This window comes from Petromyzon marinus, chromosome 52 (genome assembly GCF_048934315.1).
Source record: "Petromyzon marinus isolate PM22_M1 ecotype Great Lakes invasive population chromosome 52, UKy_Petmar_22M1.pri1.0, whole genome shotgun sequence".
Taxonomy (NCBI): Eukaryota; Metazoa; Chordata; class Hyperoartia; order Petromyzontiformes; family Petromyzontidae; genus Petromyzon; species Petromyzon marinus.
This window is the reverse complement of record NC_133718.1, coordinates 9,838,039-9,982,217: the sequence shown is the minus strand read 5'-3', so window position 1 is coordinate 9,982,217 and position 144,179 is coordinate 9,838,039. Positions and strand designations below refer to the sequence as shown.

The following is a 144,179-nucleotide window of genomic DNA, read 5'->3' as shown; positions in this document are numbered from 1 at the left end:
AAACAGCATTTGCCCCAACAGTCTGTTAAAGGCTATGCGGGGGATCTCTGTCATTGTGGAAGTACATGCTGTGCCAACAATGCAGTGCGTCGTTTCAAGGCCCATATGTAATGTTATGTAAATACAGATATTTCCTCTTTAGAACGAACCACTAGCGAACCTGGAATGAAAAACTTAAACTGGACCTTGAGGAAACACGTGACAGCGTCAATGTGTCGCTGTGTATATCTAATGGTTTATTTGAACAGGCATCCTAAACAAATGCTGAATTAAAACATGACACACAGGCAGGTACATGTGTACATTATTCATAGAATACAAAAGAAAAACCCATCAATGATTGGATGTTTGGCAGCGAGCACGATCGTTATATATGTAGGGTGGCTAAGGTAACCCGGACGCTGTGTGGAAGTATGCGAATCGACATGAGAATTAACGCCACTGCAGCTATGCTCGTAATAAACGGGCTGTCGTCATGAGCATGGTCCGTTATACGAGGTTAAGCCGTAGTCATTTAAGGAATGCAGAATCGCGCGAAAGCGTCTCTCCGATGTGCGTTCCCGTGTGTGCGCCGACGCCGCAGGAGAGTGCCCCCTCCGCCGACGACTACGAGATGCCAGGCAGACCCAAGGGTGGGCACGGAGCACGGAAGAAGGGTCACAAGCAGAAGCAGAGCGTCCCACCGTGGGCCTACCCGTCGCCACCCTTGTCCCATCCTCCCCCCTTCCCTGACTTTCCACCTTACGTGAGCACATTCGCCTGCTGGGACACTTGAGCGTTGCCGTGTGTGTCATACGAATGAGCGAGTGTTGTTAGGCGAGGAATTAAAAGCGATTGTTACATGCCGACTAGAGCGGTTAATCGATCGGCAGGTCGCACATCGTGGGGGAAAGCGTGTGAAAGAGTAGGCCAAATACCCCCTAAAGCGGCTCTCAGTGTTACCACGTGATACATTACTCACAATACCCCCACAGTGTTACCACGTGATACATTACTCACAATACCACCACAGTGTTACCACGTGACTAGACTCAAGGTAACGAAAACAAATCGGATTAATTTATTTTCACGTAACTTTATTTTGAGCTGTATTCCCCATACAGTATATTTTTTACAGTGTTACAGGCAAATGTACAATTATTGTTATTTTTCTGCCAAACAATGCTTCCCTTTTTTGTTTAACCATAACACATTTTATAACACTTACAGGTATGTGCATTTAAATACACTTAATTATCGCGTCTTGACTTACGAACCATTCGACTTATGAAGGGTCTTCAGGAACAGAACCCATTAGTACAGGGGTCGGGAACCTTTTTGACTAAGAGAGCCATGAAAGCAAAAAATTTGGAAATTTATTTCAGTGAGAGCCATATAATATATTTTAAATGTGAATTCAACTAAATGTCAGTATAATAAGCCTCTGAATTTATTCTTTTAAATAATGTTGTTATAACACTCACCATTAATGCGACTTCTGGTGCTGCATGGATTTGCTGATGTCTTTGTAGTCGGGTTGGTACTTGGTGAGGTTAAGCTTCATGCAAGCGTTGAGGCTTTCATCCGTTAAACGTGATCGTAGGTTGGACTTGATGTTTTTAACATGTGAGAATGACTGCTCACATGCATACGTAGATCCAAACATGGTCAATACAGCAATACTCACACGCTGCAGTGTGTGGTATGTGACAGGAAGCGCGTTCCAAGTTTTGAGAATCAGCTGGTCTTCGGGTTGGAGTTTTTTCATTTCTGTCCACATGTGCTTGCTCGCCAACTCCGCTTTCTGTCGTGTTATTCTTTCCAAATCTTCATTCAGTGACTTGAACTTATTCACCCACATGTCTGAGGCCTTCAGGTCAGCCACTTCTGCTTCAAAATCTCTGACGGAGACACCAGGGATGTAATTCAGGTCGGCTGTGTTCAGTGAACACTCGTTTGGATGGGTGATGAACTTAAAAAGACGAGTGTGCTCACGAAATTCTCCAAAGCGTGCTTTGAAGGACTGAAGGAGACTAGATGTGCAGCCAGCTAGCTGGTGGAGATCAAGGTTTTGAATGGGCTCACTTGCTGTGCATGCATCTTTAAATTGGCTCAGTTTTTCAAAATGTAGTAAACGACCTGTTTCAAGATCCGTGATGAAAAGCTCCAGCTTGTTTTCAAAAGCAAATACAGCTTGTTGAAGGGATAACACTGTATTTCCAATGCCTTGCATTTTCACGTTGAGCTGGTTCAGATGTTCAGTCAGATCTACGAGATAGTAAAACTTGAGGAGCCACTCGGTGTCGGCTAGCTCAGGATGCCCGACGCCTTTCATTTCAAGGAAAGTCCGGATTTCGTTCAGGCAAGCCGCAAAACGGCTAAGCACCTTCCCTCTTGACAACCAACGCACATTGCTGTGCAAAAGCAGACCAGGATAGTTATTTACAACTTCATCCAGCAGTGTTTTAAACTGGCGATCATTTAAGGCTCGGGCAACAATAAAGTTGATCACACGAATGACCAGCGACATCACTTCGCCAAACTGCCTGTCACACATCTGAGCACAAAGTGCCTCCTGGTGTATAATGCAATGGAAACTTAGGATGGGTCTATTTTCATGTTCACGGAGAAGCGCCACAAATCCTTTGTTTTTCCCCACCATACACGGAGCACCATCAGTACACACTGAGAGAAGTTTATCCATAGGTAGACTTTTTTCTTGAGCAAACTCCATGAAAGACTTGAATAAATCCTCACCTCTTGTGGACCCTTTTAATGGCAGAACAGCAAGACTTTCTTCGCGCAGTGTGTCACCAACAGCATATCTTGCAATCACGCTGAACTGCGACAAATGGCTCACGTCTGTTGACTCATCCAAAGCCAGAGAAAAGAACGGCGCTGCATTTATGTCCTTCACTTGCGTTTCCTCCACTTTGTTTGCCATCACGATGGTACGATCATGAACAGTTCTTGCCGACAGAGGCATGTCTTGTATCCGTTTGATTATCTTGTCTTTGTTCGGAAGATCATCAAAAAGTTCATTGGCTACATCCAGCATGAACGTTTTAGCATACTCGCCATCTGTGAATGGTTTTCCGTTCCTCACTATTGCTAAAGAACCAGCAAAGCTAGCCGAATTATAGTCACCTTGCCGGGTCCATACGCGGAGTTGCTGCTGGCTAGTTTGCACCCTGCTCAGAAGCTCTTGGCACGCTTTCTTTCTGCTGTCTCCCGCAGGGTATTTTGATGCAAAGGTAGCGTGGCGCGTGTCGAAATGCCGCTTTACATTCGACCGTTTCAACGATGTAATTTTGTCATTGCAAATTAGACACACCGCAGAACCCGCTCTCTCCACAAAGGCGAATTCTTCGGTCCATTCGTCCTGAAATGTACTATACTCGTCGTCTTTTTTTCTTTTCGCCATCTTCTTCGTCGAAGGGTTAGCTTTGAGCTAATGACCGAGCAGACGCAGTCTCAGACTGATTCAAAAGGGGGCGTTTACCTGTTTTACCCAGCAACGGCAAACGTAGGCCAGTATCATCCAATTAAAATAATGGACAATTGCTCCTGCAGCCCTGAACAGGACATGCGCAGTCAAAAATCGATGGATGGATTAAAACAAGTGAGAATATTTTGTTTTATCTGCGAGCCATATGCAATCATCAAAAGAGCCACATCTGGCTCGCGAGCCATAGGTTCCCGACCCCTGCATTAGTAAGTCAGCCACTTGTGTGTGTGTGTGTGTCCATGTGTGTGTGTCCATGTGTGTGTCCATGTGTGGGGAGCAATAGTGTAGCGGTTAGCGCGCTGCGCTATGAACCTGGCGACCCGGGTTCGATTCCCTCTCACGGCCAACACCAGTGACGATTATCTGAACCGGTCCCGGGCCTCCCCTAGGTCGACTCAGCCTCAAATGAGTACCTGGTGCGGTGTAAACATCGCCACTGGGGAGACAAAGGCAGTCGGGCGTGGTGCTGGCCACCCACCCACTCGTGTACCATTTCGGCCTTCATAGGTGCTCGCTAACAGCACTTGCCCCTACAGTCTGTTAAGGCAAAACGGGGGATCTTTGTCTTTGTGTGAGGAGCGGTCGTGTAGGTTTTACGTTCTTGCTAACAGCCCTTGTCCAAACAGTCTGTGAAGGCTATGCGGGGGTTCTTTGTCTTTTGCCTTTGTGTGTGATGTTTTAATTCGGGCTTTTTAACTTTTAAAATGAAATAGTTGAATGAAAGAGGTTTCTGAGCCATAAAAATGAAAGTTTATTCGTCTTGGCAATGGCATTAGTGGCGGCGGTGTTGGCATCGTGGTGATGGCGTTGTTGGTGTTGGCGTTCGCAGCGTTGGGAGTGTCCGTGACATTGGTGGAGGTGCTGACGTTGACGGCTGCGGCACGAATCAGCTTCTCATTCTCGTGACGCAGCCGTTGATTCTCCTTCTCTACGAGCCGGCTCTCCTCATGCAGCATCTGTGGATGCAGCACCATCGCCCTCTCACGTGTATTTATCCTGTGACGAATGTGACGTCATCGCCGGATGTGATGCGGTTAGAATCCGACACCGGCCGGGCACGTCAGCTGACCCCCCCCCCCCCAAAAAATGGGGTCTGTGACATCACAGACCGAGGTGCACCTTATTTATTTATTTTAACTCAAGCGGTTTTTCGTGCCGTGCCCCTAGCGGTAGCGGGGAGGATAACGGTGGGGGGTGGGGGGACGGTAGGGGGGGTCGGGAGCGCTGCCGCGATGTACGCGTTGCTGTCGACCATCTTACACAGGGAAAAGTTTCTCGCTTTTGCCAATCCCTGTGTCCCCTCACGGCGTGGGGGGAGGGAGAGGTGAAGGGGGGGGGGGCGTGTTGAAGACGTCATCGCCGGCTTTCCCGTTCACAACAACGGGCGACGCTTTCCTCACGTAAGATGGCCGCTGGTGACGATCGTTTGCGAGTTTGAAGTTGCAGGGCAGTTTTTTTTCTCGTCGCATTCCAGCGCCTTTCTCTTCTCTCTGAGGCAGCAAGACACGCGGGCTTCCACTGCCAATAACCACCAATGACAACCAACTCACGTGTCTCCTTGTTGTTGTTGCAGTATTAATTACCTGAGGGACCGACAGCCTTGGCTTCTTCACCACCATCAACCGAGAGTGGTCTATGGGAGTCGAGTTTCTTCTGGTAGAGGGCACAGCTCCAGATTAGTTCGAGTGTAAAATAAAAGTTGCCTACAACGAGCTGGCTAAGTGCGTGAGGGAGGATGCACGACTGGAGAAAACAACTGGGAATATGCACAACTTGTGCGGGTTTCACGACGTATTGATATTTACGCCACCCAAAACAAAACCTTTCTTTTTTTATTTAAAGCTTTCGTGACTGCAGTGATTCATATTCTTGGTTCTTTCGGTAAAGTCACGTTGAAGGGAAACAAAATATGTATAAAACAATCAAAATTCTCACGACGTTTCGACCATAACAGAAACGGTCATCATCAGGTGTGAAAATGTTCTTGCCGTTGGTTTTCACAGCTGATGATGACTGCTTGTGTTGCAGTCGAAACGTCGTGAGAATTTTTATTGTTTTATATATATATTATTACTTTATTGTTTCCCATCAACGTGACTTTACCGACAGAGCTAAGAATATGAATTACTGCAGTCACCAAAGCTTTAAATCAAAATTCTTCTTTTAATTAACAATTAATTTCTCCTACACAACCAAGCCAGCATCAGGACTCAAGGTAACGAAAACAAAACGAATTTATTTTCATGTTACTTTATTTTAAGTTGTATTTACCATACAGTACATTTTTTAGAGTGTTACATGCAAATATACAATAATTCTTATTTATAAGCTTAACAGTGCTTCCCTTTTTTTGTTTAACCATAACACATTTTATGACACCGACGGATATGTGCATTTAAATACAGTACATTATTGCTTCCCGACTGACAAACCATTCGACTTACGAAGGGTCCTCGGGAACAGAACCCATTAGTAAGTCAGGCACGTGCGTGTGTGTGCGTCCATGTGTGTGTGAGGAGTGGTCGTGTACGTCATACGTCCTTGCTAACAGCCATTATCCAAACAGTCTGTTAAGGCTATACGGGGGTCCTTTGTCTTTTGACTTTATGTGGGTGATGTTTTTATTCGGGCTCTTAAACGTGTCAAATTGAAGCGTTTACGAAAGAAGTTTCTGAGACATCGAAATTTAAGCTTCTTGGTCTTGTTGGTGACGTTGGCGGTGGGGGTGTCAGTGGCGGCGATGGAGGCGGTAGCGTCATCAGCGTCGGCGTTCGAGGCGGTGGGAGCGTCTGCGGCATTGGTGGACGATGTGGTGTTGGCTGTGGCAGCAAAGGAGGTCTCCTCGTTAGTCGTGATAACGGCGGTGGTGGCGTCATCGGCGTCGGCGTTCGCGGCGGTGGGAGCGTCGGCGGCATTGGCGGAGACGTTGGCCGTGGCGGCGTGGGCGGCTGCGGCACGAATCAGCTTCTCGTTCTCGTGACGCAGCCGTTGATTCTCCTTCTTTACGAGCCAGTTCTGTTCACACAGCATCTGTTGATTCAGCACCATTGCGTTATCCCGAAGCAGTATCTCTAGACGCAACGCCTCATTGTCTTTACGCGTCTCCGCCTCCCTGAACCTAAGGAATGCGTTGTCGTCTTCCACCGTGCGTCTTCTTTGACGCAGCTTCACGTTTTCCTCGCACAGCATGGTGCTGTAACGCTGGGTGTTGGATAGGTTACAGCTCCAACGTCGCCACAGGAATATCTGGATCACAGCCATCATCACTATCGCAACGGCCATGAGCTGCTGTGACACAACGCATGGCAAGGGGTCTATGTTGGGCTTTGTGACCAATGGAGTCGGGTAGTTGACACTGCCTCCTCCTTTGTAGTCAACCAGTCTGGAAAAGTGAATCAAGAGCAACGCGACAAACGGTATGACTACATGCAGGAGCAGCATCTTGCCACGACGTGTTGCCAACGCGAAGCCAGTTCGGGTGTGAAACTCGCGTGTGAGCGTCACGTGTGTATTAAGCCTGTGACGATTGCGACGTCATCGCCGGATGTGACGCGCTGACCCCGCCCCCAAACCGGATGAATGACGTCACAGACCGAGCCGCGCCCTTATTATTTATTTATTTGCCTCGGGCGGCGTCTCGCGCAGCGCCCCTAGCGGTAGCGGGGAGGTTAACGGTGGGGGGGGGGGCAAACGGGGGGAGGTGGAGGGGCGTGTTGAAGACGTCATCGCCGGATTTCCCGTTCACCACAACGGGCGACGCTTCCCTCACGTAAGATGGCCGCTGGTGACAATCGTTTGCGAGTTTGAAGTTGCAGGGCAGTTTTTTTCTCGTCGCATTCCAGCGCCTTTCTCTTCTCTCTGAGGCAGCAAGACACGCGGGCTTCCACTGCCAATAGCCACCAATGACAACCAACTCACGTGTCTCCTTGTTGTTGCAGTATTAATTACGTAAGGGACCGACAGCCTTGGCTTTTTCACCACCATCAACCGAGAGTGGTCTCTGGGAGTCGAGTTTCTTCTGGTAGAGGGCACAGCTCCAGATTAATTCGAGTGTAAAATAAAAGTTGCCTACAACGAGCTGGCTAAGTGCGTGAGGGAGGATGCACGACTGGAGAAAACAACTGGGAATATGCACAACTTGTGCGGGTTTCACGACGCATTGATATTTACGCGACCCAAAACAAAACCTTTATTTTTATTTAAAGCTTTCGTGACTGCAGTAATTCATATTCTTGGTTCTTTTGGTAAAGTCACGTTGAAGGGAAACATTAAAACAATAATATATATATAAAACAATAAAATTCTCACGACGTTTCGACTGCAACACAAGTAGTCATCATCAGGTGTGAAAACCAACGGCAAAAACATTTTTTCAAATGTTTCTTGCCGTTTGTGTTGCAGTCGAAACGTCGTGAGAATTTTATTATATATATTTTATTGTTTCCCTTCAACGTGACTTTACCGAAAGAGCTAAGAATATGAATTACTGCAGTCACCAAAGCTTTAAATCAAAATTCTTTTAATTAATTTCTCCTACACAACCAAGCCAGCATCAGGACTCAAGGTAACGAAAACAAAACGAATTTCTTTTTATGTTACTTTATTTTAAGTTGTATTTACCATACAGTACATTTTTTAGAGTGTTACATGCAAATATACAATAATTCTTATTTATAAGCTTAACAGTGCTTCCCTTTTTTTGTTTAACCATAACACATTTTATGACACCGACGGATATGTGCATTTAAATACAGTACATTATTGCTTCCCGACTGACAAACCATTCGACTTACGAAGGGTCCTCAGGAACAGAACCCATTAGTAAGTCAGGCACGTGCGTGTGTGTGCGTCCATGTGTGTGTGAGGAGTGGTCGTGTACGTCATACGTCCTTGCTAACAGCCATTATCCAAACAGTCTGTTAAGGCTATATGGGGGTCCTTTGTCTTTTGCCTCTATGTGGGTGATGTTTTTATTCGGGCTCTTAAACGTGTCAAATTGAAGCGTTTACGAAAGAAGTTTCTGAGACATCGAAATTTAAGCTTCTTGGTCTTGTTGGTGACGTTGGCGGTGGGGGTGTCAGTGGCGGCGATGGAGGCGGTAGCGTCATCAGCGTCGGCGTTCGAGGCGGTGGGAGCGTCTGCGGCATTGGTGGACGATGTGGTGTTGGCTGTGGCAGCAAAGGAGGTCTCCTCGTTAGTCGTGATAGCGGCGGTGGGGGCGTCATCGGCGTCGGCGTTCGCGGCGGTGGGAGCGTCGGCGGCATTGGCGGAGACGTTGGCCGTGGCGGCGTGGGCGGCTGCGGCACGAATCAGCTTCTCGTTCTCGTGACGCAGCCGTTGATTCTCCTTCTTTACGAGCCAGTTCTGTTCACACAGCATCTGTTGATTCAGCACCATTGCGTTATCCCGAAGCAGTATCTCTAGACGCAACGCCTCATTGTCTTTACGCGTCTCCGCCTCCCTGAACCTAAGGAATGCGTTGTCGTCTTCCACCGTGCGTCTTCTTTGACGCAGCTTCACGTTTTGCTCGCGCAGCATGGTGCTGTAACGCTGGGTGTTGGATAGGTTACAGCTCCAACGTCGCCACAGGAATATCTGGATCACAGCCATCATCACTATCGCAACGGCCATGAGCTGCTGTGACACAACGCATGGCAAGGGGTCTATGTTGGGCTTTGTGACCAATGGAGTCGGGTAGTTGACACTGCCTCCTCCTTTGTAGTCAACCAGTCTGGAAAAGTGAATCAAGAGCAACGCGACAAACGGTATGACTACATGCAGGAGCAGCATCTTGCCACGACGTGTTGCCAACGCGAAGCCAGTTCGGGTGTGAAACTCGCGTGTGAGCGTCACGTGTGTATTAAGCCTGTGACGATTGCGACGTCATCGCCGGATGTGACGTGCTGACCCCGCCCCCAAACCGGATGAATGACGTCACAGACCGAGCCGCGCCCTTATTATTTATTTATTTGCCTCGCGCGGCGTCTCGCGCAGCGCCCCTAGCGGTAGCGGGGAGGTTAACGGTGGGGGGGGGGGGGCAAACGGGGGGAGGTGGAGGGGCGTGTTGAAGACGTCATCGACGGATTTCCCGTTCACCACAACGGGCGACGCTTCCCTCACGTAAGATGGCCGCTGGTGACAATCGTTTGCGAGTTTGAAGTTGCAGGGCAGTTTTTTTCTCGTCGCATTCCAGCGCCTTTCTCTTCTCTCTGAGGCAGCAAGACACGCGGCCTTCCACTGCCAATAACCACCAATGACAACCAACTCACGTGTCTCCTTGTTGTTGCAGTATTAATTACGTAAGGGACCGACAGCCTTGGCTTCTTCACCACCATCAACCGAGAGTGGTCTCTGGGAGTCGAGTTTCTTCTGGTAGAGGGCACAGCTCCAGATTAATTCGAGTGTAAAATAAAAGTTGCCTACAACGAGCTGGCTAAGTGCGTGAGGGGGGATGCACGACTGGAGAAAACAACTGGGAATATGCACAACTTGTGCGGGTTTCACGACGCATTGATATTTACGCGACCCAAAACAAAACCTTTATTTTTATTTAAAGCTTTCGTGACTGCAGTAATTCATATTCTTGGTTCTTTTGGTAAAGTCACGTTGAAGGGAAACAATAACAATAAAATATATATAAACAATAAAATTCTCACGACGTTTCGACTGCAACACAAGTAGTCATCATCAGGTGTGAAAACCAACGGCAAAAAACATTTTTTCAAATGTTTCTTGCCGTTTGTGTTGCAGTCGAAACGTCGTGAGAATTTTATTATATATATTTTATTGTTTCCCTTCAACGTGACTTTACCGAAAGAGCTAAGAATATGAATTACTGCAGTCACCAAAGCTTTAAATCAAAATTCTTTTAATTAATTTCTCCTACACAACCAAGCCAGCATCAGGACTCAAGGTAACGAAAACAAAACGAATTTCTTTTTATGTTACTTTATTTTAAGTTGTATTTACCATACAGTACATTTTTTAGAGTGTTACATGCAAATATACAATAATTCTTATTTATAAGCTTAACAGTGCTTCCCTTTTTTTGTTTAACCATAACACATTTTATGACACCGGCGGATATGTGCATTTAGATACAGTACATTATTGCTTCCCGACTGACAAACCATGCGGCTTACGAAGGGTCATCAGGAACAGAACCCATTAGTAAGTCAGGCACGTGCGTGTGTGTGCGTCCATGTGTGTGTGAGGAGTGGTCGTGTACGTCATACGTCCTTGCTAACAGCCATTATCCAAACAGTCTGTTAAGGCTATACGGGGGTCCTTTGTCTTTTGCCTCTATGTGGGTGATGTTTTTATTCGGGCTCTTAAACGTGTCAAATTGAAGCGTTTACGAAAGAAGTTTCTGAGACATCGAAATTTAAGCTTCTTGGTCTTGTTGGTGACGTTGGCGGTGGGGGTGTCAGTGGCGGCGATGGAGGCGGTAGCGTCATCAGCGTCGGCGTTCGAGGCGGTGGGAGCGTCTGCGGCATTGGTGGACGATGTGGTGTTGGCTCTGGCAGCAAAGGAGGTCTCCTCGTTAGTCGTGATAGCGGCGGTGGGGGCGTCATCGGCGTCGGCGTTCGCGGCGGTGGGAGCGTCGGCGGCATTGGCGGAGACGTTGGCCGTGGCGGCGTGGGCGGCTGCGGCACGAATCAGCTTCTCGTTCTCGTGACGCAGCCGTTGATTCTCCTTCATTACGAGCCAGTTCTGTTCACACAGCATCTGTTGATTCAGCACCATTGCGTTATCCCGAAGCAGTATCTCTAGACGCAACGCCTCATTGTCTTTACGCGTCTCCGCCTCCCTGAACCATAGGAATGCGTTGTCGTCTTCCACCGTGCGTCTTCTTTGACGCAGCTTCACGTTTTCCTCGCACAGCATGGTGCTGTAACGCTGGGTGTTGGATAGGTTACAGCTCCAACGTCGCCACAGGAATATCTGGATCACAGCCATCATCACTATCGCAACGGCCATGAGCTGCTGTGACACAACGCATGGCAAGGGGTCTATGTTGGGCTTTGTGACCAATGGAGTCGGGTAGTTGACACTGCCTCCTCCTTTGTAGTCAACCAGTCTGGAAAAGTGAATCAAGAGCAACGCGACAAACGGTATGACTACATGCAGGAGCAGCATCTTGCCACGACGTGTTGCCAAGGCGAAGCCAGTTCGGGTGTGAAACTCGCGTGTGAGCGTCACGTGTGTATTAAGCCTGTGACGATTGCGACGTCATCGCCGGATGTGACGCGCTGACCCCGCCCCCAAACCGGATGAATGACGTCACAGACAGAGCCGCGCCCTTATTATTTATTTATTTGCCTCGCGCGGCGTCTCGCGCAGCGCCCCTAGCGGTAGCGGGGAGGTTAACGGTGGGGGGGGGGCAAACGGGGGGAGGTGGAGGGGCGTGTTGTAGACGTCATCGCCGGATTTCCCGTTCACCACAACGGGCGACGCTTCCCTCACGTAAGATGGCCGCTGGTGACAATCGTTTGCGAGTTTGAAGTTGCAGGGCAGTTTTTTTCTCGTCGCATTCCAGCGCCTTTCTCTTCTGTCTGAGGCAGCAAGACACGCGGCCTTCCACTGCCAATAACCACCAATGACAACCAACTCACGTGTCTCCTTGTTGTTGCAGTATTAATTACGTAAGGGACCGACAGCCTTGGCTTCTTCACCACCATCAACCGAGAGTGGTCTCTGGGAGTCGAGTTTCTTCTGGTAGAGGGCACAGCTCCAGATTAATTCGAGTGTAAAATAAAAGTTGCCTACAACGAGCTGGCTAAGTGCGTGAGGGAGGATGCACGACTGGAGAAAACAACTGGGAATATGCACAACTTGTGCGGGTTTCACGACGCATTGATATTTACGCGACCCAAAACAAAACCTTTATTTTTATTTAAAGCTTTCGTGACTGAAATAATTCATATTCTTGGTTCTTTTGGTAAAGTCACGTTGAAGGGAAACAATAACAATAAAATATATATAAACAATAAAATTCTCACGACGTTTCGACTGCAACACAAGTAGTCATCATCAGGTGTGAAAACCAACGGCAAAAAACATTTTTTCAAATGTTTCTTGCCGTTTGTGTTGCAGTCGAAACGTCGTGAGAATTTTATTATATATATTTTATTGTTTCCCTTCAACGTGACTTTACCGAAAGAGCTAAGAATATGAATTACTGCAGTCACCAAAGCTTTAAATCAAAATTCTTTTAATTAATTTCTCCTACACAACCAAGCCAGCATCAGGACTCAAGGTAACGAAAACAAAACGAATTTCTTTTTATGTTACTTTATTTTAAGTTGTATTTACCATACAGTACATTTATTAGAGTGTTACATGCAAATATACAATAATTCTTATTTATAAGCTTAACAGTGCTTCCCTTTTTTTGTTTAACCATAACACATTTTATGACACCGACGGATATGTGCATTTAAATACAGTACATTATTGCTTCCCGACTGACAAACCATGCGGCTTATGAAGGGTCATCAGGAACAGAACCCATTAGTAAGTCAGGCACGTGCGTGTGTGTGCGTCCATGTGTGTGTGAGGAGTGGTCGTGTACGTCATACGTCCTTGCTAACAGCCATTATCCAAACAGTCTGTTAAGGCTATACGGGGGTCCTTTGTCTTTTGCCTCTATGTGGGTGATGTTTTTATTCGGGCTCTTAAACGTGTCAAATTGAAGCGTTTACGAAAGAAGTTTCTGAGACATCGAAATTTAAGCTTCTTGGTCTTGTTGGTGACGTTGGCGGTGGGGGTGTCAGTGGCGGCGATGGAGGCGGTAGCGTCATCAGCGTCGGCGTTCGAGGCGGTGGGAACGTCTGAGGCATTGGTGGACGATGTGGTGTTGGCCGTGGCAGCAAAGGAGGTCTCCTCGTTAGTCGTGATAGCGGCGGTGGTGGCGTCATCGGCGTCGGCGTTCGCGGCGGTGGGAGCGTCGGCGGCATTGGCGGTGACGTTGGCCGTGGCGGCGTGGGCGGCTGCGGCACGAATCAGCTTCTCGTTCTCGTGACGCAGCCGTTGATTCTCCTTCTTTACGAGCCAGTTCTTTTCACGCAGCATCTGTGGATTCAGCACCATTGCGTTCTTCCGAAGCAGTATCTCTAGACGCAACGCCTCATTGTCTTTACGCGTCTCCGCCTCCCTGAACCTGAGGAATGCGTTGTCGTCTTCCACCGTGCTTCTTCTTTGACACAGCTTCATGTTTTCCTCGCACAGCATGGCGCTGTAACGCTCGGTGTTGGATAGGTTACAGCTCCAACGTCGCCACAGGAATATCTCGATCACAGCCATCATCACTATCGCAACGGCCATGAGCTGCTGTGACACAACGCATGGCAAGGGGTCTATGTTGGGCTGTGTGACCAATGGAGTCGGGGTCGGGTAGTTGGCACTGTCTCCTTTATAACCAACCAATCCGGTAATGTGAATCAAGGTCAACATGACAAACGTCTTGACCCCATACAGCAGCACCATCTTGGCCACGCGTGTTGCCAGTGAGGAGCCAGTTGGAGTTGTGAGCGTCACGTGCGAGCGTCACGTGTATTTAGCCTGTGACGATTGCGACGTCATCGCCGGATGTGACGCACAGGATGTGACGCTTAGAAATTCGATACCTGCCAGTGACGTCAACTGACACCGCCCCCAACAATTATGTTTGTTACGTCACAGACCGAGGTTGCGCCCTAATTAATTATAAAACATTTTTATCACGCGGCGTCTCGCGCAGCGCCTATAGCGGTAGCGGGGAGGATAATGGCGGGGGGGGAGACGGCGAGAAGGGGGCGGGGTCCATAGCGCTGCCGCGGTGTACGCGTTCCTGTCGGCCATCTTACACAGGGAAGAGTTTCCCGCTTTGGCCCAATCCCCGTGTCCCGTTTCTTCGTGGGGGTGGGGAGTGGGGAGGTGAAGTGGTGACGTGTTGATGACGCCCATCGCCGGCTTTCCCATTCACTGCGGGGGGCGACGCTTCCCTTGCGTAAGATGGCCGCCGGCGGCGAGTCGCAGGTTTGCGGTGTTCAGGGCGCACATGGGGCGCGCGCTCCCTTCACTCGGAGGCAGCAAGAGAGGCGGCCTTCGATAAGCTCCGATAAACAACACCCAGCTAAAGCAGCGTGTCTCCTTGCTGCTGCTGCTGTTGTGTTCGTTACGTAAGGGAACCGGCCGGCTTGGCTTCACCACCACCCCCGCCGCCAACAACAACCACCACCATCAGTCGCGCGCTTCTCCTGCGAGGTTTCAAAGCTCCTGGGGGGCCTCTTTGCGGGCTCGCTCGCTCGCTCGCGCCATCGTCCATGGCCGTGTCGCGGGGAGACGTCGTCTACCAGAAGGGGCAGGTGATGGACAAGTCGCGCCCGCTCCTCCTCCTCTCCCATACCCCCACCTCTTTGTGCTCCACGCGTCCACTGCTGGACGAGGGCCTCTGCACACCCCGTGGGGTTTATTAACTTGACCATACTTCACCTCGCCTGCTCAGTGCGGGTTGGTGAGAGTGGGGGGTAGCGTCAGTAGAGTCGTGGCTGTCGGATGCACTTCTTCTGTATGCTGTGCACCGCGAAGCAGAATGAACACGTTGTTATTGACGTTATGCTATTGACGTTATGTTGTTGACGTTATGTTATTGACGTTATGTTATTGACGTTATGTTGTTGTGTTATTGACGTTATGTTGTTGTGTCATTGACGTTATGTTGACGTTATGTTGTTATGCTATTGACGTTATGTTGTGTTATTGACGTTATGTTGTGTTATTGACGTAATGTTGTGTTATTGAAGTTATGTTGTTGACGTTATGTTATTGACGTTATGTTATTGACGTTATGTTGTGTTATTGACGTTATGTTGTGTTATTGACGTTATGTTGTTGACGTTATGTTCGCACGGTACGCGTGTACAGCGCTGTCTGCGCGTGCACTGTTGGGCTTACGTGCATTGTACAGTGACACTACAGTGCGGTGTGAATGAAGTCAACAGTGCACTACTTTGTGGCGAATCAACAGCGGTGGTCATATGCGAGTCGCCGCTCGCCGCCCTCGAAATGAGGATTTTATACCACTGGCTCGGTATATAATTTCCTCCTGCTATCAGTTTCGACGGTGTACTTGCATTCAATTAACTAGCAAATTGCGTGTATGTCAGCACTGTACGGAACTCGAGCCTTCACTCGCCCGCATTCACAGACCCGCTCTGGTACCAGCGTGGTGAAGTATGGTCAATACAAGCGCCGCAATGCGCCGCGCCCTGGTACTGCAGTGGACGGACGTCACTTCTCTCGCACAGCGCTCCGGGTGTCGGGGAATGCCGTGGGTCTCGCCGCGTGCTGAGCGTGCCGCGTGCTGAGCGTGCGGCGTGTGCCGCGTGCTGAGCGTGTGCCGCGTGCTGAGCGTGCCACGCGCCGCACGCCGCACGCGGCACGCTCAGCACGTGCCGCGTGCTGAGCGTGTGCCGCGTGCTGAGCGTGTGGCACGTGCTGAGCGTGTGGCACGTGCTGAGCGTGCCGCGTGCTGAGCGTGCCGCGTGCGGTCGATGTCGACTCAAAAGGGTCGTGGTGGTGGTGCTGATGGTGGTGGTTGTGTGCCCTGTGTAGAGTGACGATTCTGACATTTGGGACGACACAGCGCTCATCAAGGCGTATGACAAAGCCGTCACGTCCTTCAAGGTGAGTGTCTCCGACTCTGGCTGTGAGCTCAACCGGTCCTGGGCCTCCCCTAGGTTGACTCAGCCACAGATGAGGACCAGGCGCGGTGTGTAAACATCACCACTGTGGAGACAAAGGCGGCCGGGCGTGGTGCTGGCCACCCACCCCCTCGTGTGCTATGCCGGCCTTCATAGGTGCTCGCTAACAGCACTTGCCCCAACAGTCTGTTAAGGCTATAAGGGGGGGGTCTTTGTCTTTGTATCGCTTGTCTGTGTGTACTTGTGCACTTCGTATCTCTGTGTGCGTGTACATGGTTATATTTACACCTTGAGACACAACACACCTGTTGCAAGGGATACCCGGGAAAGCCCGACAATATAACACACTTCGTGTGTCACGTGCACCACCAGTGGTTACAAAACTTATTTCTTCACGGCTACATTTTTGTTCTCCTTCCCCCACACCTCCGATTAGCATCATTGGCTACGTACGATGCGAAAGAAATTCAACATGCGCACACCTTCGAGTACTGTGTTATCATTCGATGGTAAGCGCCTTGCTCAAGTTCATTTGACTGTTTTTGTCTAAACGAACTTCCTCACCAGGCGGCGGAGAACGTGCACAGTGATGCATGCGCAGGTTGGAAACATGTCAGCCACAAATATGAATGGGGAAAATGGGCACACAGTGGTTTGACAGCATTGTTGCTAACTCAATAAGGCTGCATTATGCCTAGACTAGTTATAATAAATGGCACTCGACACTGTGCCATAGCAAAGTGACGTAGGATTTCTAAGAGCGTGCTTTTTTGAGTCGATGAGCCATTTTAAATGTCATGTGAATGCGTACATTCATACGAGCGGGAATTGCTTCTAAATCCTCAAAATTATCCCAGAAAGTCACTCAAATTTGGTCGCTTGGTAAACCCCCCAAAATGCCTCTAAATCGAGCAACAAAATTACTGAGTTGGCAACACTCTACGAGCCGTTCAAAAGTAGTACGTGTATGTACAGAAGCAGATCGAGACACCCGGTCTTACACGTCTTAGAGCAGGGGTGGGTTACCTACGGCCCGTGACTACGTCAGTGTATATGGCCGTGGCCACACGAAACCCAACCAACCTCAACTAACCGCCCGTGTTCTTTCAGACAGCGCTCAAAAATGGCACCGCCACTTGCGAGAGCCCCAAGACCTACGGGGAGACAAAGTCCGTGAACAAGCGGGCGAAGACACGGAGACGGCACAAGAGGAGCAGCGTGTCGCCCTCCGACAAGGTAAATATCCTGAAGTAGAAGATTAGTGGTGCTCTGGATGTGGCTGTCACGTTTATTTGCAAATGTGATTTATAGCTTTGACCATTACCTGCGTGATGTTAATAGTTGTCCGATTTGTCGTGTCTGCTGTCCAACCTATATTGGTCTTTCACCAATATTCTTCACAGGCCAACGCTTCTGGTGTTTGGCATTGTAGTGTTGCAGGGTAATCTCAGAGAGAAGGTCCATGAGAATAAAATAATAAATTGATAAAATAAAATAACACAATGCTAATTCCTTCGTCAAGGCTCTTTGTTCCTCTCACACAGCTTAAAAGCCGTGATCTGAACGTGGCTCTCTCACTCCAGCGCTGTCCTACCAGACAGTCTCGCTCCCTTCACCTGATGAAGGCCGCTTGTGTTGTGGCCGAAACGTCGTGAGAATATTATTGTGTTATTTTATTTTATCAATTTATTATTTTATTCTCATTCTACGTGACTTTACCGAAAGAACCAAAGAAGATGAATCATTGCAGTCACGAAAGCTTTAAATCGAAATTTAAGGTCCATGAGGTTTGCTTCTTCTGACAAGCAACTTATTTCATGAGACCTCCTTTGCCAGTATTAAATTATGATAATAGGGTTTTCCCCTTTCTGTTTTATTGCCAGAAAGGGGAAAGCCATATTATCATAATCAACTTCTTCTTTTGCGTAGTGTTGTATATGTGGGTGTGTGAAAATTGATGAAAAATAATTAAAATTAAATGAAAGTCGAAATTTGCATAATTAATCCGAAATTATGCTAATTCGTGTAATTATGCATGTAACTATGCTAATTAGAGAGGCAATCGTATTAATTTATACGAGTGGGTGTGGTTGTGTTAATGATAGCCTTTATGATAATCAGGCCCCGCCTCGTTGACGAGGTGGGGTTATCAATCAGGATAACGCAATCAATCGTGTGCAGTTACGCTAGTGTCAATTCGGCCTCGTTGTCTAACTTCGTATTATTGATCAGCATAATACAATGATTCTCGCTTTAACACTCCCCGAGTGTTCATATTTTAGGTCCCATGTTCATATCGTTCGCTTTAGTTTAATGAGTGTGGATTGGTGTGTTTATAGTTTAGGTTCCCGAGTTCATATCATATTTTAGGTCCCATGTTCATATCGTTCGCTTTAGTTTAATGAGTGTGGATTGGTGTGTTTATAATTTAGGTTCCCGAGTTCATATCTCATCGCAGGATACAGGTTTTATGCAAAAATTTCAGGAAAGAATCACACGACCACTTCTGTATTAATCAATTTATTTTCTAATTAAACCTTAACTATAATATGTATGTGAACTCTCAATCTTGGAACTTCAACACGATATCCACACGGTTTCAAGACAGTATCATCAACGACTTTACGATTTCACTTTGATAACACATGGACCCCGCATAAAGCGATTGCTGTTAGTGAGAGAGAGAGTCAGGACATGCAAATGCTATGCTACACAAAAGCTTATACATTATAATATGAACGATCATTATGCTTGAAATGGTCAGCACATGATCACAGGAGATTGATTAACATGCAACGGTATTCATATAAAAAGACAATCAAACAGTTATTATTTCCAAAGGCATAAATGTAACAACAGATCCACCGGACAGACTATAAGATTACCGAAATGGCTTAGTGTGAGGGTATGCGGCGGAACGTGTTATCTCACGGGAGATTAATTAATTAATTCGTGAATAAGATTGTATGATCAGAAAATCGGTTTAGCACGATTCCTCCCCAGGAGCGTAGCTCTGTGGCGAAGGTGCCAAGGGTTAATTCGTATTGATGGATCGGTTGGTAACTTATGCGATTAGAAGTACAGTCCAAAACAAAATATTAAAGAGGGAAATTATGAATATACTTATAAATGACGGACTGTTATCACACGATCGATGCTTCCACAGCCAGATGGTTCACGGACTTGAGTGTTCGCTTCTGGTTAAGGACCTGTGTATGTTTGAGTGATATGAATTGTTTTGAATAGTCAGTGTTTGGAATTAATTATTTTTTTGTTGCCATACGCTGAAGTTGGCATCGCTTGTAGGAGAAGTAGCCTCGCTCCCTTTAGAGCGGTGAGGTGTGTGGGAGTGCATCATACGTATCGCCGCCCTCCTCCACGCAGCAGCCAGCCTCTGTCCACGGGGGAGAGTTGCTTGATCGCTCTCAGTTCTGCTCAGTGGACACCTCTCTCCACTGCTGGATGAGCTGCGCGATCACGCTCGTGCTGGTTCGCTGACAGCAGTTTCTCTCCGCTGTTGAATGAGCTGCATCGGCACGCTCCCTCTCTCTGAGTGGAGAACTCGAACGTGCTCGTTGCTGGTTTGCTGAAAGCAGGTTTTTCTCCACTGCTGGATGACTCAAGTCGCACGTGCTCTTGCTCTGGTTTGCAGAAGCTCTTGCTTGGTGCGTCGGTCGCTCTGCAGCTGGACTCAATGTAGAATAATCTTTCAGCAATACTCTCTTTTATGCCCAAAAATCCCTTCACTTGGATCCTGCCCACAAGGCGGGGTTTCTTTCGATTTTTGCTGTGTCAGGATTTGTCCGTATGTATCTGTGTCCGTACGTGTGTCAGTGTGTGTCCTTGTGCATCACCCACGGTATATTCCGTTGTCATACTCCTACCATAAAACCCACAAGTAAAACAATCAAATGTTATAAATTTTTTCGAAGGCGCCTCTCTGTCTGGGTGCACAACCTGGAGGGAGGGGCGATATTCCCTCCGACTTTCACCGACGCACAAAGAAATGGTTAAACAGTTTTAAGTTAACATTTCATTTCATCAGAGTTCCACAGTTATGATTCTGTATCAATCCAAGGTCTGAGTCAGCTTCTCGTTGTGGTGTTTGACTCGTGTTTCCCCAAGCGTATACACACTCCTACCCCTCGCTGCAGGGATACAAAGACGGCCGGGATTTCCCTTTCTCTCCGACCCTGGGTTTAACATCGCCCTTTGCTTACGTTGCAGTTTTGCTGTGCCCTTGCATTTCTTTTCCTCTCTACTCTTACTTTAACCCTGCTTATTATTTGCGTATGGGTGGAGGCTAGAGCATTTATGTTGACTTAGGAAAACCTGATTGTTATAGGTTTCGGGTCAAGTCGTATAGAAATTATTAAAATATGGAAATACATTTCATATTAAATTAATAGACGGGTGATGGTTACATTGACGTAGCTTGTGGCAGGGTTCAATTGAAGTGGGTGTGAAGATCAATAACTTTAGCCTACCCTGTCGTTAAATTCCGACTTTAAGTTACTTTGATAGTAATGCAGAACCAATTAGCTTTTTTGACTTAACTAGATCTAGGCTAACGCAACCTCCCAGTGACCCTGGCTTTGTGTTTACGTCAGCCCCTTGCAATCCGCTGCGCTCTGCTCTCTATCTGCTCCCTCTGACCCTGGGAGGGCTCTGAACGTCAAAATCGTGTTAGTGGGTCAAGGTAAATATGACCTCCACATGCCATGCTGAGGCCTGGTTTGGTGTTTTTATTCATTATTAAAATTAAAAGAAACAATAGAAATATGTATCTATATGTATTGAAAAATTACTTGTTAATATTAAGATGGAAAGGGGGGCATATACAACAGTAGAAACCCCCCATGATTTCGTGAGAGAGTTGCTTCTGCCGAAATCCACTCTCAGTCTGTTTAGGCTCCACCGTGTGAGCCATTTGGAGCTGTAGCCAGATGCGAGCTCAGTGTTAATGTGCCATTTTATTGAGAGACTGCTACTGTGTGGTGTTATCTCGGTGTGGTCTGGGACTGTTTTGTTGTTTTTTGCTGCCTTGCCCAAGCTTGATAAATCGGATCCCCGTAATTAATAAATTCCTTTTTTTATATTTAGTGACTTGCTAACCATTTTCTTTATTTTTCACTCCTATCATTTCATTTGTATTGTTTGCTGTTGTACCTTGCTGACCTCCCCATTCTGGACCATCTGTGAAAATGAGCTTCATAGCTCATCGAATTCCTCCAGTCTAAATAAAGATTCTCATGTATGTATGTTGAACTACTTTCGCACCATATTCTTGGTTCTTTCGGTAAAGTCACGTAGAAGGGAAATAATAAAATAATAAAAATAAAACACTAAAATTCTCACGACGTTTCGCACCGTACATAGCCAACCGCGCTAGTCAGAGGTGCGGGGGAAGTACAATAATCTGATCACAAAAAGCACTTCTAAAGATATTAGTTTTCAGTCTAGATGTAAAAGTGCGTAGCTCCAGTGGCTTTTCCAATATCGGAAAGGAAGAGCGTTCCAGATGGCCGCAGAAGCGCATCTGAAAGTGCGAGCCAAAAGTTTGATGGTTAGCCAAACGGTGCCTTTGTGTGTTCCCCGCTGCGACGACACTGAGAACAAGGAACACAAATCGTACGTAAGCATACACAGTCCTGCGGATGGCAATTTTCCTCAGCTAAATGCCAATGTCGAGGTCTTCCAGCCACGGGAGCTCTTCAGGAGAGAGTTAATGTACTTTTGCTTTTCTTCCGTTGGTGGAGCGCAGACTACAGCGGTTTACTTTGTGGAGACTCGAGGCAGCCAGGCGTGGTGCTGGCCGCATTGCCGCCTTCTTGCGCCATGCCGTCCTTCGTAGGTGTGCCAACAGCGCTTGCTCCAGTGGCACGCGTCGGCTAGACGGGGTGAATCGTTGCCCGTCTCTGTGCCAACCTCTCGCGTGCCATTGGAGGCCGGGCGACCTGTGCCAGGCTGCCTGGTCCGAGGACGGCGTGGTCTACGACGCCACGATCAAGTCGGTGGATGCCAGCGCCGGCACGTGCGTCATGGTCTTCACGGGCTACGGCAACGAGGATGAGCTGAAGCTCGCCGATCTTCTGCCGCCAGCGGCGGAGTCTGCCGCCCGCGCCGGCGGGGAGAGCGACGCGGCCGCGAGCTGCGACGCCGACGCGGCGTCCCGGGCCGGCAAGGTGAGCCGGGGCGGCGGGGCTGTGATGAATTCGGATTAATCGATTCGTTGAGAGTTGAGCTGCCTTTCCTGCTCAAAACATGCAATGGGGCAAATGTTCATTTACTCTGAGCCAGTGGTGCAAAAACCCGACCCCCCCCCCCTCCCCAAGGCTTAAACTTGTAACTTTTCAAGACCAGTCCTGGGACCACATTGACCATCTTGCACAAACCAAAATGGCGATGTATGGTCAAACAACTCCCCCCCTCCATGACCCAATACGGCATGGTGAGACCTTCATCTTTCAAGAGGGTTTCATGAAGTGCTGTAAATTATAGCATAAATCATTCATTGCGGTGGAAAGGAAGTTTTTGATGCATTTGTGAAGAAAAGCATCCTAACCCCTAAACGTTGGCAGCTACGTGGCTCTCGCCAGGACGTGGACCCAGCCCGATGTTTTTTTCAGCCGTGTTACCGAGGGTGGAGGTGAGGAGGTGCCCTTCTGTTGCAGCGTAACAATACGAGTAGGTTGATCGGCAAGACGAAGATTTTTTTCTGCGTGGGGAATTAAAGCTGTGGAGCGGCGTTGAACCAAATGCATTGCATTTGAAGAGAAGTTAAAACATAAAGAAAACCCGTTTCATGAAGGCAATTTCGATCGATTTTTAAGTCAGATTTCAGACTCGTCTGCCAAATGGTTTAGAATTCAAGAAGATCTTTGTCTTTTACGTGTGCCAATGGAAGCACAGTGGTGGTGCGGTTGAGTGCACTATGCCCCGAACCCGGCGACTTGAGTTCGACCAATAACAGTGGCTCATATCTAATCTTTTCCTGTGCCTCCCCTAGGTTGTCTCAGCCTTAAATAGTCACCTGGTGCTGTGTGTAAATATCCACATTTGAGGAAACAAGGGCAGCCAAGCATTGTGCTGGCCAACCATCTCCATCGCGTGCCGTGCCGGCATTAATAGATGCTCTCAAACAGCATTTGCCCCAACAGTCTGTTAAAGGCTATGCGGGGGATCTCTGTCATTGTGGAAGTACATGCTGTGCCAACAATGCAGTGCGTCGTTTCAAGGCCCATATGTAATGTTATGTAAATACAGATATTTCCTCTTTAGAACGAACCACTAGCGAACCTGGAATGAAAAACTTAAACTGGACCTTGAGGAAACACCTGACAGCGTCAATGTGTCGCTGTGTATATCTAATGGTTTATTTGAACAGGCATCCTAAACAAATGCTGAATTAAAACATGACACACAGGCAGGTACATGTGTACATTATTCATAGAATACAAAAGAAAAACCCATCAATGATTGGATGTTTGGCAGCGAGCACGATCGTTATATATGTAGGGTGGTTAAGGTAACCCGGACGCTGTGTGTATGCGAATCGACATGAGAATTAACGCCACTGCAGCTATGCTCGTAATAAATGGGCTGTCGTCATGAGCATGGTCCGTTATACGAGGTTAAGCCGTAGTCATTTAAGGAATGCAGAATCGTGCGAAAGCGTCTCTCCGATGTGCGTTCCCGTGTGTGCGCCGACGCCGCAGGAGAGTGTCCCCTCCGCCGACGACTACGAGATGCCAGGCAGACCCAAGGGTGGGCACGGAGCACGGAAGAAGGGTCACAAGCAGAAGCAGAGCGTCCCACCGTGGGCCTACCCGTCGCCACCCTTGTCCCATCCTCCCCCCTTCCCTGGCTTTCCACCTTACGTGAGCACATTCGCCTGCTGGGACACTTGAGCGTTGCCGTGTGTGTCATACGAATGAGCGAGTGTTAGGCGAGGAATTAAAAGCGATTGTTACATGCCGACTAGAGCGGTTAATCGATCGGCAGGTCGCACATCGTGGGGGAAAGCGTGTGAAAGAGTAGGCCAAATACCCCCTAAAGCGGCTCTCAGTGTTACCACGTGATACATTACTCAAAATACCCCCACAGTGTTACCACGTGATACATTACTCACAATACCACCACAGTGTTACCACGTGACTAGACTCAAGGTAACGAAAACAAATCGAAATAATTTATTTTCACGTAACTTTATTTTGAGTTGTATTCCCCATACAGTATATTTTTTACAGTGTTACAGGCAAATGTACAATTATTGTTATTTTTCTGCCAAACAATGCTTCCCTTTTTTGTTTAACCATAACACATTTTATAACACTTACAGGTATGTGCATTTAAATACAGTAAATTATCGCGTCCCGACTTACGAACCATTCGACTTATGAAGGGTCTTCAGGAACAGAACCCATTAGTAAGTCAGGCACTTGCGTGTGTGTGTGTGTCCATGTGTGTGTCCATGTGTGTGTGAGCGGTAGTGTAGCTGTTAGCGCGCTGCGCTATGAACCTGGCGACCCGGGTTCAATTCCCGCTCACGGCCAACAGTGACGATCATCTGAACCGGTCCCGGGCCTCCCCTAGGTCGACTCAGCCTCAAATGAGTACCTGGTGCGGTGTAAACATCACCACTGGGGAGACAAAGGCAGTCGGGCGTGGTGCTGGCCACCCACCCACTCGTGTACCATTTCGGCCTTCATAGGTGCTCGCTAACAGCACCTGCCCCTACAGTCTGTTTAGGCAAAATGGGGGATCTTTGTCTTTGTGTGAGGTGCGGTCGTGTAGGTTATACGTGCTTGCTAACAGCCCTTCTCCAAACAGTCTGTGAAGGCTATGCGGGGGTTCTTTGTCTTTTGCCTTTGTGATGTTTTAATTTGGGCTTTTTAACTTTTAAAATGAAATAGTTGAATGAAAGAGGTTTCTGAGCCATAAAAATGAAAGTTTATTCGTCTTGGTAATGGCATTAGTGGCGGCGGTGTTGGCGTCGTGGTGATGGCGTTGTTGGTGTTGGCGTTCGCGGCGTTGGGAGTGTCCGTGACATTGGTGGAGGTGCTGACGTTGACGGCTGCGGCACGAATCAGCTTCTCGTTCTCGTGACGCAGCCGTTGATTCTCCTTCTCTACGAGCCGGCTCTCCTCATGCAGCATCTGTGGATGCAGCACCATCGCCCTCTCTTGAAGCAGCATCTCTCGGCGCAACGCCTCATTGTCCTTACGCGTCGCCGCCTCCCTCACCCTCAGGGTGGCGTTGTCGTCTTCCACCGTGCTTGTTCTTTGACGCAGCTTCACGTTGTCCTCGCACAGCATGGCGCTGTAACGCTCGGCGTCGGATAGGTTACAGCTCCAACGACGCCACAGGAATATCTGGATCACAGCCATCATCACTATCGCAATGCCCATCAGCCGTGACACAACGCATGGCAGTGGGTCTATGTAGGGCTTTGTGCACAATGGAGTCGGGGTCGGGTAGTTGGCACTGTCTCCTTTATAATCGACCAATCCGGTAATGTGAATCAAGGTCAATATGACGAACGCCTTGACTCCATGCAGGAGCAACATCTTGCCACAGAAGCCAAGCTCGAGTGTGAGCATCGCGTGTGAGCGTCACGTGTATTTATCCTGTGACGAATGTGACGTCATCGCCGGATGTGACGCGGTTAGAATCCGACACCGGCCGGGCACGTCAGCTGACCCCCCCAACCCCCCAAAAACATGGGGTCTGTGATGTCACAGACCGAGGTGCGCCCTATTTATTTATTTATTTTAACTCACGCGGTTTTTCGTGCAGCGCCCCTAGCGGTAGCGGGGAGGATAACGGTGAGGGGTGGGGGGACGGTAGGGGGTCGGGAGCGATGCCGCGGTGTACGCGTTGCTGTCGGCCATCTTACACAGGGAAAAGTTTCTCGCTTTTGCCAATCCCTATGTCCCCTCACGCCGTGGGGGGGACGGAGAGGTGAAGGGGGGGCGCGCGTGTTGATGACGTCATCGCCGGCTTTCCCGTTAACAACGGGCGACGCTTCCCTCACGTAAGATGGCCGCTGGTGACAATCGTTTGCGAGTTTGAAGTTGCAGGTCAGTTTTTTTTCTCGTCGCATTCCAGCGCCTTTCTCTTCTCTCTGAGGCAGCAAGACACGCGGCCTTCCACTGCCAATAACCACCAATGACAACCAACTCACGTGTCTCCTTGTTGCAGTATTAATTACGTAAGGGACCGACAGCCTTGGCTTCTTCACCACCATCAACCGAGAGTGGTCTCTGGGAGTCGAGTTTCTTCTGGTAGAGGGCACAGCTCCAGATTAGTTCGAGTGTAAAATAAAAGTTGCCTACAACGAGCTGGCTAAGTGCGTGAGGGAGAATGCACGACTGGAGAAAACAACTGGGAATATGCATAACTTGTGCGGGTTTCACGACGCATTGATATTTACGCCACCCAAAACAAAACCTTTATCATGGATAATATTGGTCGCGAAAGCCTACGTGTTAAACTCATTGAACATAGTTTATTGAATAAAAGTGACCATTGAAACGAGATTTAGAAAGCTCGTTCATCCATTAAATTGCTGCGTCTCTGCGTTTGTGTATCCGTGCCTCATGGCCTCATGGTGCACATGGCCTGGCACAAGCGTCGTGGTGACGTCACCGCCACTTAGTGGCGAATGGCGGTTGTTGTGTTTGTGCAGCTGCTAGAGGCGGCTCGTGACATGTCCACGAGGTGGGGCTGCCGTGTGTGACGCCTGTAACGGTGGCGTTCTCATGAAGAAAAGCTCGTCATGTTATCGGTACCCCCGTGAAAGTACTTCTTGAACTGTCCTATCTCGCAACGGTGGGCATTCATAAACAATACGACACAAAACAACAAAACACTCAAATGCTGTCCCCATTACCCTCTCAAGTCCACACTACAACAACAACCCTTTGACACTGCCAAAAGCCGTGACCTGCTGCTCTATTCAATATTTTCGCAGTGCCACCGAGCGCTGTGACATCGTCTCACTGCAGCCACGTGCGTCTTATGCACCGCCCTGAATGGGTGTCAAACGCAGTGGCTGAAATTAGAAGCGAATGGCAACGACTGAAGTGGGTAACCTCTCACTCGGACGCCTTCACAGCCGCCCCGAGACCTCCCCGAGGCATAAATCACACTGTGGCTATGCAGCGGTTTCAAATGCGAACTTAAAATGTTACCTTCATTAAGCAATTCACGTTGAAACAATCATATTTTTAAACACGAGACGATTTATATTCTTAGCTCTTTCGGTAACGTCACGTTAAAGGGAAACAATAAAATATATAAAACAATATTTATTTTAGGAATAGGTTTTACCCTTTTAACTGACACAAAAACTGACACCTTTATTCAAGGCATCATGTTTGCAAAAAACACAACACAAGCAGTCAGAATGCAAACAAAAAAGACAACGCTGATAATATGCACTGTCCTTGAATTTGATTGGTCCACACCCGAGACAGCTTTTCTTAGAGCCTAGTCTCCATTGGTGTTGGACCAGAAGACGCCAAAAGGCGTACAACTCAAAAAATATATATTTATTTTATTGTTTTATTGTTTCCCTTCAACGTTACTTTACCGAAAGAGCTAAGAATATGAATTACTGCAGTCACGAAAGCTTTAAATCAAAATAAATAGATTCATATAAAAGTATTTTTTTTAATTTGAGAAATAATTTAATCTTCTCCAGCTAGTTGGTTGGGGCAGCGCCCCAACGCGCCTAGGGGGGACGAACCGCGCCTGGCAGCTCCGTGTCCGTGTCTGTGTGTCTCTGTCGATATGTCTCACTTCCTGTATCTGTACCTCCTGACCAAAGCAAGTGCACGGGTGGCTGAACCTACAGGGTTGCCACGAAGAGTTGTGGCATTGCCATCACTCTGCCCACCAAAAGAAAGCACCTGCCTGGCCAATTTATAGTGGCTGCTGTTGTTGTATGCGGGCAGTTCCCTCATTCCAGGGCCTTGGAATGAGGTGCAGCAGACAAACATGAATGGTGTTTGGAAAAGCTTTGCTCTCAATATGTGAATTATTTCAGGGGGGTTGAGGAAACGATGTCCACAGTCATTGACAAAAATCGTTGGATTGGGAAAGCAAATTGAGCAGGAGATTGAGGCCGATAAAGTTCAGCAGTTGCTCAGCTCCCATTCACATGATAGGACCAATGAGGATCTCATGTAACTGGAGGCAGAAGAGTTTACTGATTAAGCTGACGTCACTGAGAAAAAGATTTCCGGTATTTTGAAGCTGGCTTGACTATTTTTGAGGTTCAAAATCCTAACTCATATAGATTCTACATTTTATCTACATAATGACACCTTGCCGATATTAACTATGTTAACCTATTTGTATTTATTTTTAAATTATATCTTAAAGCTATTTTATATTCGATATTTATTCAATTTTATATACTTCAGCCCCTTGGTGTTAGTTAGACTTTTAACCCTTATTATTACAGTAAGACTTGTTTAAAACTTATTTAAGATTTTAGATTCCTATATGTTGAATGTATGCACCATCCTGCCAAAGTAAATTCCGTGTCGGTGTGAACTTTCATGGCGAATAAAACCCTTTCTGATTCTGATTCATATTCTTAGCTCTTTTGGTAAAGTCACGTTGAAGGGAAACAATAAAACAATAAAAAATATATAAAACAATAAAAATTCTCACGACGTTTCGACCATAACGCAAACGGTCATCATCAGGTGTGAAAACCAACGGCAAGAAACATTTGAAAGAAGTGGCGGTTTGCATTTATTTGTTTTCAAACGGTGTTTGTATTTAAAAAAACGTTAGCGCCACGGATAGCGATTTGACAGTTTGTTTAGAAGGACGAGTCCATCTATGTTCTGAAAAGGAGGGGGGAGACGAAAAATTAATGCATGCTGTCTGAAAGCCACCGTAAGTGTGAACTATCGATTAAATAAATGAATAAATGTGTAGGGGTGCTATGGGGAATAAACACATGGCACGGGAAGGTGTGGTTCACCCACACCTTGGTGGCTACAACAACGTCCGCTAAGGCTCCAGTGGGTATAAAGTGCGGGGAGCCAGGGAGCTCGGGGCAGAGTGTGGGGCCCGAGGCTGAAGCAACCAGTGAAGAAAGAAGGACAGCTAGGTGAGACCCTGGAACTCCTGTGACCGCTGCCCTTTTCAGGGCCGGCACAGCAAGCCAGTGGTGCGGCCCCAGAGCCCCAGAGTCAGAGTCCTTCTAAGGGCCGGTCTGGTCGGCGGGGTGCCGAGATCTGTGCCTAACCAGGGCCAGATCTGATAGCCTCCCTTAGAGCCCTACCAGGAGGAACTGGGAGCCTAGAGCTTAGGCTAGAGAGCCTGGGGTGTGTTCCCGAGTTATACGGGTGGAGGGGCCGCTACCCCTTCTAGTAACCCTTGTTAAGGTTTAAATAAATAGTGCTGCTTCTATTCTGCCGTCTCTGTGTCCTGGAACCCACTACAAATGCACCGTTTAAAAATAAATAAATGCAACACGCCAAATGTTTCTTGCTGTTGGTTTTTCACACCTGATGACCGTTTGCGTTATGGTCGAAACGTCGTGAGAATTTTTTATTGTTTTATATATATTTTATTGTTTCCCTTCAACGTGACTTTACCGAAAGAGCTAATAATATGAATTACTGCAGTCACGAAAGCTTTAACTTATATAGATTCACCAATGTCTCTAGAGTTGTCAGTGATGGGTTGAGTTTCCACTGTATTTAAAGATATATGAACAAAATAATATGGCCTCTGTCCAAGTTTTTTTTGATAGGTTTTTCATGAATGTTGAAAGAGAGCCAGAGCCAACCCGACCAATCTCTCCAGAAAGATTTCAAGAAAGGTGCCCTTCACCACACTCGCTTGCGTCACTATATTTTAATTAACCATTCAATTCGCCTACACAACCAAGCCAGCATCAGGACTCAAGGTAACGAAAACAAAACGGATTTATTTCTTTATATGTTACTTTATTTTAAGTTGCATTTACTATGCAGGAATTATTTTTAGAGTAAAGTCACGTAGAATGAGAATAAAATAATAAATTGATAAAATAAAATAACAATAATATTCTCATTCTACGTGACTTTACCGAAAGAACCAAAGAAGATGAATCATTGCAGTCACGAAAGCTTTAAATCGAAATTTATTTTTAGAGTGTTACATGCAAATGTACAATAATTATTTAGAAGCTTAACAATTCGTCCCTTTTTCAACGGTTTTAATTAACTTGATTCCTGTTTGTCGTGGTCAAATCTTGTAATCAAAATTTAGTCCACTTCCCGTTGTCCAATCAATTCCACATTTTGCACACGTACTCAGATCCGGTGACAATGCATGCCAGTATAAAAATTGGCATCAATTAATTCGCTACTTTAAGGCAATTTACATTTTGTATGGACGCCTTATTATTTATATATAATTGTGTAGGCAAAAAACGCCGCGGTCCCTAAACTGTGGAATCGGCTCACACATAGTTCATAGTTCCATTTATTTGGTATAGCCCTGTGAGCCATTCGGCTCTTGAATTAGGTGCAACCGCAACAAACAAAAACATGAACAAGAAAACATCTTAAAGTGACTATGTGACTGTGCAAACAGAAAATCCAGGAAAAAAACATCAAAATATTCCTGAAATAGCACCGTACACCAACGCTGTGTGCAAAATCCCAGTGGGATGCAAGTCAAATAACAACAACCACAAGACAACTAAGATTTAGGCCATCAGTCTTAACTCCGTACTACAATAAACAAAAACATGGCCAAAACCAATAAAACGTTTTCGAAATCACCAAAATAAAAGCCATAAATGCAACGTAACAGTGATCACAAAAAGCAGGTGCCGCGTGCCTCAGGCGACATTGATGCACTTCTCGACCGTGAGTTAAACGAAATTGTTAATAATAAAACCGATGTTTTAAAAAACACTATTTTTCAACGAATTTATTTGTTTAACCATAACACATTTTATAACACTGACGGGTATGTGCATTTGAATACAGTTCATTATTGCATCCCGACTTACGAACCACTCGACTTACAAAGGGTCCTCAGGATCGGAAACCTTTAGGAAGCCAGTCACTTGCGTGAGTATGCATCCATTTGTGTGCATGTGTGTGTGTGATGAGCGGTCGTGTAGGTCATACGTCCTTACTAACAGCCCTTCTCCAAACAGTATGTTACCGCTATACAGGGGTTCTTTGTCTTTGGCCTTTGTGTGTGTGACGTTTTATTTGGGCTTCTTTAACTTATAAAATTAAATCGTTTTATGAAAGGGGTTTCTGAGTCATCGAAATGTAAGTTTTTTCGTCTCGGTGGTGGCAATAGTGGCGGCGGTGTTGGCGTCGTGTAAATGGTGGCGGTGGTGGTGGCGGTCACGTCGTTATCGTCGGTGACATTGGTGGAGGTGCTGACGTTGACGGCTGCGGCGCGAATCATCTTCTCGTTCTCGTGACGCAGCCGTTGATTCTCCTTCTCTACGAGCCGGCTCTCCTCATGCAGCATCTGTGGATGCAGCACCATCGCCCTCTCCTGAAGCAGCATCTCTCGACGCAACGCCTCATTGTCCTTACGCGTCGCCGCCTCCCTCACCCTCAGGGTGGCGTTGTCGTCTTCCACCATGCTTGTTCTTTGACGCAGCTTCACGTTGTCCTCACACAGCATGGCGCTGTAACGCTCGGCGTCGGATAGGTTACAGCTCCAACGACGCCACAGGAATATCTGGATCACAGCCATCATCACTATCGCAATGCCCATCAGCCGTGACACAACGCATGGCAGCGGGTCTATGTAGGGCTTTGTGCACAATGTCGGGGTCGGGTAGTTGGCACTGTCTCCTTTATAATCGACCAATCCGGTAATGTGAATCAAGGTCAACATGACAAACGCCTTGACCCCATGCAGCAGCAACATCTTGCCCACGAGTGTTGCCAGCGAGGAGCCAGTTGGAGTGTGAGCGTCACGTGCGAGCGTCACGTGTATTTAGCCTGTGATGATTGCAACGTCATCGCCGGATGTGACGCGCGGATGTGACGCGCGGATGTGACGCGCTTAGAAATTCGATACCTGCCAGTGACGTCAGCTGACACCGCCCCCAACAATTATGTTTGTTACGTCACAGACCGAGGTTGCGCCCTAATTAATCATAAAACATTTTTATCACGCGGCGTCTCGCGCAGCGCCTATAGCGGTAGCGGGGAGGATAATGGCGGGGGGGGAGACGGGGAGGAGGGGGCGGGGTCCGTAGCGCTGCCGCGGTGTACGCGTTCCTGTCGGCCATCTTACACAGGGAAGAGTTTCCCGCTTTGGCCCAATCCCCGTGTCCCGTTTCTTCCTGGGGAGGTGAAGTGGTGACGTGTTGATGACGCCCATCGCCGGCTTTCCCATTCACAGCGGCGGGCGACGCTTCCCTTGCGTAAGATGGCCGCCGGCGGCGAGTCGCAGGTTTGCGGTGGCGGCGTTCAGGGCGCACATGGGGCGCGCGCTCCCTTCACTCGGAGGCAGCGAGAGAGGCGGCCTTCGATAAGCTCCGATAAACAACACCCAGCTAAAGCAGCGTGTCTACTTGCTGCTGCTGTTCGTTACGTAAGGGAACCGGCCGGCTTGGCTTCACCACCACCACCCCCGCCGCCAACAACAACAACCACCACCACCTTCAGTCGCGCGCTTCTCCTGCGAGGTTTCAAAGCTCCTAGGGGGCCTCTTTGCGGGCTCGCTCGCTCGCACCATCGTCCATGGCCGTGTCGCGGGGAGACGTCGTCTACCAGAAGGGGCAGGTGATGGACAAGTCGCGCCCGCTCCTCCTCCTCTCCCATACCCCCTCCTCTTTGTGCTCCACGTGTCCACTGCTGGACGAGGGCCTCTGCACACCCCGTGGGGTTTATTAACTTGACCATACTTCACCTCGCCTGCTCAGTGCGGGTTGGTGAGAGTGGGGGGTAGCGTCAGTAGAGTCGTGGCTGTCGGATGCACTTCTTCTGTATGCTGTGCACCGCGAAGCAGAATGAACACGTTATTGACGTTATGTTGTTGACGTTATGTTGTTGACGTTATGTTGTGTTATTGACGTTATGTTGTTGACGTTATGCTATTGACGTTATGTTGTGTTATTGACGTTATGCTATTGACGTTATGTTGTTGACGTTATGTTATTGACAGTATGTTATTGACGTTATGTTGTTGTGTTATTGACGTTATGTTCTTATTTGGTTCTTTCGGTAAAGTCACGTAGAATGAGAATAAAATAATAAATTGATAAAATAAAATAACACAATAATATTCTCACGACGTTTCGGCCACAACACAAGCGGCCTTCATCAGGTGAAGGGACGAGACTGGAGGACAGCGCTGGAGTGAAAAAAGCCACGCTCAGATCACGACCTTTAAGCTGTGTCAGAAGAAACAAAGCGCCTTGACAAAGGAATTAGCATATAATTGAGCATTGAAATGGCCGAGTGATTAGCTTGTGACTGGTCACAGAAATGGCTATGTTAAAGTTAAAGCATACACATCCGCAGAGGCACCCCTTGACAAAGGAATTAGCATAGAATTTAGCATTGAAATAGCTAAGTTAAAGCATACACATCCGCAGAGGCACCCCTTGACAAAGGAATTAGCATAGAATTTAGCATTGAAATAGCTGAGTGATTAGCTTGTAACTGGTCACAGAAATAGCTATGTTAAAGTCAGAGCATACACATTCACCGAGGCACCTAGTACAAATCAAACAGGAGAATTTAGCATTGAAATAACTAGGCGAATTTAGCATTGAAATAACTGAGTGATTAGCTAGTGACTGGTCACAGAAATGGCTATGTTGAAGTCAAGGCCTACACATCTGAGCTATTCACAGTAACTGGGTATACAATACAATGTATAATGAATACTATATAGTGAACCAATAAAAAACTAAAATATAAATTACCTTAATGTTATCAATAAACTCTAAATTTTCCAATCAGCTAAGCTACCAACAATAAGTCGTTATATATCACAATGCTATATGGCGAAAAAATGGGTGGATTCTTACCCTCAACTTTAGCAACACGGATAGCTACTGGCCCCGTTCAGACGGACGAGTTCATCCAAGGTCGGAACAGAGGAGGGGGAGAGAGACAGCTGCGAGGCGCTATTATACTCCATGTTGTAAACCATACCATTAACCGTGGTGTGAGAGGTATTAAGAGTCAATGCTGGCGAAAGAGCTGCGGTCTGAAGGTCATCGTAAAAAACAATTAATTAAGAACGGAAATGGTTTAAAACATCTTTCCAATGGTTACTAAGCCAGAATCCATCTTCTCGGTTGAAATTGTCTCTGTGCTTGTATATGTGAATGGCCTCATGAACGAATCTCTCATGGTAGCCGGTTGGTTTGCAAAGAACCTCCGTCTTGGAGAAGTCAATGTCATGTGAGCCCACTGAATTATAACAGTGATCTGCCACGGCAGAGGAGTTCGTCCTACCGTGTTTCAAGTCTGCTTTATGTTCACGGATGCGGTCCGAGATATGTCGTTTGGTTTCTCCAATGTAGCTACTACCACAGAGGCACTTTAGTTTGTAAACGCCCGGGTACTGTATGTCTGGAACAGCATCTTTTACAGATGGAACTAGATCACGGATTTTATGTATTGTGTTGAATCGGACCTGGATCTTGTGTTTATTCAGGATTTTGGAGATCTTTTTAGTGACCCCTGCAATGTAGGGGAAGGTGATGGTTTTGAGTGGCTCCACAAGATAATCCTTCTTCATGACTGGAGTGATGGCTTTGCGGATTGTGTAGTCGGAGTAACCATTAGCCCTGAGAGCCTGGTGTACGTGCTTGAGTTCACTGGTAATGTGTTCCTGGTCGGAAATGCATTGGGCTCTATGGTATAGAGTCTTGATGAGGGAGTTCTTCTGGGATGGATGCGGTGGGAATCCGGTTTCAAGTAAGCATCTGTATGGGTGGCTTTCCTGTAGACAGTGACTCATTGAACCATCATGTCTCCTCTTAATTAAGAAATCCAAAAAGGGTAGTTTGCCATCTTTTTAGACCTCCATGGTAAATCTGATGGCTGGGTGTATGGAATTGATGTGGTTGCGGAATTGGTCTAGAGCAGGCTGGCCATGTGGCCAGATGACAAAGGTGTCATCCACGTACCTCTTCCATAAGGTCGGGCGTAGAGTGGCAGTCTGGATGGCGTCAGTTTCAAAATTTTCCATGAATACGTTGGCTACAACCGGAGATAGGGGGGAGCCCCTTGGGGTACCCTCAGTTTGTTTGTAGAAAGTTCCATTCCAGGTGAAGTATGTGTTGGTTAAGCAATGTCTCACCAGGGGGGGTACATCATTGTGCAGTCCTTGATGAACCAGGTCTTCAATGATAGCAATGGTGTCAGGTACCGGGACTTTGGTGAACAAGGACACCACATCAAAACTGACAAGCAGGTCGTCTGGGGACAGGGAAATGCCTTTGATTGTCGATACCAGGTGAGTAGAATTTAGTACCGCAGAGGTGGTTTTTCCAGTGAAAGGTCGCAGTATATCAACAAGAAAACGTGCCAGTTTATAGGTGGGGGAGTTGATAGTAGAGACGATGGGATGAAGGGGTGTATCTTCTTTGTGTATCTTTGGAAGGCCATATAATCTTGGTGGTCTGGCAGCAGAGGGTTTCAACGAGAACTGTTTGGTCTCATCAATTAATGCTGTTGAATCAGAGATGATTTTGTTCGTTTTGGTAACCAGGCTGTTGGTGGGATCTCTTTTTATTTTTGTATAGCTGCCATCGTTGAGTAGTTCTTGAATTTTGTTGTTATATTCTGTTTTGTCCATGATGACAGTGGCATTGCCCTTGTCGGCTGAGAGGACGACAATATCATCCCTCTTTTTTAATTGAGATAATTCAAAACGCTCGTCTTTGCTGATGTTGCTGGGTGGCAACTTAGCGTTTTTAAGGGTTGCAGCGATTTCAGATCTTGCTACGTCTGCAGCGATGGGACTCAAGCCCTTGAGTGCAACGTCGACATAGGCAATGATATCATTAACCGGTAAGTGTCTCGGTGTGACAGCAAAGTTTAGACCTTTAGCTAAAACGGATTTCAGACCATCAGAAATGGAACTGTTACTGCGATTAATTACGACTTTGTTGACGTCTATCTTTTCGGTGTGTGGGTCCAATTTTTTGCTGGAGAGGTGATTGAATTTGGAAATCAAATTGTCCCTACATTTGGTCGACATAGTGGCAGCCGAAGAGGTAGTCATATTGTCTACATGTTCCCAATCCGATGTAGACATTGTTGCTGTCAATTTTAAGTGTGATTTGTAGAGTGTCTTGTCTAACTGATCGAGTTAGGTGCGTGTAAGTCTGAATTTTTTCCGAGATAAGAGCGAAGCTAATTCTAGCTAGAATTCGTTTTGCATTGAGAGACGTTGCAACAGCAGAGGTTAGTGTAAATGCGGTTGGTATTACCTTAGAGTCGCGGCATCTCTTCAGAAAGGTGAGAGTCTTGATTAGTTGATCCTTCTTATCCCAGAGTCTGTTGAATGATCTTAAGGATGTGTGAAATCCCTCCCCGTAGAGGCGGTTAAATTTCGATTTAAAGCTTTCGTGACTGCAAGGATTCTCTTGTGGAGCCACTCAAAACCATCACCTTACCCTACATTGCAGGGGTGACTAAAAAGATCTCCAATATCCTGAATAAACACAAGATCCAGGTCCGATTCAACACAATACATAAAATCCGTGATCTAGTTCCATCTGTAAAAGATGCTGTTCCAGACATACAGTACCCGGGCGTTTACAAACTAAAGTGCCTCTGTGGTAGTAGCTACATTGGAGAAACCAAACGACATATCTCGGACCGCATCCGTGAACATAAAGCAGACTTGAAACACGGTAGGACGAACTCCTCTGCCGTGGCAGATCACTGTTATAATTCAGTGGGCTCACATGACATTGACTTCTCCAAGACGGAGGTTCTTTGCAAACCAACCGGCTACCATGAGAGATTCGTTCATGAGGCCATTCACATATACAAGTACAGAGACAATTTCAACCGAGAATATGGATTCTGGCTTAGTAACCATTGGAAAGATGTTTTAAACCATTTCCGTTCTTAATTGTTTTTTACGATGACCTTCAGACCGCAGCTCTTTCGCCAGCATTGACTCTTAATACCTCTCACACCACGGTTAATGGTATGGTTTACAACATGGAGTATAATAGCGCCTCGCAGCTGTCTCTCTCCCCCTCCTCTGTTCCGACCTTGGATGAACTCGTCCGTCTGAACGGGGCCCGTAGCTATCCGTGTTGCTAAAGTTGAGGGTGAGAATCCACCCATTTTTTCGCCATATAGCATTGTGATATATAACGACTTATTGTTGGTAGCTTAGTTGATTGGAGAATATAGAGTTTATTGATAACATTAAGGTAATTTATATTTTAGTTTTTTATTGGTTCACTATATAGTATTCATTATACATTGTATTGTATACCCAGTTACTGTGAATAGCTCAGATGTGTAGGCCTTGACTTCAACATAGCCATTTCTGTGACCAGTCACTAGCTAATCACTCAGTTATTTCAATGCTAAATTCGCCTAGTTATTTCAATGCTAAATTCTCCTGTTTGATTTATACTAGGTGCTTCGGTGAATGTGTATGCTCTGACTTTAACATAGCTATTTCTGTGACCAGTTACAAGCTAATCACTCAGCTATTTCAATGCTAAATTCTATGCTAATTCCTTTGTCAAGGGGTGCCTCTGCGGATGTGTATGCTTTAACTTAGCTATTTCAATGATAAATTCTATGCTAATTCCTTTGTCAAGGGGTGCCTCTGCGGATGTGTATGCTTTAACTTTAACATAGCCATTTCTGTGACCAGTCACAAGCTAATCACTCGGCCATTTCAATGCTCAATTATATGCTAATTCCTTTGTCAAGGCGCTTTGTTTCTTCTGACACAGCTTAAAGGTCGTGATCTGAGCGTGCCTTTTTTCACTCCAGCGCTGTCCTACCAGACAGTCTCGTCCCTTCACCTGATGAAGGCCGCTTGTGTTGTGGCCGAAACATCGTGAGAATATTATTGTGTTATTTTATTTGATCAATTTATTATTTTATTCTCATTCTACGTGACTTTACCGAAAGAACCAAAGAAGATGAATCCTTGCAGTCACGAAAGCTTTAAATCGAAATTTGAAGTTATGTTGTTGACGTTATGTTATTGACGTTATGTTGTGTTATTGACGTTATGTAGCGTCAGTAGAGTCGTGGCTGTCGGATGCACTTCTTCTGTATGCTGTGCACCGCGAAGCAGAATGAACACGTTATTGACGTTATGCTATTGACGTTATGTTGTTGACGTTATGTTGTTGTGCTATTGACGTTATGTTGTGTTATTGACGTTATGTTATTGACGTTATGTTGTGTTATTGACGTTATGTTGTTGACGTTATGTTCGCACGGTACGCGTGTACAGCGCTGTCTGCGCGTGCACAATTGGGCTTACGTGCATTGTACAGTGACACTACAGTGCGGTGTGAATGAAGTCAACAGTGCACTACTTTGTGGCGAATCAACAGCGGTGGTCATATGCGAGTCGCCGCTCGCCGCCCTCGAAATGAGGAATTTCTACCACTGGCTCGGTATATAATTTCCTCTTGCTATCAGTTTCGATGGTGTACTTGCATTCAATTAACCTGCAAATTGCGTGTGTGTCAGCACTGTACGGAACTCGAGCCTTCACTCGCCCGCATTCACAGACCCGCTCTGGTACCAGCGTGGTGAAGTATGGTCAAAACAAGCGCCGCAATGCGCCGCGCCCTGGTACTTCAGTGGACGGACGTCACTTCTCTCGCACAGCGCTCCGGGTGTCGGGGAACGCCGTGGGTCTCGCCGCGTGCTGAGCGTGCCGCGTGCTGAGTGTGCCACGTGCGGCGTGTGCCACGTGTGGCGTGTGCCGCGTGCTGAGTGTGTGCCGCGTGCTGAGCGTGTGGCACGTGCTGAGCGTGCCGTGTGCTGAGCGTGTGGCACGTGCTGAGCGTGTGGCACGTGCTGAGCGTGTGGCACGTGCTGAGCGTGTGGTGCGTGCTGAGCGTGTGCCGCGTGCTGAGCGTGTGGCACGTGCTGAGCGTGTGGCACGTGCTGAGCGTGCCGCGTGTTGAGCGTGGCACGTGCCGCGTGTTGAGCGTAGCACGTGCTGAGCGTGCCGCGTGCGGTCGATGTTGACTCAAAAGGGTCGTGGTGGTGATGGTGGTGGTGGTTGTGTGCCCTGTGTAGAGTGACGATTCTGACATTTGGGACGGCACAGCGCTCATCAAGGCGTATGACAAAGCCGTCACGTCCTTCAAGGTGAGTGTCTCAGACTCTGGCTGTGAGCTCAACCGGTCCTGGGCCTCCCCTAGGTCGACTCAGCTACAAATGAGGACCAGGCGCAGTGTGTAAACATCGCCACTGGGGAGACAAAGGCAGCCGGGCGTGGTGCTGACCACCCACCCCCTCGTGTGCTCTTCCGGCCTTTCTAGGTGCTTGCTAACAGCACTTGCCCCAACAGTCTGTTAAGGCTATACGGGGGGGGGTCTTTGTCTTTGTATCGCTTGTCTGTGTGTACTTGTGCACTTCGTATCTCTGTGTACGTGTACATGGTTATATTTACATCTTGAGACACAACACACCTGTTGCAAGGGATACCCGGGAAAGCCCGACAATATAATACACTTTGTCTAAACGAACTTCCTCACCAGGCGGCGGAGAATGTGCACAGTGATGCATGCGCAGGTTGGAAGCATGTCAGCCACAAACATGAATGGGGAAAATGGGCACACAGTGGTTTGACAGCATTGTTGCTAACTCAATAAGGCTGCATTATGCCTAGACTAGTTATAATAAATGGCACTCGACATTGTGCCATAGCAAAGTGACGTAGGATTTCTAAGAGCGCGCTTTTTTGAGTCGATGAGCCATTTTAAATGTCATGTGAATGCGTACATTCATACGCAGCGGGAATTGCTTCTAAATCCTCAAAATTATCCCAGAAAGTCACTCAAATTTGGTCGCTTGGTAAACCCCCAAAAATGCCTCTAAATCGAGCAACAAAATTGCTGAGTTGGCAACACTCTACGAGCCGTTCCAAAGTAGTACGTGTATGTACAGAAGCAGGTCTAGACACCCGGTCCTACACGTCTTAGAGCAGGGGTGGGTTACCTACAGGCCGTGACTTCGTCAGTGTATATGGCCGTGGCCACACGAAACACAACCAACCTCAACTAACTGACCGTGTTCTTTCAGACAGCGCTCAAAAATGGCACCGCCACTTGCGAGAGCCCCAAGACCTGCGGGGAGACAAAGTCCGTGAACAAGCGGGCGAAGACACGGAGACGGCACAAGAGGAGCAGCGTGTCGCCCTCCGACAAGGTAAATATCCTGAAGCAGAAGATTACTGGTGCGCTGGATGTGGCTGTCACGTTTATTTGCAAATGTGATTTATAACTTTGACCATTACCTGCGTGATGTTAATAGTTGTCCGCTTTGTCGTGTCTGCTGTCCAACCTATATTGGTCTTTCACCAATATTCTTCACAGGCCACCGCTTCTGGTGTTTGGCATTGTAGTGCTGCAGGGAAATCTCAGGGAGAAGGTCCATGAGGTTTGCTTCTCCTGACAAGCAAATTATTTCATGAGACCTCCTTTGCCAGTATTAAATTATGATAATAGGGTTTTCCCCTTTCTGTTTTATTGCCAGAAAGGGGAAAGCCATATTATCATAATCAAATTCTTCTTTTGCGTAGAAACCCCCCATGATTTCGTGAGAGAGTTGCTTCTGCCGAAATCCACTCTCAGTCTGTTTAGGCTCCACCGTGTGAGCCATTTGGAGCTGTAGCCAGATGCGAGCTCAGTGTTAATGTGCCATTTTATTGAGAGACTGCTACTGTGTGGTGTTATCTCGGTGTGGTCTGGGACTGTTTTGTTGTTTTTTGCTGCCTTGCCCAAGCTTGATAAATCGGACTCCCGTAATTAATAAATTTCTTTGTTTATATTTAGTGACTTGCTAACCATTTTCTTTATTTTTCACTCCTATCATTTCATTTGTATTTTTTGCTGTTGTACCTTGCTGACCTCCCCATTCTGGACCATCTGTGAAAATGAGCTTCATAGCTCATCGAATTCCTCCAGTCTAAATAAAGATTCTCATGTATGTATGTTGAACTGCTTTCGCACCATATTCTTGGTTCTTTCGGTAAAGTCACGTAGAAGGGAAATAATAAAATAATAAAAATAAAACACTAAAATTCTCACGACGTTTCGCACCGTACATAGCCAACCGCGCTAGTCAGAGGTGCGGGGGAAGTACAAGAAACTGAACACAAAAAGTACTTCTAAAGAAATTAGTTTTCAGTCTAGATGTAAAAGTGCGTAGCTCCAGTGGCTTCCTAATATCGGAAAGGAAGAGCGTTCCAGATGGCCGCAGAAGCGCATCTGAAAGTGCACAGTGAAAAATCGAGCCAAAAGTTTGATGGTTAGCCAAACGGTCCCTTTGTGTGTTCCCCGCTGCAACGAGACTGAGAACAAGGAACAGAAATCGTACGTAAGCATACACAGTCCTGCGGATGGCAATTTTCCTCAGCTAAATGCCGATGTCGAGGTCTTCCAGCCACGGGAGCTCTTCAGGAGAGAGTTAATGTAGTTTTGCTTTTCTTCCGTTGGTGGAGCGCAGACTACAGCGGTTTACTTTGTGGAGACTTGAGGCAGCCAGGTGTGGTGCTGGCCGCATCGCCGCCTTGTTGCGCCTTGCCGTCCTTCGTAGGTGTGCCAACAGCGCTTGCTCCAGTGGCACGCGTCGGCTAGACGGGGTCAATCGTTGCCCGTCTCTGTGCCAACCTCTCGCGTGCCATTGGAAGCCGGGCGACCTGTGCCAGGCTGCCTGGTCCGAGGACGGCGTGGTCTACGACGCCACGATCAAGTCGGTGGACGCCAGCGCCGGCACGTGTGTCGTGGTCTTCACGGGCTACGGCAACGAGGATGAGCTGAAGCTCGCCGATCTTCTGCCGCCAGCGGCGGAGTCTTCCGCCGGCGCCGGCGGGGAGAGCGACGCGGCCGCGAGCTGCGACGCCGACCCGGCGTCCCGGGCTGGCAAGGTGAGCCGGGGCGGCGGGGCTGTGATGGATTCGGATGAATCGATTCGTTGAGAGTTGAGCTGCCTTTCCTGCTCAAAACATGCAATGGGGCAAATGTTCATTTGCTCTGAGCCAGTGGTGCAAAAACCCGACCCCCCCTCCCCTCCCCAAGGCTTAAACTTGTAACTTTTCAAGACCGGTCCTGGGACCACATTGACCATCTTGCACAAACCAAAATGGCAATGTATGGTCAAACAACTCCCCCCCATGACCCAATACGGCATGGTGAGACCTTCATCTGTCAAGAAGGTTTCATAAAGGGCTGTAAATTATAGCATGAATCATTATTTGTGGTGGAAAGGAAGTTTTTGATACATTTGTGAAGAAAAGCAGCCTAACCCCTAAACGTTGGCAGCTACGTGGCTCTCGCCAGGACGTGGACCCAGCCCGATGTTTTATTCAGCCGTGTTACCGAGGGTGGAGGTGAGGAGGTGCCCTTCTGTTGGAGCGTAACAATACGAGTAGGTTGATTGGCAAGACGAAGATTTTTTTCTGCGTGGGGAATTACAGCTGTGGAGGGTCGTTGAACCAAATGCGTTGCATTTGAAGAGAAGTAAAAACATAAAGAAAACCCGTTTCTTGAGGGCAATTTTGATCGATTTTTAAGTCAAATGACAAACTCGTCTGCCACATGGTTTAGAATTCTAGAAGATCTTTGTCTTTTATGTGTGCCAATGGAAGTACAGTGGTGGTGCGGTTGAGTGCACTACGCCCCGAACCCGGCGAATTGAGTTCGACCAATAACAGTGGCTAATATTTAATCTTTTCCTGTGCCTCCCCTAGGTTGTCTCAGCCTTAAATAGTCACCTGGTGCTGTGTAAATATCCACATTTGAGGAAACAAGGGCAGCCAAGCATTGTGCTGGCCAACCATCTCCATCTCGTGCCGTGCCGGCATTAATAGATGCTCTCAAACAGCATTTGCCCCAACAGTCTGTTAAAGGCTATGCGTGGGATCTCTGTCATTGTGGAAGTACATGCTGTGCCAACAATGCAGTGCGTCGTTTCAAGGCCCATATGTAATGTTATGTCAATACAGATATTACCTCTTTAGAACGAACCGCTAGCGAACCTGGAATGAAAACTTAAACTGGACCTTGAGGAAACACGTGACAGCGTCAATGTGTCGCTGTGTATATCTAATGGTTTATTTGAACAGGCATCCTAAACAAATACTAAATTAAAACCTTACGTACAGGCAGGTACATGTGTACATTATTCATAGAATACAAAAGAAAAACCCATCAATGATTGGATGTTTGGCAGCGAGCATGATCGTTATATATGTAGGGTGGCTAAGGTAACCCGGACGCTGTGTGGAAGTATGCGAATCGACATGAGAATTAACGCCACTGCAGCTATGCTCGTAATAAACGGGCTGTCGTCATGAGCATGGTCCGTTATACGAGGTTAAGCCGTAGTCATTTAAGGAATGCAGAATCGTGCGAAAGCGTCTCTCCGATGTGCGTTCCCGTGTGTGCGCCGACGCCGCAGGAGAGTGCCCCCTCCGCCGACGACTACGAGATGCCAGGCAGACCCAAGGGTGGGCACGGAGCACGGAAGAAGGGTCACAAGCAGAAGCAGAGCATCCCACCGTGGGCCTACCCGTCGCCACCCTTGTCCCATCCTCCCCCCTTCCCTGGCTTTCCACCTTACGTGAGCACATTCGCCTGCTGGGACACTTGAGCGTTGCCGTGTGTGTCATACGAATGAGCGAGTGTCGTTAGGCGAGGAATTAAAAGCGATTGTTACATGCCGACTAGAGCGGTTAATCGATCGGCAGGTCGCACATCGTGGGGGAAAGCGTGTGAAAGAGTAGGCCAAATACCCCCTAAAGCGGCTCTCAGTGTTACCACGTGATACATTACTCAAAATACCCCCACAGTGTTACCACGTGATACATTACTCACAATACCACCACAGTGTTACCACGTGACTAGACTCAAGGTAACGAAAACAAATCGGATTAATTTATTTTCACGTAACTTTTTTTTGAGTTGTATTCCCCATACAGTATATTTTTTACAGTGTTACAGGCAAATGTACAATTATTGTTATTTTTCTGCCAAACAATGCTTCCCTTTTTTGTTTAACCATAACACATTTTATAACACTTACAGGTATGTGCATTTAAATACAGTAAATTATCGCGTCCCGACTTACGAACCATTCGACTTATGAAGGGTCTTCAGGAACAGAACCCATTAGTAAGTCAGGCACTTGCGTGTGTGTGTGTCCATGTGTGTGTCCATGTGTGTGTGAGCGGTAGTGTAGCTGTTAGCGCGCTGCGCTATGAACCTGGCGACCCGGGTTCAATTCCCGCTCACGGCGAACAGTGACGATTATCTGAACCGGTCCCGGGCCTCCCCTAGGTCGACTCAGCCTCAAATGAGTACCTGGTGCGGTGTAAACATCACCACTGGGGAGACAAAGGCAGTCGGGCGTGGTGCTGGCCACCCACCCACTCTTGTACCATTTCGGCCTTCATAGGTGCTCGCTAACAGCACCTGCCCCTACAGTCTGTTTAGGCAAAATGGGGGATCTTTGTGTGAGGTGCGGTCGTGTAGGTTATACGTCCTTGCTAACAGCCCTTGTCCAAACAGTCTGTGAAGGCTATGCGGGGGTTCTTTGTCCTTTGCCTTTGTGATGTTTTAATTTGGGCTTTTTAACTTTTAAAATGAAATAGTTGAATGAAAGAGGTTTCTGAGCCATAAAAATTAAAGTTTATTCGTCTTGGCAATGGCATTAGTGGCGGCGGTGTTGGCGTCATGGTGATGGCGTTGTTGGTGTTGGCGTTCGCGGCATTGGGAGTGTCCGTGACATTGGTGGAGGTGCTGACGTTGACGGCTGCGGCACGAATCAGCTTCTCGTGACGCAGCCGTTGATTCTCCTTCTCTACGAGCCGGCTCTCCTCATGCAGCATCTGTGGATGCAGCACCATCGCCCTCTCCTGAAGCAGCATCTCTCGACGCAACGCCTCATTGTCCTTACGCGTCGCCGCCTCCCTCACCCTCAGGGTGGCGTTGTCGTCTTCCATCGTGCTTGTTCTTTGACGCAGCTTCACGTTGTCCTCACACAGCATGGCGCTGTAACGCTCGGCGTCGGATAGGTTACAGCTCCAACGACGCCACAGGAATATCTGGATCACAGCCATCATCACTATCGCAATGCCCATCAGCCGTGACACAACGCATGGCAGCGGGTCTATGTAGGGCTTTGTGCACAATGGAGTCGGGGTCGGGTAGTTGGCACTGTCTCCTTTATAATCGACCAATCCGGTAATGTGAATCAAGGTCAATATGACGAACGCCTTGACTCCATGCAGGAGCAACATCTTGCCACAGAAGCCAAGTTCGAGTGTGAGCATTGCGTGTGAGCGTCACGTGTATTTAGCCTGTGACGAATGTGACGTCATCGCCGGATGTGACGCAGTTAGAATCCGACACCGGCCAGGCACGTCAGCTGACCCCCCCAACCCCCCAAAAACATGAGGTCTGTGATGTCACAGACCGAGGTGCGCCTTATTTATTTATTTTAACTCGCGCGGTTTTTCGTGCAGCGCCCCTAGCGGTAGCGGGGAGGATAACGGTGGGGGGTTGAGGGACGGTAGGGGGGTCGGGAGAGCTGCCGCGGTGTACGCGTTGCTGTCGGCCATCTTACACAGGGAAAAGTTTCTCGCTTTTGCCAATCCCTGTGTCCCCTCACGGCGTGGGGGGGACGGAGAGGTGAAGGGGGGGGGGCGTGTTGATGATGTCATCACCGGCTTTCCCGTTCACAACAACGGGCGATGCTTCCCTCACGTAAGATGGCCGCTGGTGACAATCGTTTGCGAGTTTGAAGTTGCAGGGAAGTTTTTTTCTCGTCGCATTCCAGCGCCTTTCTCTTCTCTCTGAGGCAGCAAGACACGCGGCCTTCCACTGCCAATAACCACCAATGACAACCACCTCACGTGTCTCCTTGTTGTTGTTGCAGTATTAATTACGTAAGGGATCGACAGCCTTGGCTTCTTCACCACCATCAACCGAGAGTGGTCTCTGGGAGTCGAGTTTCTTCTGGTAGAGGGCACAGCTCCAGATTAATTCGAGTGTAAAATAAAAGTTGCCTACAACGAGCTGGCTAAGTGCGTGAGGGAGGATGCACGGACTGGAGAAAACAACTGGGAATATGCATAACTTGTGCGGGTTTCACGACGCATTGATATTTACGCGACCCAAAACAAAACCTTTATTTTTATTTAAAGCTTTCGTGACTGCAGTGATTCATATTCCTGGTTCTTTTGGTAAAGTCACGTTGAAGGGAAACAATAACATATATATAAAACAATAAAATTTTCACGACGTTTCGACTGCAACACAAGTAGTCATTATCAGGTGTGAAAACCAACGGCAAAAAACATTTTTTCAAATGTTTCTTGCCGTTTGTGTTGCAGTCGAAACGTCGTGAGAATTTTATTTTACATATATTTTATTATTGTTTCCCTTCAACGTGACTTTACCGAAAGAGCTAAGAATATGAATGACTGCAATCACCAAAGCTTTAAATCAAAATTATTTTAATTAACAATTAATTTCTCCTACACAACCAAGCCAGCATCAGGACTCAAGGTAACGAAAACAAAACGAATTTCTTTTTATGTTACTTTATTTTAAGTTGTATTTACCATACAGTACATTTTTTAGAGTGTTACATGCAAATATACAATAATTCTTATTTATAAGCTTAACAGTGCTTCCCTTTTTAAATTTTGATTTAAAGCTTTCGTGACTGCAGTAATTCATATTCTTAGTTTTTTCGGTAAAGTCACGTTGAAGAGAAACAACAAAATAAAATATATATAAAACAATAAAAAATTCTCACGACGTTTCGACCATAACTCAAACGGTCATCATCAGGTGTGTCGGTTTTTAAATTTAAATACAGTACATTATTGCTTCCCGACTGACAAACCATGCGGCTTACGAAGGGTCATCAGGAACAGAACCCATTAGTAAGTCAGGCACGTGCGTGTGTGTGCGTCCATGTGTGTGTGAGGAGTGGTCGTTTACGTCATACGTCCTTGCTAACAGCCATTATCCAATCAGTCTGTTAAGGCTATACGGGGGTCCTTTGTCTTTTGCCTCTATGTGGGTGATGTTTTTATTCGGGCTCTTAAACGTGTCAAATTGAAGCGTTTACGAAAGAAGTTTCTGAGACATCGAAATTTAAGCTTCTTGGTCTTGTTGGTGACGTTGGCGGTGGGGGTGTCAGTGGTGGCGATGGAGGCGGTAGCGTCATCAGCGTCGGCGTTCGAGGCGGTGGGAGCGTCTGAGGCATTGGTGGACGATGTGGTGTTGGCCGTGGCAGCAAAGGAGGTCTCCTCGTTAGTCGTGATAGCGGCGGTGGTGGCGTCATCGGCGTCGGCGTTCGCGGCGGTGGGAGCGTCCGCGGCATTGGCGGTGACGTTGGCCGTGGTGGGGTGGGCGGCTGCGGCACGAATCAGCTTCTCGTTCTCGTGACGCAGCCGTTGATTCTCCTTCTTTACGAGCCAGTTCTTTTCACGCAGCATCTGTGGATTCAGCACCATTGCGTTCTCCCGAAGCAGTATCTCTAGACGCAACGCCTCATTGTCTTTACGCGTCTCCGCCTCCCTGAACCTGAGGAATGCGTTGTCGTCTTCCACCGTGCTTCTTCTTTGACACAGCTTCATGTTTTCCTCGCACAGCATGGCGCTGTAACGCTCGGTGTTGGATAGGTTACAGCTCCAACGTCGCCACAGGAATATCTCGATCACAGCCATCATCACTATCGCAACGGCCATGAGCTGCTGTGACACAACGCATGGCAAGGGGTCTATGTTGGGCTGTGTGACCAATGGAGTCGGGGTCGGGTAGTTGGCACTGTCTCCTTTATAACCAACCAATCCGGTAATGTGAATCAAGGTCAACATGACAAACGCCTTGACCCCATACAGCAGCACCATCTTGACCACGCGTGTTGCCAGTGAGGAGCCAGTTGGAGTTGTGAGCGTCACGTGCGAGCGTCACGTGTATTTAGCCTGTGACGATTGCGACGTCATCGCCGGATGTGACGCGCAGGATGTGACGCTAAGAAATTCGATACCTGCCAGTGACGTCAGGTGACACCGCCCCCAACAATTATGTTTGTTACGTCACAGACCGAGGTTGCGCCCTAATTAATTATAAGACATTTTTATCACGCGGCGTCTCGCGGCGTCTCGCGCAGCGCCTATAGCGGTAGCGGGGAGGATAATGGCGGGGGGGGAGACGGGGAGGAGGGGGCGCGGTCCGTAGCGCTGCCGCGGTGTACGCGTTCCTGTCGGCCATCTTACACAGGGAAGAGTTTCCCGCTTTGGCCAATCCCCGTGTCCCGTTTCTTCGTGGGGGTGGGGAGTGGGGAGGTGAAGTGGTGACGTGTTGATGACGCCCATCGCCGGCTTTCCCATTCACTGCGGGGGGCGACGCTTCCCTTGCGTAAGATGGCCGCCGGCGGCGAGTCGCAGGTTTGCGGTGGCGGCGTTCAGGGCGCACATGGGGCGCGCGCTCCTTTCACTCGGAGGCAGCGAGAGAGGCGGACTTCGATAAGCTCCGATAAACAACACCCAGCTAAAGCAGCGTGTCTCCTTGCTGCTGCTGTTGTGTTCGTTACGTAAGGGAACCGGCCGGCTTGGCTTCACCACCACCCCCGCCGCCAACAACAACAACCACCACCACCTTCAGTCGCGCGCTTCTCCTGCGAGGTTTCAAAGCTCCTGGGGGGCCTCTTTGCGGGCTCGCTCGCTTGCTCGCGCCATCGTCCATGGCCGTGTCGCGGGGAGACGTCGTCTACCAGAAGGGGCAGGTGATGGACAAGTCGCGCCCGCTCCTCCTCCTCTCCCATACCCCCTCCTCTGTGCTCCACGCGTCCACTGCTGGACGAGGGCCTCTGCACACCCCGTGGGGTTTATTAACTTGACCATACTTCACCTCGCCTGCTCAGTGCGGGTTGGTGAGAGTGGGGGGTAGCGTCAGTAGAGTCGTGGCTGTCGGATGCACTTCTTCTGTATGCTGTGCACCGCGAAGCAGAATGAACACGTTGTTATTGACGTTATGTTGTTGACGTTATGTTATTGACGTTATGTTGTTGTGTTATTGACGTTATGTTGTTGACGTTATGTTATTGACGTTATGTTATTGACGTTATGTTATTGACGTTATGTTGTTGACGTTATGTTGTTGACGTTATGTTATTGACGTTATGTTGTGTTATTGACGTTATGTTGTTGACGTTATGTAGTTGTGTTATTGACGTTATGTTGTTGACGTTATGTTCGCACGGTACGCGTGTACAGCGCTGTCTGCGCGTGCACTGTTGGGCTTACGTGCATTGTACAGTGACACTACAGTGCGGTGTGAATGAAGTCAACAGTGCACTACTTTGTGGCGAATCAACAGCGGTGGTCATATGCGAGTCGCCGCTCGCCGCCCTCGAAATTAGGATTTTATACCACTGGCTCGGTATATAATTTCCTCTTGCTATCAGTTTCGACGGTGTACTTGCATTCAATTAACTAGCAAATTGCGTGTATGTCAGCACTGTACGGAACTCGAGCCTTCACTCGCCCGCATTCACAGACCCGCTCTGGTACCAGCGTGGTGAAGTATGGTCAATACAAGCGCCGCAATGCGCCGCGCCCTGGTACTGCAGTGGACGGACGTCACTTCTCTCGCACAGCGCTCCGGGTGTCGGGGAACGCCGTGGGTCTCGCCGCGTGCTGAGCGTGCCGCGTGCTGAGCGTGCCGCGTGCTGAGCGTGCCGCGTGCTGAGCGTGCCGCGTGCTGAGCGTGCCGCGTGCTGAGCGTGCCGCGTGCTGAGCGTGCCGCGTGCTGAGCGTGCCGCGTGCTGAGCGTGCCGCGTGTACCGCGTGCTGAGCGTGCGCCGTGTACCGCGTGCTGAGCGTGCGCCGTGTACCGCGTGCTGAGCGTGCGCCGTGTACCGCGTGCTGAGCGTGCGCCGTGTACCGCGTGCTGAGCGTGCGCCGTGTACCGCGTGCTGAGCGTGCGCCGTGTGCCGCGTGCTGAGCGTGTGCCGCGTGCTGAGCGTGTGCCGCGTGCTGAGCGTGTGCCGCACGCTCAGCACGTGCCGCACGCTCAGCACGTGCCGCGTGCTGAGCGTGTGCCGCGTCCTGAGCGTGTGGCACGTGCTGAGCGTGCCGCGTGCTGAGCGTGCCGCGTGCGGTCGATGTCGACTCAAAAGGGTCGTGGTGGTAGTGCTGATGGTGGTGGTTGTGTGCCCTGTGTAGAGTGACGATTCTGACATTTGGGACGACACAGCGCTCATCAAGGCGTATGACAAAGCCGTCACGTCCTTCAAGGTGAGTGTCTCCGACTCTGGCTGTGAGCTCAACCGGTCCTGGGCCTCCCCTAGGTTGACTCAGCCACAGATGAGGACCAGGCGCGGTGTGTAAACATCGCCACTGTGGAGACAAAGGCGGCCGGGCGTGGTGCTGGCCACCCACCCCCTCGTGTGCTATGCCGGCCTTCATAGGTGCTCGCTAACAGCACTTGCCCCAACAGTCTGTTAAGGCTATAAGGGGGGGTCTTTGTCTATGTATCGCTTGTCTGTGTGTACTTGTGCACTTCGTATCTCTGTGTGCGTGTACATGGTTATATTTACACCTTGAGACACAACACACCTGTTGCAAGGGATACCCGGGAAAGCCCGACAATATAACACACTTCGTGTGTCACGTGCACCACCAGTGGTTACAAAACTAATTTCTTCACGGCTACATTTTTGTTCTCCTTCTCCCACACCTCCGATTAGCATGATTGGCTACGTACGATGCGAAAGAAATTCAACATGCGCACACCTTCGAGTACTGTGTTATCATTCGATGGTAAGCGCCTTGCTCAAGTTCATTTGACTGTTTTTGTCTAAACGAACTTCCTCACCAGGCGGCGGAGAACGTGCACAGTGATGCATGCGCAGGTTTGAAACATGTCAGCCACAAATATGAATGGGGAAAATGGGCACACAGTGGTTTGACAGCATTGTTGCTAACTCAATAAGGCTGCATTATGCCTAGTCTAGTTATAATAAATGGCACTCGATACTGTGCCATAGCAAAGTGACGTAGGATTTCTAAGAACGCGCTTTTTTGAGTCGATGAGCCATTTTAAATGTCATGTGAATGCGTACATTCATACGAGTGGGAATTGCTTCTAAATCCTCAAAATTATCCCAGAAAGTCACTAAAATTTGGTCGCTTGGTAAACCCCCAAAAATGCCTCTAAATCGAGTTGGCAACACTCTACGAGCCGTTCAAAAGTAGTACGTGTATGTACAGAAGCAGTTCGAGGAACCCGGTCCTACACGTCTTAGAGCAGGGGTGGGTTACCTACGGCCTGTGACTACGTCAGTGTATATGGCCGTGGCCACACGAAACCCAACCAACCTCAACTAACCGACCGTGTTCTTTCAGACAGCGCTCAAAAATGGCACCGCCACTTGCGAGAGCCCCAAGACCTACGGGGAGACAAAGTCCGTGAACAAGCGGGCGAAGACACGGAGACGGCACAAGAGGAGCAGCGTGTCGCCCTCCGACAAGGTAAATATCCTGAAGTAGAAGATTAGTGGTGCTCTGGATGTGGCTGTCACGTTTATTTGCAAATGTGATTTATAGCTTTGACCATTACCTGCGTGATGTTAATAGTTGTCCGCTTTGTCGTGTCTGCTGTCCAACCTATATTGGTCTTTCACCAATATTCTTCACAGGCCAACGCTTCTGGTGTTTGGCATTGTAGTGTTGCAGTAATCTCAGGGAGAAGGTCCATGAGGTTTGCTTCTCCTGACAAGCAAATTATTTCATGAGACCTCCTTTGCCAGTATTAAATTATGATAATAGGGTTTTCCCCTTTCTGTTTTATTGCCAGAAAGGGGAAAGCCATATTATCATAATCAACTTCTTCTTTTGCGTAGTGTTGTATATGTGGGTGTGTGAAAATTGATGAAAAATAAATAAAATTAAATGAAAGTCGAAATTTGCATAATTAATCCGAAATTATGCTAATTCGTGTAATTATGCGTGTAACTATGCTAATTAGAGAGGTAATCGTATTAATTTATACGAGTGGGTGTGGTTGTGTTAATGATAGCCTTTATGATAATCAGGCCCCGCCTCGTTGACGAGGTGGGGTTATCAATCAGGATAACGCAATCAATCGTGTGCAGTTACGCTAGTGTCAATTCGGCCTCGTCTAACTTCGTATTATTGATCAGCATAATACAATGATTCTCGCTTTAACACTCCCCGAGTGTTCATATTTTAGGTCCCATGTTCATATCGTTCGCTTTAGTTTAATGAGTGTGGATTGGTGTGTTTATAGTTTAGGTTCCCGAGTTCATATCATATTTTAGGTCCCATGTTCATATCGTTCGCTTTAGTTTAATGAGTGTGGATTGGTGTGTTTATAATTTAGGTTCCCGAGTTCATATCTCATCGCAGGATACAGGTTTTATGCAAAAATTTCAGGAAAGAATCACACGACCACTTCTGTATTAATCAATTTATTTTCTAATTAAACCTTAACTATAATATGTATGTGAACTCTCAATCTTGGAACTTCAACACGATATCCACACGGTTTCAAGACAGTATCATCAACGACTTTACGATTTCACTTTGATAACACATGGACCCCGCATAAAGCGATTGCTGTTAGTGAGAGAGAGAGTCAGGACATGCAAATGCTATGCTACACAAAAGCTTATACATTATAATATGAACGATCATTATGCTTGAAATGGTCAGCACATGATCACAGGAGATTGATTAACATGCAACGGTATTCATATAAAAAGACAATCAAACAGTTATTATTTCCAAAGGCATAAATGTAACAACAGATCCACCGGACAGACTATAAGATTACCGAAATGGCTTAGTGTGAGGGTATGCGGCGGAACGTGTTATCTCACGGGAGATTAATTAATTAATTCGTGAATAAGATTGTATGATCAGAAAATCGGTTTAGCACGATTCCTCCCCAGGAGCGTAGCTCTGTGGCGAAGGTGCCAAGGGTTAATTCGTATTGATGGATCGGTTGGTAACTTATGCGATTAGAAGTACAGTCCAAAACAAAATATTAAAGAGGGAAATTATGAATATACTTATAAATGACGGACTGTTATCACACGATCGATGCTTCCACAGCCAGATGGTTCACGGACTTGAGTGTTCGCTTCTGGTTAAGGACCTGTGTATGTTTGAGTGATATGAATTGTTTTGAATAGTCAGTGTTTGGAATTAATTATTTTTTTGTTGCCATACGCTGAAGTTGGCATCGCTTGTAGGAGAAGTAGCCTCGCTCCCTTTAGAGCGGTGAGGTGTGTGGGAGTGCATCATACGTATCGCCGCCCTCCTCCACGCAGCAGCCAGCCTCTGTCCACGGGGGAGAGTTGCTTGATCGCTCTCAGTTCTGCTCAGTGGACACCTCTCTCCACTGCTGGATGAGCTGCGCGATCACGCTCGTGCTGGTTCGCTGACAGCAGTTTCTCTCCGCTGTTGAATGAGCTGCATCGGCACGCTCCCTCTCTCTGGGTGGAGAACTCGAACGTGCTCGTTGCTGGTTTGCTGAAAGCAGGTTTTTCTCCACTGCTGGATGACTCAAGTCGCACGTGCTCTTGCTCTGGTTTGCAGAAGCTCTTGCTTGGTGCGTCGGTCGCTCTGCAGCTGGACTCAATGTAGAATAATCTTTCAGCAATACTCTGTCTTTCAGCTCTTGGAAATCACACTAGGTGACGCCTCACTACCCTGCGAGTCTTGCCAACGTCAGTGGGTAGCGACGGGGCCACTTTGGCTTCTGCTCGCCGCCCCCTGCTCTGCAGCTCGCCGGCTGGCGACCTGTTGCTCTCGTTCCCGATTGGACTGCTCCTGAGCTGACCCACTGGTCGAACTCTCTCCCGTGTCGAACCGCCCCGAGTTCCGACCCCCCTGGTCGAACTCCCCGAGTTCCGACCTCCGAGTCAAACTGTCTCCCGAGAGTCGACCCACTGGTCGAACTCTGGTGAGCCGACCCCCTCCGGTCGAACTGTTCCGAGTTGCTCCTCCGAGTCAAACTGTCTCCCGAGAGTCGACCCCCCGGTCGAACCCTGGTGAGCCGACCCCCCCCCCCCCTCCCCCCGGTCGAACTGAGGTTTCAATGCTCAGGATCCTCTTTTTATGCCCAAAAATCCCTTCACTTGGATCCTGCCCACAAGGCGGGGTTTCTTTCGATTTTTGCTGTGTCAGGATTTGTCCGTATGTATCTGTGTCCGTACGTGTGTCAGTGTGTGTCCTTGTGCATCACCCACGGTATATTCCGTTGTCATACTCCTACCATAAAACCCACAAGTAAAACAATCAAATGTTATTTTTTTCGAAGGCGCCTCTCTGTCTGGGTGCACAACCTGGAGGGAGGGGCGATATTCCCTCCGACTTTCACCGACGCACAAAGAAATGGTTAAACAGTTTTAAGTTAACATTTCATTTCATCAGAGTTCCACAGTTATGATTCTGTATCAATCCAAGGTCTGAGTCAGCTTCTCGTTGTGGTGTTTGACTCGTGTTTCCCCAAGCGTATACACACTCCTACCCCTCGCTGCAGGGATACAAAGACGGCCGGGATTTCCCTTTCTCTCCGACCCTGGGTTTAACATTGCCCTTTGCTTACGTTGCAGTTTTGCTGTGCCCTTGCATTTCTTTTCCTCTCTACTCTTACTTTAACCCTGCTTATTATTTGCGTATGGGTAGAGGCTAGAGCATTTATGTTGACTTAGGAAAACCTGATTGTTATAGGTTTCGGGTCAAGTCGTATAGAAATTATTAAAATATGGAAATACATTTCATATTAAATTAATAGACGGGTGATGGTTACATTGACGTAGCTTGTGGCTGGGTTCAATTGAAGTGGGTGTGAAGATCAATAACTTTAGCCTACCCTGTCGTTAAATTCCGACTTTAAGTTACTTTGATAGTAATGCAGAACCAATTAGCTTTTTTGACTTAACTAGATCTAGGCTAACGCAACCTCCCAGTGACCCTGGCTTTGTGTTTACGTCAGCCCCTTGCAATGGTTAGCCAAACGGTCCCTTTGAGTGTTCCCCGCTGCAACGACACTGAGAACAAGGAACACAAATCGTACGTAAGCATACACAGTCCTGCGGATGGCAATTTTACTCAGCTAAATGCCGACGTCGAGGTCTTCCAGCCACGGGAGCTCTTCAGGAGAGAGTTAATGTAGTTTTGCTTTTCTTCCGTTGGTGGAGCGCAGACTACAGCGGTTTACTTTGTGGAGACTTGAGGCAGCCAGGCGTGGTGCTGGCCGCATCGCCGCCTTGTTGCGCCTTGCCGTCCTTCGTAGGTGTGCCAACAGCGCTTGCTCCAGTGGCACGCGTCGGCTAGACGGGGTCAATCGTTGCCCGTCTCTGTGCCAATCTTTCGCGTGCCATTGGAGGCCGAGCGACCTGTGCCAGGCTGCCTGGTCCGAGGATGGCGTGGTCTACGACGCCACGATCAAGTCGGTGGACGCCAGCGCCGGCACGTGCGTCGTCGTCTTCACGGGCTACGGCAACGAGGATGAGCTGAAGCTCGCCGATCTTCTGACGCCAGCGGCGGAGTCTGCCGCCGGCGCCGGCGGGGAGAGCGACGCGGCAAATCAGATTAATTTATTTTCACGTAACTTTATTTTGAGTTGTATTCCCCATACAGTATATTTTTTACAGTGTTACAGGCAAATGTACAATTATTGTTTTTTTTATGCCTAACAATGCTTCCCTTTTTTGTTTAACCATAACACATTTTATAACACTTACAGGTATGTGCATTTAAATACAGTAAATTATCGCGTCCCGACTTAGGAACCATTCGACTTATGAAGGGTCTTCAGGAACAGAACCCATTAGTAAGTCAGGCACTTGCGTGTGTGTGTGTCCATGTGTGTGTCCATGTGTGTGTGAGCGGTAGTGTAGCTGTTAGCGCGCTGCGCTATGAACCTGGCGACCCGGGTTCGATTCCCTCTCACGGCCAACACCAGTGGCGATTATCTGAACCGGTCCCGGGCCTCCCCTAGGTCGACTCAGCCTCAACTGAGTACCTGGTGCGGTGTAAACATCACCACTGGGGAGACAAAGGCAGTCGGGCGTGGTGCTGGCCACCCACCCACTCGTGTACCATTTCGGCCTTCATAGGTGCTCGCTAACAGCACCTGCCCCTACAGTCTGTTTAGGCAAAATGGGGGATCTTTGTCTTTGTGTGAGGAGCGGTCGTGTAGGTTATACGTCCTTGCTAACAGCCCTTGTCCAAACAGTCTGTGAAGGCTATGCCGGGGTTCTTTGTCTTTTGCCTTTGTGTGTGATGTTTTAATTCGGACTTTTTAACTTTTAAAATGAAATAGTTGAATGAAAGAGGTTTCTGAGCCATAAAAATGAAAGTTTATTCGTCTTGGCAATGGCATTAGTGGCGGCGGTGTTGGCGTCGTGGTGATGGCGTTGTTGGTGTTGGCGTTCGGGGCGTTGGGAGTGTCCATGACATTGGTGGAGGTGCTGACGTTGACGGCTGCGGCACGAATCAGCTTCTCGTTCTCGTGACGCAGCCGTTGATTCTCCTTCTCTACGAGCCGGCTCTCCTCATGCAGCATCTGTGGATGCAGCACCATCGCCCTCTCCTGAAGCAGCATCTCTCGACGCAACGCCTCATTGTCCTTACGCGTCGCCGCCTCCCTCACCCTCAGGGAGGCGTTGTCGTCTTCCACCGTGCTTGTTCTTTGACGCAGCTTCACGTTGTCCTCGCACAGCATGGCGCTGTAACGCTCGGCGTCGGATAGGTTACAGCTCCACCGACGCCACAGGAATATCTGGATCACAGCCATCATCACTATCGCAATGCCCATCAGCCGTGACACAACGCATGGCAGCGGGTCTATGTAGGGCTTTGTGCACAATGGAGTCGGGGTTGGGTAGTTGGCACTGTTTCCTTTATAATCGACCAATCCGGTAATGTGAATCAAGGTCAATATGACGAACACCTTGACTCCATGCAGGAGCAACATCTTGCCACAGAAGCCAAGTTCGAGTGAGCATCGCGTGTGAGCGTCACGTGTATATATCCTGTGACGAATGTGACGTCATCGCCGGATGTGACACGGTTAGAATCCGACACCGGCCGGGCACCTCAGCTGACCCCCCCCCCCCCCCCCCAAAAAAAAATGGGGTCTGTGACGTCACTGACCGAGGTGTCCTTATTTATTTATTTTACCTCGCGCGGTTTTTTTGTGCAGCGCCCCTAGCGGTAGCGGGGAGGATAACGGTGGGGGGTGGGGGGACGGTAGGGGGGGTCGGGAGCGCTGCCGCGGTGTACGCGTTGCTGTCGGCCATCTTACACAGGGAAAAGTTTCTCGCTTTTGCCAATCCCTGTGTCCCCTCACGGCGTGGGGGGGACGGAGAGGTGAAGGGGGGGGGGCGTGTTGATAACGTCATCCGCCGGCTTTCCCGTTAACGGGCGACGCTTCCCTCACGTAAGATGGCCGCTGGTGACAATCGTTTGCGAGTTTGAAGTTGCAGGGCAGTTTTTTCTCGGCGCATTCCAGCGCCTTTCTCTTCTCTCTGAGGCAGCAAGACACGCGGGCTTCCACTGCCAATAGCCACCAGTGACAACCAACTCACGTGTCTCCTTGTTGTTGTTGCAGTATTAATTACGTAAGGGATCGACAGCCTTGGCTTCTTCACCACCACCATCAACCGAGAGTGGTCTCTGGGAGTCGAGTTTCTTCTGGTAGAGGGCACAGCTCCAGATTAATTCGAGTGTAAAATAAAAGTTGATTACAACGAGCTGGCTAAGTGCGTGAGGGAGGATGCACGGACTGGAGAAAACAACTGGGAATATGCATAACTTGTGCGGGTTTCACGACGCATTGATATTTACGCGACCCAAAACAAAACCTTTATTTAAAGCTTTCGTGACTGCAGTGATTCATATTCTTGGTTCTTTTGGTAAAGTCACGTTGAAGGGAAACAATAAAATATATATAAAACAATAAAATTCTCACGACGTTTCGACTGCAACACAAGTAGTCATCATCAGGTGTGAAAACCAACGGCAAAAACATTTTTTCAAATGTTTCTTGCCGTTTGTGTTGCAGTCGAAACGTCGTGAGAATTTTATTTTACGTATATTTTATTATTGTTTCCCTTCAACGTGACTTTACCGAAAGAGCTAAGAATATGAATTACTGCAGTCACCAAAGCTTTAAATCAAAATTATTTTAATTAACAATTAATTTCTCCTACACAACCAAGCCAGCATCAGGACTCAAGGTAACGAAAACAAAACGAATTTCTTTTTATGTTACTTTATTTAAAGTTGTATTTACCATACAGTACATTTTTTAGAGTGTTACATGCAAATATACAATAATTCTTATTTATAAGCTTAACAGTGCTTCCCTTTTTTTGTTTAACCATAACATTTTATGACACCGACCGGATATGTGCATTTAAATACAGTACATTATTGCTTCCCGAATGACAAACCATGCGGCTTACGAAGGGTCATCAGGAACAGAACCCATTAGTAAGTCAGGCACGTGCGTGTGTGTGCGTCCATGTGTGTGTGAGGAGTGGTCGTGTACGTCATACGTCCTTGCTAACAGCCATTATCCAAACAGTCTGTTAAGGCTATACGGGGGTCCTTTGTCTTTTGCCTCTATGTGGGTGATGTTTTTATTCGTGCTCTTAAACGTGTCAAATTGAAGCGTTTACGAAAGAAGTTTCTGAGACATCGAAATTTAAGCTTCTTGGTCTTGTTGGTGACGTTGGCGGTGGGGGTGTCAGTGGCGGCGATGGAGGCGGTAGCGTCATCAGCGTCGGCGTTCGAGGCGGTGGGAGCGTCTGAGGCATTGGTGGACGATGTGGTGTTGGCCGTGGCAGCAAAGGAGGTCTCCTCGTTAGTCGTGATAGCAGCGGTGGTGGCGTCATCGGCGTCGGCGTTCGCGGCGGTGGGAGCGTCCGCGGCATTGGCGGTGACGTTGGCCGTGGCGGCGTGGGCGGCTGCGGCACGAATCAGCTTCTCGTTCTCGTGACGCAGCCGTTGATTCTCCTTCTTTACGAGCCAGTTCTTTTCATGCAGCATCTGTGGATTCAGCACCATTGCGTTCTCCCGAAGCAGTATCTCTAGACGCAACGCCTCATTGTCTTTACGCGTCTCCGCCTCCCTGAACCTGAGGAATGCGTTGTCGTCTTCCACCGTGCTTCTTCTTTGACACAGATTCATGTTTTCCTCGCACAGCATGGCGCTGTAACGCTCGGTGTTGGATAGGTTACAGCTCCAACGTCGCCACAGGAATATCTCGATCACAGCCATCATCACTATCGCAACGGCCATGAGCTGCTGTGACACAACGCATGGCAAGGGGTCTATGTTGGGCTTTGTGACCAATGGAGTCAGGGTCGGGTAGTTGGCACTGTCTCCTTTATAACCAACCAATCCGGTAATGTGAATCAAGGTCAACATGACAAACGCCTTGACCCCATACAGCAGCACCATCTTGACCACGCGTGTTGCCAGCGAGGAGCCAGTTGGAGTTGTGAGCGTCACGTGCGAGCGTCACGTGTATTTAGCCTATGACGATTGCGACATCGCCGGATGTGACGCGCAGGATGTGACGCTAAGAAATTCGATACCTGCCAGTGACGTCACCTGACACTGCCCCCAACAATTATGTTTGTTACGTCACAGACCGAGGTTGCGCCCTAATTAATTATGAAACATTTTTATCGCGCGGCGTTTCGCGCAGCGCCTATAGCGGTAGCGGGGAGGATAATGGCGGGGGGGGGAGACGGGGAGGAGGGGGCGCGGTCCGTAGCGCTGCCGCGGTGTACGCGTTCCTGTCGGCCATCTTACACAGGGAAGAGTTTCCCGCTTTGGCCCAATCCCCGTGTCCCGTTTCTTCGTGGGGGTGGGGAGTGGGGAGGTGAAGTGGGACGTGTTGATGACGCCCATCGCCGGCTTTCCCATTCACAGCGGCGGGCGACGCTTCCCTTGCGTAAGATGGCCGCCGGCGGCGAGTCGCAGGTTTGCGGTGGCGGCATTCAGGGCGCACATGGGGCGCGCGCTCCCTTCACTCGGAGGCAGCGAGAGAGGCGGCCTTCGATAAGCTCCGATAAACAACACCCAGCTAAAGCAGCGTGTCTACTTGCTGCTGCTGCTGTTGTGTTCGTTACGTAAGGGAACCGGCCGGCTTGGCTTCACCACCACCGCCAACAACAACCACCACCACCACCTTCAGTCGCGCGCTTCTCCTGCGAGGTCTCAAAGCTCCTGGGGGGCCTCTTTGCGGGCTCGCTCGCGCCATCGTCCATGGCCGTGTCGCGGGGAGACGTCGTCTACCAGAAGGGGCAGGTGATGGACAAGTCGCGCCCGCTCCTCCTCTCCCATACCCCCTCCTCTTTGTGCTCCACGTGTCCACTGCTGGACGAGGGCCTCTGCACACCCCGTGGGGTTTATTAACTTGACCATACTTCACCTCGCCTGCTCAGTGCGGGTTGGTGAGAGTGGGGGGTAGCGTCAGTAGAGTCGTGGCTGTCGGATGCACTACTTCTGTATGCTGTGCACCGCGAAGCAGAATGAACACGTTATTGACTTTATGTTATTGACGTTATGTTGTTGACGTTATGTTATTGACGTTATGTTATTGACGTTATGTTGTTGACGTTATGTCATTGACCTTGTGTTGTGTTATTGACGTTATGTCAGTGGTTCTTAACCTGGGTTCGATCGAACCCCAGGGGTTCGGTGAGTCGATCTCAGGGGTTCGGCAGAGCCCCCGCCACGGAGGTCCGGACACACTTGAATTATTGTGTAAATTTGTGATGACACACACGGCCCGCTTGGCCATCACTGGCTGCAGATGATCATGCTACACTGCTTGGCCAATCAGCGCTGCGGGGAATTTAGTGCATACTCAGTAGTCAACGTGTGACTGTTGTTGTCGTACGTCGTGTGATTTCTTTAATATTTTATCCATACTAACTATGTCGGGCAAAAGAAGAAAGTGGTCGGACGAATATGTACAACATGGATTCTCATGTATCACGGAACGTGATGGGAGTGAGCGTCCTATCTGCATGATTTGCAATGCCAAGTTGAGCAACTCTAGTCTTGCACCGGCAAAACTAAAGGAACACTTCTTGAAGCTGCACGGAGACGGGGAATACAAGAACACAACACTTGCTGAATTCAGGGTGAAGAGAGCCAGATTCGATTAAAGGGCCACTCTGCCTGCTCTTGGATTTGTACCTGTTAACAAACCGATCCTGACAGCATCGTACGAAGTTGCTTACCTGATCGCAAAGCAGGGCAAGCCACACACAATTGGTGAAACACTTGTGAAACCAGCTGCATTAAAGATGGCGAATCTGATACTCGGAACAGCTGCCGAAGGTAAATTATCCCAAATTCCCCTTTCAAATGACACCGTCAGTGACAGAATAGAAGACATGAGTAAAGACATCTTGGCTCAAGTAGTCGCAGATCTGATTTCAAGCCCGGCAAAATTCAGCCTTCAACTCGACGAAACCACAGACGTTTCTGATCTAAGCCAGCTTGCTGTTTTTGTACGCTATGTGAAAGACGACATGATAAAAGAAGAGTTTTTATTTTGTAAGCCTCTTACAACAACAACGAAGGCAGCCGATGTGAAGAAGCTTGTGGATGACTTCTTCAGAGACAACAATCTTTCATGGGATATGGTTTCTGCAGTTTGTACGGACAGAGCTCCAGTCATGCTGGGAAGAAAGTCTGGTTTTGGTGCGCTAGTAAAGGCCGATGCACCACACATCATTGTGACGCATTGTATTCTGCACAGGCATGCGTTGGCAACAAAAACCTTACCTCCAAAAATGGCAGAAGTATTAAAAACTGTGGTGGAATGTGTGAACTATGTGCGAAAAAGTGCTCTGAGGCACCGCATCTTCAGTGAGCTGTGTAAAGAAATGGGCTCTGAATTTGAGGTACTTCTGCTCCATTCTAATATTCGGTGGTTATCCCGGGGACAGGTGCTGAATCATGTTTTTGCCATGCGTGTGGAATTAGCCCTGTTTTTGCAAGAGCACCAACACTGCCATGCAGATTGCTTCAAAAATCCTGAGTTCATTCTCATTTTAGCGTACATGGCTGATATATTCGCAGCTCTCAATCTTCTCAATCAGCAGATGCAGGGTGGTGGAGTCAATATCATGGAAGCGGAAGAACACCTGAAGGCTTTTCAAAAAAAGCTACCGTTATGGAAACGACGAACAGAGAACAATAACTTCGCAAACTTCCCGCTTCTGGACGACTGTGCAAGTAAGATCGAAGATGTGTCTGGAATCGGAGATATTTCTGTATCCACGGAACTGAAGCAAACAATTGCCACGCACTTAGATGAGCTTGCAAAGTCTCTCGACGGATATTTCCCTACAAGAGAGTCATATCCAGCATGGGTGAGACAGCCGTTCACGTTTGCTGTTGAAACAGCAGATGTCAATGATGAATTCCTCGACGAATTCATTGAAATTCAGCAGAGCCAGGTTCAACAGCAACTCTTCAGAACAACAACGCTCTCAACGTTTTGGTGTCGACAAATGAACAAGTATCCAGTTATTGCTAAGAAAGCCCTGGATTTGTTTATACCATTTGTTACAACATATCTTTGTGAGCAATCCTTTTCGAGGATGCTGGACATAAAAACGAAGAAAAGGAACAGACTTTGCTGTGAAAATGACATGAGAGTGGCACTTGCCAAGGTGAAGCCACGCATATCTGAACTGATCTCTCAAAGGCAACAGCAGAAGTCACATTGATTTCCAGGTATGTAATTTGTTGTGAGTTTATGCATTGTGTTGGTTTTATTCTTTGAACAAGGTAATGTTCATGCACGGCTCATTTTGTGTACCAGTAAAAAACATATCTATGTCTTGAATTTGAAAAAAATCACATTTTATTTTTCACTAAAGAGGGGTTCGGTGAATGCGCATATGAAACTGGTGGGGTTTGGTACCTCCAACAAGGTTAAGAACCACTGCGTTATGTTGTTGTGTTATTGACGTTATGCTATTGACGTTATGTTGTTGACGTTATGTTATTGACGTTATGTTATTGACATGTTGTGTTATTGACGTTATGTTCTTCTTTGGTTCTTTCGGTAAAGTCACGTAGAATGAGAATAAAATAATAAATTGATAAAATAAAATAACACAATAATATTCTCACGACGTTTCGGCCACAACACAAGCGGCCTTCATCAGGTGAAGGGACGAGACTGGAGGACAGCGCTGGAGTGAAAAAAGCCACGCTCAGATCACGACCTTTAAGCTGTGTCAGAAGAAACAAAGCGCCTTGACAAAGGAATTAGCATAGAATTTAGCATTGAAATGGCCGAGTGATTAGCTTGTGACTGGTCACAGAAATGGCTATGTTAAAGTTAAAGCATACACATCCGCAGAGGCACCCCTTGACAAAGGAATTAGCATATAATTTAGCATTGAAATAGCTAAGTTAAAGCATACACATCTGCAGAGGCACCCCTTGACAAAGGAATTAGCATAGAATTTAGCATTGAAATAGCTGAGTGATTAGCTTGTAACTGGTCACAGAAATAGCTATGTTAAAGTCAGAGCATACACATTCACCGAGGCACCTAGTATAAATCAAACAGGAGAATTTAGCATTGAAATAACTAGGCGAATTAAGCATTGAAATAACTGAGTGTTTAGCTAGTGACTGGTCACAGAAATGGCTATGTTGAAGTCAAGGCCTACACATCTGAGCTATTCACAGTAACTGGGTATACAATGTATAATGAATACTATATAGTGAAACGATAAAAACTAAAGTTTAAATTACCTTAATGTTATCAATAAACTCTATATTCTCCAATCAGCTAAGGTACCAACAATAAGTCGTTATATATCACAATGCTATATGGCGAAAAAATGGGTGGATTCTTACCCTCAACTTTAGCAACACGGATAGCTACGGGCCCCGTTCAGACGGACGAGTTCATCCAAGGTCGGAACAGAGGAGGGGGAAAGAGACAGCTGCGAGGCGCTATTATACTCCATTTTGTAAACCATACCATTAACCGTGGTGTGAGAGGTATTAAGAGTCAATGCTGGCGAAAGAGCTGCGGTCTGAAGGTCATCGTAAAATACAATTAATTAAGAACGGAAATGGTTTAAAACATCTTTCCAATGGTCACTAAGCCAGAATCCTTCTTCTCGGTTGAAATTGTCTTTGTGCTTGTATATGTGAATGGCCTCATGAACGAATCTCTCATGGTAGCCGGTTGGTTTGCAAAGAACCTCCGTCTTGGAGAAGTCAATGTCATGTGAGCCCACTGAATTATAACAGTGATCTGCCACGGCAGAGGAGTTCGTCCTACCGTGTTTCAAGTCTGCTTTATGTTCACGGATGCGGTCCGAGATATGTCGTTTGGTTTCTCCAATGTAGCTACTACCACAGAGGCACTTTAGTTTGTAAACGCCCGGGTTAACTGTATGTCTGGAACAGCATCTTTTACAGATGGAACTAGATCATGGATTTTATGTATTGTGTAGAATCGGACCTGGATCTTGTGTTTATTCAGGATTTTGGAGATCTTTTTAGTGACCCCTGCAATGTAGGGGAAGGTGATGGTTTTGAGTGGCTCCACAAGATAATCCTTCTTCATGACTGGAGTGATGGCTTTGTGGATTGTGTAGTCGGAGTAACCATTAGCCCTGAGAGCCTGGTGTACGTGCTTGAGTTCACTGGTAATGTGTTCCTGGTCGGAAATGCATTGGGCTCTATGGTATAGAGTCTTGATGAGGGAGTTCTTCTGGGATGGATGCGGTGGGAATCCGGTTTCAAGTAAGCATCTGTATGGGTGGCTTTCCTGTAGACAGAGTGGCTCATTGAACCATCATGTCTCCTTTTAATTAAGAAATCCAAAAAGGGTAGTTTGCCATCTTTTTCGACCTCCATGGTAAATCTGATGGCTGGGTGTATGGAATTGATGTGGTCGCGGAATTGGTCTAGAGCAGGCTGGCCATGTGGCCAGATGACAAAGGTGTCATCCACGTACCTCTTCCATAAGGTCGGGCGTAGAGTGGCAGTCTGGATGGCGTCAGTTTCAAATTTTTCCATGAATACGTTGGCTACAACCGGAGATAAGGGGGAGCCCATTGGAGTGCCCTCAGTTTGTAGAAAGTTCCATTCCAGGTGAAGTATGTGTTGGTTAAGCAATGTCTCACCAGGGGGGGTACATCAGTGTGCAGTCCTTGATGAACCAGGTCTTCAATGATAGCGATGGTGTCAGGTACCGGGACTTTGGTGAACAAGGACACCACATCAAAACTGACAAGCAGGTCGTCTAGGGACAGGGAAATGCCTTTGATTGTCGATATCAGGTGAGTAGAATTTAGTACCGCAGAGGTGTTTTTTCCAGTGAAAGGTCGCAGTATATCAGCAAGAAAACGTGCCAGTTTATAGGTGGGGGAGTTGATAGTAGAGACGATGGGACGAAGGGGTGTATCTTCTTTGTGTATCTTTGGACGGCCATATAATCTTGGTGGTCTGGCAGCAGAGGGTTTCAACGAGAACTGTTTGGTCTCATCAATTAATGCTGTTGAATCATAGATGATTTTGTTCGTTTTGGTTACCAGGCTGTTGGTGGGATCTCTTTTTATTTTTGTATAGCTGCCATCGTTGAGTAGTTCTTGAATTTTGTTGTTATATTCTGTTTTGTCCATGATGACAGTGGCATTGCCCTTGTCGGCTGAGAGGACGACAATATCATCCCTCTTTTTTAATTGAGATAATTCAAAACGTTCGTCTTTGCTGATGTTGCTGGGTGGCAACTTAGCGTTTTTGAGGGGTGCAGCGATTTCAGATGTTGCTACGTCTGCAGCGATGGGACTCAAGCCCTTGAGTGCAACGTCGACATGGGCAATGATATAATTAACCGGTAAGTGTCTCGGTGTGACAGCAAAGTTTAGACCTTTAGCTAAAATGGATTTCAGACCATCAGAAATGGAACTGTTACTGCGATTAATTACGACTTTGTTGACGTCTATCTTTTCGAGGTAGTCATATTGTCTACATGTTCCCAATCCGATGTAGACATTGTTGCTGTCAATGTTAAGTGTGATTTGTAGAGTGTCTTGTCTAACTGATCGAGTTCGGTGCGTGTAAGTCTGATTTTTTCCGAGATAAGAGCGAAGCTAGTTCTAGCTAGAATTCGTTTTGCATTGAGAGAAGTTGCAACAGCAGAGGTTAGTGTAAATGCGGTTGGTATTACCTTAGAGTCGCGGCATCTCTTCAGAAAGGTGAGAGACTCGATTAGTTGAGCCTTCTTATCCCGGAGTCTGTTGAATGATCTTAAGGATGTGTGAAATCCCTCCCCGTAGAGGCGGTTAAATTTCGATTTAAAGCTTTCGTGACTGCAAGGATTCTCTTGTGGAGCCACTCAAAACCATCACCTTACCCTACATTGCAGGGGTCACTAAAAAAATCTCCAAAATCCTGAATAAACACAAGATCCAGGTCCGATTCAACACAATACATAAAATCCATGATCTAGTTCCATCTGTAAAAGATGCTGTTCCAGACATACAGTTACCCTGGCGTTTACAAACTAAAGTGCCTCTGTGGTAGTAGCTACATTGGAGAAACCAAACGACATATCTCGGACCGCATCCGTGAACATAAAGCAGACTTGAAACACGGTAGGACGAACTCCTCTGCCGTGGCAGATCACTGTTATAATTCAGTGGGCTCACATGACATTGACTTCTCCAAGACGGAGGTTCTTTGCAAACCAACCGGCTACCATGAGAGATTCGTTCATGAGGCCATTCACATATACAAGCACAGAGACAATTTCAACCGAGAAGATGGATTCTGGCTTAGTAACCATTGGAAAGATATTTTAAACCATTTCCGTTCTTAATTAATTGTATTTTACGATGACCTTCAGACCGCAGCTCTTTCGCCAGCATTGACTCTTAATACCTCTCACACCACGGTTAATGGTATGGTTTACACCATGGAGTATAATAGCGCCTCGCAGCTGTCTCTTTCCCCCTCCTCTGTTCCGACCTTGGATGAACTCGTCCGTCTGAACGGGGCCCGTAGCTATCCGTGTTGCTAAAGTTGAGGGTAAGAATCCACCCATTTTTTGCGCCATATAGCATTGTGATAATATAACGACTTATTGTTGGTACCTTAGCTGATTGGAGAATAAAGAGTTTATTGATAACATTAAGGTAATTTATATTTTAGTTTTTTATTGGTTCACTATATAGTATTCATTATACATTGTATTGTATACCCAGTTACTGTGAATAGCTCAGATGTGTAGGCCTTGACTTCAACATAGCCATTTCTGTGACCAGTCACTAGCTAATCACTCAGTTATTTCAATGCTAAATTTGCCTAGTTATTTCAATGCTAAATTCTCCTGTTTGATTTATACTAGGTGCCTCGGTGAATGTGTATGCTCTGACTTTAACATAGCTATTTCTGTGACCAGTTACAAGCTAATCACTCAGCTATTTCAATGCTAAATTCTATGCTAATTCCTTTGTCAAGGGGTGCCTCTGCGGATGTGTATGCTTTAACTTAGCTATTTCAATGCTAAATTCTATGCTAATTCCTTTGTCAAGGGGTGCCTCTGCGGATGTGTATGCTTTAACTTTAACATAGCCATTTCTGTGACCAGTCACAAGCTAATCACTCGGCCATTTCAATGCTAAATTATATACTAATTCCTTTGTCAAGGCGCTTTGTTTCTTCTGACACAGCTTAAAGGTCGTGATCTGAGCGTGCCTTTTTCACTCCAGCGCTGTCCTACCAGACAGTCTCGTCCCTTCACCTGATGAAGGCCGCTTGTGTTGTGGCCGAAACGTCGTGAGAATATTATTGTGTTATTTTATTTTATCAATTTATTATTTTATTCTCATTCTATGTGACTTTACCGAAAGAACCAAAGAAGATGAATCCTTGCAGTCACGAAAGCTTTAAATCGAAATTTTACGTTATGTTGTTGACGTTATGTTATTGACGTTATGTTGTGTTATTGACGTTATGTTGTTGACGTTATGTTGTTGTGTTATTGACGTTATGTTGTTGACGTTATGTTCGCACGGTACGCGTGTACAGCGCTGTCTGCGCATGCACGGTTGGGCTTACGTGCATTGTACAGTGACACTACAGTGCGGTATGAATGAAGTCAACAGTGCACTACTTTGTGGCGAATCAACAGCGGTGGTCATATGCGAGTCGCCGCTCGCCGCCCTCGAAATGAGGAATTTCTACCACTGGCTCTGTATATAATTTCCTCTTGCTATCACTTTCGACGGTGTACTTGCATTCAATTAACCTGCAAATTGCGTGTGTGTCAGCACTGTACGGAACTCGAGCCTTCACTCGCCCGCATTCACAGACCCGCTCTGGTACCAGCGTGGTGAAGTATGGTCAAAACAAGCGCCGCAATGCGCCGCGCCCTGGTACTGCAGTGGACGGACGTCACTTCTCTCGCACAGCGCTCCGGGTGTCGGGGAACGCCGTGGGTCTCACCGCGTGCTGAGCGTGCCGCGTGCTGAGCGTGCCACGTGCGGCGTGTGCCGCGTGCTGAGCGTGTGCCGCGTGCTGAGCGTGTGGCACGTGCTGAGCGTGTGGCATGTGCTGAGCGTGCCGCGTGCTGAGCGTGGCACGTGCCGCGTGTTGAGCGTAGCACGTGCTGAGCGTGCCACGTGCGGTCGATGTCGACTCAAAAGGGTCGTGGTGGTGGTGGTTGTGTGCCCTGTGTAGAGTGACGATTCTGACATTTGGGACGACACAGCGCTCATCAAGGCGTATGACAAAGCCGTCACGTGCTTCAAGGTGAGTGTCTCAGACTCTGGCTGCGAGCTCAACCGGTCCTGGGCCTCCCCTAGGTCGACTCAGCCACAAATGAGGACCAGGCGCGGTGTGTAAACATCGCCACTGGGGAGACAAAGGCGGCCGGGCGTGGTGCTGACCACCCACCCCCTCGTGTGCTCTTCCGGCCTTTATAGGTGCTTGCTAACAGCACTTGCCCCAACAGTCTGTTAAGGCTATACGGGGGGGGGTCTTTGTATCGCTTGTCTGTGTGTACTTGTGCACTTCGTATCTCTGTGTGCGTGTACATGGTTATATTTACACCTTGAGACACAACACACCTGTTGCAAGGGATACCCGGGAAAGCCCGACAATATAACACACTTCGTGTGTCACGTGCACCACCAGTGGTTACAAAACTAATTTCTTCACGGCTACATTTTTGTTCTCCTTCCCCCATACCTCCGATTAGTATGATTGGCTACGTACGATGCGAAAGAAATTCAACATGCGTACATCTTCGAGTACTGTGTTATCATTCGATGGTAAGCGCCTTGCTCAAGTTGATTTGACTGTTTTTGTCTAAACGAACTTCCTCACCAGGCGGCGGAGAACGTGCACAGTGATGCGTGTGCAGGTTGGAAACATGTCGGGTACAAATATGAATGGGGAAAATGGGCACACAGTGGTTTGACAGCATTGTTGCTAACTCAATAAGGCTGCATTATGCCTAGACTAGTTATAATAAATGGCACTCGACATTGTGCCATAGCAAAGTGACGTAGGATTTCTAAGAGCGTGCTTTTTTGAGTCGATGAGCCAATTTAATTGTCATGTGAATGCGTACATTCATACGCAGCGGGAATTGCTTCTAAATCCTCAAAATTATCCCAGAAAGTCACTCAAATTTGGTCGCTTGGTAAACCCCCAAAAATGCCTCTAAATCGAGCAACAAAATTGCTGAGTTGCCAACACTCTACGAGCCGTTCCAAAGTAGTACGTGTATGTACAGAAGCAGATCGAGACACCCGGTCCTACACGTCTTAGAGCAGGGGTGGGTTACCTACGGCCCGTGACTACGTCAGTGTATATGGCCGTGGCCACACGAAACCCAACCAACCTCAACTAACCGCCCGTGTTCTTTCAGACAGCGCTCAAAAATAGCACCGCCACTTGCGAGAGCCCCAAGACCTACGGGGAGACAAAGTCCGTGAACAAGCGGGCGAAGACACGGAAGACGGCACAAGAGGAGCAGCGTGTCGCCCTCCGACAAGGTAAATATCCTGAAGCAGAAGATTACTGGTGCTCTGGATGTGGCTGTCACGTTTATTTGCAAATGTGATTTATAACTTTAACCATTACCTGCGTGATGTTAATAGTTGTCCGCTTTGTCGTGTCTGCTGTCCAACCTATATTGGCCTTTCACCAATATTCTTCACAGGCCACCGCTTCTGGTGTTTGGCATTGTAGTGCTGCAGGGAAATCTCAGGGAGAAGGTCCATGAGGTTTGCTTCTCCTGACAAGCAAATTATTTCATGAAACCTCCTTTGCCAGTATTAAATTATGATAATAGGGTTTTCCCCTTTCAGTTTTATTGCCAGAAAGGGGAAAGCCATATTATCATAATCAAATTCTTCTTTTGCGTGGAAACCACCCATGATTTCGTGAGAGAGTTGCTTCTGCCGAAATCCACTCTCAGTCTGTTTAGGCTCCACCGTGTGAGCCATTTGGAGTTGTAGCCAGATTCGAGATCAGTGTTAATGTGACATTTTATTGAGAGACTGCTACCGTGTGGTGTTATCTCGGTGTGGCCTGGGACTGTTTTGTTGTTTTTTGCTGCCTTGCCCAAGCTTGATAAATCGGACTCCCGTAATTAATAAATTTCTTTGTTTATATTTAGTGACTTGCTAACCATTTTCTTTATTTTTCACTCCTATCATTTCATTTGTATTGTTTGCTGTTGTACTTTGCTGAGCTCCCCATTCTGGACCATCTGGGAAAATGAGCTTCATAGCTCATCGAATTCCTCCAGTCTAAATAAAGATTCTCATGTATGTATGTTGAATTACTTTCGCACAATATTCTTGGTTCTTTCGGTAAAGTCACGTAGAAGGGAAATAATAAAATAATGCAAATAAAACACTAAAATTCTCACGACGTTTTGCACCGTACATAGCCAACCGCGCTAGTCAGAAGTGCAGGGGAAGTACAAGAAACTGAAGACAAAAATCAGTTCTAAAGAAATTCGTTTTCAGTCTAGATGTAAAAGTGCATAGCTCCAGTGGCTTCTTAATATCGGAAAGGAAGAGCGTTCTAGATGGCCGCAGAAGCGAATCTGAAAGTGCACAGTGAAAAATCGAGCCAAAAGTTTGATGGTTAGCCAAACGGTCCCTTTGTGTGTTCCCCGCTGCGACAACACTGAGAACAAGGAACACAAATTCTACGTAAGCATACACAGTCCTGCGGATGGCAATTTTCCTCAGCTAAATGCCGATGTCGAGGTCTTCCAGCCACGGGAGCTCTTCAGGAGAGAGTTAATGCAGTTTTGCTTTTCTTCCGTTGGTGGAGCGCAGACTAAAGCGGTTTACTTTGTGGAGACTCGAGGCAGCCAGGCGTGGTGCTGGCCGCATCGCCGCCTTGTTGCGCCATGCCGTCCTCCGTAGGTGTGCCAACAGCGCTTGCTCCAGTGGCACGCGTCGGCTAGACGGGGTCAATCGTTGCCCGTCTCTGTGCCAACCTCTCGCGTGCCAGTGGAGGCCGGGCGACCTGTGCCAGGCTGCTTGGTCCGAGGACGGCGTGGTCTACGACGCCACGATCAAGTCGGTGGACGCCAGCGCCGGCACCTGCGTCGTGGTCTTCACGGGCCACGGCAACGAGGATGAGCTGAAGCTCGCCGATCTTCTGCCGCCAGCGGCGGAGTCTGCCGCCGGCGCCGGCGGAGAGAGCGACGCGGCCGCGAGCTATGACGCCGACTCAGCGTCCCGGGCCAGCAAGGTGAGTCGGGGCGGCGGGGCTGTGATGGATTCGGATGAATGGATTCGTTGAGAGTTGAGCTGCCTTTCCTGCTCAAAACATGCAATGGGGCAAATGTTCATTTGCTGTGAGCCAGTGGTGCAAAAACCCGACCCCCCCCCCCTCCCCCAAGGCTTAAACTTGTAACTTTTCAAAACCAGTCCTGGGACCACATTGACCATCATGCACAAACCAAAATGGCGATGTATGGTCAAACAACTCCCCCCCATGACCCAATACGGCATGGTGAGACCTTCATCTGTCAAGATGGTTTCATGAAGGGCTGTAAATTATGGCATAATTCTTTCATTGTGGTGGAAAGGAAGCTTTTGATACATTTGTGAAGAAAAGCAGCCTAACCCCTAAACGTTGGCAGCTACGTGGCTCTCGCCAGGACGTGGACCCAGCCCGATGTTTTATTCGGCCATGTTACCGAGGGTGGAGGTGAGGAGGTGCCCTTCTGTTGCAGCGTAACAATACGAGTAGGTTGATTAGCAAGACGAAGATTTTTTTCTGCGTGGGGAATTAAAGATGTGGAGTGTCGTTGAACCAAATGCATTGCATTTGAAGAGAAGTAAAAACATGAAGAAAACCCGTTTCATGAAGGCTATTTCGATTGATTTTTAAGTCAGATTACAAACTCGTCTGCCACGTGGTTTGTAATTCAAGAAGATCTTTGTCTTTTACGTGTGCCATTGGAAGTACAGTGATGGTGCGGTTCAATGCACTACGCCCCGAACCCGGCAACTTGAGTTCGACCAATGACAGTGGCTAATATTTAATCTTTTGCTGTGCCTCCCGTAGGTTGCCTCAGCCTTAAATAGTCACCTGGTGCTGTGTGTAAATATCCACATTTGAGGAAACAAGGGCAGCCAAGCATTGTGCTGGCCAACCATCTCCATCGCGTGCCGTGCCGGCATTAATAGATGCTCTCAAACAGCATTTGCCCCAACAGTCTGTTAAAGGCTATGCGGGGGATCTCTGTCATTGTGGAAGTACATGCTGTGCCAACAATGCAGTGCGTAGTTTGAAGGCCCATATGTAATGTTATGTAAATACAGATATTACCTCTTTAGAACGAACCACTAGCGAACCTGGAATGAAAACTTAAACTGGACCTTGAGGAAACACGTGACAGCGTCAATGTGTCGCTGTGTATTTGTAATGGTTTATTTGAACAGGCATCCTAAACAAATGCTAAATTAAAACATGACATACAGGCAGGTACATGTGTACATTATTCATAGAATACAAAAGAAAAACCCATCAATGATTGGATGCTTGGCAGCGAGCACGATCGTTATATATGTAGGGTGGCTAAGGTAACCCGGACGCTGTGTGGAAGTATGCGAATCGACACGAGAATTAACGCCACTGCAGCTATGCTCGTAATAAACGGGCTGTCGTTATGAGCATGGTCCGTTATACGAGGTCAAGCCGTAGTCATTTAAGGAATGCAGAATCGCGCGAAAGCGTCTCTCCGATGTGCGTTCCCGTGTGTGTGCCGACGCCGCAGGAGAGTGCCCCCTCCGCCGACGACTACGAGATGCCAGGCAGACCCAAGGGTGGGCACGGAGCATGGAAGAAGGGTTACAAGCAGAAGCAGAGCGTCCCACCGTGGGCCTACCCGTCGCCACCCTTGTCCCATCCTCCCCCCTTCCCTGGCTTTCCACCTTACGTGAGCACATTCGCCTGGTGGGACACTTGAGCGTTGCCGTGTGTGTCATACGAATGAGCGAGTGTTGTTAGGCGAGGAATTAAAAGCGATTGTTACATGCCGACTAGAGCGGTTAATCGATCGGCAGGTCGCACATCGTGGGGGAAAGCGTGTGAAAGAGTAGGCCAAATACCCCCTAAAGCGGCTCTCAGTGTTACCACGTGATACATTACTCACAATACCCCCACAGTGTTACCACGTGATACATTACTCACAATACCACCACAGTGTTACCACGTGACTAGACTCAAGGTAACGAAAACAAATCGGATTCATTTATTTTAACGAAACTTTATTTTGAGTTGTATTCCCCATACAGTATATTTTTTACAGTGTTACAGGCAAATGTACAATTATTGTTTTTTATGCCTAACAATGCTTCCCTTTTTTGTTTAACCATAACACATTTTATAACACTTACAGGTATGTGCATTTAAATACACTTAATTATCGCGTCTCGACTTACGAACCATTCGACTTATAAAGGCTGTTCAGGAACAGAACCCATTAGTAAGTCAGCCACTTGTGTGTGTGTGTGTGTCCATGTGTGTGTCCATGTGTGGGGAGCAATAGTGTAGCGGTTAGCGCGCTGCGCTATGAACCTGGCGACCCGGGTTCGATTCCCTCTCACGGCCAACACCAGTGGCGATTATCTGAACCGGTCCCGGGCCTCCCCTAGGTCGACTCAGCCTCAAATGAGTACCTGGTGCGGTGTAAACATCGCCACTGGGGAGACAAAGGCAGTCGGGCGTGGTGCTGGCCACCCACCCACTCGTGTACCATTTCGGCCTTCATAGGTGCTCGCTAACAGCACCTGCCCCTACAGTCTGTTAAGGCAAAACGGGGGATCTTTGTCTTTGTGTGAGGAGCGGTCGTGTAGGTTATACGTTCTTGCTAACAGCCCTTGTCCAAACAGTCTGTGAAGGCTATGCGGGGGTTCTTTGTCTTTTGCCTTTGTGTGTGATGTTTTAATTCGGGCTTTTTAACTTTTAAAATGAAATAGTTGAATGAAAGAGGTTTCTGAGCCATAAAAATGAAAGTTTATTCGTCTTGGCAATGGCATTAGTGGCGGCGGTGTTGGCATCGTGGTGATGGCGTTGTTGGTGTTGGCGTTCGCGGCGTTGGGAGTGTCCGTGACATTGGTGGAGGTGCTGACGTTGACGGCTGCGGCACGAATCAGCTTCTCATTCTCGTGACGCAGCCGTTGATTCTCCTTCTCTACGAGCCGGCTCTCCTCATGCAGCATCTGTGGATGCAGCACCATCGCCCTCTCACGTGTATTTATCCTGTGACGAATGTGACGTCATCGCCGGATGTGATGCGGTTAGAATCTGACACCGGCCGGGCACGTCAGCTGACCCCCCCCCCCCCCCCAAAAAAATGCGGTCTGTGACGTCACAGACCGAGGTGCGCCTTATTTATTTATTTTAACTCAAGCGGTTTTTCGTGCCGTGCCCCTAGCGGTAGCGGGGAGGATAACGGTGGGGGGTGGGGGGACGGTAGGGGGGGTCGGGAGCGCTGCCGCGATGTACGCGTTGCTGTCGGCCATCTTACACAGGGAAAAGTTTCTCGCTTTTGCCAATCCCTGTGTCCCCTCACGGCGTGGGGGGAGGGAAAGGTGAAGGGGGGGGGGGGCGTGTTGAAGACGTCATCGCCGGCTTTCCCGTTCACAACAACGGGCGACGCTTTCCTCACGTAAGATGGCCGCTGGTGACAATCGTTTGCGAGTTTGAAGTTGCAGGGCAGTTTTTTCTCTTGTCGCATTCCAGCGCCTTTCTCTTCTCTCTGAGGCAGCAAGACACACGGGCGTCCACTGCCAATAACCACCAATGACAACCAACTCACGTGTCTCCTTGTTGTTGTTGCAGTATTAATTACCTGAGGGACCGACAGCCTTGGCTTCTTCACCACCATCAACCGAGAGTGGTCTATGGGAGTCGAGTTTCTTCTGGTAGAGGGCACAGCTCCAGATTAGTTCGAGTGTAAAATAAAAGTTGCCTACAACGAGCTGGCTAAGTGCGTGAGGGAGGATGCACGACTGGAGAAAACAACTGGGAATATGCACAACTTGTGCGGGTTTCACGACGTATTGATATTTACGCCACCCAAAACAAAACCTTTATTTTTTTATTTAAAGCTTTCGTGACTGCAGTGATTCATATTCTTGGTTCTTTCGGTAAAGTCACGTTGAAGGGAAACAAAATATGTATAAAACAATCAAAATTCTCACGACGTTTCGACCATAACAGAAACGGTCATCATCAGGTGTGAAAATGTTCTTGCCGTTGGTTTTCATAGCTGATGATGACTGCTTGTGTTGCAGTCGAAACGTCGTGAGAATTTTTATTGTTTTATATATATATTATTACTTTATTGTTTCCCATCAACGTGACTTTACCGACAGAGCTAAGAATATGAATTACTGCAGTCACCAAAGCTTTAAATCAAAATTCTTCTTTTAATTAACAATTAATTTCTCCTACACAACCAAGCCAGCATCAGGACTCAAGGTAACGAAAACAAAACGAATTTATTTTCATGTTACTTTATTTTAAGTTGTATTTGCCATACAGTACATTTTTTAGAGTGTTACATGCAAATATACAATCATTCTTATTTATAATCTTAACAGTGCTTCCCTTTTTTTGTTTAACCATAACACATTTTATGACACCGACGGATATGTGCATTTAAATACAGTACATTATTGCTTCCCGACTGACAAACCATTCGACTTACGAAGGGTCCTCAGGAACAGAACCCATTAGTAAGTCAGGCACGTGCGTGTGTGTGCGTCCATGTGTGTGAGGAGTGGTCGTGTACGTCATACGTCCTTGCTAACAGGCATTATCCAAACAGTCTGTTAAGGCTATACGGGGGTCCTTTGTCTTTTGCCTTTATGTGGGTGATGTTTTTATTCGGGCTCTTAAACGTGTCAAATTGAAGCGTTTACGAAAGAAGTTTCTGAGACATCGAAATTTAAGCTTCTTGGTCTTGTTGGTGACGTTGGCGGTGGGGGTGTCAGTGGCGGCGATGGAGGCGGTAGCGTCATCAGCGTCGGCGTTCGAGGCGGTGGGAGCGTCTGCGGCATTGGTGGACGATGTGGTGTTGGCTGTGGCAGCAAAGGAGGTCTCCTCGTTAGTCGTGATAGCGGCGGTGGTGGCGTCATCGGCGTCGGCGTTCGCGGCGGTGGGAGCGTCGGCGGCATTGGCGGAGACGTTGGCCGTGGTGGCGTGGGGGGCTGCGGCACGAATCAGCTTCTCGTTCTCGTGACGCAGCCGTTGATTCTCCTTCTTTACGAGCCAGTTCTGTTCACACAGCATCTGTTGATTCAGCACCATTGCGTTATCCCGAAGCAGTATCTCTAGACGCAACGCCTCATTGTCTTTACGCGTCTCCGCCTCCCTGAACTTAAGGAATGCGTTGTCGTCTTCCACCGTGCGTCTTCTTTGACGCAGCTTCACGTTTTCCTCGCACAGCATGGTGCTGTAACGCTGGGTGTTGGATAGGTTACAGCTCCAACGTCGCCACAGGAATATCTGGATCACAGCCATCATCACTATCGCAATGGCCATGAGCTGCTGTGACACAACGCATGGCAAGGGGTCTATGTTGGGCTTTGTGACCAATGGAGTCGGGTAGTTGACACTGCCTACTCCTTTGTAGTCAACCAGTCTGGAAAGTGAATCAAGAGCAACGCGACAAACGGTATGACTACATGCAGGAGCAGCATCTTGCCACGACGTGTTGCCAACGCGAAGCCAGTTCAGGTGTGAGACTCGCGTGTGAGCGTCACGTGTGCATTAAGCCTGTGACGATAGCGACGTCATCGCCGGATGTGACGCGCTGACCCCGCCCCCAAACCGGATAAATGACGTCACAGGCCGAGCCGCGCCCTTATTATTTATTTATTTGCCTCGCAAGCGTCTCGCGCAGCGCCCCTAGCGGTAGCGGGAAGGTTAACGGTGGGGGGGGGGGGGGCAAACGGGGGGAGGTGGAGGGGCGTGTTGAAGACGTCATCGCCGGATTTCCCGTTCACCACAACGGGCGACGCTTCCCTCACGTAAGATGGCCGCTGGTGACAATCGTTTGCGAGTTTGAAGTTGCAGGGCAGTTTTTTTTCTCGTCGCATTCCAGCGCCTTTCTCTTCTCTCTGAGGCAGCAAGACACGCTGCCTTCCACTGCCAATAACCACCAATGACAACCAACTCACGTGTCTCCTTGTTGTTGCAGTATTAATTACGTAAGGGACCGACAGCCTTGGCTTCTTCACCACCATCAACCGAGAGTGGTCTCTGGGAGTCGAGTTTCTTCTGGTAGAGGGCACAGCTCCAGATTAATTCGAGTGTAAAATAAAAGTTGCCTACAACGAGCTGGCTAAGTGCGTGAGGGAGAATGCACGACTGGAGAAAACAACTGGGAATATGCATAACTTGTGCGGGTTTCACGACGCATTGATATTTACGCCACCCAAAACAAAACCTTTATCATGGATAATATTGGTCGCGAAAGCCTACGTCTTAAACTCATTGAACATAGTTTATTGAATAAAAGTGACCATTGAAACGAGATTTAGAAAGCTCGTTCATCCATTAAATCGCTGCGTCTCTGCGTTTGTGTATCCGTGCCTCATGGCCTCATGGTGCACATGGCCTGGCACAAGCGTCGTGGTGACGTCACCGCCACTTAGTGGCGAATGGCGGTTGTTGTGTTTGTGCAGCTGCTAGAGGCGGCTCGTGACATGTCCACGAGGTGGGGCTGCCGTGAGTGACGCCTGTAACGGTGGCGTTCTCATGAAGAAAAGCTCGTCATGTTATCGGTACCCCCGTGAAAGTACTTCTTGAACTGTCCTATCTCGCAACGGTGGGCATTCATAAACAATACGACACAAAACAACAAAACACTCAAATGCTGTCCCCATTACCCTCTCAAGTCCACACTACAACAACAACCCTTTGACACTGCCAAAAGCCGTGACCTGCTGCTCTATTAAATATTTTCGCAGTGCCACCGAGCGTTGTGACATCGTCTCACTGCAGCCACGTGCGTCTTATTCACCGCCCTGAATGGGTGTCAAAAGCAGTGGCTGAAATTAGAAGCGAATGGCAACGACTGAAGTGGGAAACCTCTCACTCGGACGCCTTCACAGCCGCCCCGAGACCTCCCCGAGGCACAAATCACACTGTGGCTATGCAGCGGTTTCAAATGCGAACTTAAAATGTTACCTTCCTTAAGCAATTCACGTTGAAACAATCATATTTTTAAACACGAGACGATTTATATTCTTAGCTCTTTCGGTAACGTCACGTTGAAGGGAAACAATAAAATATATAAAACAATATTTATTTTAGGAATAGGTTTTACCCTTTTAACTGGCACAAAAACTGACACCTTTATTCAAGGCATCATGTTTGCAAAAAACACAACACAAGCAGTCAGAATGCAAACAAAAAAGACAACTCTGATAATAATATGCACTGTCCTTGAATTTGATTGGTCCACACCCGAGACAGCTTTTCTTAGAGCCTAGTCTCCATTGGTGTTGGACCAGAAGACGCCAAAAGGCGTACAACTCAAAATATATATTTATTTTATTGTTTCCCTTCAACGTTACTTTACCGAAAGAGCTAAGAATATGAATTACTGCAGTCACGAAAGCTATAAATCAAAATAAATAGATTCATATAAAAGTATTTTTTTTATTTAAGAAATAATTTAATCTTCTCCAGCTAGTTGGTTGGGGCAGCGCCCCAACGTGCCTAGGGGGGACGAACCGCGCCTGGCAGCTCCGTGTCCGTGTCTGTGTGTCTCTGTCGATATGTCTCACTTCCTGTATCTGTACCTCCTGACCAAAGCAAGTGCACGGGTGGCTGAACCTACAGGGTTGCCACGAAGAGTTGTGGCATTGCCATCACTCTGCCCACCAAAAGAAAGCACCTGCCTGGCCAATTTATAGTGGCTGCTGTTGTTGTATGCGGGCAGTCCCCTCATTCCAGGGCCTTGGAATGAGGTGCAGCAGACAAACATGAATGGTGTTTGGAAAAAGCTTTGCTCTCAATATGTGAATTATTTCAGGGGGGTTGAGGAAACAATGTCCACAGTCATTGACAAAAATCGTTGGATTGGGAAAGCAAATTGAGCAGGAGATTGAGGCCGATAAAGTTCATTCACAAGATAGGACCAATGAGGATCTCATGTAACTGGAGGCAGAAGAGTTTACAGATTAAGCTGACGTCACTGAGAAAAAGATTTCCGGTATTTTGAAGCTGGCTTGACTATTTTTGAGGTTCAAAATCCTAACTCATGTAGATTCTACATTTTATCTACATAATGACACCTTTCCGATATTAACTATGTTAACCTATTTGTATTTTTTATTTTTAAATTATATCTTAAAGCTATTTTATATTCGATATTTATTCAATTTTATATACTTCAGCCCCTTGGTGTTAGTTAGACTTTTAACCCTTATTATTACAGTAAGACTTGTTTAAAACTTATTTAAGATTTTAGATTCCTATATGTTGAATGTATGCACCATCCTGCCAAAGTAAATTCCGTGTCGGTGTGAACTTTCATGGCGAATAAAACCCTTTCTGATTCTGATTCATATTCTTAGCTCTTTCGGTAAAGTCACGTTGAAGGGAAACAATAAAACAATAAAAAATATATAAAACAATAAAAATTCTCACGACGTTTCGACCATAACGCAAACGGTCATCATCAGGTGTGAAAACCAACGGCAAGAAACATTTGAAAGAAGTGGCGGTTTGCATTTATTTATTTTCAAACGGTGTTTGTATTTATTTAAAAAAACGTTAGCGCCACGGATAGCGATTTGACAGTTTGTTTAGAAGGACGAGTCCATCTATGTTCTGAAAAGAGGAGGGGGGAGACGAAAAATTAATGCATGCTGTCTGAAAGCCACCGTAAGCGTGAACTATTGATTAAATAAATGAATAAATGCACCGATTAAAAATAAATAAATGCAACACGCCAAATGTTTCTTGCCGTTGGTTTTTCACACCTGATGATGACCGTTTGCGTTATGGTCGAAACGTCGTGAGAATTTTTATTGTTTTATATATATTATTGTTTTCCTTCAACGTGACTTTACCGAAAGAGCTAATAATATGAATTACTGCAGTCACGAAAGCTTTAACTTATATAGATTCACCAATGTCTCTAGAGTTGGCAGTGATGGGTTGAGTTTCCACTGTATTTAAAGATATATGAACAAAATAATATGGCCTCTGTCCAAGTTTCCCTTGATAGGTTTTTCATGAATGTTGAAAGAGAGCCAGAGCCAACCCGACCAATCTCTCCAGAAAGATTTCAAGAAAAGTTTCCTGAAAGGTGCCCTTCACCACACTCGCTTGCGTCACTATCTTTTAATTAACCATTAAATTCGCCTACACAACCAAGCCAGCATCAGGACTCAAGGTAACGAAAACAAAACGGATTTATTTCTTTATATGTTACTTTATTTTAAGTTGCATTTACTATGCAGGAATTATTTTTAGAGTGTTACATGCAAATGTACAATAATTATTTAGAAGCTTAACAATTCGTCCCTTTTTCAACGGTTTTAATTAACTTGATTCCTCTGTTTGTCGTGGTCAAATCTTGTAATCAAAATTTGGTCCACTTCCCGTTGTCCAATCAATTCCACATTTTGCACACGTACTCAGATCCGGTGACAATGCATGCCAGTATAAAAATTGGCATCAATTAATTCGCTACTTTAAGGCAATTTACATTTTGTATGGACGCCTTATTATATATATAATTGTGTAGGCAAAAAACGCCGCGGTCCCTAAACTGTGGAATCGGCTCACACATAGTTCATAGTTCCATTTATTTGGTATAGCCCTGTGAGCCATTCGGCTCTTGAATCAGGTGCAACCGCAACAAACAAAAAACAAAAACATGAACAAGAAAACATTTTAAGGTGACTATGTGACTGTGGAAACAGAAAATCCAGGAAAAAAACATCAGAATATTCCTGAAATAGCACCGTACACCAACGCTGTGTGCAAAAATACCAGTGGGATGCAAGTCAAATAACAACCACAAGACAACTATGATTTAGGCCATCAGTCTTAACTCCGTACTACAATAAACGAAAACATGGCCAAAACCAATAAAACGTTTTCGAAATCACCAAAATAAAAGCCATAAATGCAACGTAACAGTGATCACAAAAAGCAGGTGCCGCGTGTCTCAGGCGACATTGATGCACTTCTCGACCGTGAGTTAAACGAAATTGTTAATAAAACCGATGTTTTAAAAAACACTATTTTTCAACGAATTTATTTGTTTAACCATAACACATTTTATAACACTGACGGGTATGTGCATTTAAATACAGTTCATTATTGCATCCCGACTTACGAACCACTCGACTTACAAAGGGTCCTCAGGATCGGAAACCTTTAGGAAGCCAGGCACTTGCGTGAGTATGCATCCATTTGTGTGTGCATGTGTGTGTGTGATGAGCGGTCGTATAGGTCATACGTCCTTACTAACAGCCCTTCTCCAAACAGTATGTTACCGCTATACAGGGGTTCTTTGTCTTTGGCCTTTATGTGTGACGTTTTATTTGGGCTTCTTTAACTTATAAAATTAAATCGTTTTATGAAAGGGGTTTCTGAGTCATCGAAATGTAAGTTTTTTCGTCTCGGTGGTGGCAATAGTGGCGGCGGTGTTGGCGTCGTGTAAATGGTGGCGGTGGTGGTGGCGGTCACGTCGTTATCGTCGGTGACATTGGTGGAGGTGCTGACGTTGACGGCTGCGGCGCGAATCAGCTTCTCGTTCTCGTGACGCAGCCGTTGATTCTCCTTCTCTACGAGCCGGCTCTCCTCATGCAGCATCTGTGGATGCAGCACCATCGCCCTCTCCTGAAGCAGCATCTCTCGACGCAACGCCTCATTGTCCTTACGCGTCGCCGCCTCCCTCACCCTCAGGGTGGCGTTGTCGTCTTCCACCGTGCTTGTTCTTTGACGCAGCTTCACGTTGTCCTCGCACAGCATGGCGCTGTAACGCTCGGCGTCGGATAGGTTACAGCTCCAACGACGCCACAGGAATATCTGGATCACAGCCATCATCACTATCGCAATGCCCATCAGCCGTGACACAACGCATGGCAGCGGGTCTATGTAGGGCTTTGTGCACAATGGAGTCGGGGTCGGGTACTTGGCACTGTCTCCTTTATAATCGACCAATCCGGTAATGTGAATCAAGGTCAACATGACAAACGCCTTGACCCCATGCAGCAGCAACATCTTGACCACGCGTGTTGCCAGCGAGGAGCCAGTTGGAGTGTGAGCGTCACGTGCGAGCGTCACGTGTATTTAGCCTGTGATGATTGCAACGTCATCGCCGGATGTGACGCGCGGATGTGACGCGCGGATGTGACGCGCTTAGAAATTCGATACCTGCCAGTGACGTCAGCTGACACCGCCCCCAACAATTATGTTTGTTACGTCACAGACCGAGGTTGCGCCCTAATTAATCATAAAACATTTTTATCACGCGGCGTCTCGCGCAGCGCCTATAGCGGTAGCGGGGAGCATAATGGCGGGGGAGTGGGAGACGGGGAGAAGGGGGCGGGGTCCATAGCGCTGCCGCGGTGTACGCGTTCCTGTCGGCCATCTTACACAGGGAAGAGTTTCCCTCTTTGGCCCAATCCCCGTGTTCCGTTTCGGCGTGGTGAGGGGGGAGGTGAAGTGGTGACGTGTTGATGACGTCAATCGCCGGCTTTCCCATTCACAGCGGCGGGCGACGCTTCCCTTGCGTAAGATGGCCGCCGGCGGCGAGTCGCAGGTTTGCGGTGGCGGCGTTCAGGGCGCACATGGGGCGCGCGCTCCCTTCACTAGGAGGCAGCGAGAGAGGCGGCCTTCGATAAGCTCGGATAAACAACACCCAGCTAAAGCAGCGTGTCTCCTTGCTGCTGCTGTTGTGTTCGTTACGTAAGGGAACCGGCCGGCTTGGCTTCACCACCACCGCCGCCGCCAACAACAACCACCACCACCACCTTCAGTCGCGCGCTTCTCCTGCGAGGTTTCAAAGCTCCTGGGGGGCCTCTTTGCGGGCTCGCTCGCTCGCGCCATCGTCCATGGCCGTGTCGCGGGGAGATGTCGTCTACCAGAAGGGGCAGGTGATGGACTAGTCGCGCCCGCTCCTCCTCCTCTCCCATACCCCCTCCTCTTTGTGCTCCACGCGTCCACTGCTATACGAGGGCCTCTGCACACCCCGTGGGGTTTATTAACTTGACCATACTTCACCTCGCCTGCTCAGTGTGGGTTGGTGAGAGTGGGTGGCGTCAGTAGAGTCGTGGCTGTCGGATACACTTCTTCTGTATGCTGTGCACCGCGAAGCAGAATGAAGACGTTGTTATTGACGTTATGTTGTTGACGTTATGTTATTGACGTTATGTTATTGACGTTATGTTGTTGACGTTATGTTATTGACGTTATGTTGTTGACGTTATGTTATTGACGTTATGTTGTTGACGTTATGTTGTTGTGTTATTGACGTTATGTTGTGTTATTGACGTTATGCTATTGACGTTATGTTGTTGACGTTATGTTATTGACGTTATGTTGTTGACGTTATGCTATTGACGTTATGTTATTGACGTTATGTTGTTGACGTTATGTTATTGACGTTATGTTGTGTTATTGACGTTATGTTATTGACGTTATGTTATTGACGTTATGTTGTTGTGTTATTGACGTTATGTTGTTGTGTTATTGACGTTATGTTGTTGACGATATGTTCGCACGGTACGCGTGTACAGCGCTGTCTGCGCGTGCACGGTTGGGCTTACGTGCATTGTACAGTGACACTACAGTGCGGTGTGAATGAAGTCAACAGTGCACTACTTTGTGTCGAATCAACAGCGGTGGTCATATGCGAGTCACCGCTCGCCGCCCTCGAAATGAAGAATTTCTACCACTGGCTCGGTATATTATTTCCTCTTGCTATCAGTTTCGACGGTGTACTTGCATTCAATTAACCTGCAAATTGCGTGTGTCAGCACTGTACGGAACTCGAGCCTTCACTCGCCCGCATTCACAGACCCGCTCTGGTACCAGCGTGGTGAAGTATGGTCAAAACAAGCGCCGCACTGCGCCGCGCCCTGGTACTGCAGTGGACGGACGTCACTTCTCTCGCACAGCGCTCCGGGTGTCGGGGAACGCCGTGGGTCTCGCCGCGTGCTGAGCGTGCCGCGTGCTGAGCGTGCCACGTGCTGAGCGTGCCACGTGCTGAGCGTGCCACGTGCTGAGCGTGTGGCACGTGCCGAGCGTGTGCCGCGTGCCGAGCGTGTGCCGCATGCTGAGCGTGCCACGTGCTGAGCGTGCCGCGTGCTGAGCGTGCCGCGTGCTGAGCGTGGCACGCGCCGCACGCCGCACGTGGCACGTTCAGCACGTGCCGCGTGCTGAGCGTGGCACGTGCTGAGCGTGTGGCACGTGCTGAGCGTGGCACGTGCTGAGCGTGTGGCACGTGCTGAGCGTGGCACGTGCTGAGCGTGTGGCACGTGTTGAGCGTAGCACGTGCTGAGCGTGCCGCGTGCGGTCGATGTCGACTCAAAAGGGTCGTGGTGGTGATGGTGGTGGTGGTGGTTGTGTGTCCTGTGTAGAGTGACGATTCTGACATTTGGCACAACGCAGCACTCATCAAGGCGTATGACAAAGCCGTCACGTCCTTCAAGGTGAGTGTCTCCGACTTTGGATGTGAGCTCAACCGGTCCTGGGCCTCCCCTAGGTTGACTCAGCCACAAATGAGGACCAGGCGCGGTGTGTAAACATCGCCACTGTGGAGACAAAGGCGGCCGGGCGTGGTGCTGGCCACCCACCCGCTCGTGTGCTATGCCGGCCTTCATAGGTGCTCACTAACAGCACTTGCCCCAACAGTCTGTTAAGGCTATAAGGGGGGGGTCTTTGTCTTTGTATCGCTTGTCTGTGTGTACTTGTGCACTTCGTATCTCTGTGTGCGTGTACATGGTTATATTTACACCTTGAGACACAACACACCTGTTGCAAGGGATACCCGGGAAAGCCCGACAATATAACACACTTCGTGTGTCACGTTCACCACCAGTGGTTACAAAACTAATTTCTTTACGGCTACATTTTTGTTCTCCTTCCCCCACACCTCCGATTAGCATGATTGGCTACGTACGATGCGAAAGAAATTCAACATGCGCACACCTTCGAGTACTGTGTTATCATTCGATGGTAAGCGCCTTGCTCAAGTTGATTTGACTGTTTTTGTCTAAACGAACTTCCTCACCAGGCGGCGGAGAACGTGCACAGTGATACGTGCGCAGGTTGGAAACATGTCAGCCACAAATATGAATGGGGAAAATGGACACACAGTGGTTTGACAGCATTGTTGCTAACTCAATAAGGCTGCATTATGCCTAGACTAGTTATAATAAATGGCACTCGACACTGTGCCATAGCAAAGTGACGTAGGATTACTAAGAGCGTGCTTTTTTGAGTCGATGAGCCATTTTAAATGTCATGTAATGGCGTACATTCATACGCAGCGGGAATTGCTTCTAAATCCTCAAAATTATCCCAGAAAGTCACTCAAATTTGGTCGCTTGGTAAACCCCCCAAAATGCCTCTAAATCGAGCAACAAAATTGCTGAGTTGGCAACACTGTACGAGCCGTTCCAAAGTAGTACGTGTATGTACAGAAGCAGGTCTAGACACCCGGTCCTACACGTCTTAGAGCAGGGGTGGGTTACCTACGGCCCGTGACTTCGTCAGTGTATATGGCCGTGGCCACACGAAACCCAACCAACCTCAACTAACCGACCGTGTTCTTTCAGACAGCGCTCAAAAATGGCACCGCACTTGCGAGAGCCCCAAGACCTACGGGGAGACAAAGTCCGTGAACAAGCGGGCGAAGACACGGAGACGGCACAAGAGGAGCAGCATGTCGCCCTCCGACAAGGTAAATATCCTGAAGCAGAAGATTACTGGTGCTCTGGATGTGGCTGTCACGTTTATTTGCAAATGTAATTTATAACTTTGACCATTACCTGCGTGATGTTAATAGTTATCCGCTTTGTCGTGTCTGCTGTCCAACCTATATTGGCCTTTCCCCAATATTCTTCACAGGCCACCGCTTCTGGTGTTTGGCATTGTTGTGCTGCAGGGAAATCTCAGGGAGAAGGTCCATGAGGTTTGCTTCTCCCGACAAGCAAATTATTTCATGAGACCTCCTTTGCCAGTATTAAATTATGATAATAGGGTTTTCCCCTTTCTGTTTTATTGCCAGAAAGGGGAAAGCCATATTATCATAAGCAAATTCTTCTTTTGCGTAGAAACCCCCCATGATTTCGTGAGAGAGTTGCTTCTGTCGAAATCCACTCTCAGTCTGTTTAGGCTCCACCGTGTGAGCCATTTGGAGCTGTAGCCAGATGCGAGCTCAGTGTTAATGTGCCATTTTATTGAGATACTACTACTGTGTGGTGTTATCTCGGTGTGGCCTGGGACTGTTTTGTTGTTTTTTGCTGCCTTGCCCAAGCTTGATAAATCGGATTCCTGTAATTAATAAATTCCTTTGTTTATATTTAGTGACTTGCTAACCATTTTCTTTATTTTTCACTCCTATCATTTCATTTGTATTGTTTGCTGTTGTACCTTTCTGACCTCCCCATTCTGGACCATCTGTGAAAATGAGCTTCATAGCTCATCGAATTCTTCCAGTCTAAATAAAGATTCTCATGTATGTATGTTGAACTACTTTCGCACCATATTCTTGGTTCTTTCGGTAAAGTCACGTAGAAGGGAAATAATAAAGTAAAAAAAATAAAACACTAAAATTCTCACGACGTTTCGCACCGTACATAGCCAACCGCGCTAGTCAGAGGTGCAGGGGAAGTACAAGAATCTGAACACAAAAAGCACTTCTAAAGAAATTAGTTTTCAGTCTAGATGTAAAAGTGCGTAGCTCCAGTGGCTTCCTAATATCGGAAAGGAAGAGCGTTCCAGATGGCCGCAGAAGCGCATCTGAAAGTGCGAGCCAAAAGTTTGATGGTTAGCCAAACGGTCCCTTTCTGTGTTCCCCGCTGCGACAACACTGAGAACAAGGAACACAAATTGTACGTAAGCATACACCGTCCTGCGGATGGCAATTTTCCTCAGCTAAATGCCGATGTCGAGGTCTTCCAGCCACGGGAGCTCTTCAGGAGAGAGTTAATGTAGTTTTGCTTTTCTTCCGTTGGTGGAGCGCAGACTACAGCGGTTTACTTTGTGGAGACTCGAGGCAGCCAGGCGTGGTGCTGGCCGCATTGCCGCCTTCTTGCGCCATGCCGTCCTTCGTAGGTGTGCCAACAGCGCTTGCTCCATTGGCACGCGTCGGCTAGACGGGGTGAATCGTTGCCCGTCTCTGTGCCAACCTCTCGCGTGCCATTGGAGGCGGGCGACCTGTGCCAGGCTGCCTGGTCCGAGGACGGCGTGGTCTACGACGCCACGATCAAGTCGGTGGACGCCAGCGCCGGCACGTGCGTCATGGTCTTCACGGGCTACGGCAACGAGGATGAGCTGAAGCTCGCCGATCTTCTGCCGCCAGCGGCGGAGTCTGCCGCCCGCGCCGGCGGGGAGAGCGACGCGGCCGCGAGCTGCGACGCCGACGCGGCGTCCCGGGCCGGCAAGGTGAGCCGGGGCGGCGGGGCTGTGATGGATTCGGATTAATCGATTCGTTGAGAGTTGAGCTGCCTTTCCTGCTCAAAACATGCAATGGGGCAAATGTTCATTTACTCTGAGCCAGTGGTGCAAAAACCCGACCCCCCCCTCCCCAAGGCTTAAACTTGTAACTTTTCAAGACCAGTCCTGGGACCACATTGACCATCTTGCACAAACCAAAATGGCGATGTATGGTCAAACAACTCCCCCCCTCCATGACCCAATACGGCATGGTGAGACCTTCATCTTTCAAGAGGGTTTCATGAAGTGCTGTAAATTATAGCATAAATCATTCATTGCGGTGGAAAGGAAGTTTTTGATACATTTGTGAAGAAAAGCAGCCTAACCCCTAAACGTTGGCAGCTACGTGGCTCTCGCCAGGACGTGGACCCAGCCGATGTTTTTTTCAGCCGTGTTACCGAGGGTGGAGGTGAGGAGGTGCCCTTCTGTTGCAGCGTAACAATACGAGTAGGTTGATCGGCAAGACGAAGATTTTTTTCTGCGTGGGGAATTAAAGCTGTGGAACGGCGTTGAACCAAATGCATTGCATTTGAAGAGAAGTAAAAACGTAAAGAAAACCCGTTTCATGAAGGCTATTTCGATCGATTTTTAAGTCAGATTTCAGACTCGTCTGCCACATGGTTTAGAATTCAAGAAGATCTTTGTCTTTTACGTGTGCCAATGGAAGCACAGTGGTGGTGTGGTTGAGTGCACTATGCCCCGAACCCGGCGACTTGAGTTCGACCAATAACAGTGGCTCATATCTAATCTTTTCCTGTGCCTCCCCTAGGTTGTCTCAGCCTTAAATAGTCACCTGGTGCTGTGTGTAAATATCCACATTTGAGGAAACAAGGGCAGCCAAGCATTGTGCTGGCCAACCATCTCCATCGCGTGCCGTGCCGGCATTAATAGATGCTCTCAAACAGCATTTGCCCCAACAGTCTGTTAAAGGCTATGCGGGGGATCTCTGTCATTGTGGAAGTACATGCTGTGCCAACAATGCAGTGCGTCGTTTCAAGGCCCATATGTAATGTTATGTAAATACAGATATTTCCTCTTTAGAACGAACCACTAGCGAACCTGGAATGAAAAACTTAAACTGGACCTTGAGGAAACACGTGACAGCGTCAATGTGTCGCTGTGTATATCTAATGGTTTATTTGAACAGGCATCCTAAACAAATGCTGAATTAAAACATGACACACAGGCAGGTACATGTGTACATTATTCATAGAATACAAAAGAAAAACCCATCAATGATTGGATGTTTGGCAGCGAGCACGATCGTTATATATGTAGGGTGGCTAAGGTAACCCGGACGCTGTGTGGAAGTATGCGAATCGACATGAGAATTAACGCCACTGCAGCTATGCTCGTAATAAACGGGCTGTCGTCATGAGCATGGTCCGTTATACGAGGTTAAGCCGTAGTCATTTAAGGAATGCAGAATCGCGCGAAAGCGTCTCTCCGATGTGCGTTCCCGTGTGTGCGCCGACGCCGCAGGAGAGTGCCCCCTCCGCCGACGACTACGAGATGCCAGGCAGACCCAAGGGTGGGCACGGAGCACGGAAGAAGGGTCACAAGCAGAAGCAGAGCGTCCCACCGTGGGCCTACCCGTCGCCACCCTTGTCCCATCCTCCCCCCTTCCCTGGCTTTCCACCTTACGTGAGCACATTCGCCTGCTGGGACACTTGAGCGTTGCCGTGTGTGTCATACGAATGAGCGAGTGTTGTTAGGCGAGGAATTAAAAGCGATTGTTACATGCCGACTAGAGCGGTTAATCGATCGGCAGGTCGCACATCGTGGGGGAAAGCGTGTGAAAGAGTAGGCCAAATACCCCCTAAAGCGGCTCTCAGTGTTACCACGTGATACATTACTCACAATACCCCCACAGTGTTACCACGTGATACATTACTCACAATACCACCACAGTGTTACCACGTGACTAGACTCAAGGTAACGAAAACAAATCGGATTAATTTATTTTCACGTAACTTTATTTTGAGCTGTATTCCCCATACAGTATATTTTTTACAGTGTTACAGGCAAATGTACAATTATTGTTATTTTTCTGCCAAACAATGCTTCCCTTTTTTGTTTAACCATAACACATTTTATAACACTTACAGGTATGTGCATTTAAATACACTTAATTATCGCGTCTTGACTTACGAACCATTCGACTTATGAAGGGTCTTCAGGAACAGAACCCATTAGTACAGGGGTCGGGAACCTTTTTGACTAAGAGAGCCATGAAAGCAAAAAATTTGGAAATTTATTTCAGTGAGAGCCATATAATATATTTTAAATGTGAATTCAACTAAATGTCAGTATAATAAGCCTCTGAATTTATTCTTTTAAATAATGTTGTTATAACACTCACCATTAATGCGACTTCTGGTGCTGCATGGATTTGCTGATGTCTTTGTAGTCGGGTTGGTACTTGGTGAGGTTAAGCTTCATGCAAGCGTTGAGGCTTTCATCCGTTAAACGTGATCGTAGGTTGGACTTGATGTTTTTAAGATGTGAGAATGACTGCTCACATGCATACGTAGATCCAAACATGGTCAATACAGCAATACTCACACGCTGCAGTGTGTGGTATGTGACAGGAAGCGCGTTCCAAGTTTTGAGAATCAGCTGGTCTTCGGGTTGGAGTTTTTTCATTTCTGTCCACATGTGCTTGCTCGCCAACTCCGCTTTCTGTCGTGTGATTCTTTCCAAATCTTCATTCAGTGACTTGAACTTATTCACCCACATGTCTGAGGCCTTCAGGTCAGCCACTTCTGCTTCAAAATCTCTGACGGAGACACCAGGGATGTAATTCAGGTCGGCTGTGTTCAGTGAACACTCGTTTGGATGGGTGATGAACTTAAAAAGACGAGTGTGCTCACGAAATTCTCCAAAGCGTGCTTTGAAGGACTGTAGGAGACTAGATGTGCAGCCAGCTAGCTGGTGGAGATCAAGGTTTTGAATGGGCTCACTTGCTGTGCATGCATCTTTAAATTGGCTCAGTTTTTCAAAATGTAGTAAACGACCTGTTTCAAGATCCGTGATGAAAAGCTCCAGCTTGTTTTCAAAAGCAAATGCAGCTTGTTGAAGGGATAACACTGTATTTCCAATGCCTTGCATTTTCACGTTGAGCTGGTTCAGATGTTCAGTCAGATCTACGAGATAGTAAAACTTGAGGAGCCACTCGGTGTCGGCTAGCTCAGGATGCCCGACGCCTTTCATTTCAAGGAAAGTCCGGATTTCGTTCAGGCAAGCCGCAAAACGGCTAAGCACCTTCCCTCTTGACAACCAACGCACATTGCTGTGCAAAAGCAGACCAGGATAGTTATTTACAACTTCATCCAGCAGTGTTTTAAACTGGCGATCATTTAAGGCTCGGGCAACAATAAAGTTGATCACACGAATGACCAGCGACATCACTTCGCCAAACTGCCTGTCACACATCTGAGCACAAAGTGCCTCCTGGTGTATAATGCAATGGAAACTTAGGATGGGTCTATTTTCATGTTCACGGAGAAGCGCCACAAATCCTTTGTTTTTCCCCACCATACACGGAGCACCATCAGTACACACTGAGAGAAGTTTATCCATAGGTAGACTTTTTTCTTGAGCAAACTCCATGAAAGACTTGAATAAATCCTCACCTCTTGTGGACCCTTTTAATGGCAGAACAGCAAGACTTTCTTCGCGCAGTGTGTCACCAACAGCATATCTTGCAATCACGCTGAACTGCGACAAATGGCTCACGTCTGTTGACTAATCCAAAGCCAGAGAAAAGAACGGCGCTGCATTTATGTCCTTCACTTGCGTTTCCTCCACTTTGTTTGCCATCACGATGGTACGATCATGAACAGTTCTTGCCGACAGAGGCATGTCTTGTATCCGTTTGATTATCTTGTCTTTGTTCGGAAGATCATCAAAAAGTTCATTGGCTACATCCAGCATGAACGTTTTAGCATACTCGCCATCTGTGAATGGTTTTCCGTTCCTCACTATTGCTAAAGAACCAGCAAAGCTAGCCGAATTATAGTCACCTTGCCGGGTCCATACGCGGAGTTGCTGCTGGCTAGTTTGCACCCTGCTCAGAAGCTCTTGGCACGCTTTCTTTCTGCTGTCTCCCGCAGGGTATTTTGATGCAAAGGTAGCGTGGCGCGTGTCGAAATGCCGCTTTACATTCGACCGTTTCAACGATGTAATTTTGTCATTGCAAATTAGACACACCGCAGAACCCGCTCTCTCCACAAAGGCGAATTCTTCGGTCCATTCGTCCTGAAATGTACGATACTCGTCGTCTTTTTTTCTTTTCGCCATCTTCTTCGTCGAAGGGTTAGCTTTGAGCTAATGACCGAGCAGACGCAGTCTCAGACTGATTCAAAAGGGGGCGTTTACCTGTTTTACCCAGCAACGGCAAACGTAGGCCAGTATCATCCAATTAAAATAATGGACAATTGCTCCTGCAGCCCTGAACAGGACATGCGCAGTCAAAAATCGATGGATGGATTAAAACAAGTGAGAATATTTTGTTTTATCTGCGAGCCATATGCAATCATCAAAAGAGCCACATCTGGCTCGCGAGCCATAGGTTCCCGACCCCTGCATTAGTAAGTCAGCCACTTGTGTGTGTGTGTGTGTCCATGTGTGTGTGTCCATGTGTGTGTCCATGTGTGGGGAGCAATAGTGTAGCGGTTAGCGCGCTGCGCTATGAACCTGGCGACCCGGGTTCGATTCCCTCTCACGGCCAACACCAGTGACGATTATCTGAACCGGTCCCGGGCCTCCCCTAGGTCGACTCAGCCTCAAATGAGTACCTGGTGCGGTGTAAACATCGCCACTGGGGAGACAAAGGCAGTCGGGCGTGGTGCTGGCCACCCACCCACTCGTGTACCATTTCGGCCTTCATAGGTGCTCGCTAACAGCACTTGCCCCTACAGTCTGTTAAGGCAAAACGGGGGATCTTTGTCTTTGTGTGAGGAGCGGTCGTGTAGGTTTTACGTTCTTGCTAACAGCCCTTGTCCAAACAGTCTGTGAAGGCTATGCGGGGGTTCTTTGTCTTTTGCCTTTGTGTGTGATGTTTTAATTCGGGCTTTTTAACTTTTAAAATGAAATAGTTGAATGAAAGAGGTTTCTGAGCCATAAAAATGAAAGTTTATTCGTCTTGGCAATGCCATTAGTGGCGGCGGTGTTGGCATCGTGGTGATGGCGTTGTTGGTGTTGGCGTTCGCGGCGTTGGGAGTGTCCGTGACATTGGTGGAGGTGCTGACGTTGACGGCTGCGGCACGAATCAGCTTCTCATTCTCGTGACGCAGCCGTTGATTCTCCTTCTCTACGAGCCGGCTCTCCTCATGCAGCATCTGTGGATGCAGCACCATCGCCCTCTCACGTGTATTTATCCTGTGACGAATGTGACGTCATCGCCGGATGTGATGCGGTTAGAATCCGACACCGGCCGGGCACGTCAGCTGACCCCCCCCCCCAAAAATGGGGTCTGTGACATCACAGACCGAGGTGCACCTTATTTATTTATTTTAACTCAAGCGGTTTTTCGTGCCGTGCCCCTAGCGGTAGCGGGGAGGATAACGGTGGGGGGTGGGGGGACGGTAGGGGGGGTCGGGAGCGCTGCCGCGATGTACGCGTTGCTGTCGACCATCTTACACAGGGAAAAGTTTCTCGCTTTTGCCAATCCCTGTGTCCCCTCACGGCGTGGGGGGAGGGAGAGGTGAAGGGGGGGGGGCGTGTTGAAGACGTCATCGCCGGCTTTCCCGTTCACAACAACGGGCGACGCTTTCCTCACATAAGATGGCCGCTGGTGACAATCGTTTGCGAGTTTGAAGTTGCAGGGCAGTTTTTTTTCTCGTCGCATTCCAGCGCCTTTCTCTTCTCTCTGAGGCAGCAAGACACGCGGGCTTCCACTGCCAATAACCACCAATGACAACCAACTCACGTGTCTCCTTGTTGTTGTTGCAGTATTAATTACCTGAGGGACCGACAGCCTTGGCTTCTTCACCACCATCAACCGAGAGTGGTCTATGGGAGTCGAGTTTCTTCTGGTAGAGGGCACAGCTCCAGATTAGTTCGAGTGTAAAATAAAAGTTGCCTACAACGAGCTGGCTAAGTGCGTGAGGGAGGATGCACGACTGGAGAAAACAACTGGGAATATGCACAACTTGTGCGGGTTTCATGACGTATTGATATTTACGCCACCCAAAACAAAACCTTTCTTTTTTTATTTAAAGCTTTCGTGACTGCAGTGATTCATATTCTTGGTTCTTTCGGTAAAGTCACGTTGAAGGGAAACAAAATATGTATAAAACAATCAAAATTCTCACGACGTTTCGACCATAACAGAAACGGTCATCATCAGGTGTGAAAATGTTCTTGCCGTTGGTTTTCACAGCTGATGATGACTGCTTGTGTTGCAGTCGAAACGTCGTGAGAATTTTTATTGTTTTATATATATTATTACTTTATTGTTTCCCATCAACGTGACTTTACCGACAGAGCTAAGAATATGAATTACTGCAGTCACCAAAGCTTTAAATCAAAATTCTTCTTTTAATTAACAATTAATTTCTCCTACACAACCAAGCCAGCATCAGGACTCAAGGTAACGAAAACAAAACGAATTTATTTTCATGTTACTTTATTTTAAGTTGTATTTACCATACAGTACATTTTTTAGAGTGTTACATGCAAATATACAATAATTCTTATTTATAAGCTTAACAGTGCTTCCCTTTTTTTGTTTAACCATAACACATTTTATGACACCGACGGATATGTGCATTTAAATACAGTACATTATTGCTTCCCGACTGACAAACCATTTGACTTACGAAGGGTCCTCGGGAACAGAACCCATTAGTAAGTCAGGCACGTGCGTGTGTGTGCGTCCATGTGTGTGTGAGGAGTGGTCGTGTACGTCATACGTCCTTGCTAACAGCCATTATCCAAACAGTCTGTTAAGGCTATACGGGGGTCCTTTGTCTTTTGACTTTATGTGGGTGATGTTTTTATTCGGGCTCTTAAACGTGTCAAATTGAAGCGTTTACGAAAGAAGTTTCTGAGACATCGAAATTTAAGCTTCTTGGTCTTGTTGGTGACGTTGGCGGTGGGGGTGTCAGTGGCGGCGATGGAGGCGGTAGCGTCATCAGCGTCGGCGTTCGAGGCGGTGGGAGCGTCTGCGGCATTGGTGGACGATGTGGTGTTGGCTGTGGCAGCAAAGGAGGTCTCCTCGTTAGTCGTGATAACGGCGGTGGTGGCGTCATCGGCGTCGGCGTTCGCGGCGGTGGGAGCGTCGGCGGCATTGGCGGAGACGTTGGCCGTGGCGGCGTGGGCGGCTGCGGCACGAATCAGCTTCTCGTTCTCGTGACGCAGCCGTTGATTCTCCTTCTTTACGAGCCAGTTCTGTTCACACAGCATCTGTTGATTCAGCACCATTGCGTTATCCCGAAGCAGTATCTCTAGACGCAACGCCTCATTGTCTTTACGCGTCTCCGCCTCCCTGAACCTAAGGAATGCGTTGTCGTCTTCCACCGTGCGTCTTCTTTGACGCAGCTTCACGTTTTCCTCGCACAGCATGGTGCTGTAACGCTGGGTGTTGGATAGGTTACAGCTCCAACGTCGCCACAGGAATATCTGGATCACAGCCATCATCACTATCGCAACGGCCATGAGCTGCTGTGACACAACGCATGGCAAGGGGTCTATGTTGGGCTTTGTGACCAATGGAGTCGGGTAGTTGACACTGCCTCCTCCTTTGTAGTCAACCAGTCTGGAAAAGTGAATCAAGAGCAACGCGACAAACGGTATGACTACATGCAGGAGCAGCATCTTGCCACGACGTGTTGCCAACGCGAAGCCAGTTCGGGTGTGAAACTCGCGTGTGAGCGTCACGTGTGTATTAAGCCTGTGACGATTGCGACGTCATCGCCGGATGTGACGCGCTGACCCCGCCCCCAAACCGGATGAATGACGTCACAGACCGAGCCGCGCCCTTATTATTTATTTATTTGCCTCGGGCGGCGTCTCGCGCAGCGCCCTTAGCGGTAGCGGGGAGGTTAACGGTGGGGGGGGGGGGGCAAACGGGGGGAGGTGGAGGGGCGTGTTGAAGACGTCATCGCCGGATTTCCCGTTCACCACAACGGGCGACGCTTCCCTCACGTAAGATGGCCGCTGGTGACAATCGTTTGCGAGTTTGAAGTTGCAGGGCAGTTTTTTTCTCGTCGCATTCCAGCGCCTTTCTCTTCTCTCTGAGGCAGCAAGACACGCGGCCTTCCACTGCCAATAACCACCAATGACAACCAACTCACGTGTCTCCTTGTTGTTGTTGCAGTATTAATTACCTGAGGGACCGACAGCCTTGGCTTCTTCACCACCATCAACCGAGAGTGGTCTATGGGAGTCGAGTTTCTTCTGGTAGAGGGCACAGCTCCAGATTAGTTCGAGTGTAAAATAAAAGTTGCCTACAACGAGCTGGCTAAGTGCGTGAGGGAGGATGCACGACTGGAGAAAACAACTGGGAATATGCACAACTTGTGCGGGTTTCATGACGTATTGATATTTACGCCACCCAAAACAAAACCTTTCTTTTTTTATTTAAAGCTTTCGTGACTGCAGTGATTCATATTCTTGGTTCTTTCGGTAAAGTCACGTTGAAGGGAAACAAAATATGTATAAAACAATCAAAATTCTCACGACGTTTCGACCATAACAGAAACGGTCATCATCAGGTGTGAAAATGTTCTTGCCGTTGGTTTTCACAGCTGATGATGACTGCTTGTGTTGCAGTCGAAACGTCGTGAGAATTTTTATTGTTTTATATATATATTATTACTTTATTGTTTCCCATCAACGTGACTTTACCGACAGAGCTAAGAATATGAATTACTGCAGTCACCAAAGCTTTAAATCAAAATTCTTCTTTTAATTAACAATTAATTTCTCCTACACAACCAAGCCAGCATCAGGACTCAAGGTAACGAAAACAAAACGAATTTATTTTCATGTTACTTTATTTTAAGTTGTATTTACCATACAGTACATTTTTTAGAGTGTTACATGCAAATATACAATAATTCTTATTTATAAGCTTAACAGTGCTTCCCTTTTTTTGTTTAACCATAACACATTTTATGACACCGACGGATATGTGCATTTAAATACAGTACATTATTGCTTCCCGACTGACAAACCATTCGACTTACGAAGGGTCCTCGGGAACAGAACCCATTAGTAAGTCAGGCACGTGCGTGTGTGTGCGTCCATGTGTGTGTGAGGAGTGGTCGTGTACGTCATACGTCCTTGCTAACAGCCATTATCCAAACAGTCTGTTAAGGCTATACGGGGGTCCTTTGTCTTTTGACTTTATGTGGGTGATGTTTTTATTCGGGCTCTTAAACGTGTCAAATTGAAGCGTTTACGAAAGAAGTTTCTGAGACATCGAAATTTAAGCTTCTTGGTCTTGTTGGTGACGTTGGCGGTGGGGGTGTCAGTGGCGGCGATGGAGGCGGTAGCGTCATCAGCGTCGGCGTTCGAGGCGGTGGGAGCGTCTGCGGCATTGGTGGACGATGTGGTGTTGGCTGTGGCAGCAAAGGAGGTCTCCTCGTTAGTCGTGATAACGGCGGTGGTGGCGTCATCGGCGTCGGCGTTCGCGGCGGTGGGAGCGTCGGCAGCATTGGCGGAGACGTTGGCCGTGGCGGCGTGGGCGGCTGCGGCACGAATCAGCTTCTCGTTCTCGTGACGCAGCCGTTGATTCTCCTTCTTTACGAGCCAGTTCTGTTCACACAGCATCTGTTGATTCAGCACCATTGCGTTATCCCGAAGCAGTATCTCTAGACGCAACGCCTCATTGTCTTTACGCGTCTCCGCCTCCCTGAACCTAAGGAATGCGTTGTCGTCTTCCACCGTGCGTCTTCTTTGACGCAGCTTCACGTTTTCCTCGCACAGCATGGTGCTGTAACGCTGGGTGTTGGATAGGTTACAGCTCCAACGTCGCCACAGGAATATCTGGATCACAGCCATCATCACTATCGCAACGGCCATGAGCTGCTGTGACACAACGCATGGCAAGGGGTCTATGTTGGGCTTTGTGACCAATGGAGTCGGGTAGTTGACACTGCCTCCTCCTTTGTAGTCAACCAGTCTGGAAAAGTGAATCAAGAGCAACGCGACAAACGGTATGACTACATGCAGGAGCAGCATCTTGCCACGACGTGTTGCCAAGGCGAAGCCAGTTCGGGTGTGAAACTCGCGTGTGAGCGTCACGTGTGTATTAAGCCTGTGACGATTGCGACGTCATCGCCGGATGTGACGCGCTGACCCCGCCCCCAAACCGGATGAATGACGTCACAGACCGAGCCGCGCCCTTATTATTTATTTATTTGCCTCGGGCGGCGTCTCGCGCAGCGCCCCTAGCGGTAGCGGGGAGGTTAACGGTGGGGGGGGGGGGGCAAACGGGGGGAGGTGGAGGGGCGTGTTGAAGACGTCATCGCCGGATTTCCCGTTCACCACAACGGGCGACGCTTCCCTCACGTAAGATGGCCGCTGGTGACAATCGTTTGCGAGTTTGAAGTTGCAGGGCAGTTTTTTTCTCGTCGCATTCCAGCGCCTTTCTCTTCTCTCTGAGGCAGCAAGACACGCGGCCTTCCACTGCCAATAACCACCAATGACAACCAACTCACGTGTCTCCTTGTTGTTGCAGTATTAATTACGTAAGGGACCGACAGCCTTGGCTTTTTCACCACCATCAACCGAGAGTGGTCTCTGGGAGTCGAGTTTCTTCTGGTAGAGGGCACAGCTCCAGATTAATTCGAGTGTAAAATAAAAGTTGCCTACAACGAGCTGGCTAAGTGCGTGAGGGAGGATGCACGACTGGAGAAAACAACTGGGAATATGCACAACTTGTGCGGGTTTCACGACGCATTGATATTTACGCGACCCAAAACAAAACCTTTATTTTTATTTAAAGCTTTCGTGACTGCAGTAATTCATATTCTTGGTTCTTTTGGTAAAGTCACGTTGAAGGGAAACAATAAAACAATAAAATATATATAAAACAATAAAATTCTCACGACGTTTCGACTGCAACACAAGTAGTCATCATCAGGTGTGAAAACCAACGGCAAAAAACATTTTTTCAAATGTTTCTTGCCGTTTGTGTTGCAGTCGAAACGTCGTGAGAATTTTATTATATATATTTTATTGTTTCCCTTCAACGTGACTTTACCGAAAGAGCTAAGAATATGAATTACTGCAGTCACCAAAGCTTTAAATCAAAATTCTTTTAATTAATTTCTCCTACACAACCAAGCCAGCATCAGGACTCAAGGTAACGAAAACAAAACGAATTTCTTTTTATGTTACTTTATTTTAAGTTGTATTTACCATACAGTACATTTTTTAGAGTGTTACATGCAAATATACAATAATTCTTATTTATAAGCTTAACAGTGCTTCCCTTTTTTTGTTTAACCATAACACATTTTATGACACCGACGGATATGTGCATTTAGATACAGTACATTATTGCTTCCCGACTGACAAACCATGCGGCTTACGAAGGGTCATCAGGAACAGAACCCATTAGTAAGTCAGGCACGTGCGTGTGTGTGCGTCCATGTGTGTGTGAGGAGTGGTCGTGTACGTCATACGTCCTTGCTAACAGCCATTATCCAAACAGTCTGTTAAGGCTATACGGGGGTCCTTTGTCTTTTGCCTCTATGTGGGTGATGTTATTCGGGCTCTTAAACGTGTCAAATTGAAGCGTTTACGAAAGAAGTTTCTGAGACATCGAAATTTAAGCTTCTTGGTCTTGTTGGTGACGTTGGCGGTGGGGGTGTCAATGGCGGCGATGGAGGCGGTAGCGTCATCAGCGTCGGCATTCGAGGCGGTGGGAGCGTCTGCGGCATTGGTGGACGATGTGGTGTTGGCTGTGGCAGCAAAGGAGGTCTCCTCGTTAGTCGTGATAGCGGCGGTGGGGGCGTCATCGGCGTCGGCGTTCGCGGCGGTGGGAGCGTCGGCGGCATTGGCGGAGACGTTGGCCGTGGCGGCGTGGGCGGCTGCGGCACGAATCAGCTTCTCGTTCTCGTGACGCAGCCGTTGATTCTCCTTCATTACGAGCCAGTTCTGTTCACACAGCATCTGTTGATTCAGCACCATTGCGTTATCCCGAAGCAGTATCTCTAGACGCAACGCCTCATTGTCTTTACGCGTCTCCGCCTCCCTGAACCTAAGGAATGCGTTGTCGTCTTCCACCGTGCGTCTTCTTTGACGCAGCTTCACGTTTTCCTCGCACAGCATGGTGCTGTAACGCTGGGTGTTGGATAGGTTACAGCTCCAACGTCGCCACAGGAATATCTGGATCACAGCCATCATCACTATCGCAACGGCCATGAGCTGCTGTGACACAACGCATGGCAAGGGGTCTATGTTGGGCTTTGTGACCAATGGAGTCGGGTAGTTGACACTGCCTCCTCCTTTGTAGTCAACCAGTCTGGAAAAGTGAATCAAGAGCAACGCGACAAACGGTATGACTACATGCAGGAGCAGCATCTTGCCACGACGTGTTGCCAAGGCGAAGCCAGTTCGGGTGTGAAACTCGCGTGTGAGCGTCACGTGTGTATTAAGCCTGTGACGATTGCGACGTCATCGCCGGATGTGACGCGCTGACCCCGCCCCCAAACCGGATGAATGACGTCACAGACCGAGCCGCGCCCTTATTATTTATTTATTTGCCTCGCGCGGCGTCTCGCGCAGCGCCCCTAGCGGTAGCGGGGAGGTTAATGGTGGGGGTGGGGGCAAACGGGGGGAGGTGGAGGGGCGTGTTGAAGACGTCATCGACGGATTTCCCGTTCACCACAACGGGCGACGCTTCCCTCACGTAAGATGGCCGCTGGTGACAATCGTTTGCGAGTTTGAAGTTGCAGGGCAGTTTTTTTCTCGTCGCATTCCAGCGCCTTTCTCTTCTCTCTGAGGCAGCAAGACACGCGGCCTTCCACTGCCAATAACCACCAATGACAACCAACTCACGTGTCTCCTTGTTGTTGCAGTATTAATTACGTAAGGGACCGACAGCCTTGGCTTCTTCACCACCATCAACCGAGAGTGGTCTCTGGGAGTCGAGTTTCTTCTGGTAGAGGGCACAGCTCCAGATTAATTCGAGTGTAAAATAAAAGTTGCCTACAACGAGCTGGCTAAGTGCGTGAGGGAGGATGCACGACTGGAGAAAACAACTGGGAATATGCACAACTTGTGCGGGTTTCACGACGCATTGATATTTACGCGACCCAAAACAAAACCTTTATTTTTATTTAAAGCTTTCGTGACTGCAGTAATTCATGTTCTTGGTTCTTTTGGTAAAGTCACGTTGAAGGGAAACAATAACAATAAAATATATATAAACAATAAAATTCTCACGACGTTTCGACTGCAACACAAGTAGTCATCATCAGGTGTGAAAACCAACGGCAAAAAACATTTTTTCAAATGTTTCTTGCCGTTTGTGTTGCAGTCGAAACGTCGTGAGAATTTTATTATATATATTTTATTGTTTCCCTTCAACGTGACTTTACCGAAAGAGCTAAGAATATGAATTACTGCAGTCACCAAAGCTTTAAATCAAAATTCTTTTAATTAATTTCTCCTACACAACCAAGCCAGCATCAGGACTCAAGGTAACGAAAACAAAACGAATTTCTTTTTATGTTACTTTATTTTAAGTTGTATTTACCATACAGTACATTTTTTAGAGTGTTACATGCAAATATACAATAATTCTTATTTATAAGCTTAACAGTGCTTCCCTTTTTTTGTTTAACCATAACACATTTTATGACACCGACGGATATGTGCATTTAGATACAGTACATTATTGCTTCCCGACTGACAAACCATGCGGCTTACGAAGGGTCATCAGGAACAGAACCCATTAGTAAGTCAGGCACGTGCGTGTGTGTGCGTCCATGTGTGTGTGAGGAGTGGTCGTGTACGTCATACGTCCTTGCTAACAGCCATTATCCAAACAGTCTGTTAAGGCTATACGGGGGTCCTTTGTCTTTTGCCTCTATGTGGGTGATGTTTTTATTCGGGCTCTTAAACGTGTCAAATTGAAGCGTTTACGAAAGAAGTTTCTGAGACATCGAAATTTAAGCTTCTTGGTCTTGTTGGTGACGTTGGCGGTGGGGGTGTCAGTGGCGGCGATGGAGGCGGTAGCGTCATCAGCGTCGGCGTTCGAGGCGGTGGGAACGTCTGAGGCATTGGTGGACGATGTGGTGTTGGCCGTGGCAGCAAAGGAGGTCTCCTCGTTAGTCGTGATAGCGGCGGTGGTGGCGTCATCGGCGTCGGCGTTCGCGGCGGTGGGAGCGTCGGCGGCATTGGCGGTGACGTTGGCCGTGGCGGCGTGGGTGGCTGCGGCACGAATCAGCTTCTCGTTCTCGTGACGCAGCCGTTGATTCTCCTTCTTTACGAGCCAGTTCTTTTCACGCAGCATCTGTGGATTCAGCACCATTGCGTTCTCCCGAAGCAGTATCTCTAGACGCAACGCCTCATTGTCTTTACGCGTCTCCGCCTCCCTGAACCTGAGGAATGCGTTGTCGTCTTCCACCGTGCTTCTTCTTTGACACAGCTTCATGTTTTCCTCGCACAGCATGGCGCTGTAACGCTCGGTGTTGGATAGGTTACAGCTCCAACGTCGCCACAGGAATATCTCGATCACAGCCATCATCACTATCGCAACGGCCATGAGCTGCTGTGACACAACGCATGGCAAGGGGTCTATGTTGGGCTGTGTGACCAATGGAGTCGGGGTCGGGTAGTTGGCACTGTCTCCTTTATAACCAACCAATCCGGTAATGTGAATCAAGGTCAACATGACAAACGTCTTGACCCCATACAGCAGCACCATCTTGACCACGCGTGTTGCCAGTGAGGAGCCAGTTGGAGTTGTGAGCGTCACGTGCGAGCGTCACGTGTATTTAGCCTGTGACGATTGCGACGTCATCGCCGGATGTGACGCACAGGATGTGACGCTTAGAAATTCGATACCTGCCAGTGACGTCAACTGACACCGCCCCCAACAATTATGTTTGTTACGTCACAGACCGAGGTTGCGCCCTAATTAATTATAAAACATTTTTATCACGCGGCGTCTCGCGCAGCGCCTATAGCGGTAGCGGGGAGGATAATGGCGGGGGGGGAGACGGGGAGAAGGGGGCGGGGTCCATAGCGCTGCCGCGGTGTACGCGTTCCTGTCGGCCATCTTACACAGGGAAGAGTTTCCCGCTTTGGCCCAATCCCCGTGTCCCGTTTCTTCGTGGGGGTGGGGAGTGGGGAGGTGAAGTGGTGACGTGTTGATGACGCCCATCGCCGGCTTTCCCATTCACTGCGGGGGGCGACGCTTCCCTTGCGTAAGATGGCCGCCGGCGGCGAGTCGCAGGTTTGCGGTGTTCAGGGCGCACATGGGGCGCGCGCTCCCTTCACTCGGAGGCAGCAAGAGAGGCGGCCTTCGATAAGCTCCGATAAACAACACCCAGCTAAAGCAGCGTGTCTCCTTGCTGCTGCTGCTGTTGTGTTCGTTACGTAAGGGAACCGGCCGGCTTGGCTTCACCACCACCCCCGCCGCCAACAACCACCACCACCATCAGTCGCGCGCTTCTCCTGCGAGGTTTCAAAGCTCCTGGGGGGCCTCTTTGCGGGCTCGCTCGCTCGCTCGCGCCATCGTCCATGGCCGTGTCGCGGGGAGACGTCGTCTACCAGAAGGGGCAGGTGATGGACAAGTCGCGCCCGCTCCTCCTCCTCTCCCATACCCCCTCCTCTTTGTGCTCCACGCGTCCACTGCTGGACGAGGGCCTCTGCACACCCCGTGGGGTTTATTAACTTGACCATACTTCACCTCGCCTGCTCAGTGCGGGTTGGTGAGAGTGGGGGGTAGCGTCAGTAGAGTCGTGGCTGTCGGATGCACTTCTTCTGTATGCTGTGCACCGCGAAGCAGAATGAACACGTTGTTATTGACGTTATGCTATTGACGTTATGTTGTTGACGTTATGTTATTGACGTTATGTTATTGACGTTATGTTGTTGTGTTATTGACGTTATGTTGTTGTGTCATTGACGTTATGTTGACGTTATGTTGTTATGCTATTGACGTTATGTTGTGTTATTGACGTTATGTTGTGTTATTGACGTTATGTTGTGTTATTGACGTTATGTTGTGTTATTGACGTTATGTTGTTGACGTTATGTTGTGTTATTGACGTTATGTTATTGACGTTATGTTATTGACGTTATGTTGTGTTATTGACGTTATGTTGTGTTATTGACGTTATGTTGTTGACGTTATGTTCGCACGGTACGCGTGTACAGCGCTGTCTGCGCGTGCACTGTTGGGCTTACGTGCATTGTACAGTGACACTACAGTGCGGTGTGAATGAAGTCATCATCAACAGCGGTGGTCATATGCGAGTCGCCGCTCGCCGCCCTCGAAATGAGGATTTTATACCACTGGCTCGGTATATTATTTCCTCTTGCTATCAGTTTCGACGGTGTACTTGCATTCAATTAACTAGCAAATTGCGTGTATGTCAGCACTGTACGGAACTCGAGCCTTCACTCGCCCGCATTCACAGACCCGCTCTGGTACCAGCGTGGTGAAGTATGGTCAATACAAGCGCCGCAATGCGCCGCGCCCTGGTACTGCAGTGGACGGACGTCACTTCTCTCGCACAGCGCTCCGGGTGTCGGGGAACGCCGTGGGTCTCGCCGCGTGCTGAGCGTGCCGCGTGCTGAGCGTGCGGCGTGTGCCGCGTGCTGAGCGTGTGCCGCGTGCTGAGCGTGCCACGCGCCGCACGCCGCACGCGGCACGCTCAGCACGTGCCGCGTGCTGAGCGTGTGCCGCGTGCTGAGCGTGTGGCACGTGCTGAGCGTGTGGCACGTGCTGAGCGTGCCGCGTGCTGAGCGTGCCGCGTGCGGTCGATGTCGACTCAAAAGGGTCGTGGTGGTGGTGCTGATGGTGGTGGTTGTGTACCCTGTGTAGAGTGACGATTCTGACATTTGGGACGACACAGCGCTCATCAAGGCGTATGACAAAGCCGTCACGTCCTTCAAGGTGAGTGTCTCCGACTCTGGCTGTGAGCTCAACCGGTCCTGGGCCTCCCCTAGGTTGACTCAGCCACAGATGAGGACCAGGCGCGGTGTGTAAACATCGCCACTGTGGAGACAAAGGCGGCCGGGCGTGGTGCTGGCCACCCACCCCCTCGTGTGCTATGCCGGCCTTCATAGGTGCTCGCTAACAGCACTTGCCCCAACAGTCTGTTAAGGCTATAAGGGGGGGGTCTTTGTCTTTGTATCGCTTGTCTGTGTGTACTTGTGCACTTCGTATCTCTGTGTGCGTGTACATGGTTATATTTACACCTTGAGACACAACACACCTGTTGCAAGGGATACCCGGGAAAGCCCGACAATATAACACACTTCGTGTGTCACGTGCACCACCAGTGGTTACAAAACTTATTTCTTCACGGCTACATTTTTGTTCTCCTTCCCCCACACCTCCGATTAGCATCATTGGCTACGTACGATGCGAAAGAAATTCAACATGCGCACACCTTCGAGTACTGTGTTATCATTCGATGGTAAGCGCCTTGCTCAAGTTCATTTGACTGTTTTTGTCTAAACGAACTTCCTCACCAGGCGGCGGAGAACGTGCACAGTGATGCATGCGCAGGTTGGAAACATGTCAGCCACAAATATGAATGGGGAAAATGGGCACACAGTGGTTTGACAGCATTGTTGCTAACTCAATAAGGCTGCATTATGCCTAGACTAGTTATAATAAATGGCACTCGACACTGTGCCATAGCAAAGTGACGTAGGATTTCTAAGAGCGTGCTTTTTTGAGTCGATGAGCCATTTTAAATGTCATGTGAATGCGTACATTCATACGAGCGGGAATTGCTTCTAAATCCTCAAAATTATCCCAGAAAGTCACTCAAATTTGGTCGCTTGGTAAACCCCCCAAAATGCCTCTAAATCGAGCAACAAAATTGCTGAGTTGGCAACACTCTACGAGCCGTTGAAAAGTAGTACGTGTATGTACAGAAGCAGATCGAGACACCCGGTCTTACACGTCTTAGAGCAGGGGTGGGTTACCTACGGCCCGTGACTACGTCAGTGTATATGGCCGTGGCCACACGAAACCCAACCAACCTCAACTAACCGCCCGTGTTCTTTCAGACAGCGCTCAAAAATGGCACCGCCACTTGCGAGAGCCCCAAGACCTACGGGGAGACAAAGTCCGTGAACAAGCGGGCGAAGACACGGAGACGGCACAAGAGGAGCAGCGTGTCGCCCTCCGACAAGGTAAATATCCTGAAGTAGAAGATTAGTGGTGCTCTGGATGTGGCTGTCACGTTTATTTGCAAATGTGATTTATAGCTTTGACCATTACCTGCGTGATGTTAATAGTTGTCCGATTTGTCGTGTCTGCTGTCCAACCTATATTGGTCTTTCACCAATATTCTTCACAGGCCAACGCTTCTGGTGTTTGGCATTGTAGTGTTGCAGGGTAATCTCAGAGAGAAGGTCCATGAGAATAAAATAATAAATTGATAAAATAAAATAACACAATGCTAATTCCTTCGTCAAGGCTCTTTGTTCCTCTCACACAGCTTAAAAGCCGTGATCTGAACGTGGCTCTCTCACTCCAGCGCTGTCCTACCAGACAGTCTCGCTCCCTTCACCTGATGAAGGCCGCTTGTGTTGTGGCCGAAACGTCGTGAGAATATTATTGTGTTATTTTATTTTATCAATTTATTATTTTATTCTCATTCTACGTGACTTTACCGAAAGAACCAAAGAAGATGAATCATTGCAGTCACGAAAGCTTTAAATCGAAATTTAAGGTCCATGAGGTTTGCTTCTTCTGACAAGCAACTTATTTCATGAGACCTCCTTTGCCAGTATTAAATTATGATAATAGGGTTTTCCCCTTTCTGTTTTATTGCCAGAAAGGGGAAAGCCATATTAGCATAATCAACTTCTTCTTTTGCGTAGTGTTGTATATGTGGGTGTGTGAAAATTGATGAAAAATAATTAAAATTAAATGAAAGTCGAAATTTGCATAATTAATCCGAAATTATGCTAATTCGTGTAATTATGCATGTAACTATGCTAATTAGAGAGGCAATCGTATTAATGTATACGAGTGGGTGTGGTTGTGTTAATGATAGCCTTTATGATAATCAGGCCCCGCCTCGTTGACGAGGTGGGGTTATCAATCAGGATAACGCAATCAATCGTGTGCAGTTACGCTAGTGTCAATTCGGCCTCGTTGTCTAACTTCGTATTATTGATCAGCATAATACAATGATTCTCGCTTTAACACTCCCCGAGTGTTCATATTTTAGGTCCCATGTTCATATCGTTCGCTTTAGTTTAATGAGTGTGGATTGGTGTGTTTATAGTTTAGGTTCCCGAGTTCATATCATATTTTAGGTCCCATGTTCATATCGTTCGCTTTAGTTTAATGAGTGTGGATTGGTGTGTTTATAATTTAGGTTCCCGAGTTCATATCTCATCGCAGGATACAGGTTTTATGCAAAAATTTCAGGAAAGAATCACACGACCACTTTTGTATTAATCAATTTATTTTCTAATTAAACCTTAACTATAATATGTATGTGAACTCTCAATCTTGGAACTTCAACACGATATCCACACGGTTTCAAGACAGTATCATCAACGACTTTACGATTTCACTTTGATAACACATGGACCCCGCATAAAGCGATTGCTGTTAGTGAGAGAGAGAGTCAGGACATGCAAATGCTATGCTACACAAAAGCTTATACATTATAATATGAACGATCATTATGCTTGAAATGGTCAGCACATGATCACAGGAGATTGATTAACATGCAACGGTATTCATATAAAAAGACAATCAAACAGTTATTATTTCCAAAGGCATAAATGTAACAACAGATCCACCGGACAGACTATAAGATTACCGAAATGGCTTAGTGTGAGGGTATGCGGCGGAACGTGTTATCTCACGGGAGATTAATTAATTAATTCGTGAATAAGATTGTATGATCAGAAAATCGGTTTAGCACGATTCCTCCCCAGGAGCGTAGCTCTGTGGCGAAGGTGCCAAGGGTTAATTCGTATTGATGGATCGGTTGGTAACTTATGCGATTAGAAGTACAGTCCAAAACAAAATATTAAAGAGGGAAATTATGAATATACTTATAAATGACGGACTGTTATCACACGATCGATGCTTCCACAGCCAGATGGTTCACGGACTTGAGTGTTCGCTTCTGGTTAAGGACCTGTGTATGTTTGAGTGATATGAATTGTTTTGAATAGTCAGTGTTTGGAATTAATTATTTTTTTGTTGCCATACGCTGAAGTTGGCATCGCTTGTAGGAGAAGTAGCCTCGCTCCCTTTAGAGCGGTGAGGTGTGTGGGAGTGCATCATACGTATCGCCGCCCTCCTCCACGCAGCAGCCAGCCTCTGTCCACGGGGGAGAGTTGCTTGATCGCTCTCAGTTCTGCTCAGTGGACACCTCTCTCCACTGCTGGATGAGCTGCGCGATCACGCTCGTGCTGGTTCGCTGACAGCAGTTTCTCTCCGCTGTTGAATGAGCTGCATCGGCACGCTCCCTCTCTCTGGGTGGAGAACTCGAACGTGCTCGTTGCTGGTTTGCTGAAAGCAGGTTTTTCTCCACTGCTGGATGACTCAAGTCGCACGTGCTCTTGCTCTGGTTTGCAGAAGCTCTTGCTTGGTGCGTCGGTCGCTCTGCAGCTGGACTCAATGTAGAATAATCTTTCAGCAATACTCTCTTTTATGCCCAAAAATCCCTTCACTTGGATCCTGCCCACAAGGCGGGGTTTCTTTCGATTTTTGCTGTGTCAGGATTTGTCCGTATGTATCTGTGTCCGTACGTGTGTCAGTGTGTGTCCTTGTGCATCACCCACGGTATATTCCGTTGTCATACTCCTACCATAAAACCCACAAGTAAAACAATCAAATGTTATAAATTTTTTCGAAGGCGCCTCTCTGTCTGGGTGCACAACCTGGAGGGAGGGGCGATATTCCCTCCGACTTTCACCGACGCACAAAGAAATGGTTAAACAGTTTTAAGTTAACATTTCATTTCATCAGAGTTCCACAGTTATGATTCTGTATCAATCCAAGGTCTGAGTCAGCTTCTCGTTGTGGTGTTTGACTCGTGTTTCCCCAAGCGTATACACACTCCTACCCCTCGCTGCAGGGATACAAAGACGGCCGGGATTTCCCTTTCTCTCCGACCCTGGGTTTAACATCGCCCTTTGCTTACGTTGCAGTTTTGCTGTGCCCTTGCATTTCTTTTCCTCTCTACTCTTACTTTAACCCTGCTTATTATTTGCGTATGGGTGGAGGCTAGAGCATTTATGTTGACTTAGGAAAACCTGATTGTTATAGGTTTCGGGTCAAGTCGTATAGAAATTATTAAAATATGGAAATACATTTCATATTAAATTAATAGACGGGTGATGGTTACATTGACGTAGCTTGTGGCAGGGTTCAATTGAAGTGGGTGTGAAGATCAATAACTTTAGCCTACCCTGTCGTTAAATTCCGACTTTAAGTTACTTTGATAGTAATGCAGAACCAATTAGCTTTTTTGACTTAACTAGATCTAGGCTAACGCAACCTCCCAGTGACCCTGGCTTTGTGTTTACGTCAGCCCCTTGCAATCCGCTGCGCTCTGCTCTCTATCTGCTCCCTCTGACCCTGGGAGGGCTCTGAACGTCAAAATCGTGTTAGTGGGTCAAGGTAAATATGACCTCCACATGCCATGCTGAGGCCTGGTTTGGTGTTTTTATTCATTATTAAAATTAAAAGAAACAATAGAAATATGTATCTATATGTATTGAAAAATTACTTGTTAATATTAAGATGGAAAGGGGGGCATATACAACAGTAGAAACCCCCCATGATTTCGTGAGAGAGTTGCTTCTGCCGAAATCCACTCTCAGTCTGTTTAGGCTCCACCGTGTGAGCCATTTGGAGCTGTAGCCAGATGCGAGCTCAGTGTTAATGTGCCATTTTATTGAGAGACTGCTACTGTGTGGTGTTATCTCGGTGTGGTCTGGGACTGTTTTGTTGTTTTTTGCTGCCTTGCCCAAGCTTGATAATAAATTCCTTTTTTATATTTAGTGACTTGCTAACCATTTTCTTTATTTTTCACTCCTATCATTTCATTTGTATTGTTTGCTGTTGTACCTTGCTGACCTCCCCATTCTGGACCATCTGTGAAAATGAGCTTCATAGCTTATCGAATTCCTCCAGTCTAAATAAAGATTCTCATGTATGTATGTTGAACTGCTTTCGCACCATATTCTTGGTTCTTTCGGTAAAGTCACGTAGAAGGGAAATAATAAAATAATAAAAATAAAACACTCAAATTCTCACGACGTTTCGCACCGTACATAGCCAACTGCGCTAGTCAGAGGTGCGGGGGAAGTACAAGAAACTGAACACAAAAAGCACTTCTAAAGAAATTAGTTTTCAGTCTAGATGTAAAAGTGCGTAGCTCCAGTGGCTTCCTAATATCGGAAAGGAAGAGCGTTCCAGATGGCCGCAGAAGCGCATCTGAAAGTGCACAGTGAAAAATCGAGCCAAAAGTTTGATGGTTAGCCAAACGGTCCCTGTGAGTATTCCCTGCTGCAACGACACTGAGAACAAGGAACACAAATCGTACGTAAGCATACACAGTCCTGCGGATGGCAATTTTCCTCAGCTAAATGCCGATGTCGAGGTCTTCCAGCCACGGGAGCTCTTGAGGAGAGAGTTAATGTAGTTTTGCTTTTCTTCCATTGGTGGAGTGCAGACTACAGCGGTTTACTTTGTGGAGACTTGAGGCAGCCAGGCGTGGTGCTGGCTGCATCGCCGCCTTGTTGCGCCTTGCCGTCCTTCGTAGGTGTGCCAACAGCGCTTGCTCCAGTGGCACGCGTCGGCTAGACGGGGTCAATCGTTGCCCGTCTCTGTGCCAACCTCTCGCGTGCCATTGGAGGCTGGGCGACCTGTGCCAGGCTGCCTGGTCCGAGGATGGCGTGGTCTACGACGCCACGATCAAGTCGGTGGACGCCAGCCCCGGCACGTGAGTCGTGGTCTTCACGGGCTACGGCAACGAGGATGAGCTGAAGCTCGCCGATCTTCTGCCGCCAGCGGCGGAGTCTGCCGTCGGCGCCGGCGGGGAGAGCGACGCGGCCGCGAGCTTCGACGCCGACGCGGCGTCCCAGGCCGGCAAGGTGAGCCGGGGCGGCGGGGCTGTGATGGATTCGGATGAATGGATTCATTGAGAGTTGAGCTGCCTTTCCTGCTCAAAACATTCAATGGGGCAAATGTTCATTTGCTCTGAGCCAGTGGTGCAAAAACCCGACCCCCCCCCCCTCCCCCAAGGCTTAAACTTGTAACTTTTCAAGACCGGTCCTGGGACCACATTGACCATCTTGCACAAACCAAAATGGCAATGTATGGTCAAACAACTCCCCCCCATGACCCAATACGGCATGGTGAGACCTTCATCTGTCAAGAGGGTTTCATGAAGGGCTGTAAATTATAGCATAAATCATTCATTGCGGTGGAAAGGAAGTTTTTGATACATTTGTGAAGAAAAGCAGCCTAACCCCTAAACGTTGGCAGCTACGTGGCTCTCGCCAGGACGTGGACCCAGCCCGATGTTTTATTTGGCCGTGTTACCGAGGGTGGAGGTGAGGAGGTGCCCTTCTGTTGGAGCGTAACAATACGAGTAGGTTGATTGGCAAGACGAAGATTTTTTTCTGTGTGGGGAATTAAAGCTGTGGAGCGTCGTTGAACCAAATGCGTTGCATTTGAAGAGAAGTAAAAACATGAAGAAAACCCGTTTCTTGAAGGCAATTTTGATCGATTTTTAAGTCAGATGAAAAACTCGTCTGCCACATTATTTAGAATTCTAGAAGATCTTTGTCTTTTATGTGTGCCAATGGAAGTACAGTGGTGGTGCGGTTGAGTGCACTACGCCCCGAACCCGGCGACTTGAGTTCGACCAATAACAGTGGCTAATATTTAATCTTTTCCTGTGCCTCCCCTAGGTTGTCTCAGCCTTAAATAGTCACCTGGTGCTGTGTGTAAATATCCACATTTGAGGAAACAAGGGCAGCCAAGCATTGTGCTGGCCAACCATCTCCATCGCATGCCGTGCCGGCATTAATAGATGCTCTCAAACAGCATTTGCCCCAACAGTCTGTTAAAGGCTATGCGGGGGATCTCTGTCATTGTGGAAGTACATGCTGCGCCAACAATGCAGTGCGTCGTTTCAAGGCCCATATGTAATGTTATGTCAATACAGATATTACCTCTTTAGAACGAACCACTAGCGAACCTGGAATGAAAACTTAAACTGGACCTTGAGGAAACACGTGACAGCGGCAATGTGTCGCTGTGTATATCTAATGGTTTATTTGAACAGGCATCCTAAACAAATACTAAATTAAAACATAACGTACAGGCAGGTACATGTGTACATTATTCATAGAATACAAAAGAAAAACCCATCAATGATTGGATGTTTGGCAGCGAGCACGATCGTTATATATGTAGGGTGGCTAAGGTAACCCGGACGCTGTGTGGAAGTATGCGAATCGACACGAGAATTAACGCCACTGCAGCTATGCTCGTAATAAATGGGGTGTCGTTATGAGCACGGTCCGTTATACGAGGTCAAGCCGTAGTCATTTAAGGAATGCAGAATCGCGCGAAAGTGTCTCTCCGATGTGCGTTCCCGTGTGTGTGCCGACGCCGCAGGAGAGTGCCCCCTCCGCCGACGACTACGAGATGCCAGGCAGACCCAAGGGTGGGCACGGAGAACGGAAGAAGGGTCACAAGCAGAAGCAGAGCGTCCCACCGTGGGCCTACCCGTCGCCACCCTTGTCCCATCCTCCCCCCTTCCCTGGCTTTCCACCTTACGTGAGCACATTCGCCTGGTGGGACACTTGAGCGTTGCCGTGTGTGTCATACGAATGAGCGAGTGTTGTTAGGCGAGGAATTAAAAGCGATTGTTACATGCCGACTAGAGCGGTTAATCGATCGGCAGGTCGCACATCTTGGGGGAAAGCGTGTGAAAGAGTAGGCCAAATACCCCCTAAAGCGGCTCTCAGTGTTACCACGTGATACATTACTCACAATACCCCCACAGTGTTACCACGTGATACATTACTCACAATACCACCACAGTGTTACCACGTGACTAGACTCAAGGTAACGAAAACAAATCGGATTAATTTATTTTCACGTAACTTTATTTTGAGTTGTATTCCCCATACAGTATATTTTTTACGGTGTTACAGGCAAATGTACAATTATTGTTATTTTTATGCCTAACAATGCTTCCCTTTTTTGTTTAACCATAACACATTTTATAACACTTACAGGTATGTGCATTTAAATACAGTAAATTATCTCGTCCCGACTTACGAACCATTCTACTTATGAAGGGTCTTCAGGAACAGAACCCATTAGTAAGTCAGCCACTTGTGTGTGTGTCCATGTGTGTGTCCATGTGTGTGTGAGCGATAGTGTAGCTGTTAGCGCGCTGCGCTATGATCTTGGCGACCCGGGTTCAATTCCCGCTCGCGGCCAACAGTGACGATTATCTGAGCCGGTCCCGGGCCTCCCCTAGGTCGACTCACCCTCAAATGAGTACCTGGTGCGGTGTAAACATCGCTACTGGGGAGACAAAGGCAGTCGGGCGTGGTGCTGGCCACCCACCCACTCGTGTACCGTTCCGGCCTTATTAGGTGCTCGCTAACAGCACTTGACCCTACAGTCTTTGTGTGAGGAGCGGTCGTGTAGGTTATACGTCCTTGCTAACAGCCCTTGTCCAAACAGTCTGTGAAGGCTATGCGGGGGTTCTTTGTCTTTTGCCTTTGTGTGTGATGTTTTAATTCGGGCTTTTTAACTTTTAAAATGAAAGAGTTGAATGAAAGAGGTTTCTGAGCCATAAAAATGAAAGTTTATTCGTCTTGGCAATGGCATTAGTGGCGGCGGTGTTGGCGTCGTGGTGATGGCGTTGTTGGTGTTGGCGTTCGCGGCGTTGGGAGTGTCCGTGACATTGGTGGAGGTGCTGACGTTGACGGCTGCGGCGCGAATCAGCTTCTCGTTCTCGTGACGCAGCCGTTGATTCTCTACGAGCCGGCTCTCCTCATGCAGCATCTGTGGATGCAGCACCATCGCCCTCTCCTGAAGCAGCATCTCTCGACGCAACGCCTCATTGTCCTTACGCGTCGCCGCCTCCCTCACCCTCAGGGTGGCGTTGTCGTCTTCCACCGTGCTTGTTCTTTGACGCAGCTTCACGTTGTCCTCGCACAGCATGGCACTGTAACGCTCGGCGTCGGATAGGTTACAGCTCCAACGACGCCACAGGAATATCTGGATCACAGCCATCATCACTATCGCAATGCCCATCAGCCGTGACACAACGCATGACAGCGGGTCTATGTAGGGCTTTGTGCACAATGGAGTCGGGGTTGGGTAGTTGGCACTGTCTCCTTTATAATCGACCAATCCGGTAATGTGAATCAAGTTCAATATGACGAACGCCTTGACTCCATGCAGGAGCAACATCTTGCCACAGAAGCCAAGTTCGAGTGTGAGCATCGCGTGTGAGCGTCACGTGTATTTATCCTGTGACGAATGTGACGTCATCGCCGGATGTGACGCGGTTAGAATCCGACACCGGCCGGGCACGTCAGCTGACCCCCCCAACCCCCCAAAAACATGGTCTGTGATGTCACAGACCGAGGTGCGCCCTATTTATTTATTTTAACTCGCGCGGTTTTTCGTGCAGCGCCCCTAGCGGTAGCGGGGAGGATAACGGTGGGGGGTGGGGGGACGGTAGGGGGGTCGGGAGCGCTGCCGCGGTGTACGCGTTGCTGTCGGCCATCTTACACAGGGAAAAGTTTCGCTTTTGCCAATCCCTGTGTCCCCTCACGGCGTGGGGGGGACGGAGAGGTGAAGGGGGGGCGCGCGTGTTGATGACGTCATCGCCGGCGACGCTTCCCTCACGTAAGATGGCCGCTGGTAACAATCGTTTGCGATTTTGAAGTTGCAGGTCAGTTTTTTCTCGTCGCATTCCAGCGCCTTTCTCTTCTCTCTGAGGCAGCAAGACACGCGGGCTTCCACTGCCAATAGCCACCAGTGACAACCAACTCACGTGTCTCCTTGTTGTTGTTGCAGTATTAATTACGTAAGGGATCGACAGCCTTGGCTTCTTCACCATCAACCGAGAGTGGTCTCTGGGAGTCGAGTTTCTTCTGGTAGAGGGCACAGCTCCAGATTAGTTCGAGTGTAAAATAAAAGTTGCCTACAACGAGCTGGCTAAGTGCGTGAGGGAGGATGCACGACTGGAGAAAACAACTGGGAATATGCATAACTTGTACGGGTTTCACGACGCATTGATATTTACGCGACCCAAAACAAAACCTTTATTTTTATTTAAAGCTTTCGTGACTGCAGTGATTCATATTCTTGGTTCTTTTGGTAAAGTCACGTTGAAGGGAAACAATAAAACAATAAAATATATATAAAACAATAAAATTCTCACGACGTTTCAACTGCAACACAAGTAGTCATCATCAGGTGTGAAAACCAACGGCAAAAAACATTTTTTCAAATGTTTCTTGCCGTTTGTGTTGCAGTCGAAACGTCGTGAGAATTTTATTTTACATATATTTTATTATTGTTTCCCTTCAACGTGACTTTACCGAAAGAGCTAAGAATATGAATTACTGCAGTCACCAAAGCTTTAAATCAAAATTATTTTAATTAACAATTAATTTCTCCTACACAACCAAGCCAGCATCAGGACTCAAGGTAACGAAAACAAAACGAATTTCTTTTTATGTTACTTTATTTTAAGTTGTATTTACCATACAGTACATTTTTTAGAGTGTTACATGCAAATATACAATAATTCTTATTTATAAGCTTAACAGTGCTTCCCTTTTTTTGTTTAACCATAACACATTTTATGACACCAACGGATATGTGCATTTAAATACAGTACATTATTGCTTCCCGACTGACAAACCATGCGGCTTACGAAGGGTCATCAGGAACAGAATCCATTAGTAAGTCAGGCACGTGCGTGTGTGTGCGTCCATGTGTGTGTGAGGAGTGGTCGTGTACGTCATACGTCCTTGCTAACAGCCATTATCCAAACAGTCTTTTAAGGCTATACGGGGGTCCTTTGTCTTTTGCCTCTATGTGGGTGATGTTTTTATTCGGGCTCTTAAACGTATCAAATTGAAGCGTTTCCGAAAGAAGTTTCTGAGACATCGAAATTTAAGCTTCTTGGTCTTGTTGGTGACGTTGGCGGTGGGGGTGTCAGTGGCGGCGATGGAGGCGGTAGCGTCATCAGCGTCGGTGTTCGAGGCGGTGGGAGCGTCTGAGGCATTGGTGGACGATGTGGTGTTGGCCGTGGCAGCAAAGGAGGTATCCTCGTTAGTCGTGATAGCGGCGGTGGTGGCGTCATCGGCGTCGGCGTTCGCGGCGGTGGGAGCGTCCGCGGCATTGGCGGTGACGTTGGCCGTGGCGGCGTGGGCGGCTGCGGCACGAATCAGCTTCTCGTTCTCGTGACGCAGCCGTTGATTCTCCTTCTTTACGAGCCAGTTCTTTTCACGCAGCATCTGTGGATTCAGCACCATTGCGTTCTCCCGAAGCAGTATCTCTAGACGCAACGCCTCATTGTCTTTACGCGTCTCCGCCTCCCTGAACCTGAGGAATGCGTTGTCGTCTTCCACCGTGCTTCTTCTTTGACACAGCTTCATGTTTTCCTCGCACAGCATGGCGCTGTAACGCTCGGTGTTGGATAGGTTACAGCTCCAACGTCGCCACAGGAATATCTCGATCACAGCCATCATCACTATCGCAACGGCCATGAGCTGCTGTGACACAACGCATGGCAAGGGGTCTATGTTGGGCTGTGTGACCAATGGAGTCGGGGTCGGGTAGTTGGCACTGTCTCCTTTATAACCAACCAATCCGGTAATGTGAATCAAGGTCAACATGACAAACGCCTTGACCCCATACAGCAGCACCATCTTGACCACGCGTGTTGCCAGCGAGGAGCCAGTGGGACTTGTGAGCGTCACGTGCGAGCGTCACGTGTATTTAGCCTGTGACGATTGCGAAGTCATCGCCGGATGTGACGCGCAGGATGTGACGCTTGGAAATTCGATACCTGCCAGTGACGTCGCTGACACCGCCCCCAACAATTATGCTTGTTACGTCACAGACCGAGGTTGCGCCCTAATTAATTATAAAACATTTTTATCACGCGGCGTCTCGCGCAGCGCCTATAGCGGTAGCGGGGAGGATAATGGCGGGGGGGGGAGACCGGGAGGAGGGGGCGGGGTCCATAGCGCTGCCGCGGTGTACGCGTTCCTGTCGGCCATCTTACACAGGGAAGTTTCCCGCTTTGGCCCAATCCCCGTGTCCCGTTTCTTCGTGGGGAGGGGGGAGGTGAAGTGGTGACGTGTTGATGACGCCCATCGCCGGCTTTCCCATTCACAGCGGGGGACGACGCTTCCCTTGCGTAAGATGGCCGCCGGCGGCGAGTCGCAGGTTTGCGGTGGCGGCGTTCAGGGCGCACATGGGGCGCGCGCTCCCTTCACTCGGAGGCAGCGAGAGAGGCGGCCTTCGATAAGCTCCGATAAACAACACCCAGCTAAAGCAGCGTGTCTCCTTGCTGTTGCTGTTGTGTTCGTTACGTAAGGGAACCGGCCGGCTTGGCTTCACCACCACCACCCCCGCCGCCAACAACAACAACCACCACCACCACCTTCAGTCGCGCGCTTCTCCTGCGAGGTTTCAAAGCTCCTGGGGGGCCTCTTTGCGGGCTCGCTCGCTCGCGCCATCGTCCATGGCCGTGTCGCGGGGAGACGTCGTCTACCAGAAGGGGCAGGTGATGGACAAGTCGCGCCCGCTCCTCCTCCTCTCCCATACCCCCTCCTCTTTGTGCTCCACGCGTCCACTGCTAGACGAGGGCCTCTGCACACCCCGTGGGGTTTATTAACTTGACCATACTTCACCTCGCCTGCTCAGTGAGGGTTGGTGAGAGTGGGGGGTAGCGTCAGTAGAGTCGTGGCTGTCGGATGCACTTCTTCTGTATGCTGTGCACCGCGAAGCAGAATGAAGACGTTGTTATTGACGTTATGTTGTTGACGTTATGTTATTGACGTTATGTTATTGACGTTATGTTGTTGACGTTATGTTATTGACGTTATGTTGTGTTATTGACGTTATGCTATTGACGTTATGTTATTGACGTTATGTTGTTGACGTTATGTTATTGACGTTGTGTTGTTGACGTTATGTTGTTGTGTTATTGACGTTATGTTGTGTTATTGACGTTATGCTATTGACGTTATGTTGTTGACGTTATGTTATTGACGTTATGTTATTGACGTTATGTTGTTGACGTTATGCTATTGACGTTATGTTGTTGACGTTATGTTATTGACGTTATGTTGTGTTATTGACGTTATGTTATTGACGTTATGTTATTGACGTTATGTTGTTGTGTTATTGACGTTATGTTGTTAACGATATGTTCGCACGGTACGCGTGTACAGCGCTGTCTGCGCGTGCACGGTTGGGCTTACGTGCATTGTACAGTGACACTACAGTGCGGTGTGAATGAAGTCAACAGTGCACTACTTTGTGGCGAATCAACAGCGGTGGTCATATGCGAGTCACCGCTCGCCGCCCTCGAAATGAAGAATTTCTACCACTGGCTCGGTATATTATTTCCTCTTGCTATCAGTTTCGACGGTGTACTTGCATTCAATTAACCTGCAAATTGCGTGTGTGTCAGCACTGTACGGAACTCGAGCCTTCACTCGCCCGCATTCACAGACCCGCTCTGGTACCAGCGTGGTGAAGTATGGTCAAAACAAGCCCCGCACTGCGCCGCGCCCTGGTACTGCAGTGGACGGACGTCACTTCTCTCGCACAGCGCTCCGGGTGTCGGGGAACGCCGTGGGTCTCGCCGCGTGCTGAGCGTGCCGCGTGCTGAGCGTGCCGCGTGCTGAGCGTGCCGCGTGCTGAGCGTGCCGCGTGCTGAGCGTGCCACGTGCTGAGCGTGTGGCACGTGCTGAGCGTGGGCCGCGTGCCGAGCGTGTGCCGCGTGCTGAGCGTGCCACGTGCTGAGCGTGCCGCGTGCTGAGCGTGCCGCGTGCTGAGCGTGGCACGCGCCGCACGCCGCACGTGGCACGCTCAGCACGTGCCGCGTGCTGAGCGTGGTACGTGCTGAGCGTGTGGCACGTGCTGAGCGTGCCGCGTGCTGAGCGTGCCGCGTGCTGAGCGTGCCGCGTGCTGAGCGTGCCGCGTGCTGAGCGTCGCACGTGCCGCGTGTTGAGCGTAGCACGTGCTGAGCGTGCCGCGTGCGGTCGATGTAGACTCAAAAGGGTCGTGGTGGTGATGGTGGTGGTGGTTGTGTGTCCTGTGTAGAGTGACGATTCTGACATTTGGCACGACGCAGCGCTCATCAAGGCGTATGACAAAGCCGTCACGTCCTTCAAGGTGAGTGTCTCCGACTTTGGATGTGAGCTCAACCGGTCCTGGGCCTCCCCTAGGTTGACTCAGCCACAAATGAGGACCAGGCGCGGTGTGTAAACATCGCCACTGTGGAGACAGGCGGCCGGGCGTGGTGCTGGCCACCCACCCCCTCGTGTGCTATGCCGGCCTTCATAGGTGCTCGCTAACAGCACTTGCCCCAACAGTCTGTTAAGGCTATAAGGGGGGGGTCTTTGTCTTTGTATCGCTTGTCTGTGTGTACTTGTGCACTTCGTATCTCTGTGTGCGTGTACATGGTTATATTTACATCTTGAGACACAACACTTGTTGCAAGGGATACCCGGGAAAGCCCGACAATATAACACACTTCGTGTGTCACGTGCACCACCAGTGGTTACAAAACTAATTTCTTTACGGCTACATTTTTGTTCTCCTTCCCCCACACCTCCGATTAGCATGATTGGCTACGTACGATGCGAAATAAATTCAACATGCGCACACCTTCGAGTACTGTGTTATCATTCGATGGTAAGCGCCTTGCTCAAGTTGATTTGACTGTTTTTGTCTAAACGAACTTCCTCACCAGGCGGCAGAGAACGTGCACAGTGATACGTGCGCAGGTTGGAAACATGTCAGCCACAAATATGAATGGGGAAAATGGGCACACAGTGGTTTGACAGCATTGTTGCTAACTCAATAAGGCTGCATTATGCCTAGACTAGTTATAATAAATGGCACTCGACACTGTGCCATAGCAAAGTGACGTAGGATTTCTAAGAGCGCGCTTTTTTGAGTCGATGAGCCATTTTAAATGTCATGTAATGGCGTACATTCATACGCAGCGGGAATTGCTTCTAAATCCTCAAAATTATCCCAGAAAGTCACTCAAATTTGGTCGCTTGGTAAACCCCCAAAAATGCCTCTAAATCGAGCAACAAAATTGCTGAGTTGGCAACACTGTACGAGCCGTTCCAAAGTAGTACGTGTATGTACAGAAGCAGGTCTAGACACCCGGTCCTACACGTCTTAGAGCAGGGGTGGGTTACCTACGGCCCGTGACTTCGTCAGTGTATATGGCCATGGCCACACGAAACCCAACCAACCTCAACTAACCGACCGTGTTCTTTCAGACAGCGCTCAAAAATGGCACCGCACTTGCGAGAGCCCCAAGACCTACGGGGAGACAAAGTCCGTGAACAAGCGGGCGAAGACACGGAGACGGCACAAGAGGAGCAGCGTGTCGCCCTCCGACAAGGTAAATATCCTGAAGCAGAAGATTACTGGTGCTCTGGATGTGGCTGTCACGTTTATTTGCAAATGTGATTCATAACTTTGACCATTACCTGCGTGATGTTAATAGTTGTCCGCTTTGTCGTGTCTGCTGTCCAACCTATATTGGCCTTTCCCCAATATTCTTCACAGGCCACCGCTTCTGGTGTTTGGTATTGTTGTGCTACAGGGAAATCTCAGGGAGAAGGTCCATGAGGTTTGCTTCTCCCGACAAGCAAATTATTTCATGAGACCTCCTTTGCCAGTATTAAATTATGATAATAGGGTTTTCCCCTTTCTGTTTTATTGCCAGAAAGGGGAAAGCCATATTATCATAAGCAATTTCTTCTTTTGCGTAGAAACCCCCCATGATTTCGTGAGAGAGTTGCTTCTGCCGAAATCCACTCTCAGTCTGTTTAGGCTCCACCATGTGAGCCATTTGGAGCTGTAGCCAGATGCGAGCTCAGTGTTAATGTGCCATTTTATTGAGATACTACTACTGTGTGGTGTTATCTCGGTGTGGCCTGGGACTGTTTTGTTGTTTTTTGCTGCCTTGCCCAAGCTTGATAAATCGGATCCCCGTAATTAATAAATTCCTTTTTTTATATTTAGTGACTTGCTAACCATTTTCTTTATTTTTCACTCCTATCATTTCATTTGTATTGTTTGCTGTTGTACCTTGCTGACCTCCCCATTCTGGACCATCTGTGAAAATGAGCTTCATAGCTCATCGAATTCCTCCAGTCTAAATAAAGATTCTCATGTATGTATGTTGAACTACTTTCGCACCATATTCTTGGTTCTTTCGGTAAAGTCACGTAGAAGGGAAATAATAAAATAATAAAAATAAAACACTAAAATTCTCACGACGTTTCGCACCGTACATAGCCAACCGCGCTAGTCAGAGGTGCGGGGGAAGTACAATAATCTGATCACAAAAAGCACTTCTAAAGATATTAGTTTTCAGTCTAGATGTAAAAGTGCGTAGCTCCAGTGGCTTTTCTAATATCGGAAAGGAAGAGCGTTCCAGATGGCCGCAGAAGCGCATCTGAAAGTGCGAGCCAAAAGTTTGATGGTTAGCCAAACGGTCCCTTTGTGTGTTCCCCGCTGCGACGACACTGAGAACAAGGAACACAAATCGTACGTAAGCATACACAGTCCTGCGGATGGCAATTTTCCTCAGCTAAATGCCAATGTCGAGGTCTTCCAGCCACGGGAGCTCTTCAGGAGAGAGTTAATGTACTTTTGCTTTTCTTCCGTTGGTGGAGCGCAGACTACAGCGGTTTACTTTGTGGAGACTCGAGGCAGCCAGGCGTGGTGCTGGCCGCATTGCCGCCTTCTTGCGCCATGCCGTCCTTCGTAGGTGTGCCAACAGCGCTTGCTCCAGTGGCACGCGTCGGCTAGACGGGGTGAATCGTTGCCCGTCTCTGTGCCAACCTCTCGCGTGCCATTGGAGGCCGGGCGACCTGTGCCAGGCTGCCTGGTCCGAGGACGGCGTGGTCTACGACGCCACGATCAAGTCGGTGGACGCCAGCGCCGGCACGTGCGTCATGGTCTTCACGGGCTACGGCAACGAGGATGAGCTGAAGCTCGCCGATCTTCTGCCGCCAGCGGCGGAGTCTGCCGCCCGCGCCGGCGGGGAGAGCGACGCGGCCGCGAGCTGCGACGCCGACGCGGCGTCCCGGGCCGGCAAGGTGAGCCGGGGCGGCGGGGCTGTGATGAATTCGGATTAATCGATTCGTTGAGAGTTGAGCTGCCTTTCCTGCTCAAAACATGCAATGGGGCAAATGTTCATTTACTCTGAGCCAGTGGTGCAAAAACCCGACCCCCCCCCCCCTCCCCAAGGCTTAAACTTGTAACTTTTCAAGACCAGTCCTGGGACCACATTGACCATCTTGCACAAACCAAAATGGCGATGTATGGTCAAACAACTCCCCCCCTCCATGACCCAATACGGCATGGTGAGACCTTCATCTTTCAAGAGGGTTTCATGAAGTGCTGTAAATTATAGCATAAATCATTCATTGCGGTGGAAAGGAAGTTTTTGATGCATTTGTGAAGAAAAGCAGCCTAACCCCTAAACGTTGGCAGCTACGTGGCTCTCGCCAGGACGTGGACCCAGCCCGATGTTTTTTTCAGCCGTGTTACCGAGGGTGGAGGTGAGGAGGTGCCCTTCTGTTGCAGCGTAACAATACGAGTAGGTTGATCGGCAAGACGAAGATTTTTTTCTGCGTGGGGAATTAAAGCTGTGGAGCGGCGTTGAACCAAATGCATTGCATTTGAAGAGAAGTTAAAACATAAAGAAAACCCGTTTCATGAAGGCAATTTCGATCGATTTTTAAGTCAGATTTCAGACTCGTCTGCCAAATGGTTTAGAATTCAAGAAGATCTTTGTCTTTTACGTGTGCCAATGGAAGCACAGTGGTGGTGCGGTTGAGTGCACTATGCCCCGAACCCGGCGACTTGAGTTCGACCAATAACAGTGGCTCATATCTAATCTTTTCCTGTGCCTCCCCTAGGTTGTCTCAGCCTTAAATAGTCACCTGGTGCTGTGTGTAAATATCCACATTTGAGGAAACAAGGGCAGCCAAGCATTGTGCTGGCCAACCATCTCCATCGCGTGCCGTGCCGGCATTAATAGATGCTCTCAAACAGCATTTGCCCCAACAGTCTGTTAAAGGCTATGCGGGGGATCTCTGTCATTGTGGAAGTACATGCTGTGCCAACAATGCAGTGCGTCGTTTCAAGGCCCATATGTAATGTTATGTAAATACAGATATTTCCTCTTTAGAACGAACCACTAGCGAACCTGGAATGAAAAACTTAAACTGGACCTTGAGGAAACACCTGACAGCGTCAATGTGTCGCTGTGTATATCTAATGGTTTATTTGAACAGGCATCCTAAACAAATGCTGAATTAAAACATGACACACAGGCAGGTACATGTGTACATTATTCATAGAATACAAAAGAAAAACCCATCAATGATTGGATGTTTGGCAGCGAGCACGATCGTTATATATGTAGGGTGGTTAAGGTAACCCGAACGCTGTGTGTATGCGAATCGACATGAGAATTAACGCCACTGCAGCTATGCTCGTAATAAATGGGCTGTCGTCATGAGCATGGTCCGTTATACGAGGTTAAGCCGTAGTCATTTAAGGAATGCAGAATCGTGCGAAAGCGTCTCTCCGATGTGCGTTCCCGTGTGTGCGCCGACGCCGCAGGAGAGTGTCCCCTCCGCCGACGACTACGAGATGCCAGGCAGACCCAAGGGTGGGCACGGAGCACGGAAGAAGGGTCACAAGCAGAAGCAGAGCGTCCCACCGTGGGCCTACCCGTCGCCACCCTTGTCCCATCCTCCCCCCTTCCCTGGCTTTCCACCTTACGTGAGCACATTCGCCTGCTGGGACACTTGAGCGTTGCCGTGTGTGTCATACGAATGAGCGAGTGTTAGGCGAGGAATTAAAAGCGATTGTTACATGCCGACTAGAGCGGTTAATCGATCGGCAGGTCGCACATCGTGGGGGAAAGCGTGTGAAAGAGTAGGCCAAATACCCCCTAAAGCGGCTCTCAGTGTTACCACGTGATACATTACTCAAAATACCCCCACAGTGTTACCACGTGATACATTACTCACAATACCACCACAGTGTTACCACGTGACTAGACTCAAGGTAACGAAAACAAATCGAATTAATTTATTTTCACGTAACTTTATTTTGAGTTGTATTCCCCATACAGTATATTTTTTACAGTGTTACAGGCAAATGTACAATTATTGTTATTTTTCTGCCAAACAATGCTTCCCTTTTTTGTTTAACCATAACACATTTTATAACACTTACAGGTATGTGCATTTAAATACAGTAAATTATCGCGTCCCGACTTACGAACCATTCGACTTATGAAGGGTCTTCAGGAACAGAACCCATTAGTAAGTCAGGCACTTGCGTGTGTGTGTGTCCATGTGTGTGTCCATGTGTGTGTGAGCGGTAGTGTAGCTGTTAGCGCGCTGCGCTATGAACCTGGCGACCCGGGTTCAATTCCCGCTCACGGCCAACAGTGACGATCATCTGAACCGGTCCCGGGCCTCCCCTAGGTCGACTCAGCCTCAAATGAGTACCTGGTGCGGTGTAAACATCACCACTGGGGAGACAAAGGCAGTCGGGCGTGGTGCTGGCCACCCACCCACTCGTGTACCATTTCGGCCTTCATAGGTGCTCGCTAACAGCACCTGCCCCTACAGTCTGTTTAGGCAAAATGGGGGATCTTTGTCTTTGTGTGAGGTGCGGTCGTGTAGGTTATACGTGCTTGCTAACAGCCCTTGTCCAAACAGTCTGTGAAGGCTATGCGGGGGTTCTTTGTCTTTTGCCTTTGTGATGTTTTAATTTGGGCTTTTTAACTTTTAAAATGAAATAGTTGAATGAAAGAGGTTTCTGAGCCATAAAAATGAAAGTTTATTCGTCTTGGTAATGGCATTAGTGGCGGCGGTGTTGGCGTCGTGGTGATGGCGTTGTTGGTGTTGGCGTTCGCGGCGTTGGGAGTGTCCGTGACATTGGTGGAGGTGCTGACGTTGACGGCTGCGGCACGAATCAGCTTCTCGTTCTCGTGACGCAGCCGTTGATTCTCCTTCTCTACGAGCCGGCTCTCCTCATGCAGCATCTGTGGATGCAGCACCATCGCCCTCTCTTGAAGCAGCATCTCTCGGCGCAACGCCTCATTGTCCTTACGCGTCGCCGCCTCCCTCACCCTCAGGGTGGCGTTGTCGTCTTCCACCGTGCTTGTTCTTTGACGCAGCTTCACGTCCTCGCACAGCATGGCGCTGTAACGCTCGGCGTCGGATAGGTTACAGCTCCAACGACGCCACAGGAATATCTGGATCACAGCCATCATCACTATCGCAATGCCCATCAGCCGTGACACAACGCATGGCAGTGGGTCTATGTAGGGCTTTGTGCACAATGGAGTCGGGGTCGGGTAGTTGGCACTGTCTCCTTTATAATCGACCAATCCGGTAATGTGAATCAAGGTCAATATGACGAACGCCTTGACTCCATGCAGGAGCAACATCTTGCCACAGAAGCCAAGCTCGAGTGTGAGCATCGCGTGTGAGCGTCACGTGTATTTATCCTGTGACGAATGTGACGTCATCGCCGGATGTGACGCGGTTAGAATCCGACACCGGCCGGGCACGTCAGCTGACCCCCCCAACCCCCCAAAAACATGGGGTCTGTGATGTCACAGACCGAGGTGCGCCCTATTTATTTATTTATTTTAACTCACACGGTTTTTCGTGCAGCGCCCCTAGCGGTAGCGGGGAGGATAACGGTGAGGGGTGGGGGGACGGTAGGGGGTCGGGAGCGATGCCGCGGTGTACGCGTTGCTGTCGGCCATCTTACACAGGGAAAAGTTTCTCGCTTTTGCCAATCCCTATGTCCCCTCACGCCGTGGGGGGGACGGAGAGGTGAAGGGGGGGCGCGCGTGTTGATGACGTCATCGCCGGCTTTCCCGTTAACAACGGGCGACGCTTCCCTCACGTAAGATGGCCGCTGGTGACAATCGTTTGCGAGTTTGAAGTTGCAGGTCAGTTTTTTTTCTCGTCGCATTCCAGCGCCTTTCTCTTCTCTCTGAGGCAGCAAGACACGCGGCCTTCCACTGCCAATAACCACCAATGACAACCAACTCACGTGTCTCCTTGTTGCAGTATTAATTACGTAAGGGACCGACAGCCTTGGCTTCTTCACCACCATCAACCGAGAGTGGTCTCTGGGAGTCGAGTTTCTTCTGGTAGAGGGCACAGCTCCAGATTAGTTCGAGTGTAAAATAAAAGTTGCCTACAACGAGCTGGCTAAGTGCGTGAGGGAGAATGCACGACTGGAGAAAACAACTGGGAATATGCATAACTTGTGCGGGTTTCACGACGCATTGATATTTACGCCACCCAAAACAAAACCTTTATCATGGATAATATTGGTCGCGAAAGCCTACGTCTTAAACTCATTGAACATAGTTTATTGAATAAAAGTGACCATTGAAACGAGATTTAGAAAGCTCGTTCATCCATTAAATTGCTGCGTCTCTGCGTTTGTGTATCCGTGCCTCATGGCCTCATGGTGCACATGGCCTGGCACAAGCGTCGTGGTGACGTCACCGCCACTTAGTGGCGAATGGCGGTTGTTGTGTTTGTGCAGCTGCTAGAGGCGGCTCGTGACATGTCCACGAGGTGGGGCTGCCGTGTGTGACGCCTGTAACGGTGGCGTTCTCATGAAGAAAAGCTCGTCATGTTATCGGTACCCCCGTGAAAGTACTTCTTGAACTGTCCTATCTCGCAACGGTGGGCATTCATAAACAATACGACACAAAACAACAAAACACTCAAATGCTGTCCCCATTACCCTCTCAAGTCCACACTACAACAACAACCCTTTGACACTGCCAAAAGCCGTGACCTGCTGCTCTATTCAATATTTTCGCAGTGCCACCGAGCGCTGTGACATCGTCTCACTGCAGCCACGTGCGTCTTATGCACCGCCCTGAATGGGTGTCAAACGCAGTGGCTGAAATTAGAAGCGAATGGCAACGACTGAAGTGGGTAACCTCTCACTCGGACGCCTTCACAGCCGCCCCGAGACCTCCCCGAGCCACAAATCACACTGTGGCTATGCAGCGGTTTCAAATGCGAACTTAAAATGTTACCTTCATTAAGCAATTCACGTTGAAACAATCATATTTTTAAACACGAGACGATTTATATTCTTAGCTCTTTCGGTAACGTCACGTTAAAGGGAAACAATAAAATATATAAAACAATATTTATTTTAGGAATAGGTTTTACCCTTTTAACTGACACAAAAACTGACACCTTTATTCAAGGCATCATGTTTGCAAAAAACACAACACAAGCAGTCAGAATGCAAACAAAAAAGACAACGCTGATAATATGCACTGTCCTTGAATTTGATTGGTCCACACCCGAGACAGCTTTTCTTAGAGCCTAGTCTCCATTGGTGTTGGACCAGAAGACGCCAAAAGGCGTACAACTCAAAAAATATATATTTATTTTATTGTTTTATTGTTTCCCTTCAACGTTACTTTACCGAAAGAGCTAAGAATATGAATTACTGCAGTCACGAAAGCTTTAAATCAAAATAAATAGATTCATATAAAAGTATTTTTTTTAATTTGAGAAATAATTTAATCTTCTCCAGCTAGTTGGTTGGGGCAGCGCCCCAACGCGCCTAGGGGGGACGAACCGCGCCTGGCAGCTCCGTGTCCGTGTCTGTGTGTCTCTGTCGATATGTCTCATTTCCTGTATCTGTACCTCCTGACCAAAGCAAGTGCACGGGTGGCTGAACCTACAGGGTTGCCACGAAGAGTTGTGGCATTGCCATCACTCTGCCCACCAAAAGAAAGCACCTGCCTGGCCAATTTATAGTGGCTGCTGTTGTTGTATGCAGGCAGTTCCCTCATTCCAGGGCCTTGGAATGAGGTGCAGCAGACAAACATGAATGGTGTTTGGAAAAAGCTTTGCTCTCAATATGTGAATTATTTCAGGGGGGTTGAGGAAACGATGTCCACAGTCATTGACAAAAATCGTTGGATTGGGAAAGCAAATTGAGCAGGAGATTGAGGCCGATAAAGTTCAGCAGTTGCTCAGCTCCCATTCACAAGATAGGACCAATGAGGATCTCATGTAACTGGAGGCAGAAGAGTTTACTGATTAAGCTGACGTCACTGAGAAAAAGATTTCCGGTATTTTGAAGCTGGCTTGACTATTTTTGAGGTTCAAAATCCTAACTCATATAGATTCTACATTTTATCTACATAATGACACCTTGCCGATATTAACTATGTTAACCTATTTGTATTTATTTTTAAATTATATCTTAAAGCTATTTTATATTCGATATTTATTCAATTTTATATACTTCAGCCCCTTGGTGTTAGTTAGACTTTTAACCCTTATTATTACAGTAAGACTTGTTTAAAACTTATTTAAGATTTTAGATTCCTATATGTTGAATGTATGCACCATCCTGCCAAAGTAAATTCCGTGTCGGTGTGAACTTTCATGGCGAATAAAACCCTTTCTGATTCTGATTCATATTCTTAGCTCTTTTGGTAAAGTCACGTTGAAGGGAAACAATAAAACAATAAAAAAATATATAAAACAATAAAAATTCTCACGACGTTTCGACCATAACGCAAACGGTCATCATCAGGTGTGAAAACCAACGGCAAGAAACATTTGAAAGAAGTGGCGGTTTGCATTTATTTGTTTTCAAACGGTGTTTGTATTTAAAAAAACGTTAGCGCCACGGATAGCGATTTGACAGTTTGTTTAGAAGGACGAGTCCATCTATGTTCTGAAAAGGAGGGGGGAGACGAAAAATTAATGCATGCTGTCTGAAAGCCACCGTAAGTGTGAACTATCGATTAAATAAATGAATAAATGTGTAGGGGTGCTATGGGGAATAAACACATGGCACGGGAAGGTGTGGTTCACCCACACCTTGGTGGCTACAACAACGTCCGCTAAGGCTCCAGTGGGTATAAAGTGCGGGGAGCCAGGGAGCTCGGGGCAGAGTGTGGGGCCCGAGGCTGAAGCAACCAGTGAAGAAAGAAGGACAGCTAGGTGAGACCCTGGAACTCCTGTGACCGCTGCCCTTTTCAGGGCCGGCACAGCAAGCCAGTGGTGCGGCCCCAGAGCCCCAGAGTCAGAGTCCTTCTAAGGGCCGGTCTGGTCGGCGGGGTGCCGAGATCTGTGCCTAACCAGGGCCAGATCTGATAGCCTCCCTTAGAGCCCTACCAGGAGGAACTGGGAGCCTAGAGCTTAGGCTAGAGAGCCTGGAGTGTGTTCCCGAGTTATACGGGTGGAGGGGCCGCTACCCCTTCTAGTAACCCTTGTTAAGGTTTAAATAAATAGTGCTGCTTCTATTCTGCCGTCTCTGTGTCCTGGAACCCACTACAAATGCACCGTTTAAAAATAAATAAATGCAACACGCCAAATGTTTCTTGCTGTTGGTTTTTCACACCTGATGACCGTTTGCGTTATGGTCGAAACGTCGTGAGAATTTTTTATTGTTTTATATATATTTTATTGTTTCCCTTCAACGTGACTTTACCGAAAGAGCTAATAATATGAATTACTGCAGTCACGAAAGCTTTAACTTATATAGATTCACCAATGTCTCTAGAGTTGTCAGTGATGGGTTGAGTTTCCACTGTATTTAAAGATATATGAACAAAATAATATGGCCTCTGTCCAAGTTTTTTTTGATAGGTTTTTCATGAATGTTGAAAGAGAGCCAGAGCCAACCCGACCAATCTCTCCAGAAAGATTTCAAGAAAGGTGCCCTTCACCACACTCGCTTGCGTCACTATATTTTAATTAACCATTCAATTCGCCTACACAACCAAGCCAGCATCAGGACTCAAGGTAACGAAAACAAAACGGATTTATTTCTTTATATGTTACTTTATTTTAAGTTGCATTTACTATGCAGGAATTATTTTTAGAGTAAAGTCACGTAGAATGAGAATAAAATAATAAATTGATAAAATAAAATAACAATAATATTCTCATTCTACGTGACTTTACCGAAAGAACCAAAGAAGATGAATCATTGCAGTCACGAAAGCTTTAAATCGAAATTTATTTTTAGAGTGTTACATGCAAATGTACAATAATTATTTAGAAGCTTAACAATTCGTCCCTTTTTCAACGGTTTTAATTAACTTGATTCCTGTTTGTCGTGGTCAAATCTTGTAATCAAAATTTAGTCCACTTCCCGTTGTCCAATCAATTCCACATTTTGCACACGTACTCAGATCCGGTGACAATGCATGCCAGTATAAAAATTGGCATCAATTAATTCGCTACTTTAAGGCAATTTACATTTTGTATGGACGCCTTATTATTTATATATAATTGTGTAGGCAAAAAACGCCGCGGTCCCTAAACTGTGGAATCGGCTCACACATAGTTCATAGTTCCATTTATTTGGTATAGCCCTGTGAGCCATTCGGCTCTTGAATTAGGTGCAACCGCAACAAACAAAAACATGAACAAGAAAACATCTTAAAGTGACTATGTGACTGTGCAAACAGAAAATCCAGGAAAAAAACATCAAAATATTCCTGAAATAGCACCGTACACCAACGCTGTGTGCAAAATCCCAGTGGGATGCAAGTCAAATAACAACAACCACAAGACAACTAAGATTTAGGCCATCAGTCTTAACTCCGTACTACAATAAACAAAAACATGGCCAAAACCAATAAAACGTTTTCGAAATCACCAAAATAAAAGCCATAAATGCAACGTAACAGTGATCACAAAAAGCAGGTGCCGCGTGCCTCAGGCGACATTGATGCACTTCTCGACCGTGAGTTAAACGAAATTGTTAATAATAAAACCGATGTTTTAAAAAACACTATTTTTCAACGAATTTATTTGTTTAACCATAACACATTTTATAACACTGACGGGTATGTGCATTTGAATACAGTTCATTATTGCATCCCGACTTACGAACCACTCGACTTACAAAGGGTCCTCAGGATCGGAAACCTTTAGGAAGCCAGTCACTTGCGTGAGTATGCATCCATTTGTGTGCATGTGTGTGTGTGATGAGCGGTCGTGTAGGTCATACGTCCTTACTAACAGCCCTTCTCCAAACAGTATGTTACCGCTATACAGGGGTTCTTTGTCTTTGGCCTTTGTGTGTGTGACGTTTTATTTGGGCTTCTTTAACTTATAAAATTAAATCGTTTTATGAAAGGGGTTTCTGAGTCATCGAAATGTAAGTTTTTTCGTCTCGGTGGTGGCAATAGTGGCGGCGGTGTTGGCGTCGTGTAAATGGTGGCGGTGGTGGTGGCGGTCACGTCGTTATCGTCGGTGACATTGGTGGAGGTGCTGACGTTGACGGCTGCGGCGCGAATCATCTTCTCGTTCTCGTGACGCAGCCGTTGATTCTCCTTCTCTACGAGCCGGCTCTCCTCATGCAGCATCTGTGGATGCAGCACCATCGCCCTCTCCTGAAGCAGCATCTCTCGACGCAACGCCTCATTGTCCTTACGCGTCGCCGCCTCCCTCACCCTCAGGGTGGCGTTGTCGTCTTCCACCATGCTTGTTCTTTGACGCAGCTTCACGTTGTCCTCACACAGCATGGCGCTGTAACGCTCGGCGTCGGATAGGTTACAGCTCCAACGACGCCACAGGAATATCTGGATCACAGCCATCATCACTATCGCAATGCCCATCAGCCGTGACACAACGCATGGCAGCGGGTCTATGTAGGGCTTTGTGCACAATGGAGTCGGGGTCGGGTAGTTGGCACTGTCTCCTTTATAATCGACCAATCCGGTAATGTGAATCAAGGTCAACATGACAAACGCCTTGACCCCATGCAGCAGCAACATCTTGCCCACGAGTGTTGCCAGCGAGGAGCCAGTTGGAGTGTGAGCGTCACGTGCGAGCGTCACGTGTATTTAGCCTGTGATGATTGCAACGTCATCGCCGGATGTGACGCGCGGATGTGACGCGCGGATGTGACGCGCTTAGAAATTCGATACCTGCCAGTGACGTCAGCTGACACCGCCCCCAACAATTATGTTTGTTACGTCACAGACCGAGGTTGCGCCCTAATTAATCATGAAACATTTTTATCACGCGGCGTCTCGCGCAGCGCCTATAGCGGTAGCGGGGAGGATAATGGCGGGGGGGGAGACGGGGAGGAGGGGGCGGGGTCCGTAGCGCTGCCGCGGTGTACGCGTTCCTGTCGGCCATCTTACACAGGGAAGAGTTTCCCGCTTTGGCCCAATCCCCGTGTCCCGTTTCTTCCTGGGGAGGTGAAGTGGTGACGTGTGGATGACGCCCATCGCCGGCTTTCCCATTCACAGCGGCGGGCGACGCTTCCCTTGCGTAAGATGGCCGCCGGCGGCGAGTCGCAGGTTTGCGGTGGCGGCGTTCAGGGCGCACATGGGGCGCGCGCTCCCTTCACTCGGAGGCAGCGAGAGAGGCGGCCTTCGATAAGCTCCGATAAACAACACCCAGCTAAAGCAGCGTGTCTACTTGCTGCTGCTGTTCGTTACGTAAGGGAACCGGCCGGCTTGGCTTCACCACCACCACCCCCGCCGCCAACAACAACAACCACCACCACCTTCAGTCGCGCGCTTCTCCTGCGAGGTTTCAAAGCTCCTAGGGGGCCTCTTTGCGGGCTCGCTCGCTCGCACCATCGTCCATGGCCGTGTCGCGGGGAGACGTCGTCTACCAGAAGGGGCAGGTGATGGACAAGTCGCGCCCGCTCCTCCTCCTCTCCCATACCCCCTCCTCTTTGTGCTCCACGTGTCCACTGCTGGACGAGGGCCTCTGCACACCCCGTGGGGTTTATTAACTTGACCATACTTCACCTCGCCTGCTCAGTGCGGGTTGGTGAGAGTGGGGGGTAGCGTCAGTAGAGTCGTGGCTGTCGGATGCACTTCTTCTGTATGCTGTGCACCGCGAAGCAGAATGAACACGTTATTGACGTTATGTTGTTGACGTTATGTTGTTGACGTTATGTTGTGTTATTGACGTTATGTTGTTGACGTTATGCTATTGACGTTATGTTGTGTTATTGACGTTATGCTATTGACGTTATGTTGTTGACGTTATGTTATTGACAGTATGTTATTGACGTTATGTTGTTGTGTTATTGACGTTATGTTCTTATTTGGTTCTTTCGGTAAAGTCACGTAGAATGAGAATAAAATAATAAATTGATAAAATAAAATAACACAATAATATTCTCACGACGTTTCGGCCACAACACAAGCGGCCTTCATCAGGTGAAGGGACGAGACTGGAGGACAGCGCTGGAGTGAAAAAAGCCACGCTCAGATCACGACCTTTAAGCTGTGTCAGAAGAAACAAAGCGCCTTGACAAAGGAATTAGCATATAATTTAGCATTGAAATGGCCGAGTGATTAGCTTGTGACTGGTCACAGAAATGGCTATGTTAAAGTTAAAGCATACACATCCGCAGAGGCACCCCTTGACAAAGGAATTAGCATAGAATTTAGCATTGAAATAGCTAAGTTAAAGCATACACATCCGCAGAGGCACCCCTTGACAAAGGAATTAGCATAGAATTTAGCATTGAAATAGCTGAGTGATTAGCTTGTAACTGGTCACAGAAATAGCTATGTTAAAGTCAGAGCATACACATTCACCGAGGCACCTAGTACAAATCAAACAGGAGAATTTAGCATTGAAATAACTAGGCGAATTTAGCATTGAAATAACTGAGTGATTAGCTAGTGACTGGTCACAGAAATGGCTATGTTGAAGTCAAGGCCTACACATCTGAGCTATTCACAGTAACTGGGTATACAATACAATGTATAATGAATACTATATAGTGAACCAATAAAAAACTAAAATATAAATTACCTTAATGTTATCAATAAACTCTAAATTTTCCAATCAGCTAAGCTACCAACAATAAGTCGTTATATATCACAATGCTATATGGCGAAAAAATGGGTGGATTCTTACCCTCAACTTTAGCAACACGGATAGCTACTGGCCCCGTTCAGACGGACGAGTTCATCCAAGGTCGGAACAGAGGAGGGGGAGAGAGACAGCTGCGAGGCGCTATTATACTCCATGTTGTAAACCATACCATTAACCGTGGTGTGAGAGGTATTAAGAGTCAATGCTGGCGAAAGAGCTGCGGTCTGAAGGTCATCGTAAAAAACAATTAATTAAGAACGGAAATGGTTTAAAACATCTTTCCAATGGTTACTAAGCCAGAATCCATCTTCTCGGTTGAAATTGTCTCTGTGCTTGTATATGTGAATGGCCTCATGAACGAATCTCTCATGGTAGCCGGTTGGTTTGCAAAGAACCTCCGTCTTGGAGAAGTCAATGTCATGTGAGCCCACTGAATTATAACAGTGATCTGCCACGGCAGAGGAGTTCGTCCTACCGTGTTTCAAGTCTGCTTTATGTTCACGGATGCGGTCCGAGATATGTCGTTTGGTTTCTCCAATGTAGCTACTACCACAGAGGCACTTTAGTTTGTAAACGCCCGGGTACTGTATGTCTGGAACAGCATCTTTTACAGATGGAACTAGATCACGGATTTTATGTATTGTGTTGAATCGGACCTGGATCTTGTGTTTATTCAGGATTTTGGAGATCTTTTTAGTGACCCCTGCAATGTAGGGGAAGGTGATGGATTTGAGTGGCTCCACAAGATAATCCTTCTTCATGACTGGAGTGATGGCTTTGCGGATTGTGTAGTCGGAGTAACCATTAGCCCTGAGAGCCTGGTGTACGTGCTTGAGTTCACTGGTAATGTGTTCCTGGTCGGAAATGCATTGGGCTCTATGGTATAGAGTCTTGATGAGGGAGTTCTTCTGGGATGGATGCGGTGGGAATCCGGTTTCAAGTAAGCATCTGTATGGGTGGCTTTCCTGTAGACAGTGACTCATTGAACCATCATGTCTCCTCTTAATTAAGAAATCCAAAAAGGGTAGTTTGCCATCTTTTTAGACCTCCATGGTAAATCTGATGGCTGGGTGTATGGAATTGATGTGGTTGCGGAATTGGTCTAGAGCAGGCTGGCCATGTGGCCAGATGACAAAGGTGTCATCCACGTACCTCTTCCATAAGGTCGGGCGTAGAGTGGCAGTCTGGATGGCGTCAGTTTCAAAATTTTCCATGAATACGTTGGCTACAACCGGAGATAGGGGGGAGCCCCTTGGGGTACCCTCAGTTTGTTTGTAGAAAGTTCCATTCCAGGTGAAGTATGTGTTGGTTAAGCAATGTCTCACCAGGGGGGGTACATCATTGTGCAGTCCTTGATGAACCAGGTCTTCAATGATAGCAATGGTGTCAGGTACCGGGACTTTGGTGAACAAGGACACCACATCAAAACTGACAAGCAGGTCGTCTGGGGACAGGGAAATGCCTTTGATTGTCGATACCAGGTGAGTAGAATTTAGTACCGCAGAGGTGGTTTTTCCAGTGAAAGGTCGCAGTATATCAACAAGAAAACGTGCCAGTTTATAGGTGGGGGAGTTGATAGTAGAGACGATGGGATGAAGGGGTGTATCTTCTTTGTGTATCTTTGGAAGGCCATATAATCTTGGTGGTCTGGCAGCAGAGGGTTTCAACGAGAACTGTTTGGTCTCATCAATTAATGCTGTTGAATCAGAGATGATTTTGTTCGTTTTGGTAACCAGGCTGTTGGTGGGATCTCTTTTTATTTTTGTATAGCTGCCATCGTTGAGTAGTTCTTGAATTTTGTTGTTATATTCTGTTTTGTCCATGATGACAGTGGCATTGCCCTTGTCGGCTGAGAGGACGACAATATCATCCCTCTTTTTTAATTGAGATAATTCAAAACGCTCGTCTTTGCTGATGTTGCTGGGTGGCAACTTAGCGTTTTTAAGGGTTGCAGCGATTTCAGATCTTGCTACGTCTGCAGCGATGGGACTCAAGCCCTTGAGTGCAACGTCGACATAGGCAATGATATCATTAACCGGTAAGTGTCTCGGTGTGACAGCAAAGTTTAGACCTTTAGCTAAAACGGATTTCAGACCATCAGAAATGGAACTGTTACTGCGATTAATTACGACTTTGTTGACGTCTATCTTTTCGGTGTGTGGGTCCAATTTTTTGCTGGAGAGGTGATTGAATTTGGAAATCAAATTGTCCCTACATTTGGTCGACATAGTGGCAGCCGAAGAGGTAGTCATATTGTCTACATGTTCCCAATCCGATGTAGACATTGTTGCTGTCAATTTTAAGTGTGATTTGTAGAGTGTCTTGTCTAACTGATCGAGTTAGGTGCGTGTAAGTCTGAATTTTTTCCGAGATAAGAGCGAAGCTAATTCTAGCTAGAATTCGTTTTGCATTGAGAGACGTTGCAACAGCAGAGGTTAGTGTAAATGCGGTTGGTATTACCTTAGAGTCGCGGCATCTCTTCAGAAAGGTGAGAGTCTTGATTAGTTGATCCTTCTTATCCCAGAGTCTGTTGAATGATCTTAAGGATGTGTGAAATCCCTCCCCGTAGAGGCGGTTAAATTTCGATTTAAAGCTTTCGTGACTGCAAGGATTATCTTGTGGAGCCACTCAAAACCATCACCTTACCCTACATTGCAGGGGTGACTAAAAAGATCTCCAATATCCTGAATAAACACAAGATCCAGGTCCGATTCAACACAATACATAAAATCCGTGATCTAGTTCCATCTGTAAAAGATGCTGTTCCAGACATACAGTACCCGGGCGTTTACAAACTAAAGTGCCTCTGTGGTAGTAGCTACATTGGAGAAACCAAACGACATATCTCGGACCGCATCCGTGAACATAAAGCAGACTTGAAACACGGTAGGACGAACTCCTCTGCCGTGGCAGATCACTGTTATAATTCAGTGGGCTCACATGACATTGACTTCTCCAAGACGGAGGTTCTTTGCAAACCAACCGGCTACCATGAGAGATTCGTTCATGAGGCCATTCACATATACAAGTACAGAGACAATTTCAACCGAGAAGATGGATTCTGGCTTAGTAACCATTGGAAAGATGTTTTAAACCATTTCCGTTCTTAATTGTTTTTTACGATGACCTTCAGACCGCAGCTCTTTCGCCAGCATTGACTCTTAATACCTCTCACACCACGGTTAATGGTATGGTTTACAACATGGAGTATAATAGCGCCTCGCAGCTGTCTCTCTCCCCCTCCTCTGTTCCGACCTTGGATGAACTCGTCCGTCTGAACGGGGCCCGTAGCTATCCGTGTTGCTAAAGTTGAGGGTGAGAATCCACCCATTTTTTCGCCATATAGCATTGTGATATATAACGACTTATTGTTGGTAGCTTAGTTGATTGGAGAATATAGAGTTTATTGATAACATTAAGGTAATTTATATTTTAGTTTTTTATTGGTTCACTATATAGTATTCATTATACATTGTATTGTATACCCAGTTACTGTGAATAGCTCAGATGTGTAGGCCTTGACTTCAACATAGCCATTTCTGTGACCAGTCACTAGCTAATCACTCAGTTATTTCAATGCTAAATTCGCCTAGTTATTTCAATGCTAAATTCTCCTGTTTGATTTATACTAGGTGCTTCGGTGAATGTGTATGCTCTGACTTTAACATAGCTATTTCTGTGACCAGTTACAAGCTAATCACTCAGCTATTTCAATGCTAAATTCTATGCTAATTCCTTTGTCAAGGGGTGCCTCTGCGGATGTGTATGCTTTAACTTAGCTATTTCAATGATAAATTCTATGCTAATTCCTTTGTCAAGGGGTGCCTCTGCGGATGTGTATGCTTTAACTTTAACATAGCCATTTCTGTGACCAGTCACAAGCTAATCACTCGGCCATTTCAATGCTCAATTATATGCTAATTCCTTTGTCAAGGCGCTTTGTTTCTTCTGACACAGCTTAAAGGTCGTGATCTGAGCGTGCCTTTTTTCACTCCAGCGCTGTCCTACCAGACAGTCTCGTCCCTTCACCTGATGAAGGCCGCTTGTGTTGTGGCCGAAACATCGTGAGAATATTATTGTGTTATTTTATTTGATCAATTTATTATTTTATTCTCATTCTACGTGACTTTACCGAAAGAACCAAAGAAGATGAATCCTTGCAGTCACGAAAGCTTTAAATCGAAATTTGAAGTTATGTTGTTGACGTTATGTTATTGACGTTATGTTGTGTTATTGACGTTATGTAGCGTCAGTAGAGTCGTGGCTGTCGGATGCACTTCTTCTGTATGCTGTGCACCGCGAAGCAGAATGAACACGTTATTGACGTTATGCTATTGACGTTATGTTGTTGACGTTATGTTGTTGTGCTATTGACGTTATGTTGTGTTATTGACGTTATGTTATTGACGTTATGTTGTGTTATTGACGTTATGTTGTTGACGTTATGTTCGCACGGTACGCGTGTACAGCGCTGTCTGCGCGTGCACAATTGGGCTTACGTGCATTGTACAGTGACACTACAGTGCGGTGTGAATGAAGTCAACAGTACACTACTTTGTGGCGAATCAACAGCGGTGGTCATATGCGAGTCGCCGCTCGCCGCCCTCGAAATGAGGAATTTCTACCACTGGCTCGGTATATAATTTCCTCTTGCTATCAGTTTCGATGGTGTACTTGCATTCAATTAACCTGCAAATTGCGTGTGTGTCAGCACTGTACGGAACTCGAGCCTTCACTCGCCCGCATTCACAGACCCGCTCTGGTACCAGCGTGGTGAAGTATGGTCAAAACAAGCGCCGCAATGCGCCGCGCCCTGGTACTTCAGTGGACGGACGTCACTTCTCTCGCACAGCGCTCCGGGTATCGGGGAACGCCGTGGGTCTCGCCGCGTGCTGAGCGTGCCGCGTGCTGAGTGTGCCACGTGCGGCGTGTGCCACGTGTGGCGTGTGCCGCGTGCTGAGTGTGTGCCGCATGCTGAGCGTGTGGCACGTGCTGAGCGTGCCGTGTGCTGAGCGTGTGGCACGTGCTGAGCGTGTGGCACGTGCTGAGCGTGTGGCACGTGCTGAGCGTGTGGTGCGTGCTGAGCGTGTGCCGCGTGCTGAGCGTGTGGCACGTGCTGAGCGTGTGGCACGTGCTGAGCGTGCCGCGTGTTGAGCGTGGCACGTGCCGCGTGTTGAGCGTAGCACGTGCTGAGCGTGCCGCGTGCGGTCGATGTTGACTCAAAAGGGTCGTGGTGGTGATGGTGGTGGTGGTTGTGTGCCCTGTGTAGAGTGACGATTCTGACATTTGGGACGGCACAGCGCTCATCAAGGCGTATGACAAAGCCGTCACGTCCTTCAAGGTGAGTGTCTCAGACTCTGGCTGTGAGCTCAACCGGTCCTGGGCCTCCCCTAGGTCGACTCAGCTACAAATGAGGACCAGGCGCAGTGTGTAAACATCGCCACTGGGGAGACAAAGGCAGCCGGGCGTGGTGCTGACCACCCACCCCCTCGTGTGCTCTTCCGGCCTTTCTAGGTGCTTGCTAACAGCACTTGCCCCAACAGTCTGTTAAGGCTATACGGGGGGGGGTCTTTGTCTTTGTATCGCTTGTCTGTGTGTACTTGTGCACTTCGTATCTCTGTGTACGTGTACATGGTTATATTTACATCTTGAGACACAACACACCTGTTGCAAGGGATACCCGGGAAAGCCCGACAATATAATACACTTTGTCTAAACGAACTTCCTCACCAGGCGGCGGAGAATGTGCACAGTGATGCATGCGCAGGTTGGAAGCATGTCAGCCACAAACATGAATGGGGAAAATGGGCACACAGTGGTTTGACAGCATTGTTGCTAACTCAATAAGGCTGCATTATGCCTAGACTAGTTATAATAAATGGCACTCGACATTGTGCCATAGCAAAGTGACGTAGGATTTCTAAGAGCGCGCTTTTTTGAGTCGATGAGCCATTTTAAATGTCATGTGAATGCGTACATTCATACGCAGCGGGAATTGCTTCTAAATCCTCAAAATTATCCCAGAAAGTCACTCAAATTTGGTCGCTTGGTAAACCCCCAAAAATGCCTCTAAATCGAGCAACAAAATTGCTGAGTTGGCAACACTCTACGAGCCGTTCCAAAGTAGTACGTGTATGTACAGAAGCAGGTCTAGACACCCGGTCCTACACGTCTTAGAGCAGGGGTGGGTTACCTACAGGCCGTGACTTCGTCAGTGTATATGGCCGTGGCCACACGAAACACAACCAACCTCAACTAACTGACCGTGTTCTTTCAGACAGTGCTCAAAAATGGCACCGCCACTTGCGAGAGCCCCAAGACCTGCGGGGAGACAAAGTCCGTGAACAAGCGGGCGAAGACACGGAGACGGCACAAGAGGAGCAGCGTGTCGCCCTCCGACAAGGTAAATATCCTGAAGCAGAAGATTACTGGTGCGCTGGATGTGGCTGTCACGTTTATTTGCAAATGTGATTTATAACTTTGACCATTACCTGCGTGATGTTAATAGTTGTCCGCTTTGTCGTGTCTGCTGTCCAACCTATATTGGTCTTTCACCAATATTCTTCACAGGCCACCGCTTCTGGTGTTTGGCATTGTAGTGCTGCAGGGAAATCTCAGGGAGAAGGTCCATGAGGTTTGCTTCTCCTGACAAGCAAATTATTTCATGAGACCTCCTTTGCCAGTATTAAATTATGATAATAGGGTTTTCCCCTTTCTGTTTTATTGCCAGAAAGGGGAAAGCCATATTATCATAATCAAATTCTTCTTTTGCGTAGAAACCCCCCATGATTTCGTGAGAGAGTTGCTTCTGCCGAAATCCACTCTCAGTCTGTTTAGGCTCCACCGTGTGAGCCATTTGGAGCTGTAGCCAGATGCCAGCTCAGTGTTAATGTGCCATTTTATTGAGAGACTGCTACTGTGTGGTGTTATCTCGGTGTGGTCTGGGACTGTTTTGTTGTTTTTTGCTGCCTTGCCCAAGCTTGATAAATCGGACTCCCGTAATTAATAAATTTCTTTGTTTATATTTAGTGACTTGCTAACCATTTTCTTTATTTTTCACTCCTATCATTTCATTTGTATTTTTTGCTGTTGTACCTTGCTGACCTCCCCATTCTGGACCATCTGTGAAAATGAGCTTCATAGCTCATCGAATTCCTCCAGTCTAAATAAAGATTCTCATGTATGTATGTTGAACTGCTTTCGCACCATATTCTTGGTTCTTTCGGTAAAGTCACGTAGAAGGGAAATAATAAAATAATAAAAATAAAACACTAAAATTCTCACGACGTTTCGCACCGTACATAGCCAACCGCGCTAGTCAGAGGTGCGGGGGAAGTACAAGAAACTGAACACAAAAAGCACTTCTAAAGAAATTAGTTTTCAGTCTAGATGTAAAAGTGCGTAGCTCCAGTGGCTTCCTAATATCGGAAAGGAAGAGCGTTCCAGATGGCCGCAGAAGCGCATCTGAAAGTGCACAGTGAAAAATCGAGCCAAAAGTTTGATGGTTAGCCAAACGGTCCCTTTGTGTGTTCCCCGCTGCAACGAGACTGAGAACAAGGAACAGAAATCGTACGTAAGCATACACAGTCCTGCGGATGGCAATTTTCCTCAGCTAAATGCCGATGTCGAGGTCTTCCAGCCACGGGAGCTCTTCAGGAGAGAGTTAATGTAGTTTTGCTTTTCTTCCGTTGGTGGAGCGCAGACTACAGCGGTTTACTTTGTGGAGACTTGAGGCAGCCAGGTGTGGTGCTGGCCGCATCGCCGCCTTGTTGCGCCTTGCCGTCCTTCGTAGGTGTGCCAACAGCGCTTGCTCCAGTGGCACGCGTCGGCTAGACGGGGTCAATCGTTGCCCGTCTCTGTGCCAACCTCTCGCGTGCCATTGGAAGCCGGGCGACCTGTGCCAGGCTGCCTGGTCCGAGGACGGCGTGGTCTACGACGCCACGATCAAGTCGGTGGACGCCAGCGCCGGCACGTGTGTCGTGGTCTTCACGGGCTACGGCAACGAGGATGAGCTGAAGCTCGCCGATCTTCTGCCGCCAGCGGCGGAGTCTTCCGCCGGCGCCGGCGGGGAGAGCGACGCGGCCGCGAGCTGCGACGCCGACCCGGCGTCCCGGGCTGGCAAGGTGAGCCGGGGCGGCGGGGCTGTGATGGATTCGGATGAATCGATTCGTTGAGAGTTGAGCTGCCTTTCCTGCTCAAAACATGCAATGGGGCAAATGTTCATTTGCTCTGAGCCAGTGGTGCAAAAACCCGACCCCCCCCCCCCTCCCCAAGGCTTAAACTTGTAACTTTTCAAGACCGGTCCTGGGACCACATTGACCATCTTGCACAAACCAAAATGGCAATGTATGGTCAAACAACTCCCCCCCATGACCCAATACGGCATGGTGAGACCTTCATCTGTCAAGAAGGTTTCATAAAGGGCTGTAAATTATAGCATGAATCATTATTTGCGGTGGAAAGGAAGTTTTTGATACATTTGTGAAGAAAAGCAGCCTAACCCCTAAACGTTGGCAGCTACGTGGCTCTCGCCAGGACGTGGACCCAGCCCGATGTTTTATTCAGCCGTGTTACCGAGGGTGGAGGTGAGGAGGTGCCCTTCTGTTGGAGCGTAACAATACGAGTAGGTTGATTGGCAAGACGAAGATTTTTTTCTGCGTGGGGAATTACAGCTGTGGAGCGTCGTTGAACCAAATGCGTTGCATTTGAAGAGAAGTAAAAACATAAAGAAAACCCGTTTCTTGAGGGCAATTTTGATCGATTTTTAAGTCAAATGACAAACTCGTCTGCCACATGGTTTAGAATTCTAGAAGATCTTTGTCTTTTATGTGTGCCAATGGAAGTACAGTGGTGGTGCGGTTGAGTGCACTACGCCCCGAACCCGGCGAATTGAGTTCGACCAATAACAGTGGCTAATATTTAATCTTTTCCTGTGCCTCCCCTAGGTTGTCTCAGCCTTAAATAGTCACCTGGTGCTGTGTAAATATCCACATTTGAGGAAACAAGGGCAGCCAAGCATTGTGCTGGCCAACCATCTCCATCTCGTGCCGTGCCGGCATTAATAGATGCTCTCAAACAGCATTTGCCCCAACAGTCTGTTAAAGGCTATGCGTGGGATCTCTGTCATTGTGGAAGTACATGCTGTGCCA

General features: G+C 47.9%; 3 protein-coding genes and 1 long non-coding RNA gene across 5 annotated transcripts; all 4 read left to right on the top strand.

Annotated features, from left to right (window-relative positions):
• The first annotated feature begins 32,431 nt into the window (after positions 1-32,431).
• Positions 32,432-40,643, top strand: LOC142931289 (survival motor neuron protein-like). The gene is made up of 3 exons (XM_076075028.1): positions 32,432-32,954; positions 39,435-39,506; positions 40,443-40,643. The coding sequence occupies exons 1-3, from the start codon at positions 32,913-32,915 to the stop codon at positions 40,641-40,643; spliced, it is 315 nt and encodes a 104-aa protein (XP_075931143.1). The 5' UTR covers positions 32,432-32,912.
• A 31,066-nt stretch (positions 40,644-71,709) lies between these two features.
• On the top strand, positions 71,710-74,989 carry LOC142931288 (uncharacterized). Its single transcript, XM_076075027.1, has 3 exons — positions 71,710-71,717; positions 71,760-72,210; positions 73,745-74,989. Exons 1-3 carry the CDS (start codon positions 71,710-71,712, stop codon positions 73,934-73,936), a joined length of 651 nt encoding a protein of 216 aa, XP_075931142.1. The 3' UTR covers positions 73,937-74,989.
• An 11,222-nt stretch (positions 74,990-86,211) lies between these two features.
• Positions 86,212-89,509, top strand: LOC142931332 (survival motor neuron protein-like). Of its 2 annotated transcripts, none has more exons than XM_076075225.1 (2): positions 86,212-86,914; positions 88,384-89,509. In XM_076075225.1, exons 1-2 carry the CDS (start codon positions 86,897-86,899, stop codon positions 88,657-88,659), a joined length of 294 nt encoding a protein of 97 aa, XP_075931340.1. In that variant the 5' UTR covers positions 86,212-86,896; the 3' UTR covers positions 88,660-89,509. The 2 variants fall into 2 exon arrangements, with proteins under 2 accessions (XP_075931340.1, XP_075931339.1); XM_076075224.1 differs by having other exon boundaries at positions 88,291-89,509.
• Positions 89,510-106,408: 16,899 nt separating this feature from the next.
• LOC142931331 (uncharacterized) lies at positions 106,409-114,699 on the top strand. The gene is made up of 2 exons (XR_012947329.1): positions 106,409-111,954; positions 113,489-114,699. It is a non-coding gene; the product is annotated as an uncharacterized LOC142931331 (long non-coding RNA).
• The last annotated feature ends 29,480 nt before the right edge of the window (positions 114,700-144,179 follow it).

What these genes read in the sequence shown, in the direction of transcription:
- LOC142931289 (XM_076075028.1), top strand. Translation starts at nt 32,913, where the DNA reads ATGGCCGTGTCGCGGGGAGACGTCGTCTACCAGAAGGGGCAG. An exon ending in TCGTCTACCAGAAGGGGCAG is followed by an intron (nt 32,955 to 39,434) that starts GTGATGGACAAG and finishes TGCCCTGTGTAG; the next exon opens with AGTGACGATTCTGACATTTG. An exon ending in AAGCCGTCACGTCCTTCAAG is followed by an intron (nt 39,507 to 40,442) that starts GTGAGTGTCTCA and finishes GTGTTCTTTCAG; the next exon opens with ACAGCGCTCAAAAATGGCAC.
- LOC142931288 (XM_076075027.1), top strand. An exon ending in CAGCGTCCCGGGCCAGCAAG is followed by an intron (nt 72,211 to 73,744) that starts GTGAGTCGGGGC and finishes CCGACGCCGCAG; the next exon opens with GAGAGTGCCCCCTCCGCCGA.